This window comes from Sminthopsis crassicaudata, chromosome 4, assembly GCF_048593235.1.
Source record: "Sminthopsis crassicaudata isolate SCR6 chromosome 4, ASM4859323v1, whole genome shotgun sequence".
NCBI classification, from domain to species: Eukaryota; Metazoa; Chordata; class Mammalia; order Dasyuromorphia; family Dasyuridae; genus Sminthopsis; species Sminthopsis crassicaudata.
This window is the reverse complement of record NC_133620.1, coordinates 410083183-410227361: the sequence shown is the minus strand read 5'-3', so window position 1 is coordinate 410227361 and position 144179 is coordinate 410083183.

Genomic DNA, 144179 nt, shown 5'->3' with positions numbered 1-144179 from the left:
AAAGGAGCATGTGACACCTAATGAGCACAAAGCAAATTCTGATTAGGTAAGAGTGGTATGCACACAACGATGAAATCAGGGACCTCTCTGAAACATCAGTGCATGAGCACCTTTATACATGAGAGTTATCTTCTCTCATGAAGTTCTACTCTCTGTCTTCAAAAGTGAAACAAAATCAAGATTAAATCTCTACTTATATGAGTATAACAACAATAAAAAACCATTTAAAAAACCCCTAGAATTCAGAGATGTAAGATATCCTGTAGATCTCAATTGAACAACAACCCAAAAAAACCTTTTAAAATTGCAAAGAATTTTAAAATGAGCATAACTTCCCAAATGCATATTGATTTTCAATAAAACCATTTACACATTTTTGCTTTCACTGCAAGCAACCTGTGGCTTTTCAAAGCCCTTGCCATTGGATTACCAAGTATAAACTTTGTTCCTGTTCATTATTTGGAGTTCTGTTTAGATATATTCTTTGGGGAGGGGAAATATCCCTTATCAGAAGGGAAAAAGAAACACTTATACTCAAAGGATAAGGATGGCACTAGGCTTTTTTCTTTGCTGGTTTAATTACATGGAGAGCAAAAAGAAAAAATAGTCTTCTATAATAAAAAAAGTGTTTGTTTGAAATATAGCATAGTTCATATTAGCTTTCCACTAGAGATCTTTCCCACCAATGGAACACAGGAAATTAAGAATGAACTGCCTTGAGAAAGCATTTTACATCCTAGGTGAATGGCAATTTTTTTCATTACAATCTTTCCCAGCAGCACTTCCATGTCCTGCCAGCTTTCATGTATGAGTAAGAAATCTTATAAAGAAATTAAACCAGAGAACTAGCTAGAATTGGTAGCTTAGGATTGAAATTTATGACTAAAGTTAATATGAAGCAACTGATTCAAGCCCAATTTTTGATTTACTAGGTTCTTAATACCACCAGTCAACTCCTCAATAACAACAACAAAAAAAAAATAGTAATCACTACGCAGAAGTAACTTGTGACAGTGAAAGAAGAGGGAGAGTGGGGGAAGGAAGGAAGGATGAAAAACATTTGTGACATGCTATACATCTTCAGGAAGGCAGAAAAGGACTCCTCTAATATGGAATCTGCCTCTCTACCTTTCTTTCCTCCAAAACACACACACACACACACACACACACACACACACACACACACACACACACACACAGAGGTTTTTTTCCCCAAGAAAATATCAATATATATTATATATGCCTTTTCCTAGAATAACACCTGAACCTGATAATAGGACTTAAAAATTTACATAGTTCTTTACAAGCATTATCTCATTTAGTCTTCATAATCCAGTAAAATGGATATTACAGTGATTACTATCCTTATTTTATAAATGAAGAAAACAAGATTCAGAAATGTTGTGACTTGTCCATGATCACACAACTATTAAAAATTAAATGTGGGATTTGAGTTCAGGTTTTCCTGACTCCAAGTATAGGCCCCAATACAGCCACTGCCCATATTTTAAGTGATAAAATGTTAAAGTGAAGTCCTTAAAAGACTTTGATTCCAAGGGAACTTGCAGGGAATGAATGGAAGTGAAGGGCAGGAATCATAAAAATGAGATCCTGAAGGTCCTTCTCCTAAAATATGAAGTCCTTCTGCATCTTCTCTAATATAGATTCATCTAGCTTTGTAAAAAAAAAAAAAGAAATAAGAAAAGAAAAGAAAAGAAAAGAAAAGAAAAGAAAAGAAAAGAAAAGAAAAGAAAAGAAAAGAAAAGAAAAGAAAAGAAAAGAAAAGAAAAGGATTAAAGTGTTCTGTTTGCCCCTAAATTGCAAAGAGTCCAATTTAGGCTGAATGTCAGGATAAACTTCTTAATAGCTAGAGTTGATCCAAAGAATGTCCTATCACAAGAGATTCTGTGGAGGGAGTGTTCCTCCTCAAAATTCAAGCTGGATTGTGAAGGATTCTTTCCAGGTAGGGGATTTATACTGGATGTAGTCCAGTGGCCAGGTCTGAAATTCTATTAACCTCAAAACACATTTGGATGTGTTTTTCTCTGGGGAAAGAGAATTCAACATTTATTGAGCCAAATATCCAAAAAAAAATTAAAAATAAAATGGTAGGATAGATATAATTATAAGGAAATTCTTCCATACATGGAAACAGTCAGCCTCCTCGAGCCATGCAAAAGAAATAAAGAAATGTGCTTTTCCCCACGTAATCACATAATCAACCTTCAAATAGTTCATGATAGTGATACACCCCACCCCAAAGCCAACTTACTTCCAAATCCTAAAATCCCTTCCAACTTCTATTTCCAAACTCACCTTCATATCTGGGTAGCCAGAAATTAAGGGGAGGTAGGAAGGTTAAATGAGTGATGGCAATGACTAGGAATGAGCCCCTTGGCCCAAATACATATAGCTATCACAGCAATGGGTAAGAAGACATGGTTCTCAATCTCAAAGTCAGGGCTTGTTTTATCTCTTTGTTCCGTAGAAAGGGTATTATGGGCCACTGATAAACATCAAACAAGGTTATTTTGTAATAAGGTGAGAGCCAAAGGGACAGTAACATACTAGTGAAACATAAAAAGGAGTCGCAAAGAGAAAGAAACATTTATCAGGAAAGTTATTAAAAAGAAATAATTTTGTATGGTTTATTAGAAAATATAACCTCAACAGGGAAGGATTGGAGAAGAGGGAAAACACAAAGAAGGCCACCAGGTGTTATAATTGAGGCTGCAGACCCCAGCAGGGGTGGGGGTGGGGGTGACACTGCTTTGCAATGGATCTCTTCATTCTTGGGGAGGAAGAACCCAGCAAGAGGTAATGGGCAATTACTCATGTTCCCCCAACCCCCGTGGAGCACCAAGGCTTCCATATTATCTCCCCTGCTGTTCAACATTTATGTGAAGCTTCTGGGGTGGGTGGGGGGCATATTATTAGGAAGTGTGGGCAGAAATCTTCCCAGCATGCTGATGGAACCCAGGACTGTCTCCTGGGGGTGACCAGCCCCTTCCAGATTGTTACTGTGCTGTCAAAGGGTGGAATTTTTTTTTCTCCTTTTAAATGTTCACTTGTACATAAAACTTCACATAGGAGACAAAACAAAGGTGTCTGTGGGTTAGGACATTTTTTAAAGGGGGATTTTATAAATGTGGATTGTGATCCAGAAATGTGGAAATATGATCCAGAGGTATTACTTAAACAATTACTTAGCATATATTCAATTCTATTCAGTGAGAATTTATTGACTGCTGACCATATGCCAGGCATTGTGCTATGTTTAGGGATAAAAGCACAAAAATGAGAATAGTTCCTTCCCTCAAGGAGCATACATTCTATTGGAGGAGAAATTTTTTCTGAATTTAGGAATGTATTGGAAGCAATTCAAATCAACTTGAGAAAGTGATTGTCAATTTTCAGTGGGAGCAATTATACCTCAGAAACTGACAAACTACATTTACAAATCAGGGTTTGATGTTTTATTGGTTGCCTAGATTTAATAAAGTGATGGATAAAATGATAATAATGCAGATTGATCTTTCATTCTAATTTTTTTTTCAGTGAGCTAGTTGGTAAGCATTCACCAGCACACCCCTGCCTACACTTGACACTTAGTATATTCATTGTAAACCCAGCATCTTTATAGGAGAAGAGAATCCTTTTGCTCATGGGATTCCCTAGACACAAGTTTTATTTACTCAGGAGATTTCTCTAGAGCCAGAGGGATAAATTCATAACTTGGGAATTAGGATCAAGTCAAAGTTCATGTAGGCCCAAAGTCCTTGAGAGCAGGGAAGCAAGCCACAGGTGACATCTAATATGCAGAAAAATAAATAAAGCATATACACATTACTGGGAATGGAGGGGAGGGAGGAAGCATTAATTTCCAATGGACCATAAAAGATATAAAGGATGTGTCTCTTGATGTTGGCCTTAAATGGGATCCCAAGAGGTATAGATGAAGAAGACAAAACTTCATCCATGAGAAACTTCCTACACAAATATTTGAAGGTGAGAGCAATGTCATACATAAGAAATAACAACTAGAATTGTTGGTTAGTACATAGAGGATAGGAGAGAAAGAAATATAAAGTCAGTCCAGAAATATATGTTAGAATTGGATTGTAAGAGTTTAAAAAACACAATACTTCATATTTTATCTGAAAGCAATGGCTCTTAACTTGAGAGTTCATGGATAGATTTCAGGAGATCTGTGATCTTGGATGGGATAAATAATATTATTTTATCATTTATCTCCCACTGAAAAGTTGCATTGCCTTTAATTATGATTTTTATAACATTTTTATACATTATTCAGATAAAGAGACCTTGGACTCCTCCAGACAGCCAAAGAGATCAATGTCACAAAAAATGTTAAGGATCCCTGACTTATAGACAAAGTTACTAAAATTTTTTATTTTTATGCTGATGTCACAAGTGACAAACTTATAATCTTGGAGAAGGGATTACTCTTTTGTGATTGATATCCAGCCTACAAAATCACAACCTAAAGGACAAAGCAGAAAGACAAGATTAAAATATAAAATGAGTCTCCTAATAAGGGAGATGGAAGTCACTTAACTGAGGAAAATTACAACTATTTTTCACTTCATTAATTCAACAAGTTTCCATTGAGTGCCTACTATTTCCTCTCACATGTATGTTAGTTACATGAATGAATAAACTTTGAATGAATAGTTTATATTCTAAGCCCCACTAGCATAGGTCCTAGAAAGGAACAAAAGTAATATGAGACATATCCTTTGTCCCCAAGGTGTTAAGGAACTAAGAATAAGATACAAAGCACAAGATACATACAACATGATAATTATATATACATATGTATGTGATAAATTTTCAAGTACCCAAATAAGTAATACAGATAATAAGTAGTTTAAGATAAAAGTTATTCCAGTGAGAAAATTCTCCATGCCAATACATTTACTATAACCACAAAATAGTGGCAGATAGAACATATTAGACACTGACTTATTTTGAAATTAAATTTAGGAGAACTAAGTACAAACATATTTTTAATCTCTTTCTAATCTGGTACACCTCAAATTACTTCGTCTACTTTCCTACTTCCAATCCCCCACCTCACCCCAAAAAAATTTTATCATGGTGACAAATATACACAGAGAGATATTACCTGATCCTATAATTCATTATATATTTTGATGTCCTTTTCATTCTGCCCCCAACTCCAAATTACATGCAGTACTAAGTAACTGGAATCTTTAATTGTGGCATACCATTAGTTTTGCAATTTCAACACTTAAGGGATTTTTTTCCTCCTTTCAGATGCTATTCTAGCAATTTGAGCATATTTCCACCAAGTGGTATAGTGATGATCCATGACCACCTGGCCCAAATTACAGAGTTTCTATTTTGCCTGAAGACTCAAGGGATAGTTCTGTTCAAATTCTCCTTATTTAACTTTCCAGTAATTTATCAAAAATATAACTGTACCAAAACAGAAAAATGTTAGACAATGTTTTTAAAGAGGATATTTAAGAACATTTAAAAGACATGTACTATATGATATGGCACCTTTTTCAGGGATCCTTAATATTTAATTTATCAATGTACCTTATATTTCAGCTCAGCAGACATAAGTCCTTCCCTGTGCTATCAAAATAATCCCAGATTATTTATTTTCCAATATCAAAAAGCCTATAACCCATATCTAATTGTTCAAGCTAATTAAAGGTAAGTGCTTAGCCTTAGATGGTAACTTCAATGCCCCTACTTTTGGCCTTATTCAGTAAAGGATCAGAACAAAGAAAGACAAACAGTTACATTGAGAGCCTTGCCACTGAACATATGAAATCCTCAGCAAACAAACTGCTTTCCCAAGTGAAACAGTCTAGGCAGTTAATCATGCTTGGAATAAATTTAATTCCTCCCATCTCCTCTCTGATTTTCCAAATTCTTTACTTCTCCATCAAGCCTTCTCTTAGATAGCTGGATGATACAGTGGATAATGATGGAGTTGGAGCCATGAAGACCTCAGTTTGAATCCTGCTTTAGGGACTTACTAGGCAAATCATATCCCCTCTCTCAGCCCCAGTTTTTTCATCCTTAAAATGAGGATAATAGCATTCCCAACCTCAAAGTGTCCTTTTGAGGATCACATGATACACAAATACATAAAGTAATTTGTAAACTTAAAGTGCTAGGTTATAGGTATAGATCCCAATTGATATAAATAATGAATGCCACAAATAGGTCACATTATTTAAATTCACACTGCATACTTTCATTGGGTTAAAATCATTTTCCACATTTTGTATAATTATACTTCAAGTCATGCTAAATCAAATACATATGACCTTTAATTTTTGGTGCTCTTTAAATTCAGAACATACATACATATAGACTCTTTCATATACATATGTAATGTCCCCTCTGGATTCACTGATACAACTCACACTGAAATTGGCAATCCAGGTTCCCAGGTTGGCCATCCTCCAGAATCTCCACTGTTATATTTTCCCTAAATAATTAACTAGTGAACTCAGTTTTACAGCAAAAGCATTTACTTAAATGTCATAGCAAGAACAGTAGTTACAGAACCTTTCCTTCTTGACCAGGGACATATTCTCCCACAAATACGCCCAGAAGCTAGGAGAGAAGAATGAAACTAGTCTTAAAGAGGTGAGGCATATGCCTGAGAGGCCCACATGGCCAAGACAATTCACCATAAAACAGGATTATAGATAGGCTTAATGGGACCAGGAAAACCATTCTACCACTAGAAAGCCACTGCCAGGCTAAACTGAGTAGGCTGCTCAACTTCCTGCTTTTCTCAAGATGCTTCATTTCTACTGGTCAACATAGTCCATGTGGCAGGCAGTAATGATGATTTGTTGATTGAATGATTGATTAATCAGGATGTTCCCCATCTGTAAGTTCTCCAAAGTTTAGATGACCATTTGTCAGATATAGGAGGGATTTTTTAGAGAGCTGTTTGATCAAATGATTACTGAAGTCACTTCCAACTTTGAAATATTGTGATTCAGTGAACATGTCATATAAATGTTGGCTGCATCTGGTACTGCTTTCTACTAGGCTGTGAATTCCTTGAGAGCATGGACTAATTTTATTTTGTTAATTTGTTTTGCCTTTGTAGCTCAAGCTCTTAGCATAGTGCCTAGCACATGATAAATATGTAATAAAAGCCAGTGGTTGACTATCTACTGATTCTGGTATTACAATGTGCAAACAAGGGAGAAAGAACAAAAGCATTTCAATTGCCAGGCAAAGAATTTATGTGCAACAAGAAGTTCCATTAAGATATTTCATAAAATAACAGATTAGTAGAAGTGAGAATCATTTTAGGGATCATTACCAGATGAAGAAACTCAGAGCTAGAAAAATAAAGCAATTTAAACTAGCACAAAATGGTCAAGATTAGAATGTAGTTTTGTTGTATCTTAATCTAATGGTCCTTCTACAATACCAAACCTCTCCTTCACTGGAATTCATGGAAGATCTATGCTGAGAATGAGAAAGCAGTGTTGGGTAGATGAGGACCTAAACAATTACATTTGAAATAACACATATGAAAACTCCTGACAAAAATTGTTTGACTTGTCCTAAATTTAGCCAATTTATCATTGTTTTTAGGAATCAGAGAGGGACCATATAACCAGCTGTCGTGAGCAAAGTGCTGTGGTAATATTTTGAAGAAGTCAGGCTCTAAAAGAATTTTGGTCGGCTTGAGCATTGGGGTAGATCTAAAAAGATGGAATTTAAGAAGAATAAAGAATTTGTCTTACACAAAAAATTAACTTCCAAATCATAAGATAGGAAAAGCATAATTAGATAGCAATTCAAATATGTGTGTATGATATGTATAAGCATTTGGAGGATATGATACATATATTCAGGCATTTGTAGGGTTATCATGTGAGACAGGTTAGATTTGCTTTCTTAGGTCACAGAGAGCAACCTACTGGAAAGAGCTGAGGTCTTATAGACATGATGTCAAAAAAAAAAACTTTCTAACAAGAGCTTTAAGAAATGGAAGGAACTGCCTCAAGAATGGATAGGCTCCCCTTCACTAGTGGTCTTCAAGTAGAGATTGGATGATCATTTGTCCCCTGTCTTATAGAGGGGCTTCTGTTTGTGCAGTGGGTTGGATATGATGGTTACTAATGTCCCTTCCAACTCAAATTCTATAATTATGAGGGAGAAGGGATATAGAAGAAATCAGAGGATATTAAGGGAAAATTAAGCCAATTCCGTACAGCCCCATACACTCCTGAGATCAAACTTACTCCTATCTGGAGAGAACTTAATGGATTTCTCTGGCCTTAGTTTTGCTAAAGGTCACAATGAAATATCCACAGGGCCATCCCCTCCAGGAATGTGAAGCTATCCACATACACCAAACAACAAAGGCCTGTGGAGACATGAAAGGCATAGCTTTCCCCTGTGAACTGAGAGACTATCTTATGAGGGTCTCATAGGGAGAGTTTTAAAATCATAGTGTGAAATCTTCTTAAAGCTTCATCCCCAGTGAAATCACAGATGGGCTTAAGCCAAGGGAAAAAACGGAGAAAATGTTATCTTTGGACATTTTTTAAGTTTGTTTTCATTTTGCGTTATTTTGTCTTCCTTTGTGTTACTTTGAAGGCTCTGGTTCTCTATCACTTTGATAGAGCTACATTCATGGCCTGGACAATAAGGGGCCTTCCAGATCAGAAAGTGTGTTTTATTTTATTTATCCTATGCACTACTGAGTGATATAGAGAGAAAGGAAGATTGATTTGACTTATAAAGGATCCAGAATGTCTAATGGTTTAAATATAATACTTGGGAAGTATTCTTCAGGGAAAGCCTTGAATGAATTTTCCTGTCTATTCTCAATATTCTCCTTACAGAATGCAGACAACTAGAGGAAAATTCAAAGCTATTATTTTTAATGTCAAATGCCCAATAAAAGGGAAACTATATTAAACTTCTTTAGACAACAAAAACCAGATATCACATATCTTAATCAACTTGAACATAGGGAATTAAAAAGAGGATATGAATGAGTGAAGGTATCCATCCTCATTTATTTTTTTCTAAAAGAACACTAGCAATTCCTAGGAACAAGAAAGCATGTCCTTTTTTTTTTCTTTGTCCCTTTTAAAGAAAAAATATAGCCTAATTTGGGTTCAGTGGGTTCTGAAAGGGACACCTAGAAAAATATTGTACTTATATGTTCCAAATGAAGAGAAAAAAAAAACAAGAGAAAAACAAGCATCTCATTTACAAGTCAGTTTTATTTTAGGAGACCCTTATCAGGGATAGTAAGAGTACCAGAGAAGAGAAGGGGCTAAAATTTTACTCCTAATTCTTCCATTAACTATCTATGTAATTTAAGTAATTTGACTCTGTAATATGAAAAAAAAATTAATGAGGACATCTAGGTAAAGCAGTTTATTGAGTGTCATGTCTGGAATTAGGATGACTCATCTTCCTGGGGTCAAATCTGGCTTCAGATTAGATGTGTCACCCTAGACAAGTCATTTAATTCTGTGTGCCTTCTTTCTTCATTTGTAAACTGAGCTGGAAAAGAAAATAGCAAACCACTCCAGTATCTCAACCAAGAAAATCCCAAATGAAGTCATGAAGAGTCAGACATGACTGAAAAACTGAACAAAATGGAAACACTTATAGTCTCTACCTCACAGGGGTGTTTCAAAGAAGGAATGAGATAAAGTATATAAAGTATTTTGATAATATTAAAGTATAAGTAGATGTTTGTAATTATCAGGTTGAAACAGGGTAGTATCATCATTGCTAAACTTTTCTTTTGTAAAAAGCCAGATCTCACTTTTCTAGTTACTACTAATACCTCCCTGTATGAGATTACTTCTGATCTACACTGTCTATATCTTATAGGTACAAAATTATTTACATGTTTTCTCTCTCCTTAGAATGTCAGCTCCGTGAAGACAGGGCTCATACTTTTGCCTTTTTTTGTATTCTCAACACTTAGCACAGTACATAGCAAAATCATCACAATCCTATGACTCGGAGTTCATGTTTGCTCTGCTCTTCCTCAGGGCACAGATGTGAAAAGAAAATATCTCTGGGGGTTGCTGGAGATTTTTCAAAGGCTAAAGAGATTATGCTTTATATTCTATGAGCCACAGATGATTCTCAACATTAAATTTGGTCTAATTAACTTACCAAAAAGTCATTAATCATCCCACATTTTAGCATTGATGCAGAGGAATTCAAAAAGGAAAGACCATTACCAGTAGAAAAAGCTAAATGGGTATCAAAAATTCTGTTGACACCGTAATAATGTCTGAAAGTTGGTAGTCATTTAATAAATGCTTGTTGATTAAACAACCCATTGACAAGCAGAAAGAAATTCAACAGAATGAGATAATGAATAAGGTTGCTTAGTATTAAGTAGGATATACACACACAGACACAAAGATTCTAATCTACAGAGGTCTCTTTTTGAGCCTTTCTCCATCATCCACTATTAGTTATCTTTTGTGACATCCTCCCATTTGATAAATTCTCTTATTCAAGTCACTGATAAAAATGACCAACAGGGTCAGGCTTAGGTTTTTGTAGGGGCAATTTCCAGTGAAAATCCTTCCAATTTGATATGAAGCTAGTAAGTAACAGAGCTGTGATTCAAACCCAGGCCCACAAATGTTAAATCTCACACTCTTTTCACTGAACTATTCAGCATCCCATTTAAGCAAGCTCAGACGGATGAGTTGTACCACAGGTTGGTTGTGAAGAGTAAATGAGAAGATATAAGTCAAGTATTCTGCAAGAATAGTACTGAGAATAATAACAATAATTAGCATTTATAGAGAGCCAACTATGTACCAGACATTGTGCTAAGTGGATTACAATAATTATTTCATTCAATCCTCCCAAACTTGTTGTGGATCCCATTTTGCAGAAGAAACCAAGATTAAGTGTCTATATAAATATGTTATTATTATTCTGTATTTAGACTCTTATGTTTACATTTTCAGCTATTTGTGTTGATCAGTTCTCAAGATACTAGACTAATTTATTCATGAGAACTAAAATATAAAATGATTATCAACAATATAGTTTTGCTATTTCCTCAACCAATCACAAGTGCATTGTGTTTGTTGTTGTTTTGAAGGTATGAGAAAGAAAATTATTAGTAATGATTAAACAATGATGTTTAATATTGATTTATGGTGGGATTGGAAGAAGGAGGAGGTGAAGAACATATGCTCTACATCAGAGTAGATAGTGAAAAGATGACTAAAGTTGAAGAATAAAGCAGTGGTTATTAAATTTTTGTTCTCAGTATCTTTATACTATTCAAAATTATTGAGGATCTGCCCAAAGACTTTTTCTTATAGATGTTTACCATATTAGAAATAAAAACTAATTTTGACTTTGTAGACTCTTTGAAAGAGTTTCAGAGACCCACAGGATTCTCTGAATCACACATGTGAAAAAGCACTGGAGTAAAAGCATGGTGAGAGCAATCCTAGATAGATAGTGAACCATGAAAAGAACTAACCACGAGGGGTTTGGGAGCAGGGTGAATTGGGAGAGACATTATTGGATAGTTTAAGAGCAGAAAAATTAAGCTGAAAATGAAAGATACTGATAAACTGAGAAGCATTTCAGAGGAAAGCAATCAGAAACAGTAGTCAAATGGGATGGAGAAGAGATTTTATGGGAATATTCCAGGCCAGATTCAGCTCATACCAGTCTCGTGGTCAGAATTGGGATTAGGGTATAATACAATACTCACCATAAAAATAACAATCACTTTGTTTTACTTTAAAGGATATTTGATAAATGATCAAAAGATATGAATAGACAATTTTCAGATGATGAAATTAAAGTCACAAACTTTAACAAACTGTTCATACTCTTTGACCCAGCAGTACCATGACTGAGTCTGTATCCCAAGGAAATCATAAAGAAGGGACTCACATGTACAAAATGTTTGTACCAGCTCTTTTTGTGGTAGCAAAGAAATGGAAAATAAGTAGATGCTCATCAATAGGAGAAAGGCTGAACAAGTTGTGCATATGAAGGTAATGGAATATTATTGTTTTATAAAAAATTATGAACAAGCTGATTATAAAAAGGCCTGAAAAGATTTACATGAACTGATGCTGAGTGAAACAAACAGAACCAGGAATACGTTGTACACAATAACAGCAAAATGTACGATGATCAACTATGAAAGACTTAGTTCTTCTCAATGGTTTAGTGATCCAAAGCAATCACAATAGATTTTGGACAGAAAATGCCATCTGCATCCAGAAAAAGAACTAAGAAAACTGAATGTAAATCAGCATGTGCTATGTTTACTTCTTTTTTTATTTTTTTCTCTCTCCCATGGTTTTTCCCTTTTGCTCTGATTTTTCTTCCCAACATGATTCATAAAGAAATGTGTTAAAATAAATAAAATATAAAATCTTTCAAAGAATAATCAACAGTAATTCAGATAAAACACTTGTCCTCTCTTTTACCACTCCAACCATATTAAGTTAGAAAGGTATCCCTAAAGCAGTGGTTATCCAAATGTAGTCCAAAGAATCCCAGGGAGTCTCTGAAAGCTTTTTCAGAAGGTCTACAAATCCAAAATTAGTTTTTGTTTCTAATATACATATACATATATATGTATGTATACTATATATATATATAATATATATGCCTAAATATGTCTGTAAGTATCTATATGTATCACATAAATATCTATTTGTATATAAATATAACCCACATAAATAAAAAACTCTTCAGACAGATCCTAAATAGTTTTTAATAGTAAAAAAAAAAAAAACACTGGAGAAGAAAAACTTGAGAACCATTGTTCTAAAGGACCTCTAGGGTTCTGGCTCCCTAGAAATTTTTTTTATACTTTTATACTTTATACTTTTTATACTCCAGCTTAGTCTTTCATCAATTAAATCTTATATATAGTCTCCTCACTTTCCAAACAGGAAGCCACTCAAGGTTATATAAAATAAACACTGGGGGAGGGGTCAGAAAGGAACAGGGAGGCATGATAGTCTTCAAATATTTGTTGAGTTGTCCTGTGGAATTAAGAATTAGGCTTTGGTCCCCAGAGGACAGAATTACATTTTTTTAAAGTAGATCTTCCATGTAAGGAGAGATTAAATAATTTGAGTTGTCCAAAAATGGAAATAACAAATAGCATCATCTAATACTTTAAAGTTTGCAAGGTACTTTCAAAATGTCACTTCATTTTATTCTCACAACAATCCTGAGAAATAGAGATTACTATCCCCATTTTATAGATAAGCAAACAGAGCTAGAGGTTAAATGAAGGATACTGTGGATGACCTTGGGATCTTCAGTGTCTGACTAAGCCCTAAATGCTCCAACAGGGCCTGCTTCAGCTACATTCATTTTGCTCTCATCCATCCATTTCACCGAGGAAGGTCTGATGTGCATGCTGTACCTTCTTAGACTTTGTGCTATTCTGCCTCTCTTAAAAACAGTTCATAAAGGAGTTAGTCCTCTTTGAAAATGAAGGATAAACAGCAATAAAGGATAGCAGTCTTTGGAGGGTGTTAACAGCGATCTTAATTAATAACCAAAGAGCTTGATTTCTAAGTGATAGCATTAATACCAGCAATGGCCCATGTGATGTGAAAATTCATGACTTTTTTTCCTAATAATTATATCTAAGTTGTGCCTTGAAATGAAAAGACCATCTCTCCATCCACTGATTCATAACAATTTGTATTCAGCCCAGGACTACACAAGAAGTATTACCTAAAAAGATTTATTTCCTGGAACTTTTACCAAATGATTCTAAGATATTAACTAGACTAATTGCTTTAGAGAAAGTCAAAGGTAATAAAAAATTTAGAAGCTAAAACAAATCCTGCACCAGATGGTTTTAGTATTAACATCTTAGGGGTAAAATGAAGCTAGAATATGCAAGTTCTTGATTTGGTAGATGGGTAAGGTAAAGGAGGGGCCTAGTATAAAATTATTTAGGCTACTTTTAGAAGTTATCTCCATGGAAGCTCCATTTACCCAAATGTGGAATTTATTTTTAAATTCAAATAAGTATTTTTAAATTTTTGTTGAACATTCACCTTGTTCTAAACCTTATACAAATCATATACAAAATTCCTATGAGAAAAATACCTACACATGGAAATTTTATGAATGTGTGTGTGAATTAGGATATGTGTATGTATGTATATGTGTACATATAAATATACACACATGTATATATGTATGCATATGTCTGTGTATGTGTGTATATAGACACATTTTGTATTCATACATAGACATATACATACACATATATGAGAAATATCCCTGATCATATACACATACATACACACATACATAAACAAACAACAACAAAAAAAACCCTCCATGTTCCAGACAAATGAGAAAATAGAGCAGCTTAGGGCTAGTCTTTGTAATCATTATCTCTCTTAACTTGAACAAAGAATTCTCCCTCTCCCCTCTGACCTTTCTTCTCCTCACCTTCCCCTCTTCCCCCCCATCTTATCTCTTCCCCTCTGACCTGTGTCCTCCTCACCTTTTCCCCAGCCCAAATACTCCTAGTATGAGCTACAAATAATAGCATCTGTCCAATAAATATGTCCCATAGTAACCCGAAGTGAATTATGAACAATGTCAACTCAGTGGTATAAGCATTAAAAAGGTCAAGTAGAATATCATGCTTGAAAAATTTCATATGTTCAGGCTTGACCCAACTTCAGAAAATATGTTGCTTTGCTATATAAATGCCCTGGGGACTCTGCAGGCAGATAGTTAAAGTACAGAGAAGATGGAGAATTTAAATCACAATGCAAAATTAAATTCACGCTGATCTCCATTGACTTTTCTGATCTTATGGGATCAAGGAATCACGGCTTTTGGGCTCCTCTATATATGATTTACTTAGCTTCTTCCGTTTCCAGCAAAGTTATTCACCTATAACATACTTGGAACCACAGGTGCACCTAGAATGTGGTCTGGTGGAGTCCTGTTGTACCAGCATGTATCAGCACATTTCCATCACACTCTTAGCACACTTCAGCTTCCAGCCCTTCTAATACAAAATTAGAAGTCCTGCACACTTTTTTTAACTTGTTATCTTTTCAATTTATTTTTTTTCACAACATCCCTGTGAAGCAGATTAACATGAATGTTCTCTATAGAGAGATGCCCTGGGCCAAACATTCAAAAAGTTTCAGATCTGGGACTCAAACCCAGGACTTTTCATTTACAGAAGAAGTATCATGAATAGAGTACAGAGCCAGGAAGACCTAAATTCAGACACTTACTAGTTGTGTGACCCCACAAAAGTAACTTAACCTCTACTTGCCTCAATTTGCTCAACTGTAAAATAGGAATAATAACAGCACTTACCACTTCACTAAGTTGATATAGGAATCAAATGAGATAAAGCACTTAAAACAGTGCCTGAAAAATAATAATAGGAGTTATGTAAATGTTTATTCCCTTTTTCCTCCAAAGACCAATGCTTTTTTCATTATACCCCATTATCTCTCAAAGAAGAAAGATTATATCTTTCTTTATTTACATTTAATTCTCTATATGACAGATCAAATTTGTCCCCCTAAAATTATAATAGGATGAGAGGAGACAGGTAATTCAATTTACAAAAGGGTTTGCCAAATAATTCCTTTAAATAGCAAACCACCTGAGTGAAAATATAAAAATCATTCAATTTTTTAAAAAATTGATTTCTATACAACCTTTTAGATACACACCTATTACATAAAGTGAGGCACACCAGCATCCGTCATTAGTTGCCCAGGATGAGAGCTTGCAGAGAAAATATAGAGATGAGGAAGGAAGGAAAAAATAGGTAGGTGGCAAAGGGGTCAATGGGTATATAAAGAAACTGTCTATCCAGGCGCCATCCAAGTCCACCACTTATGAATAGAGCTGACTGAGAATAAGCAAAGGACAGACAGCTCCCTGACAAGTAAAGGCTCCAGACTGAAAAGAGTCAGTAGACAGGAAGATGGCTGTCAGGCCTGAGTGATAATTCAATACCAAGGAAGCTGGCCAATGACAGATTTGAAATCACAGATTAAAAAAAGCAATAGGAGGTATCTGGCCCTCTAATAGCTGAGAAAATGGACACAAATGGGTAAGAGGATTACCCAAAAAGAACCAGACCACTCCCCATTATAGTAATCTCCAAAGATAACACTAAAAAGACAGGATACCATTAGGGTAAGAGAAATCTTAAGAGAAAACTTGAACAAACTTTAAAGGGACAAAGGTAACTTAGACTGGTCTGAAGAGAGTATTTGTGTACACAAATTTGTGTAGACAAAGCCTCATCCCCATACTGCCATTCATCCCAGTAATGATGCCTTAATGCAGAGAGTGACAGCCACATTATCCTACAGTAGCAGCTAACCAAGATCTCTGTCATTATCCCTATGGAAATAGTTAAGAATTAAAAGAAGTGATCAAAAGTGGACCCTATAATGAAAATGTTTCTATAACATATTAAGAGAAAGGAAAGGGGGAAGGAGAGAGGGAGGAGAGAGACAGAAAGATTTAACATCCTTAGTTTTCAGAACATCTAGTACAGCTCTAATACTGAGCAAAAAATCAAGGATATAATAATAAAAGTTTTTTTTTTTTAAGAACAATCTGATAAAATGAATCTTTCTGTAGTCTGGAGTAAAATCTTACAACAATTCAAAAGAAGAGTAGTGAATAAATTGTTTCTATTAAGTGTTTATTGCTCACCTAGTATGTGGGTGGCCTCTTAAGTGGTTTTTCCCAAAAGGAAAAGGAATAAGTTTGTTCCTGAGTTACTCATTTGCACTACACATGATGCAAACTCAAACAACCATTAATTTTAAAAGAATAATCAAACCTTGATTTCTAAGCCGATAAACCCACTCCCATACAAGACTTCCTTTTTGGGCTGATGTTTGTTCGGCTTATCAAGTTTAACTGTTGCAGAGTGTCTCTGGACTAGGAGGGTAATGTAATTAAATCCTATTAACACATCAGGAATAAAATCCTTTAATGGGCACACAAGGCTTTGAGAGGCAGCTCATTCCTGAGCAGATTTAATATCCTTAAATTAAGCAAGTGTGAATAGGAAGATGAATCTTATTAAAAACTTAAATCTGATTATATTTGAAAATTATTGGTTCCTTAATGTAATAAATTATCCAATACAGACTAGAACAAATAACATGTCCTAGCTTCGCATAACTCCACTCTGTAACGAGTGACAAAAGAAATTAAGCATGACTGTGGGGCAAAAAGAAAGGTCTTTTTATAAAAGTCATTTTGCATAATGAAATACCTAAATCATTTTAATAAACATTTGAGGGGGGGAGTGCAAATGACACAGTTGGAGAGGGAGCCATTTACCCTATTCAGAAAGGGAATGTGGAAACAGTGATGCTAATGTTAGGTTGTTTGGTTTTTTTTTTTTTTTTTAATTACCATTCTGGCCAATTTGTTGTAAATTTTGAAAAGAAAAGCTGCAGCTTATGTTGTTGGTAGTGAATTCCTTTTCCAGAAGGCTAATGCAAATGCAAGCCATCTGCCACACATTCTGCTGAGGAAGCTGGAGTCCCAAACAATGGCTCAACAGGATAGGAATACTAAAAACAAACTTCAAATTTAGAGAAAGTTCGAATCCCCTCCCCTCCTCCCGGAAAAGGATCTATTTGGTTACACATAATGTCTCACACTCATACACACATATACACACAAACAAGTTCATAAATGTATTGCATTCCACTGAATTATAATTAGAGCTATAAATTAGAGCTGTTAATAACCTAATTCAGTGGTACCTCATTTTAGAAAACAAAAAACAAGGAGCAAGAAAAGTACAATGATTTGGCCAAAGTCATAACATCATAGCTTGAGAGCTGGAAAGGGACCTAAAGATTCAACCCTTTCAGGTTCAGCCTCTTTGTTTTAATGATGAAGAAACTGGAGATTCAAAGTTAAGTGGCTTGCCTACAGAGACCTTAAGCCTTTCTGAGTCCAAATGCATTATTCTATTCAATATGTGGCCAGTGGCCAGTGAATAGCAAAATGTGAGTGAATGTGTGAGACTTTAATTCCACTTAAAAACTGGCCTTGCCTCTTTTCTACCTTGGTGTCCTTACATGATTAGGTACTTTCAGAAGGTACTCTGAAGTTGCCCATCTATGATTAATATGGATTAGTCAATCAACAAGCATTTATTAAACATCTACTGTGCACCAGATTCTACTATAGGTATTGAGGAAAAGAAGAGGGGGAGAAGAAAGAGAAGGGGAAGGGGAAGAGGGAAGAGGAGGGAGAGAAAGAAGAAAAATCAGAGGAGAAGGAGGAATGAAGGGTCCTTATGTTCAGGGAGCTTTCTTTTCATCAGGAAAGACAATCAGAAGAATGTGGATAGATAGATTAAACAGAATCCAGTGGAGTAGCAAGTTTTGCTGGAACCTGCATAATCAAAGCCAAGGTCTGCTCTCATGCTGTCAAGTTGGTTTCTTTTTCTTCCTTATGAAGTTAAAAAAAATTAACACTCATCCATTTGGCAATTGTGCCCAAATGGCTCACTCAACAGCATGATGAAAATTGTTAAGCAGTACATGCAATGTACTGCTAATGCAGTGATGAGTTTAGGAAAAACCTTTGGTTGAAAGCTATCAGAGTAATTCTGTTAGAGCCAGACTAAATCGAAAGAAGGCTAAGAAAAGAATAAATTATTTCTCCCATATAAAATTAAATTCAAGTTTTTTATGTAGTTTCATGATTTTTTTCTGAGTTCAATATTTTTGAAAACTTGTATTAAGTGCCAACTATGTAGAAGATACCATTCTCAATACTAAGGCTGTTAAAACTAAAAACAAGAGTTGTTGCCTTCAAAAAGGTAAGATATTTATGTTCAATTAAATGAAGACAAAGTATAGATAAAACAAATCTTCCCTGAGTTGTACTTGGAAAGAAGAGAGGGATTCTAATAGAAGTAAAGAAAAGGAGAGTTTTTCAGGAATAAGGAACCACTTCACAAAAACATACTACCAAGAAAGAACCAAAATATCTATAAAAATTATGTAGGAAAGTATCCTTTACAGTGTAAAAAGTTTTTGTGTTGACAAAGCCTCTAACACACCAATTGTGTTTTAGAAATGAAGTTTTGGGGAAGAGTTCAGCAGAGCACAGGATTTTTTCCAGATCTATTGCCTTTTCTTTCCCAGTGGGTCTAGGTAAGAAAAATAACAGAAGGGCAAGTGAGCTATTTTAAAAAATTCTGTCCACAGAGACAGCTTGAGACAGAAGAATATATAATAATTATACTAATGAGATGAAAATGAGTATTTTATTGCTCTTTAAGATTTGTGAAACACTTTTAAATATGTCATTTTATCCCTTATCAACAACACTGGGAAGTAAATGCTATTATTCCCATTTTATAAGTGATGCCCATGTTAGAGGCCGAGTTGTGAAGTGACTTGTCCAAAGTCACACAACTATTAAGTACTGGAAGCCAAATTTGCATTCAAGTCTTTCTCACTCTAGACCTAACACTATCCACTATGCTACCTAGCTGCCTTCTCTCGAACTATATACTTATCTTATTTAGAGCTTTCCTATGATTGCTCAATAGCATTTAAACCCTTACCTTGACCTTGACTTGAACTCTCCTACTGTTCTTAATTATAAGATAGCCTTTATCTTCCCCAAAACCAAATCCTTTACAGGTATCCTTGATTCCATTCCCTCCACTATTCTCAAGTAGATTGGCACTATTATCAACTGGTACTATCTTGAATCTTTAACCTCTCAGTATATATTGGTTCTTTCCCTGTTACTTACACATATTCCCAAGTCTGTCCAGTCTTTAAAGCAACCTTCACTAAACTCTACCACCCCCTCAAACTATTCCCACGAATCTTTTCTCCTTTTCTTAGCCAAACTCCTAATGGAAAAAAAATCATATGTATTCATTGTCTTCACTTCCTCTTTTTTCACCACCACAGTCCTTAACGCTGTCAAAAAGTTCAACATCAGAAATGAATGTGATTTTATCAGTAAGAATGGCATTACAGAAGGTACTTTGCTTTGCTGTTTATTCCAAAGACTATAGAACCTTTTCATCTGACTTTCTGTTGAAAGTTCTGATGTGTTTCATCTCCCCCATTAAAATGAGATCCTTAATAATAGAGACTGCCTTATTTTTCTATTTATATCCCCAGGGCTTTAAACATTATAAACCTATAATAAATGCTTTTTCATTCATTCACCCACTTCACCCCTTGCAATCTGGCTTCCAATTTCATCACTCATATGAAACTGTTCTCCCCAAAGTTATCAATGATTTCTTAAAGGTCAAATGTTCTTTTCTTATATTCTTGACCTCTTTGCCGCATTTAACACTACTGACCACCTCCTCTTCTTCTATACTTTTTCTTTGATGGATTATTGTGATGCTACTTTCTCCTTTCAATTCTGGGCAGCTAGGTGATGCAATGAATATAATAACTGGGAAGGTGACCAGGAAGGTCCTGAGTTCAAATCCAATTTCAGATATTTATTGGCTGTGTGACCCTGGGTAAGTCACTTAACTCTACCTCAGTTTCTCATCTGTAAAATGAACTGGAGAAGGAAATAGCAAACATCTCTTGTATCTCTGCAAAGAAAAATCTCAAATGTAGTCACAAAGAGTCATACATGTCTAAACAACAACCACAAATTTCTAATTACTCCTTAAGCACCTTTGCTGGTTCACTATTAATATCAAGCTCCCACTCATTATGAGTGCATATTAAGTTTCTTTTTTTGGATAGTCTTCTTCTTCTTCTTCTTCTTCTTCTTCTTCTTCTTCTTCTTCTTCTTCTTCTTCTTCTTCTTCTCTTTCTCTATCTCTCTCTGCATATATATATATATATATATATATATATATATATATATATATATTTAATTTGTTGACCACAACAGCTTCCATGAGTCCAATTGTCATCTTTATGTAGAAAATACTCAGATCTATTGATCCAGACTTAGTCTCTCTCTTGAGGTCCAATCCTACATCCCTAACTGCCTACTAGGAACTTCAAATTTCATATATCATAGGCAGCTAAAACTCAACTTGTCCCAAATAACCTCTTTTCTCTAAAATCAACTCCTCATCTAAATGTTGAAAGTAATACCATCCTTCTAGTCTCTCAGGTTTACATCCTTGGTATCATCCTCAAATTCTTTTCCTTACTCTCTGTAATCAATCAGTTGTCAGATTTTATCTATATAACATCTGACTGCTTCTCTTCTCACATAGCCACCATCTTGGTGCAGGTCCACAGCATCTCTCATCTAGATTACTGAAATAGCCTCCAAAATTGATCTCCCTTCTTCAAGTCCTTTCCCACTCAAATCCATTCTGCCCACAGCTGTCAAAGTGATTTTCCTTAAGTGCAGATCAGACCACGTCACTCCTCTACTCACTACATTTCAGTGGCAGCCTATTACCTCTGGAATAAAACATAAATTCCTTTGTTTAGCTTTTAAAACCCTTCTCAACTTGGCTCCAACCTCTCCCCAGCCTCATTATACATATGCCCTTTGTCAGGCTGGAGTGCATTTGTATAGGCTCATGAGAGTCAAGTGTTAAATCTTCAATGTGTGCATTTACAATTAGAAAATCAAGAAATGTTAGAAATAAAGGCCTGAATTATTATTTTGTTGATTTCTACCTCTCAAAACACATTCACTTTTATTGGGGGAGGGTGATATGGTATAGGCTAAGGACATTATATAATGAGGACTTCCAAATTAACCATTTTAATGGAATAATAAGCAAATCATTGTGTGAAACCCAGGTTAAAAATAAAAGACTTTCCCTGATTCTCTGAGTCATTAGCAACCAATCATATAAAAACCATAGAATATGGGGCCTATCCTTTTAGGCTCAATTCTACCCCCATAACCTGAGGCCAGTAAATCTTGATGCATTGTTTGGATTCCATGTGTGTGTGTGTCTCATCAGAAGAAACATCAAATGGCACATGTATTACTTTAATAGAATTTCACTCTAATACTTTTCTCAACAGAGAAAAATTTGACCTGAAAATGAAGGGGTTGGATTTTTAAGATTTATCTTGGCTCTAAATAACATGGTATCTATGGAATTATAGAACTAAAACTATCTGAAATAGCAAGCTAATAATAAGGGTCTTAAAAAAAAAAACAACTAATATTTATTAAACTCTTACTCTGTGTCAGACCTGGTGCTAAATGTTGGGAATCCAAATACAAGTAGAAAGACAAACCCTGCCCCTCAGAGAGTTTTCGTTCTAATGAGAGAAAACACACAATTAATCAGAAAGAAGGACTTACTTGGTATTGTAAAGGTAAATATATAAAAAAATATATTATAAAGCAGTAGTCATCAAAACCATTTGGTAGTGGCTAAGAAATAGAGTAGTCTATTAGTGGAATAGGTTAGATTCACAAAGCAAAATAATCAATGAGTATAGTTATCTAGTGTTTGACAAAACCAAAGACTCTAGTTATTGGGATAAGAACTCACTATTTGACAAAAACTGCTGGGAAAATTGGAAACTAGTATAACAGAAATTAGGCATTGACCCACACCTAACACCATATACCAATATGAGGTTGAAATGTATTCATGATTTAGACATAAAGAGTAATATTATAAGGAAATTAGAAGAACATAAGATAGTTTACCTCTCAGACCTGTGAAGAAGGAAGGAATTTGTGAAGGTAAGAAGAAAGGCATTAGTAGAGGAAGTCAACAACAAAGCCATGAAGATGTGGCTGGCCTGGGTACCCTTCTTAAAAGGACATTGTGGGAAAAGCATTTCTATCAGGGAACATACAGGGCTGGAAGATACTTCTTAATTGCAGAACTAGAGGAAGGCTTCAGGGTGAAGAATAAGGCATGATAGAGAAAGACAAGGATGCAGATTGGAAAAGAACCAGGAAAATGGTTCACATTTAGTAATTGTTAAAAATGTGTAGAGGACTCTACATTTGCCATGAGTTTTATATATGTCTTAATATTTATTGCTCACAGTAACCCAGTCTCCCAAATTCATTTTTTAAAATTTTATTTATTTTGATTTTGAACTTAAAAAATAAAAAAAGTATTTCTATGACATAGTGGAACTTGAAGAAGAAAAGATGATTGCCTATGAAATTGCAAATCTATTGTGTACAACTTGCTATTCCTTTGAAATATAATAAAGTTATCACATAACTTCCTTTTTTTTCCTTTTTTCTCTTCCCTGCCCATGTCCCCTATTCTAGAGATGGCTGTCATTAGACACAAATATGTGTGTGTGTATCTTTTGTAATTTATTTTGTAATTTTGTAATTGGATTTTAGTTCAACAGAAACAAAATTTTCCTAACAGTTTGAGCTATTGGAAAAAAAATTAGGCTACTCCATTAAGGCAGTAAGCTGCCCGTCACTGGAGGAGTTTGAATAAAGTATGAAGGGCCATCTGTTAGAAGGATATCTTAGAGACAAGTCAATCATTGATAACCTCAAAAGGCCCTCGTTTCAAGAGAAATGTAAGCACCCAACAGACATAAACTGGTGCCTAGCACAGTGCCTTTCATATAGTAGGAATGTATAAGAAATGTTCATTGGCTTGAATTTAGATCTTAGATAGACTCAAGAGTATTTTTTTGTGAAATATAAAAGAGGTTTATTGTAAGTTTTCCCTAAGGGAACTCAATGACCCAAATCTAAAGACAGTGACATAATAGGTTCCATTCTGGGATCACTAGTGAGCTCCAAGTGTCCACATCGACCTGTATATAAATTCAATAGCCTGGAAGTTTAGTTTGGAAAAAGTATATAGTAACACAGAAATTCCTATAGAAAATAACATTTTTGAAGATGGAAACTTTCACTTTTGCCTTCCTGTACTCAGCATCTGACACATAGTAAGTGATTGCTAAATATATATGGGATTTAAAAAAAACTAAGTTGGTAGCTACAATGTCTCTTTTTAAAATCTTTAACTATGGCAACTTTCATTTGATTGAATTCCAGAGAATCCCATGTAGGGGTGTCTGTCTCTCTCTGTGTGTGTGTGTGTGTGTATCTGTGTCTCTCTTTCTGTCTCTCTCTCTCTCTCTCTCTCTCTCTCTCTCTCTCTCTGTGTGTGTGTGTGTGTGTATCTGTGTCTCTCTTTCTGTCTCTCTCTCTCTCTGTCTCTGTGTGTGTGTATCTCTCTCTCTCTCTCTCTCTCTCTCTCTCTCTCTCTCTCTCTCTCTCTCTCTCTCTCTCTCTCTCCCTCTCTCTCTTTCTCTCTGTTTCTCTCTCTCTCTCTCTCTCTCTCTCTCTCTCTCTCTCTCTCTCTCTCTCTCTCTCTCTCTCTCTCTCTCTGTGTGTGTGTGTGTGTGTGTGTATCTGTGTCTCTCTTTCTGTCTGTCTGTCTGTCTGTCTGTCTCTCTCTCTCTCTATCTATCTATTTATCTATCTCTCTCTCTCACACACACACACACACTTGAATTTTTCCATTCAGGATTGACTCATTCCATTTAGTCCATTAGTACTGACTCAGATTATATAAGAAATTTTTGATTACTCTATAGCCTTATTCTCTCCACCCCTCACAAACAGACATACACACGCAGTTTCTTATTTATTATTGCAACAATCACCAAATCCCTTGTGTCCTAGTTATTCACATCATCTGATAATTCATCATAGAAGGAAGCAAAGTTTTTTGTTATTGTTGTTTGCCAAAATCAGAGAGAGAGAGAGAGAGAGATACAGACAGACAGACAGACAGAGACAGAGAGAGAAAGAGACAGAGACAGAGAGACAGAGATGGAGGAGTTTTCTGGTAGATTCTTAGATGGGTGACAGATTTTGGTCTAATTAATCTAGAGCCCTGTGTATAGAAATGACTGGAAAAGCAAACATGTCTATTAACAAAAAAGCAGTGATTATTGTTTGGCATGCAGCCAGGAACTCGACACAAGCAATGAATTGATGCCTACAACCGTTTCTGTGCCATATGGGTTCTGCTGTAGCAATGAATTGGATCCAATGCAAGGTTAAGATGTGTCAAATTTAACTGGGGTTTAATTGATACTGGTAAAGAGGCTCTAAATAAAGAAACAGTGTGTGCATGATCAGAGGCAGGCTGTGTGTCGGGCACCGTCCCCCCGTTTGTTGGCAACACAGCTACTGCCAAACATCCAAAGGAGTTTTCAAACTCAACTTCCTCAAATATGAATTTTTGTGGGGGGATTTTAAAAATCAGGTTAACAAGGTCACCAGTGACTAATTGGAGCTGGAAGCACCAATGTTAATCAGTACATGGCAACAACAACCCATTCATCCCCTGGAAAGACTCTGGCTGACTATCAGAATGGCAAGTCATACCTAATATCCAAATAAAAATGGAACAGATATAAAAGGATAAGTGCTTTTGGAACTGGTCAAGGACTTTTACATTTGGAGCTAGAAGGAAACTCCAAGGTCATTGAGTCCAAATCTCTAATTTTACAGATGGGGAAATTGAGTTTCAGAGAGTAAACTACCTCTTAAGCTAAATTTATTCCACAAGTAGTAAACATCAGGGGCTGGACCTGAATTCAGCTCCTTTGATTATAGAAGTCATTCACTTTCTGCTATTCCACTCTGTCATTCTTTAGCTCAAAGCTCAGTCCCAACTATTACAAAAAGAAAACCAATCATCTGACCATTTTAAGGATGAACCAAGCTTTAGATTGTGGTTTCAAGTGACTCCTTTGGAAAGTTGGAATTTTAAAGGTCCAGGAAAGAACTGAGAAATAGAGATACAACTGCCCTCCACTTCTCTACCTCCCAAGCTAAATGCTTAGGTTATTAATGAAAGGTAATATTACAGTTACCACACACCACTGCCCAGGCAGTCATGAGTGAAAGGAAGGAATCTCTTTGGTCCTGGCAGGTACAAATATTCCCTTAGACTATTGAACCCTATTGAAGACGGAGGGGACCCAAAAACCAGGTAAACCTAAATTATGCCAAAAAAAAAGAATTGTAAAATGCAAATGTCCAAGTTTAGAGTTGAAAGAAATCTTAGAGATCATTTAGATCACCTTCATGGTCTGATTAACCTTAAGATGCTTAAAACCTCAGAATGGCCAGATAATTGGTTTGGTTTGGTTTTGGTTTTGGTTTTTTGTAATGGTTGAAACTAAAATTTAAACAAGAGAACCACAGAATGGTGAAGCAGATAATGAATGATCTCTGTAAGCAAAGGTGCTGAATTCAGGTCCAACCCCAGATGTTTATTACCAGTGGGACTGGGCCACTAATCCATACATTAGCATCTCAGCAGGCTGTTCATTGATTTAATTTCAAAATATATTATCTATGTTTTATTGCATTTTATTTATTTTGCTAAACATTTTCCAATTATATTTCAATCTGATTCAAGTGCCTTGAGGAGTGTGGTATAGACATCTCTAATGTAACCCAACTTTCTCATGTTAAAGATGAGCAATCTGAGGACTACAACTTAAAGTGAATTGCCTAAGTCCATGGGATTCAGTAATAGAGTGAGGATTCAAACTCAAGTTCTCACGCTCTAAATTTAACATTATTTTCATTTGAATCTGTGGCTTCTCAAAGAACATCTGGACTGGGGTAAAGCCAGGTATTAGAACACTGGAGTAAGGCCAGTGTTGATTTTTCAAGAGACAACCACACAAAGACACAAGTCCAAAGGCAGATCCAAATCTCAATCTGTGGGATGACAGTAGATATTGATTGCAAGTACTGTTCCCCAAAGATCCAAAATGAATCTCAAATTCAGGGTATCCATCCAAGTAAGCAGATGATTAACAAAAATCCAAGCATTAGGCAATTGGCAGAATGGACAGTAGAGAGGCAGGGCCACAGGTATTAGGAAGATAATTAGAGGAAGAGAAAAATCCACTTGTTTGGGTGAATTGGGATATTTAGACTCAGTGTAAAAAGATGGGAACCCAGTTATCAAATACAGGGGTATAAAGAAAGGAATTGATCATGGGAGAACAGAATTAGTCATAAGGGAAAAGTATGGGAACTGAGTACTAAGAACCCAAGATCAGAGAAAGATCAATGAAGAAACTGGCTCAACATTGAGATGAAAAACAGCTGCAGAAAGTTATTTTTTCCTCTTGTATACAGCTAGGCTTGGTCTGAGAGTGCAGAGTAGAACTGATACACATGATAAGAAATAAGTCTTACTATTAAACTTAATGGAACCTGTCTGAGACAAGATTTCCCAAGCAGGTCATTATAGTAGAGTTGGTTAAGAAAGAAAAGAAGCGAAGGCACACACAAATATTGATGGAACTCCAGTGCCAACAATTCAGGATAAATAACAAAAATCATTACCATCACTCTTTCCAATGTAGTTGTCAAGGATGAAAGTTCAAGATTGGACAACCTATTGTCTGCATAGTAACTGAGACATAATAGGTGCTTAATAAATGCCTGTGATCTCTCAGATTGGCTAAGGTGACAGGAAAAGATAATAACAAATGTTGGAGGGGATGTGGGAAAACTTGGATACTGATGATACATTGTTGGTGGACTTGTGAACTGATCCAACCATTCTGGAAAGCAATTTGGAATTATGCCTAAAAAGCTATCAAACTATGCATACCCTTTGACCCAGCAATGTTACTACTATGCATATATCCCAAAAAAATCTTAAAGGAGGGAAAGGGACCTATATGTGCAAGAATGTTTGTCTTTTGTAGTGGCAAGGAACTGGAAACTGAGTGGATGCCCAACAGCTGAATAAGTTATGGTATATGATTGTTATGGAATATTATTGTTCTGCAAGAAACTATCAGCAGGATGATTTCAGAGAGGCCTGGAGAGACTTACATGAACTGATGCTAAGTAAAGTGAGCAGAACCAGGAGATCATTATACACACAACAACAAGACTATACAACAATCAATTCTGATTGACATAGCTCTTATCAATAATGAGATAATTCAGGTCAGTTACAATGGCCTTGTGATGATGAGAACCATCTATATCCAGAGAGAGGACTATGGGAACTGAATGTGGATCACAACATAACATTTTCACTTCTTTTGTTGTTGTTTACTTTAATTTTATTTTCTTTCTCATTTTTCTTCCTTTTTGATCAGATTTTTTTCTTGTGCAGCAAGATAATTGTATAACTATGTATGCCTATATCCAATTTATATCTACTTTTACCATGTTTAACATATAGTGGTACCATCTAGAGGAGGTAGTGGGAGGAAAAAGGAGAAAATTGGAACACAAGGTTTGTCAAGGGTCAGTGTTGAAAAATTATCCTTATATATGTTTTGAAAATAAAAAGCTCCAATATAAATCAATAAATGTATGAATAAATAAATGCTTGTCATTGGTTGAGTACTACCCCATGAGATGAAGTAGCCAGTGAGGTAATACAAAATAAAATCACTTTCAAAATCCCTAAATTTTCAATCTTCTTGATAGTCCCTTCACTACAGTTAATAAAATATTCTTACTTCTTTTTCAATGCTAGCTATTGCTTTGCTGTACTCAAAAACCCAAGGCCCCCAGCCAGGTCAAAAGGTTACCAAAAAATCCTCATTTTATTTTGAAACAGCAAACCTCCCACAGTATGTCTCCCCAGAAGGTACAGACAAGGCAATCCATCCTCTCTTTCAATCAAATGTTAGAACTCACTGGAGGAGAAGAGAAACCACCAAAGAAATGCTTGCCTCTCATTCTGTGCCTACAACTTGCAATCTCTATCCCTTGTGTACTCCCTGGAGTGCAGCCTCTCCCTGAAGCAGATTCCAAAAGCATTCACAGCCACAGGACATGCTTCTTATAAAGCTTATCTCCCAATTCCCCAAGAATGTGAACTCTGATTTTTCAAAATGTAGCTTCAATTCCATCTGCATTTACTGAAAGTCACTTTTTACCCTTGTGGCCAAAAAAAGGGGGGGGGGGAAGGGAGGGGGGAATCTGCCTTAGCCTTCATTTTCCATATTCTCCCTTTCAATATATTTTTTATAGATTTTTGTATTAAGTTATATATTCAGTACTCTATCTGTTGTTTTCCCCATTTCCCACCCCTAGTTAAAATCAACCTCTTTAAGGATAGAGACTTTTCTTTTCTTTTTCCTTTCTATGTGTTTTTCTATTTTCTTCCATGGCTCCTGAAACACAGAAGGCTTTCAAATTTAATTCATAGGATCCTAGATCAAGAGTTTGAAGAGTTACAGGAACTAAAGATTAAAGAAAGAAGGAAATAAGCATTGTGCTAAGGGCTTACAAATATGATCTCATTTGATCCTGACAACAACGGCAGGAAGTAGGATCACACAGCTACCCAGTCTGAGGCCAGATTTAAAATTCAGTTCTTCCTGATTCTAGGCCTAGTTCTCTCTAGGAAGATTATGATCTTAGACTCATAGATTTAGAGCTGAAAGGTCTCTTAGAGTCTAGACTTGAACCAGATGTTCCTTATCCAATTAAATTGAGTTGAGTTAAGTTGAATTGACCTATTAAAGATGAGGATGCTTTTCACTCTGCATCCATTGCTCTACCTGATTTCTTCTCCATAGATTAAGGTGGGTATCCCCTGGCCTCTCCACGCCACCCCACTCTTGCTTTCCTGACTACTTTTGCATGTTGTCTTCCTCCTGCCAATATATTATAATCTATTCGAGGGCAATTTCCTTTCATTTTAGGAATTGTATCCTCAATACTTAACACAATGTCTAATATATAGTAGGTGCTTTAAAAATATTTATTGCATTCTTCAGTCACAAAGGAAAAAACATGGCTACCCATAGATGACTTTCTGGCTCTAACTCATTACCCTAATTCACTTATCTTTATATTCACAATCACTATTGCTTGTTCCATATTCTGCCAAAATGTTAACTGTTCCTAACTTAACATCCACTTGCTATGTCAGTAGAAGTTCTCCTTTAGTTAGACTCACAATCAGGAAGAATTGAGTTCAAGTCCCACTTCCAGACACTTACTACCTGTAGAATCTTGTGCAAATCATTTTATCTCTCTTTGTCTTTTTTTCTTCAACTATAAAATGGGGATAATAATAGCTGCAATACCTACCTCACAGGATTATTTTAACTTAAATGATGCCAAATGTTTTGAAATCTTTAAAGTGTTGTGGAAATATCTTTTATTGCTATTAACCATGAGAATTGTCTCAAAGTAACACCAGTTGCCTTGAAAGATAGGTTCCCTCTCATAGCAAGGCTGATAATAATATAAAATTATAACCAGCATTTATATAATATCTATAGTTCCCAGATACTGTGCTAAGTTCTTTATAAAATTCATTTTTTCCCATAGCAAGCCTAGGAAATAAGTGCTATTTTTATCCTCATTTTACGGCTGAGGAAATCAAGGTGAACTTGTCCAGAGTCAAATTTAGTATCTGATCCAGGATCTGAACCCAACTCTTCCTGATACCAAACCTAGTACTCTCTCCATTGCACCACCCAGTTGTCATTTGAGTAGTAGTCAGATATGCTGTAGGAGGGATGTTTGTTCAGGTAAGGAGAGATCTAGTTGACTCAGAGTTTTTTCCAGTTCTAGGATTGCTTCTATTATTCTAATGTGAAAGTTATTAAACTCAATGTGACAAGCCATTTATAGCTAACTAACCGGACAAAAATGAAAACTTAGAAACAAGAGATAATAATGTTCCGTTGATCTTAGCTCTAATCAGAAGGAAGAAAGGACTATAAGAGATCCAAATATATGAAACACAAATAATTCAGTACAACAAATGGTTACTATCCTTGTAACCATCCATGAAGCAGTAAGTTTTGGTGAAATATCTTGCAATTTGCAATCAACATTCTCAAAGAAAATTTCTGTAGTCATGAAGGAACAGTTCAGGAGATTTGCATCCATGATTCAAGATAGCTCACCAGCTACAAGTATGAAACTCATTAAATATTTTCAAACTAATCTATATTGTAAGATTTCTTAGAGATTATTTTGTCATTTGAATGCTCGGGTACTATTTAAGAAAGATTTCTTTAATTGTCTTAAAAACCTCTATGACTCAGAATGCTTCTCATATCTCCCTCATATTTCTCATATAAGAACTAGGAAAAACAAGACTGTTGAGAAGTCATAGTTCATATCAAGTAACTGTATCCCCGCATAGAATATTTAGTAAATATTTTAATTGAATTTAATTTGGACTCTGACATGAAAAACAAGAGAAAAATGGTATACTTAGATCATCAAAGTATAATAATTTTAGAGTTGCAAAAGACCTTGGAGGGCTTAAAGTCTAAACCGCTCATTTTACAGATGAGGAAACTGAGGATAAAGAAGTTGAATAAATTGTCCAGTCACACAGCTAAGAATGTCTATAATTTGAACTCAGGTCTTCCAATCCCCAAGGCTAGTGGCTCCCCTACTATACCCCCTGGCTTCTTCTATACCACTTTCAAAGTATTGGAAGATGAAAACCAATGCTAAATCCAAGAATCATTTTCAGAAATTCCCAGAAGGAGCATCCTCTACAAAATTAAGAAACTTAAGAGATGCCTTTTCAGGAGCAAGAGCCTTCAAGTGTTGTCCTCCTCAAGTTTCTGCTTCTTAAGCTTTTTTTTTTTTTTTTTTTTTTTTTTTTTAAATTTTTTATTTTATTTTATAATTATAACATTTTTTGACAGTACATATGCATGGGTAATTTTTTACAACATTATCCCTTGCACTTACTTCTATTCAGATTTTTTCCCTTCCTCCCCCAACCCCCTCCCCCATATGGCAAGCAGTCTTATATATGTTAAATATATTACAGTATAATTTAGATACAATATATGTGTGTAGAACCGAATTTTTTGTTGCACAGGAAGAATTGGATTCAGAAGGTAAAAATAACAGTTTACATTCATTTCCCAGTGTTCCTTTTCTGGATGTAGCTGGTTCTGTCCATCATTAATCAATTGGAATTGGATTAGTTCTTCTCTATGTTGAAGAAATCCACTTCCATCAGCATACATCCTCGTACAGTATCATTGTTGAAGTGTATAGTGATCTTCTGGTTCTGCTCGTTTCACTCAGCATCAGTTGATGTAAGTCTCTCCAAGCCTCTCTGTATTTCTCCTGTTGGTCATTTCTTATAGAACAATAATATTCCATAACATTCATATACCATAGTTTACCCAACCATTCTCCAATTGATGGACATCCATTCATCTTCCAGCTTCTAGCCACTATGAAAAGGGCTGCCACAAACATTTTGGCACATACAGGACCCTTTCCCTTCTCTAGTAGTTCCTTGGGGTATAAGCCCAGTAGTAGTATGGCTGGGTCAAAGGGTATGCACATTTTGATAACTTTTTGGGCATAATTCCAGATTGCTCTCCAGAATGGTTGGATTCTTTCACAACTCCACCAACAATGCATCAGTGTCCCAGTTTTCCCACAGCCCCTCCAACATTCATCGTTATTTGTTCCTGTCATCTTAGCCAATCTGACAGGTGTGTAATGATACCTCAGAGTTGTCTTAATTTGCATTTCTCTGATCAATAGTGATTTGGAACACTCTTTCATATGAGTGGAAATAGTTTTAATTTCATCATCTGAAAATTGTCTGTTCATATCCTTTGACCATTTATCAATTGGAGAATGGCTTGATTTCTTATAAATTAAAGTCAATTCTCTGTATATTTTGGAGATGAGGCCTTTATCAGAACCTTTAACTTTAAAAATTTTTTCCCAATTTGTTCCTTCCCTTCTAATCTTGTTTGCATTAGTTTTGTTTGTGCAGAAACTTTTTAATTTGGTGTAATCAAAATGTTCTATTTTGTGATCAATAATGGTCTCTAGTTCTCCCTTGGACACAAACTCCTTCCTCCTCCACAAGTCTGAGAGGTAAACCATCCCATGTTCCTCCAATTTATTTATGATTTCGTTCTTTATGCCTAAATCTTGGACCCATTTTGATCTAATCTTAGTATGTGGTGTTAAATGTGGGTCCATGCCTAGTTTCTGCCATACTAATTTCCAGTTTTCCCAGCAGTTTTTGTCAAATAATGAATTCTTATCCCCAAATTTGGGATCTTTGGGTTTGTCAAAGATTAGATTGCTATTTTTATTCATTATCTTGTCCTGTGAACCTAACCTATGCCACTGATCAACTAGTCTATTTCTTAGCCAATACCAAATGGTTTTGGTGACTGTTGCTTTATAATATAGCTTTAAATCAGGTACACTTAGACCACCTTCCTCTGACTTTTTTTTCATTAGTTCCCTTGCAATTCTCGACCTTTTATTCTTCCATATGAATTTTGTTGTTATTTTTTCTAGGTCATTAAAATAGTTTCTTGGGAGTCTGATTGGTATAGCACTAAATAAATAGATTAGTTTGGGGAGTATTGTCATCTTTATTATATTCGCTCGGCCTATCCAAGAACATTGAATGTCTTTCCAATTATTTAAATCTGACTTTATTTTTGTGGCAAGTGTTTTGTAATTTTGCTCATATAATTCCTGACTCTCCTTTGGTAGATATATTCCCAAATATTTGATACTATCGACTGTTATTTTGAATGGAATTTCTCTTTGTATCTCTTGCTGTTGGATTGTGTTGGTAATGTATAAAAATCCTGAGGATTTATGTGGATTTATTTTGTATCCTGCGACTTTGCTAAAATTCTGAATTATTTCTAATAGCTTTTTAGCAGAGTCTTTGGGGTTCTCTAAGTATACCATCATGTCATCTGCGAAAAGTGACAATTTGATTTCTTCATTTCCTACTCTAATTCCTTGGATCTCTTTCTCGGCTCTTATTGCCAAGGCTAGAGTTTCTAGTACTATATTGAATAGTAATGGTGATAGTGGGCAACCTTGTTTCACTCCTGATCTTACAGGGAAAGGTTCTAGTTTATCACCATTACATATGATGTTTACTGAAGGTTTTAAATATATGCTCCTTATTATTTTAAGGAATAGTCCATTTATTCCTATACTCTCAAGCGTTTTTAGTAGGAATGGATGTTGGATTTTATCAAATGCCTTTTCTGCATCTATTGAGATGATCATATGGTTTTTATTAATTTGATTATTAATATGGTCAATTATACTAATAGTTTTCCTAATATTAAACCAGCCCTGCATTCCTGGTATAAATCCCACTTGGTCATAGTGTATTATCCTGGGGATGATTTTCTGAAGTCTATTTGCTAATATCTTATTTAAGATTTTAGCATCAATATTCATTAAGGAAATTGGTCTATAGTTTTCTTTCTCAGTTTTTGATCTACCTGGTTTAGGTATCAGTACCATGTCTGTGTCATAGAAGGAATTTGGTAGGACTCCTTCAATCCCTATTTTTTCAAATAGTTTACATAGCATTGGAGTTAGTTGTTCTTTAAATGTTTGGTAGAATTCACCTGTAAATCCATCTGGTCCTGGGGACTTTTTCTTAGGAAGTTGGTTAATAGCTTGGTCTATTTCTTTTTCTGAGATGGGACTATTTAGACTACTTACTTCTTCCTCTGTTAATCTGGGCAAGCTATATTTTTGAAGGTATTCTTCCATTTCATTTAAGTTATCGAATTTATCGGCATAAAGTTGAGCAAAGTAGCTCCTAACTATTGTTCTAATTTCCTCTTCATTAGTGGTGAGTTCACCCTTTTCATTTTCAAGACTATCAATTTGCTTTTTCTCTTTCCTTTTTTTAATCAGGTTTACTAAGGGTTTGTCTATTTTGTTGGTTTTTTCATAAAACCAACTCTTAGTTTTATTAATTAATTCAATAGTTTTTTTTACTTTCAATTTTATTAATCTCACCTTTTATTTTTTGAATTTCAAGTTTTGTGTTTGTCTGGGGGTTTTTAATTTGTTCCTTTTCTAGCAATTTTAGTTGTAAACCCAATTCGTTGGCCCTCTCTTTCTCTATTTTATGCAGGTAGGCCTGTAGAGATATAAAACTTCCCCTTATTACTGCTTTGGCTATATCCCACACATTTTGGTATGATGTCTCATTATTGTCATTTTCTTGGGTGAAGTTATTAATTATGTCTATGATTTGCTGTTTTACCCAATCATTCTTTAGTATAAGATTATTTAGTTTCCAATTATTTTTTGGTCTATTTTCCCCTGTCTTTTTATTAAATGTTATTTTGATTGCATTATGGTCTGAAAAGGATGCATTTACTATTTCTGCCTTACTGCATTTGATTTTGAGGTTTTTATGCCCTAGTATATGATCAATCTTTGTATAGGTTCCATGAACTGCTGAGAAGAAAGTATATTCCTTTCTGTCTCCATTTAGCTTTCGCCAAAGATCTATCATATCAAACTTTTCTAGTATTCTATTTACCTCTTTGACTTCTTTCTTATTTATTTTGTGGTTTGATTTATCTAATTCTGATAGTGCAAGGTTGAGATCTCCTGCTATTATAGTTTTGCTATCTATTTCCTCTTGCAGCTCTCTTAATTTCTCTTTTAAGAATTTAGATGCTGCACCACTTGGTGCATACATGTTTAATATTGATACTGCTTCACTATTGATGCTTCCCTTTAGCAGGATATAATGCCCTTCCTTATCTCTTTTAATTAGATCAATTTTTGTTTTTGCTTGATCTGAGATGAGGATGGCTACTCCTGCTTTTTTGGTTTTGCCTGAAGCATAATAGATTCTGCTCCACCCTTTTACTTTTAGTTTGAATGTCTCATCCTGTTTCAGGTGTGTTTCCTGTAAACAACATATAGTAGGATTCTGACTTTTAATCCAGTCTGCTAACTGCTTCCTCTTTATGAGACAGTTTGCCCCATTCACATTTATGGTTAGAAGGACTAATTCTATATTGCTTGCCATCCTATTAACCCCTGCTTATGCTTTTCCCCTTTCCTTCCCTTTTACCCTCCTATCCAGTATTCAACTGGTAAACACCACTTGCTTTTCACAGCCCTCCCTTTTTAGGATCCCTCCCCCACCTTAAAGATCCTCCCCTTATTTTACCCCTTTTCCTCGAAATTACTGTATTCCCTTCCCCTTAGCTTACTCCTTCCCTTTCACTTTTCAATGAAGTGGAAGAAGTTTCACCATAAATCGAATATGTCTATTGATACACGCTATGTTCATCTCCCTCCTTTCTTTCTCTCAGATATAATAGGTTACCTTTGCCTCTTCATGAGATGTAGTACCACCACTTTATACTTTTTTATGATATAATCTCCTTTCCACCTCTAGTTTCTAAGACAAATTGTACATATGTTCTTTACATATTTTTTTGACAGAAGTATAGTTCTCAAGATTTCTTTTTACCTTTTTTAGAAGTCTCTTGAGTTCTGTATTTGAAGATCAAACCTCTTATGTAGGTCTGGTTTTTTCATCAAAAATAGATGGAATTCATTTATTTCATTAAATGTCCATCTTCTTCCCTGGAAAACGATGCTCATTCTTGCTGGGTAAGTTACTCTTGGCTGCATACCAAGTTCCTTAGCCTTTCGGAATATCATGTTCCAGGCCCTGCGTTCTTTTAATGTGGATGCTGCTAGATCCTGTGTTATCCTTATTGTGGATCCTCCATATCTGAATTGTTTTTTTCTAGCAGCTTCCAATATCTTTTCCTTTGTCTGATGGTTCTTGAACTTGGCCACTATATTTCTTGGCGTTTTGATTTTAGGGTCCCTTTCAGTAGGTGATCGATGAATTTTCTCAATGTCTATTTTACCCTCTGTTTCCAAAACGTCTGGGCAGTTCTCTTTGATAATTTCCTCGAAAATGGTGTCCAAGCTCTTTTTTTCCTCCCATTTTTCAGGGAGTCCGATTATTCTCAAATTGTCTCTCCTGGATCTGTTTTCCAGGTCTGTTGTCTTTCTGGTAAGGTACTTGACAGTCTTTTCAATTGTTTCATTTCTCTGGTTTTGCTTGACTCCCTCTTGGTTTCTCCTTGAGTCATTCATTTCTACTTGTTCCAGTCTAATTTTCAATGATGTATTTTCTTCACTCACTTTTTTTATATCTCTTTGTAATTGTCCAATTGAGTTTTTATCTTCTATGGAATTTTTTTCCATTTTACCCATTTTATTTTTTAGAGAGCTGATTTCTTTTTCCATCTCACTAATCCTGTTTTCCTTGGAGTTGTTTACCTTTTCCAGCTCACTAATCCTGTTTTCCTTGGAGTTGTTTACCTTTTCCAGCTCACTAATCTTGTTTCTCAATGATTTGATTTCTTTATCCATTCTGTCTTTGAATGCATGGGATGACTTCTCCAGGCTCTCTTGCCAAGCTTCCCTTTCCTTTTCCCATTTCTCTTCCAGCTCTCTTGTGAGAGCCTTTTTGATTTCCTCTATGAGGTTCTTTTGTATTGAGGAGCAGCTTATATCCCTCCCAGGGGATACATCTGGGGACATTCTGTTCCTAGTCTCCTCAGCATTTGAAGTCTGCTCCCTCTCCACACAGAAGCTGTCAATGGTTAGAGCCCTTTTGAATTTTTTGTTCATTTTGTCAGAGTAGGAATCAAAGAAAACAAACTGACAAGAGAAACAATAGGTCTGTTTTTGGGGGATGGGGCTGGATGTTATTAATGGGCTTCCTCTACAGACTGGGGGTAGGGCAGCAGAGAGCCACTAACAGAACAGCAATGACTGTACTGAGTCTGCGCTCTGAGGCTCTGAGAATGCACCGAGTCAGTCCAGGTGGGGGTTGGGGGTGGCCGGGCTCTGAGAGACGCTGGCTTTCTGGGGTTTTAATCTTCACCTCCGGTGTTTACACCCTCTCCCTGCTCCTGGCTTGCTGCCAAGACGGAGTATCCACACTGGGGCAAAAGCCCTTTTGCAGAAACGGCAGAGATTACACCCCTCCCCCTCTGGTCTGAGCTGTGTGAGCTGCCTGTCTTGCTCTGGCTGTCTGCCCTCAGTCTGCGCCCAGTCTGATTGACCCTCCCCCGAACAAACACAGACCTTTTCTGGCGACTTTCAAGGATGTCTTCTCTTGGTGATAATTTGTGGATTTCTTTCTGGGTCAAGCATTAAGTCAGAGGCTTGTCATGAAGTAAGTTCTGAGAGAAAACGAGGAGCTCAAGCAGCTGTCTGCCTCCACGCCGCCATCTTGGCCGGAAGTCTGCTTCTTAAGCTTTTAAACGTCTTCCTTTCCTCTTCCCCCAATCCAAAAGAGAGGAGAGGAACAAATCAGAATTAGCTTCTCCACCAATCCTGCTGGAGCCACCTTCCTGGGGTGAGGGGAGAAGAAAGCCAGAAGCTTTCTGCCCAAAAGCATCAGTTTCAAACATCAGGTTTGAAACTCATACACTACTTAAAATTGGCATGGCTAACACAAGGGTGGGGGATTGGGCTAGATCAAAGTTTTTTAAACTTTCTCCACTCATGACCCACTTTTGACTCCAGACATTTTTACATGACCCACTCATCTGGAATCTGAACCAAGATATTTCTGGTAGCATTCTTTCAACCAAGTGCACATTAAGTGTTCAGAACCAAGGCTACAGTGAAATCTTGCATGCAAGGCAGACAAGCATTGTCAGAAACACTCAGATTCATTACATTTAATTTTGAATTGATTTTTTGTCATTGCATTCAGAAACCTCCTTAACTGAATTGCCAAATTTTGGGAGATCTCCACATTCAGTTATTTGATCCCATATGGTGGCTTAATCCTCAACTTAAATAGTTTTGGGCTACTCTAAAATGACCTGAAATAACCCCTACAACTCTAAATTTATGATCTTATGATCCAAACAAAAAAATAAAATCCCTTAGCCACGAAATTCATAAATTATCCACACATTTTTCACTTTAATTGTAACATTTCCCAAATTGTGATGTCAGAGGACCAATGATGAAATATGCTACCTACCTCCTATCAGAGAGGTGATGGTCCCAATATGTAGAATGGAAAAATATATTTTGTTAATCTAGTCAATGTGTAATTTCATTTTGCTTGACTATCCATATTTGTTATAAGTGTTTTGTTTTATGGTTTTTATTCCTCCATTGGGATACAAGAAATAGTAGAGAAAGGGAGGGAGATAATAAGCATTTAGTAAGCATTTACTATGTGCTAGGCACTGTGTTAACATTTACAAATATCTTTTCTGTTAATTAAAAAATTAAAACTTAATAATTATGCATTACAAAAACTGCCAATGAAATTATTCAGTTTTAGAAATTAGTTATATAAATGGTTTTTTCTTAATTACTTTTTATTTTGTCATTATAAAATCAAACATGAAACATTCATAACTCATAGGCTACTAAAAGGAAATGTGGAGATAGTTGGGGCACATCTGGTATCTTCTGAGGTTAACATCTCATGGAGAATAATTACTACCTTATTTTACAAAATATCTCTTGTTTTCTTTTTCTTATTTTTCAGAAAAATACTGAACTGGATGGACATTTAGTCTGACTCAAAGTGGTCATTCTTACGAACTTATACTTCCCCAAACAAAGCAGGAAAACTCAAGAAAAAAACCCCATGCTGTGCTATTTCACAGCCTCCACTTAAATTACAACAATCACTCACTCAAGCTCCTCTATTTTTATGTTTGTTCCATCCTCCTGGACTTTAGATTGGAATTGGAATGTTATGAATGTCACTTTCAAGAGTTTCAGAATATCAGAGGTGGAGGACATGTTGTTCATGCTCCACAAGCCATACATATGCATGCCTTCAGTCTTTCTTGCCAGAAATAAATTTGTTCCTGTAAACTCTGTCTTTACTATGTGCTAAACATACATCACCAAAGGGAGCCTGTGTAGCTATAGAATAATTCAGCCCAGGAAATTGTGTTCTCTCTCTTTACAATGAAATGCAGATTTCCCATTCAAAGACAAATCCTTAATTTCAAAGGCACCAGTAGGATAGCATGTACAATTATAGCGAGTTAAATATAGGTCGCTAAAAACAACCAATACAAAAATATTCTCTAGGCATCGTAGCATTTTCATTGGATTATGAATTCGCACAAGCTTTCATTCACTCAAAGCTGTTCCCTGAGTATTTTTTTCCTTCTGAGACATGAGTGTTGATTGTCTTGCCAAGCAGCTATTTAAGTCTCCCTTACATCTGTGATTACTTCCACCATGAATTTGCCAGTTAAAGATGGCCTCCTACTCACTAGCACATTTTTAAGGATTGGTCACCTGGGAAGGATGGAGAAAAAAAGAGTATGAATCACAGAACCTCAGAGTTGTAAACTAGACGATGCTGTCTAAATCAGTCTATACCTGAATAAGAATCCTCTCCACAACAAACTGGATAAATGATCATTTAACCTTTGCCTGAATGAGAGATAATTCACCTTCTCCAAAGACTTCCCATTCTATTGATAACTCTATTTAGTAGAAATTTTTATTTATATCAAGTCTGAAGGAAGTTAGATTGCATAGTACAATGATGGACTTATTGTGAAGAAAATCTGCATTCAAATCCTCCTTCAAACATTTTTGAGCTATATGACTCTCAGCCTCAGTTTCTTCATTGGCAAAATGGATGATAATAATAGCATCTATCTCACTGGGTTATTTGTGGAAATCCAATGAAAGAATACACACAATGGTTTGTAAATCTTAAAGTACTATATTATTAGGTATTATTTTTATCAATAAATTTATCTCATTGAAAGTTCCTCATGTTTCTCCTAGTTCTTTTCTCTGGATACAAGCAGACCAAATTTAATCCCTCTTTCAAATAGCATATTTCTATTCTAAGCTTTCTGCAAAATAATAATCCTTAATTCCTTCCACCAAATTTCATATGGTACGAAGTTGAGAGCCTTCATTATACTGGCTGCCCTCCTCTAAATTCTCTCCAGTTTATCAATGTTCTTTATAAAAAGAGCAGCCAGGATCAAGCAAAGTACTATAAAGGTGACCTGACTAGGACAGAATAATGCAAGACTATCACTTCCATAATCCTGGATACTCTGTCCTCTTAATACAGTCTAAAGTTGCATTTTCTGTTTTGACAGTCATTACACCATTGACTCATTTTGGGTTGGAAGTCAACTAACTCCAAGATTTAAATTCTTAGGAGGATTAGTTTAGAACTGAAAGTTACTTTAAACTTCCTTTAACCTAACCACCTCCTTTTATAGGTGAGAAGACTGAGGTCTTTTCACTTGCCCAAGGTCACATTGCTCTCTACCCATATCTCCCCACATTTATTTGTGAAATTGATTTTACTAGTTGCAAATTCACCAGACTGAACTAGTGTCCACTCCTTATTTCTCCATTTTTTTTCATATGATTAACAAGAGAATTTGTCAACTGCTCTGATGAAATTTAGGTAAGTTACATCTATAAAAGAAAAAAGAAGAAAGAGGAGGAAGAAGAGAAGGAACTACAATTTTTATAGTGCTTTAAAGTTTGCATTGTTGTTATTGCTGTTGTTGTTGGTCCTTCATTCTTGAAGAAGACCAATGACATCGTGAGCATGATGCTTTGACTTGCAAGTGGATTTGGATGAGGCAGAACTGTACAAAGTCATCAGTCCTACTCTCTCCTCAGTCATTGAAGTCCAGAATTCCAGTGGCAAGACAAAGGGCAAGATGCAATTGACCTTGACTTTTTTGAATTAAGGTCAAGTTTGCAAAGTAATCCTGTCCAAAGGAAAATGAAGTTATCTTTAATGACTTGTTCCTGATGAAGTAATGTTGACTCTTGGTAATCACTGTTGTTTTTCTAGATGTTCACGAACCATTCCTTGAATTATCCATTCTAAAATGTTATTTGGAATTAAAGTTTAAATTTACTGGTTTTTAGTGTTTAGGCTCCATTCTTCTCCATTTGCAAAATTTGTCCCTCTTCAATCCTGAAACACCTCTCCTATTTTCCATAATTCCTTAAATATCATTGAAAGAGCAAGCCATCACATCTAACAAATTTTTTCAGTACCTAAGTATATAAGTCATTGGTCTTCTTAACTTGAACACATCAAGGGCAGCTCAGTGTTATCATACTTATCCTAATTTATTCAGCATGAATGTCGGTTTGCTATTCTTTTTAGTCCAAAGAGTTGAGAATAGTCCAGATCATAAGCCATTGCCCAGGAAAAGCAGATGTGATACAGGAGAGATACCATTGCTTGCTCTTGGGTCTCAAAAAGTTATTTTTTTTCCTTCAGTCCAAAATGATGCAAAATACAGATCACTATATTCACATGGAGGCAGCATATGGATAACTCTGACAAAGCAAGAGTTAAAAAGAAATAGAAAGCTGTCCTGCTAGATTTTTTTTAGTTATTTCCTTGAATTTTGACCTTGGACCAAACAACCTATGATTGTCAAGTTACAGCCCTAGAATCATAATCTGGGAAGGGAGAAGATTTTTATACAATCTTTTATCTTTGCCTAATTCAATACAATGTAGAAAATATTTATTAAGTGACAACTGTGTACAAAAACCCTGTCCTTTTTAGGTAAGGTACAATCCCAGTACTCGTAGGGACTACAAGGAGATAAACGTCTCAGACATAAAAATCTATGATATACAATATTACATAAGTATAAGAGAAGGGCAAGGCAAAAATACTACATGATCCAAAAAGAAAAATTGCCATTATCATTATCTTGTCTTTTTTCAGTGCCATTCAGACAGAAGTGTCCCTGGCCCTCTAACCTGTTATTGAAAGAATAAAGCATTTATTAATTTCAAACTGTGTACAATGTACTATGCAAAAATGCTAAGGATACAAATAGAAAATTAAGGAAAACCCTTCTCTCAACAAGCTCATATCCCAGTGGGGGAGACAGAATACCTATGGAAGGTTTCAGCTGCAAGTCAGAGGAAAAAGTCCCATGGTCTTTAGGGTATAGTGGCAAAGTACATATTACTGCTTCTTTAATGTCATTCCACCGATAAAAATCATCCATTTCTGATGGTGAATTATTGATGGTGTCAAGGATTTCAGTGATAAGATGTTTCCATTATGGATCTTCAGTATCTGTGTGTATAGCACTAGCAGGAGCAGTTGATAGATATATCTCCATAAGTATTGCTCCTCAAGCAAAGCTCAAAATAATGGGTTAGGTCTCTGGTCTGGAAGCAATACTGTTCTCCAAGGTGCTGGACCATCATCATCAGGATCCAAGAGAAGATAGTAAGTAGTTGAAGTGGTGGTAGTTTTACTTGACACATGTTGCCTTCTGTCTCTCCCTCAGGGTTCCTTGCTACTTCAACTAGGGTAATGTTCCTGCCTGTGAAGATCTGGAGAGGATAGTTAGCATCTTCTCCCTTGGAACCGCTTCCTCAAATAATGACTTTGAAGTTGAACTGGGGGTCCCTGAAATGCTGCTATTCCCAGGGCTTCTGTGCATTTCTACCTTTGGGAGGGGTGTCCCAGGTGTTCAAGGAGATCTAGCACCTCTGGGCTGAGGACTAGCCAAGCTCTTTTCAAGGATACTTGCTCATCTTTGCTGTCTACCTGGCATTCAAGTCTCACTTGTGGCTCCAAGAAGCTATGGCAATTGCAGCAGCCACACCCAAGCTATCTTGGCTAGTTTGAGGGAAACCAATAGGAATCAAGTAAATCAGTGCTTTGTGTAACTCTATTTCACTTAAATCCAATTCATGCACATGTCAAGACATCACCCCATAATGTCATTTGTCCTCTTCAAAACTGAAGAACAAACAGCGAACCTGTGGAGGCCATTTGGTCAGCAATGGTTGCTGGTGGTGATGAAGATGGGCCCCCTCTTCCAGCTGTGGGGGTCAGTGTGGAGGTTGAAAATAATTCTGTTGGTTTAAGGGACATAGCTGTTCCCAAAGGTGTTGGGTTCAAAGCTGGAATGTCTATCATGGTCTCAGGGGACATGGTGGTCAAAGTGATAGTTTGAATTGACTGTCACATGCTACCTCCTGTCTCTTCCTCAGGCTGACTTGCTGCTTCAGCTAAGCTTGCCTGCTCTGGGAGTGCCATTTGGTTATATTTAATGACTTGTTTTTGTAACTGAATAAAAGTATTCCATAAAAACTCATCCTCTGTGGATTTTCTAAAAGCATCTTCCCTACAACTCTAGCAGCAGATAGAACGGCAAAGTTGACACAGCCCTCATGCTGTTCTCAGATGACTTTGATATCTTCTACAGAGTCTTGGTATTTTGAAAGCTCTTCTTTCTTTGTGGTGCTTTTTATCATCCATTTCATTTTTAGGCAGAATTTCTGGATATAGGATTAATTGAAGATTTTCACTGACTTCAAGTACACAGGCTCAGTGCTAGGTATAAAAATCCATGAAATGAAACTTTCCCAACTCTCAAAGAACTCAGATTTTAACTTGGGCTTAGGGATGAAGCTGTTTTTCCTGATTACCTTGCACTGCTTAACAATGTGCTACTGGATGACTTAGAACAGAGAGCACCACTGATAAAAATCAAAACTCTTGCCTATAATTGGTGAGTTCTGTTTCCAGTTTCATTATAACATATAACCAGATTATAAAGCATGTATTCGTAGCTTTAGTCCACTTCATGTTCATTCTATAGTTTTATACTCTTTAGTGCTCAGCACCATATGACCTGAAGCACCTCCACAGACAGGGTAATGGATTTCTGATTTGTCCCAATATATCTTGACTGTGATACCAGGAGATGATGGAAAACCATTCACTCTGCTATCCTCTGCATCAAGATGATCATTATCTCAGTTTCATGTAAGGCCAGTCTAAATCCCTGAACTGCCAAAATACAATTCACTAGCATCTCAAAGTTCTTACTAGACCTTCATAGCAGTCTCAGGATATACAAAATCCATTTGATCGACATTCCCCTACACTCATATTCATTCATTCTTTCTCCCTCCCCCTCCCTCCCTCCCTCCCTTCCTCCCTCTCTCTCTCCCTCCCTCCCTCTCTCCCTCCCTCTCCCCCCCCTCTCTCTCTCTATATATATATATATCTATATGTGCGTGTGTGTGTGTGTGTGTGTGTGTAGTATGTATATAAACATACATTATAGTTACAATTTATATAGCATCTATCATGTGCCAGGTACTGTTCTAAGAGCTTTACAACTTATCTCATTTGATCATCACAACAACCTTGTAAAATGAGATTATTATTATAATACCTATTTTACCATTAAGGAAACTTTAAGGAGGCAAAATTAAATGACAGCTAGTAATTTTCTGATGCTGGAATTGAATTTTATGGTTTTCCTTTTCCTTCACAGCATGAAAGATGGATTGGACTTGAAAGGACATCATCATCATCACCATCATCTTCATCGTTGTTAGTATTGTTGTTTTTGTCATCATCACATACAATTTCATTTGATCCAGGAAGATCAAAAAAGGCCCCTTGGAGGTAGAATTTAAAGTTAAGCTTTAAAGGATAAAAGGGAGATATGGGGAAGTTGAACATAGAAGACTCAATTATTCAACACATTTTATTAAGTATCTGCACTAGGCATGGTGTGGTAAGTAAAGAAGATTAAAAGTCTGTTCTTCTTTACCTTAACAAACTTAACAATCCAGTTAAGGAGATATGACATTAGATAACTGCTGTCTATACAAAGCAAAGCAGCACAAACAAGCGAGTGATGCGTTCGTAAGTGTCTGGAAATCCCAAGAGAGGGATCTGGTCTAGCCAGAAGATCAGAGAAGGCAGAGAATTAAAGGAGAATTGGATCATTCAAGCTGGACATTGAAAAATGGCTAAGATTTTATCAGACAGAGAGGGAAGAAAGGAATTTAGGCAAAGGAAATGGAAGGAAAAAAAAATACAGGGGCAGAAAAGTCTAAAATCATTTCAGAGACTCAAATAGACTAGCTGAGATAGTGTAACAAGTTTGTATAAAGATTATCTTTAAAAAAGTGTGAGTTAGATTTATAGCAAGCCCTGAACACTAGACTAAAACTTTGGGATGGAAGTTTGTCACAATTAAAAGAACACTAGTTTTTGAGTAGAGGACTTGGGTTTGAATCCCAGTGCTGCTACTTATACTACCAGTGTGTTCTCTGGTCCTTAGTTTGGTTTAGTATTTTTCTATTGAATCAGGAGAGCAAGTCACTAAATGAAAGATAGTTCACAAAGTTCATTCATGTTATACTAAGGACAATGACAAACAGGTAGATTCCTATTAGGAAAAAAATATGTGCGGCAGGAAATAAGTTTAACTACACTTGCACATCACAATGGCATACATTATCTCATTTGATCCTCACATAAGCAAGACAGATGTTATCATCCCCATTATATAGGTGTGAAACCTAAGGGTCAGAAGTTAGCTAACAAAATCAAACTCCTAGGAAGTAATAGACATCAGAGTAGAATCCAGGAATCCTGACTTCCAACACTTTGCCTTTTTCACTATTCCATATGTTTTTTGGGGGAAAAAATTCCTAACATTAAATTTATCAATTTTCATGAATTCCTTCTGTAAACGAATATCCTCTAACAAAATGTATACAATGCTTCCATTCATCTTACCTGTCATCTTAGTTCCTGCTTTTGTCTGTCATTAGCTTGAGTAAATGATCCCTCTTTCTTCAGAGTGGGGATCTTTTGTCCTACTTTGATTGCTAATTCCATGGCACTTTATTGGGTGTCATACACACACAAAACAGGATTACTTGCTGATTTAATTTAATAACTAAAATGGAGGGAATCCATGTTCTGCACAGCAGAACATTGTTCTGACTTTTATTGACTACTTATTCCCTTTATGAGCCCCAGTTTCCTTGTTATCAATATAATCATTATCATTAGTAAGCTAATATTCCTTTAACAGAAAAAAGAAAATGCCATGTTTTACTACAGCATGCATATTTTATGGTTAATCAGATATCTTATTAGATATTATAGATTAAATTCAGGACACATTTAGTAAGGATCAATGTAAAATCTTCTAATTGGGTTCAAAAAAAGTAATTTCATAAGAATAAAATAAGAGAAAATATATAAAGATAAAAGTTCATCTGAAAAAAAAAATTAGTAGACTACAAGTTTAATATAAGTCAATGCAATGATATGGCATCCAAAAGAAACCTAATTAAATATGCATCAAGTGAGGTACAGTATCTAGGATTAGAGAGGTGATAACCCTGCTGTAGTACACTGTGGTTATAACGCATTTATACTATTCTATTCACTTCTGGGTGCACATTTTAGAAAGGACATTGATAAACTGTAGAGTCCAGAGGAGGATTACTAAGATGATAAAAATCATATTACATAAGAATCAATTGAAGGAACAAAGGGGAAACCTGGGAAAAAATAGCAGTAATGCAAAAAAAGGACAGGATTTGTGCTACTTTCTTTGATCCAGAGCAATCTAGAGGGGCAGATTTCAAACAGATATAAGAAAAAATTTCTTAACAAATAATGCTAATAAAAAATGGGATCAGCTGACATGAGAGATAATTAATTCCTCTTTCATTAGAATATTCGAGAAAAAGATTGCAAGGTAATAGATATATAAATCATTACATACTTCTGTTTATCAGATCTTTCTTTGGATTCAGGTTGTGTCTTCTTTCATATATTCTTTGTAGTTAATGTTCTCTTGGCTCTATTCATTTCACTCTTTATTATTTCATGTGGTTTATGCATGTTTTTCTAAGATGACCAAGCTCATTTCTTATATCATAGCAGTATTTCACCACAATTGAATACCACAACTTGTTCAGCTATTCTTCTGACTATTAACATAACTAATATAATTGTAATGGATAAGATGTTCAGATTTCCACCTTTATTAAATTATTGTGTGAGGCAAAGGAAAGAAAGTTGATTATTTACTCAAATAAATTTTTTGAAAGATGAAACATGTCAATGAAAAAACACTTAAATAGAATTGAAAAAAACACAAGTTAAATTTTTTACAATAATAAATAGGCTTATGGAATAAATGAAAGAATGATTTAATATCTAGCATTTTTCCCCTACTCTGCCAAAACCAAATCTTCCTCCCTTCTCTTATAGTCACCCAAAGTTTGCATGATGCTAACAAGTAATCCTTGACTCTACAATGCAGTCTTGTGTGTTGAAGAGCTTCTTCTAGAACTTTTCCTGACATTTAAACTGCCTGCCTTTTAACTACATTTCTTCTAATAATATTGCTGTTTGAGTGGCATCCATCACAACAGATTGCCCTGTGATGTCAGCATTCTCTGAGGCAGCCTACTTGAATGAATTCTGATTACCTTGCTACTCAGACAAGAAAATGTGTTTTTTAAATCATGCTCATGAGTTGAGTGAACATTTAATAAAAATATTCCACATTCCCCCTTTTGTAGGTACCTAGGGCTAAAATTAGTGATGCTAGAAATCGCTCAGGGGAAATGTCTTCTTCTGTGAGGGAGTTTATATTTCAGATTTATCAATTGCTAAGCATTTAGGAAGCACTTACTTATAGACCAGGCATTATGCTAAGTTTTGGAAATATGAAGAAAATGTGAAAAAAAAAAAAAACCTTTGCTCTTAGATGGATCAAAATCATAGACAGAATTTGAAGGGATTGTAGAGGACCTTTAGTTCAACCCCCTCAATCTAGAGAAAGGAAACTAGGTCACTAAAGAGACTAAATGATTATCCAAGACAAGGAGTGTCTGGATTTAAGCTTAGAAAAACTGAGTTTAAATTCATCATTCAGGAACTCTGACTTCAAGTTCACTCTTCTAAAGATGTAAGACTGCATTCTCCTATGTCTAAACAACCATCTTCCAGTCAAGCCTGGAACTGTTAGCAAAAACGCAAGTCTAAGTCTCAGACTTCAAGCTGGAGTACTGTTGGACAGACCAACTAGGTCATACATCTTCAGCTGGCTTCAGTTTGGGAGACATTTTCTTTAGTAAACATACTTTGCTTCCTAGTAAGAATGTTCCTTCCATAGCCAGAGTCTCCCCCTTTGCTTTCAATTCTGTATTTTTTGAGGCATTCATTACTACAAGATAGAATCCTTATTCAGGAATAGTAACTGGAGTCCAAAAAGTCCATTACTTATCTTAGAGAGCAGTTAAGCTGGATTATATAGTACTTAAAAGGATTTCAGGCTGGATGTCTTGGGATCTCCAATAATGTTGTGATACAAAACAGAAGCAAGGACTGAGGCCCTGAATCCCTCTGATGCCCACAAAGCTTTCTGCCCTTTTTATCTCCCTTTGCTTCCTACTGAGTCTTCTTTGCTGTAGCTCTTACTTACCAATTGAAACCATTTTTATTACACACACACACACACACACACACACACACACACACACACACACACCATTGCTACCCTCAAGGTGCTTATATTCTTCTGGGCCACTATAGTGTCTCAGTATAGTATCTACTGAGGAAAGGCATTTATTAAATGCTATGTGCTAAGAATTGTACTATGCATTGGGGAGACAAATACAAGCAGAAAGTCCCTGCCCTCAAGAAGGTTACATTCTAATCTGGGGAAATGGAGGCCATAAAAGGAACTCAGCAACTGGAGAAGGGGATCATTTGGGCAGAGAGATATTCCAAGATGAAAAGGCTACATACTTTTGTATGTGAAGGTCCCAGGCTTCCAGAATAAAAATAATTCAAGTGTAGATATGGTAGCCAATGGTAACTAAGTGCCTCGTTAGTTAAAGTGTTAAACCTGGAATCAAGAAGACTCATCTTCCTGAATTCAAATCTGGCTGTGACCTGAGCAAGTCATTTAAAACTCCTCAGTTTTCTGATCTATAATATGGACTGGAGAAGGAAATGGTAAACCATTCTAGTATCTTTGCCAAGAAAACCCTGAACAAAGACACAAAAAAGTCAGACAAGACTAAAAATAACTGAACAACAACAAAAATGGTAGCCAAGTCTAGAAAGTCAAAACTTCATGGACACACCTGTGAATACACACATCACAAAATCTTAGCATTGGAAAAGTGACTATCTAGTCCAATCTGTTTATAAATGAGATTACTCTCTACAAGATATCCATGAAACTTCCTCTGAGTAGTAACCCACTCTCTACTGGAATGGGAACCTATTTCATTTTTTTTTTGATAGCTCTAATTTTTAAGAAGTTTTTCCTCACATGGACCTTAAATCTCTGGAGTCAAGCAAAACTAATCTGATCTGTCTTTTATGTGATCAATCTACAAGTACTTAAAGGAAGCTATCCTCCCCCTTTCCCCAGCCTACTCCTCTTTTTTTCTTCAAATACTCCCATTTCTTTCAACCCAATCCTCACATGATATTAGCAAGGTCCCTAAAAATCCTGGGGTTTTTTTGAGATAGTTTCCTTATTAAATAAGTGATAGTAGGGCCAGATATTTCTAAACTCTCTTCTCTACACCTATGATCCAATATTTATCTACCCATATTTTTCCCATCTCATTCTTACACACAATGCCTTAAACAATATAGATACTTAATATGTGTATTAAGCACATCCCTATTGATCAAAACAATTCTGAAGAATCACTACCAAAAAAATTTAAATTGGCAAAGATGACAAATGTAAGAAATAGTTCATTTTGGAAGTATTATGAAAAGAAGGTCATTGTATTAGTGGAACTATGAATTGGTTCAACTATTCTAGAAAGCAATTTGGAATTATTCTTTTTTAAAGTGGAAAAATATAATTTCAAATTAATGGATTTTTTTTTGCTTGATTGCTGATTTGTTGAAAGGATTGGGTTTTCCTTTCCTTTCATAGTTATCCCCACCTCCCAAAAAAATGCTAAAGCATTGTTAAAGAGGCCATAAATTCAGATTAATATTTAATTAGCTAAGATATCTATAAGTTTGACTTAAATTTTGCTACTCTTATACCCTAAGAATGTCAAAGACAAAGAAAGCTAGTCCCACATAAACCAAAGATTAGTCTTTGCTCAAAATCAATTGAGAGGAATATCTGTAGTAGAGTGTCACAAGGACAAGACCCTATTATCTTTAATAATTTGACATGGATAAAAACATATGTAGCATGCTTATTGGATTCAGAGATGACACAAAGCTAGGACCATATTGAGGTGTGATCATTTGACTTGTAGCATCATTTACCCATAATTTCCATCTTAACCACAATGATAACATGAAAGACAGACAAATGCTTTGCTAAAAGTCTTGTTTAAAAAAAATGCTTACCATTATATAGTGCTTCAAAGTCTGAAAAGTACTTTAAACAAATTATTTTATGTAAGTCTCCCAACTACTCTCTGAGGAAGGTGCTTTTAATACTTCCACCTGCATTCAGATCCAGAAAAAATAAGACGCTATGATAACATACCACAGGAAGATGAACAAACTGAGGCACAGATAAGGTGAGTGACTTATGGTCAGCTACGTAGCCAGGAAGTTCTGAAGCAGGAAGTAAATTCAGAACAGTCAGTCTCAAAGTCATTATCTCTATCCAATGCACCACCAGCTGGTAGAGAATTTTGTCAATAATAAAGTTAAGCACACTGACCCACATTTTGAAAAGCCAATTCTTTTTCCTCTTTTGAAAACCAGGACAACATTCACTCTTCTCTAATCCTGGCCATTTCTCCCACATCTGTTAGTTTTGAGCAATTCAAGCCATCCCCTTTTTAAAAATAATGTCCCATTTTTTTCCCTTTCTAACTTTTTGTATGTCTTCAAATTTTTCATCTTCTATTCCTTGGGTTGCAAATATGATTAGAATACTCTACTTGGAGTCAAGACCAAGATTTGAATTCCATTTCCAGTATTTCCTATTTTTGTGACCATGAGCAAATAAAAAAGTCATAAAATGAGAACTGGAGAAATTTCGTAGGATATCTAATCCAACCTCCTCATCCTCTAGCAATGAAAACTGAAATTCTTAAAGGATTAATTGCCCAGGTTTACACATCTAGCATAAGAGGGATGATTTCAACCTAAGGTTTCTTTGACTTCAAATTAAAAAACATTAGCCTCTCTGAGCATCTGTTTCTTCATCTATAAAATAAAAGTGTTGGGCTAAATAGTCTCTAAGGTTCCTTACAATTCAAATTAACTGATAAATCTCCTCCACCTTCACTATGATTTAGAGGCAGCAGGTGGGAAGAACTTGATACCAGCTTGTTTTGGTATCAGATTTAATTTGATGATTTGGTATAGCTCCAATCCTTTAGATTGCATTTTCTCTAATAGAGAGCTTTCCTCATCATATCCAACTGGATAAACTAATGCTTTGGACTATTCCTTTTTCCAGTTTTAACAGATGTAAGATTATGCTGAAAAGCTCACCAATGTCAAACTCTAGCTTCACCTTCAATCAATATGCACTGCTCAATAGGAAGACACCCTTCAATAGTGCTGTCCTCAGCAGAGCTAGAATAACTGTTCCTATTAGAATTTACCCTATTTTGCATATATACTTCTCATTCCTAATGAGAAACAGTTGAATGAAATTTATTTAAGTTCTAAAAGGAATACATTGGGTGCTTCTAGATGGTCTTCTTTCCTTAGTTCAACTCTTCCTTGCTGAAGGAAAGATTCATTGATGATCTCTAAGTACAACCCCAGCCATGATTTTTCCATAAAGTAGAATAAATATAGAGTGTACTCTTTGTTGTGTCAAGTAAGTTCTGAGCTCTTTTTTTGCTAAGCAAGCATATAGAACCTCAATCCTGGCTTTGCTACTATTGAAAACCACTCACAGAGATGAATCTCATCTTGCTGTCAACTCTTCCCCATTAAGGATGTTGCACTCTTATTATCCAACTTTCAGTGGCTGCCCATAGGCTACATCTAATGATTTTTGTGCTTTAGCTTCCAATCTAAAAATATCTCCCTCCAATCTTGTCCTGAGCTTAGCTTCTGAAACCCAGCTCCTCTGTGAAGTCTTTTCTTCTCAAGTTCATCCTGATCTCTATCTTCCCTATTGGCTCCTTTTGCCTTTATTGGGAGACCCAAACATATTTTAGGAAAATAATGAGAAAGACAGGGCATAATAGAGGGCTAAATGTTGTGGAACAGAGATAGAGGTTGAAGTGGTACATGATTAGGGCAGGGAAGGGAAAAAAGGTGGGAGCAAACTTCTTGAAAGCAGAGAATACATCTTAGATTTCCTTTATGTTTCATAGATCCAGAATGCTCAAAATCCAGATAAGCACCTATACTCTATTTTAGAGATTTTAATAAACATCACTCTAGATAGTATGCATACTATATATATAGGAGAATAGAGAAGCCTAGGGGAGAAAAGGAGAAAATCATCCCTATTTTGTATTCATTTTTTTTAAATTCATAGATTCCAAAGTTGGAATCTTAGAGATCAGCCAGTCCAAACCTCTATCCCACAGATGAATCCCATACCTAACATCCCTAACAAATGGTCATTTAGAATTTGTTCCTCTATGATAGGAACTCATAATTCACATTCTTGCTTGTATTTATTTAACTAGGTATCCCCTACATCCCCATATTCTCTAACTACCTCTCATTAGTCCTAGTTCTCCTTTTAAGAAATGTCACTTTTTTATCATTTGACAAAATCCAACACCCATTGCTATTAAAAACACTAGAGAGAATAGCAATAAATGGAGTTTTCCTTAAGATGATCAGTAGCATCTATTTAAAATCATCAGCAAGCATCATATGTAATGGGGATAAATTAGAAGCATTTCCAATAAGATCAGAGGTGAAACAAGGTTGCCCATTATCAGCAATACTTTTCAATATTGTATTTCAAATGTTAGCTTTAATCATAAAAGAAGAAAAAAAGAAATGAAAGGAATTAGAGTAATTAATGAGAGACAAAATTATCACTCTTTGCAGACAATATGATGGTATACTTAGAGGAAGTAACTAGAAGAGATTAGACATTGATCAACACCTAACACCTCATACCAAGATAAGGTTGAAATGGGTTCATGATTTAGATGTAAAAAGTGATACTATAAGAAAATTAAAAGAACAAAGGATAGTCCATCTCTCAGATCTGTGGAGAAAGAAGGAATTTATGACCAAAGGAAAACTAGAGAATAGAATAAAATACAAAATGGATAATTTTGATTATATTAAGTTAAAAAGTTTTTGTACAAACAAAACCAATGCAGACAAGATTAGAAGAGAAGCAGAAAACTGTAAAGAATTACCCATGCATATGTACTGTCAAAAAAAAGTTATAATTATAAAATTAATTTTAAAAATTAAAAAAATAATAGTACTACCTTCTAGAGTTATTGTAAGTACAAATTGGATAATATATATAAAGCACTTTACAAAACAGAATCTCAAAATGATAGGTTATTATTATTGCTAACCATAAATTCTTTTGTTGCTGTTGAGCTGTTTTTCAAATCATCTCTGACTCTTCCTGACCCATTTGGGGTTTTCTTGGCAATTTCCTTGCCCATCTCATTTTACATATGAGGAAACTGAGCTAAACAGACTTAATCCCTTTGCCTAGGATCACACAGATAGAAAGTGTCCAAGGTCAGATTTGAACTCATGAAGATGAGTCTTCCTGCCTCCAGCTCCAGCTCTCTATCTAAGGACCATCTAGCTGCCCTTCAGAAAATCTAGTGACTCCTTATTACTGCCAGAATCAAATTTAAACTCCTTTAATTTTTAAAGCTCTTCACAACTTATACCCAACCTTCTATGTTTCAGCCTCATTGTACATTGCCCCCATTTTTTCGCTCTGTAGTCTAGCCAAATTGGCCATCTCACTATTCCTCATGTGTTCATCCATTCGTGCTTTTGTATACCCTGTCATACATGCCTAACTCCAAGAATTTCTCTCTTCTTTTAAGTCACAGATTAAGCAGGACTTCTACACAAAGCTATCTTGAACTGCACCACTCCTACTGCCTGACCTCCCAAACTAACTTGAATCTGACATGATCATAATATAATATGATCATTTTATCTTTATTCCATATGGATATAAGCTTCTCAATTTAAACACATTTATTCCAAATATTTATATATGTCATTTCTTTTCCTTCCCAACTCCTGATTAAATATAAATTCCTTTTGTTTGGTTTTTTAGATCCATATCTTTACATCTAGCATCCTGCCTAGCTGATTAATAAATTCTGAATTGGTAGATTGTTGGTATTCAATCATTTTTCATTTGTGCTCAAATCTCTATAATCCCACAGACAATTATTCATGGGGTTTTCTTGGCAAAGATCCAAAAGTGACCTGCCATTTCCTTCTTCAGTGGCAGACTTTAAGTGATTTGCCAAATGAGTAAGATGTTTCCAAGGCTGAATTGGAACTCATGATTCCAAATCTAACACTGTCTACTATACACTTAGATGCCCCAATTGGTTGACTAATTAATTGATAAATTATTATCTGTAGTCCCTGCCTAAATATCTTCAATCACAAGGAACTTACTGTTTATTAGAACAGCACTGTTTTGTCAGAGTTTAATTTGTTATTAAGTTCCTTCTTATGTTATACCAAAATCTGCCTCATTATGATATGTACTTCTGAGTGTAAATCTGGACACAGCAATGTTCTTTTGGGTGTGCAGGTCAAAGGGACAATTGGGGTGTTAATCTGTTGTATTTAGACTGTTTTAACACTAAAAGTGAAAAAAATCAATTTAGAAATATAGAAACATTAAGAAATAAACATTCTGAAATGTTTATATTATTCTATATTAGAGGACAAGACTAACAATAATAATAATGACAATAGCAAAAGCTAACATTTATATAGTAATTTAAAATTTGCATAGCACTTTATATACCATCTTATTTTTGGCAGCCCTGAAAGATAGTTGCTAAAATTATCTTCATTTTACACATGGGGGAATTGAGGCTGAATTAGATGCAAATTTAAGTAGCTTGATCAAGATCATACATTCACTAAATGTCTGGAGAAGAACTCAAATGCATTTTCCAAAATCCAAATTCAATATGCTATCTATTGTACCACCTGCCTTCTATATTAAGAAATTGAGAAATATCATTAAACTACTATCTACATTGGAAAACATTTTTTATTTCCTCTCTTTAGAAAGTTGAAACTTGAGATGACCTTTCATTTTACATATGAAGAAACTGATAGTCCTCCCAAAAAAGGGAAGAGAATCCTATAGATTTCCAGTCCAGGACTTATTTCATGATTCTATATTCCAGCCTGAATTCAAAATCTATCCCAGGATCCTAAAATGAAGACTCTCTTAGTAGCATAACTAGAACCATAAAACTTGGAATTGGAAGAGATCCTAGAAAGTCAACTAGTCTAATGCAAATAAGTATAACGTATGCAAGGTGTTTTTTTTTTTAAATAAATACTTTGCTGGTAATGAGAGTCAAGTCTTGCAAAGCATTGTCATCTGTACCTTAACTCCTTTAGTATGAAACACTCAACAACCCCCACCAGAGAAATAGGCAAAAAGACTTGCCATAAGCCTGTCATCTGTGATACCAAAGGGAAATCCTCCATGTAGGAAGAAAATAATCAAACAGCTCCCAGAGGGCAGGTTCCTTATATATTGTGCTAGCAACCCACCAGCCACATGGCATCAATTTCACAATTTCAATACCAATTGGAAAAAAAGCAGTTCATTAACACTGTGTATTGTCTATATCTGAAGTGTAGCTACCCTACATCTCAAGGACCCCGAGGATTCCATGAAAAAGGTATTTGTTCTTATTAAGGAGGATGAGTAGCATGTTTCTAGGAGATGTGAGTTCTCTGTTCTAGCAGATTATATGACTTCATAGAACAAAGGCTCTGAGTTGAACAAGACCTCAGAGGCATCTAGTCCAATCGAACCCTGAAAAATGATTTCTTCTGCAATATGGCTGACAAATGGTTATAAAATTTTTGCTTTATGACTTCCAAAAAGAAGGCATTCTATCTACTTTCAGATAATTCTCATGCATATTATTATATCAAGCTGAAATCCAATGTTCTTGGTTCTTACCTCAAAGGACAAGCAACTCCAGAATATTCCTTCTTCTACATGAAAATCCATTTATATATTTGAAAATAGCTATCAGTTTCCCCTATGACTTTTCTTTGTGAATTATGCCCATCCTTTCTATGGATACTTTCTGACTTATCAATGTCATTTCTCAAGAACATTGCTATGTCCTTGCCATTGATATGGCACCAACTCAATGTGGTACTAAAAATTGCTCATAATACTCTGAAAAATGGTCAGACTAAGATGGGACTATCCAACTCCTTCTAAGATCAAATAAACTCCCTCTGATTAACTTTTAAGGGCTTTTATGACCTGTCTCTCAAGTTCCATTATATGTTAATGCTGTTCCAATCAAATAGGTCACTTTTCTGGCCCTAATATTCCAACTTTCATCTTCCTACTTTTTCGCTGGCCATCCCACGTATCTGGAAGGTACCCCTTCCTTCCCTGTATTTCATAAAATGCCTGTCTTCCTTTACAATTCAACTGAAGCACCACCACATGATGTTTTCCTGATTCCACCAAAGCTAGTATCCCATTACTATAACTACTACTACTACTACTACTACTACTACTACTACTATTGCTGCTATTACTATACTACTACTACTACTACTATTACTACCACTACTACTACTACTACTGTTCATTTAATTATTTTATGTCTATTAGCATTTCTTCATTTTGTATGTATATTGTACATTTATGCATATATACTTATTTATTAAATAGAATGTAATATCTTTATGAATAGGGATTATTTCATTCTTTGTAAAAAGAACCTACCAAGTGCTTAACATTGTATGTACTCAATAAATGCTTGTTCACTGATTTAGTTTACTACTATAGTTTCTGTTCCAGTCTCCATTTGTCTTCTTCTAAAAGCTAGATCTACTCTAGTTTCTTCTTTTGGGTCTTGAATGTCTTCATATAAGCATATATTATAAATATATAATGATATTTCCCCCATTCATTTATTTATTCCTCTTGTGCTTAAAATTGACTCAACCAAAAACAAATTCTAGTCACACCAAGTTTCAGTGATGTCTATGAAATCTTTTTTTTTTCTTTTCCCTGATTTCTAAGTATCTACTATGGCATTTACTTTGGTGGATAGATACAAGCAATTTTCTCTGCCTCTCCCCCTCCCCTATATTTTTAGTTTAAAGCCCTCTTGGTTAGATTGGCAAGACTTCAGGAAAATAATTTCTTTCCAGCCCTTGTTAGTTGCCCTTCAATCCTAGGCCTGAAGTCTGTCAATTTTATGTAAGTTATTGGCCAAAAATACACATCTCAATTTCAAGTTCCATCATTATTTTAAATAGCTGTTCACTTTGTAAATCTGCCTGTCTCTCCTGAAATTCCCTTTGAAAGGCAAAAGTAATGAATTCAACTATCGTTTCCCTAATGTCATCCCTTTCTAGTTTGAGACTTCATCATCTTTAGCATTGCTTTCCAGCTTCCATACCCATGTGAATCACCAGAAGTATAGGTAGTAGTTATCCCACTTGAAAGTCCTGGTATGAGGGTAGCTCTCTCTGCACTTAGCTCCTGTTGACAAATTGGTGGTTCAGTACTTTTAAGAAGGGAGTCAGCAGCTACTACTGTTCCCTTCTCTTCTGACGCTTACCAATAATATCACAACTTACAGCACCTGGGGATCCATAACACCTCTCCTTGGTGAGGGAACAACTGTTTCATCTTTCCTCCTCTGGAAGACCTTTATAGCTGTTTCCTAGTTCTTTTAAGCAGTTGTCTTTTTTTTTCCTTTTCCTCTGCATGACATTTCCTTCAACTCTCCAAATACCTGACAAAGGTCAGGATTTCCTTCTACTTCTTCAAATCCATTTTTATCTTTGTTTTCACAATTGAAGCCTATCTTCCACTTTTTAAGAACACTTACTTTCTTCTGATTACCTGGAGACTGAAGGACCGTTCACTGAATTAATTTACCTTCTCTTTTAGGAGAGAGAACAGCCTGTACTTTGAGCTTGGGTAATAGTCACTTAAGCAGAGCAGAAACATTAATACCATACATTTAATACAGGTCATGGCACTGCTCTCCACACTTACTGAAAATAGGATCCTCAGTCCTAGTTTTTCTTGGTAATGGCTCCCCGATGGACTCTTGTGGCAAACTCCTCATGGAACTATTTAGTTCTGCTGGAGTTATTAGTCTCTTTCCTACCTTATTGCCCCCCCCTCCAACACTTTGATCATCACCCAACTTCCTTTTATATCTCTAACTTCTTACCTTATCTCACTAACTCATATTGCCTAAAACACTTCTCCTATATTTCTCTCTTCTACATTCCTCTCCTTCCTCTCCATCTTCTGCTTTTCCTCAGATTTTTCTTCTTCTCCTTCACCTGCAATCCTTCCCTTACATCTTGATTCATTCTCCACTTTTGGCTCAACTCCCTCTCCTTAAGCTTCTCCTCAAATCCTTCCAAATTTCCCTCTCTCTTATTGAAGCTCCAGCTTTTATACATTCTAAAATCTTCAAAATTTCCTTCACAAATTATTTGCAGTTCATTTCATATCTCCCTTCAGCTTACCTCCTTCTGCTTCACCAACACAACTTTTTTTCCCACGATTTGAAACCTGGACTTCTTACTTTTAAAATCCAACATTCTTTCCAGTAAAGCATACTTTGTCACTGAACTTTTGGAATAATTTTTTTAAGTTCCAAAAGTAGAATTAAATGATTCCTATGATTAGTCACTTTATTATCATAATTTTCCACAACTATTAAACAAAAAAAAAGAGGAAAAATAATGCAGAGTCTGGAAAAAAAGACTCAGAGGAAATATAACTGTCTCCAAGTATTTTAATCACTTAATCAACATTTATTAAACACCTGCTATGTGCCAGGTACTGTGTTGAATACTGTGAGATAAAAAACAGTAAAAAGATAGTTCCTATCCAAAAAAACAAAAAACAAACAAACAAAAAAAAACCTTACAATATAATGGGAGAGGCAACATGCAAATATATCCAAAGCAAGCTATGTTTAGGATACATAGGAAATAATAAAGGAAAAGCTCTAGAATTAAAAGGTTTGGGAAAAAACTTCCTGTAAGAGATGGGATTTCATTAAGACAATTCTGAGGTACCATCTCTTCTGCAAAATGAAGACTTCAAAGCCATCAAAATGATGTCAAATCAAAGTCATCAAAATGATGTCAACATAAAAACATAGTATTTTCACCTTCATTTGTTGTTTGCTTTTCTCATTTTTCCCTTTTGATCTCATTTTTCTTATGCAACATGATAAATGTGGAAATATGTTTAGCTGAATTATACATGTTTAACTATATTGGATTACTTGCTGTCTAGGGGAGGGGGAAGGTCAGGAAGGCGGGAGAAAAATTTGGAACACAAGGTTTTGCAAGAGTGAATGCTGAAAATTATCTTTGCATGAATTTGAAAAACAAAAAGCTATAAGTATATTTTTAAAAGGATGAGAGCTTAATTGGGATTTAAAGGAAATCAGGAAGTATAATAAGCAGACTTGAAGAAGGAAAGCATTCCAGGTATGGAGGACAGTCAGAGAAAATGATCAGAGGTCAAAGATGGAATGTCTTGTTGGACAGCCAGAGGACCAGTGCCATCAGATCGAAGAGTATGTGCCAGAAGATGTAAGAAGCCTAGAAAGCTAGGAGTGGCTGAGATTATGAAGAGCTTTGAAAGGCTTTCATATGGAAGAGAGATTAGATATGTTCTACTTTGAATTATATACAGGTAAATTGGCCCAGTGTAAGAAAAATCTTCATAACAATTCATTTTAGACTTGTCCAAAAATTAAATTGGATACCTTCTGTGGTAATGAATTCTCTATTACTGGAGGCCTTCAAAAGGAACCCAGATAACATCATATCAGGAATGTGGTAGAGGAGATTTCTGTTCAGATATGTCCTGGACTAAATTATTTCTGAGGTTACTTCCAAATTTTAAGCTCAATGATTCTGTGATATAGCTCCAGAAATATTTGATACTTACTATCTGCATGATTTAGACAAGTTATTTCATATCTCAAGTTTTTCCATTTCCTCGGAAATGAAATAGTGGGGTTAAACTAGGTGAATATTATGGTATTCCTAACTTTAAAGTCCTATGATCTTAAGAATATCTTATACTAATTGCTAAAAGTTACAGGGATGCAGATTTCAGTCAAACTTGAGGGAAAACTTTCTGACAATTTCACTGTCCAACAATAGAATGATATTTGGAGGCAGTAAACTCTGTCACTGGATCTGGATGAAGAAAAACTGCCAGCACTGGCTGTTGAACTTGATATGCAAGGTTACTACTAATGTTCTGATTATGCTTCCTATAACTGAGAAAAGATCAGACATATCTTTAGCTATTGATTGTTATATAAATTGAAGTCTGCTTCTAGAAATAGCTCCAGTTCTCAGTTCCTTCCAACAATGAAATGAAGAACCTCCATGGGAAAATGGAAGTAAAGAATTATAAATCAAAACTTTTTTTGGTTGAATTTGGAAAAGTCTTAGTCTCATTTTCCTCTTCTGCAAAATGAAGACTCCAAAGTCATCAAGATGTTAAATCAAAATCATCAAAATGATGTCAACTATATAAAATCATTAATTAATACATCAAAGATCTTGATTTTGTTTGTATGAGAACTTCTGCTCCATCTATGATTTATGGTCTTAGAGAATTGCCTAAGCTGAGAGAAGTTAAATAATTTGGTTAGGATTTGAAACTATGTCTCCCTGAATCAAAGTCCAGCACTCTATCCGTTATACTATATTGTCCTTTGGGATCCTCCATCATCTTTAGTTGTTTCAAATCTCTACTTATCCCACTGTGATAAGGTTAAGCAGCTTCATAAATAAAGTAGGATTATTTTTGGATCATGCTTGCTATGAAACTGGTTGGAGGTTCTTCTGGAATGCCTTTATACTCACAGATTTTTTTATTATGTTGGCTAAATGGTCTGGTCAATTCAGTCAATAGCCAATCAGTTCATGAAAAGAAGTTGGCTGTGACAGTAGTTGCAGACTCAATTGGTTTCTTCCTTTACAAAAGTTCTACCATCCTTTAATGTGACTATCTATTAATCAAAGATCCACAGGGACTGTTTGCTCCTGGAAGCTCACATTGACATGAGTCATATAAGCTAGTGTTTCAAAATAGAAAAGCATTTTTCAGGAATTTTGACTTGGGTACCTGGGAATAAGATATGAGAAAGGGCAGCAAGGAAAACAGCAAGAGGTTTACTAATGTGGTCTGAAAGGACCTTATGTTGGGGCAGTGAGGTGGTACAGTGGATAAAACACTGGCCCTGAAATCAGGAAGACCTGAGTTCAAATCTGGCCTCAAATACTCACTAGCTATATGACCCTAAGCTAGAAACTTAACCCTAATTACTTCTAAAACAAACTAAAAAAAAGTGCTTTATGTTGAAACAGTAATGAGCAAATGGAAGAGAAAAAAACTCTATAAAAGGCTTCTGAATTTTTTTGTACTTGTAAGTATGGAACTTGAGCCCCCAAGAAAAACCAGAGCCAAAGAAGATAGAATATCCTATGATTAGTTGTTTGTTGTTGTCCTTCGTTCTCAAAGAAGACCAAAATTATATCACTAGGTTAGAGTCAAATTACAATGTGTCCAACTGCGGCTGATCAGACAAATATGAGCTCAGAATGCTTTGCCACAGTTGGACAAAAATAGTCCCTGTACTTGATGAGCAAGGGAATGAAGCAATTAATACATAGAGTAGAAAATTCACCTTTCTTTCATTAAGAAAATAAGCACAGTTCATATTTGTAGAATGCACTATATATGTGTGTGTGTGTGTGTGTATATGTATTCCATTTGCTTTTCATAGTAGTCCCATAGTCATATAAATATCAGTACTCCATTTCATTTTATTTTATTTAAGTTGTAAGTTCTATTGATACCTATTGTTTTTATATGAAAGCAATTTCTGAACATACCCTTAGACTGAACTCTATAACAATAAAAAATAGTGAAGCAAAAACAACCAATATAATAAATAGTTCTAATAATATATGGCACATTTGCTGTTATAGCCCTCTACCTTGCAACTGTGAATAAGAGAATAAGTTCCATTTTCTGTTCTCCAAGGCTAAGATTGGTTATTTTAATATGCAAGATAGTATCCACTTGATAGACAAAGAAAAAGAGGCTCAGAACAATGCAATGGCATGCCCAGAATCAGTCATGAAATGGTAGAGCCAAAATTCAAATGGAGGTCTTCTATGCAACATGCAATATTCTTTCTCCTCTACTCTATTGTCTCTTATACAGATATTTGCATGTGGTGTTCATTCCTTCAGTGAACTAAATAGATCAAACAGCTCTTTCCATAGTAGTAAAGACATTTAAGCCTTTTTGAAAGATCACTGCAGTTCTAGAGCAACTTTTAAAGCAATAGTCTATATATGAGGGGGAAAAGGCAGCTGAGACTCTTAGGGGACAATAATCTTGATTTCATTTTGAAGGCTGTCTTAAGTCTCTAAGCTCTCTTTATCTGCTACAGTGATAGAAGCCATGGAAATCCTGACATAGATAGATTTGATTTCCTTCATTATATGCTGAGAGGATTGAAAGAGCCCCTAGGAATGAATGAGATACATAATTGATTAATGATTAGTTTAATTCAATCTTGGTTTATGGTTACCTAGGGATAAAGCCTTTTTTACCTGATTTGTTTGGAAAGCTTATTTTAGCCAACCTCTGGACTTGGTGACTATATAAATTTGCAATTATATGCACTTTCAACTGGAGCATTAGTATATTGGATTAGACTAGACAGAGAACTGAATGGAAAATTTCTGCTTACTGTGAGGCTGCAAGGCTTTTCTTGGATAGCAACATCACAAAGTCAGTGTCTGCTTTAGTTAGAACTTTATGCTAAATTTTAAAAAAGCAAATTAGTACTCTATATGTAAGATTTTATATAGGACTATGTCCCCACTAAAGTTTATATATATTATAATATTGTATTTTAGTAATAGAAAGCATTAATATGATATTTTAATATTCGCAAAGTACTTTGCAAATATCACATTTCTCCTCACAACCCTGGGAGGTAGATATTGCCATTATTATTATTACCATTTTATAAGTATGGAAGTTGAGGTAGGTAAGGGTTAAGTGCTGGACAAAGTGATAGACATGGAGTCAGAAAGAAAGAATTTGATCTCAGATACTCACTAGCTATGACCCTGAGGAAGTCACCTGAATTCTATTTACCAAAGTTTCCTCAATTGCAAAATAAGGATAATGATAGTACCTAATGATGCTAATGATATGTAAAAGATATGTAAAACATAATGATGTATAAACCATTTAGCACAATGCCTAGAATATAGTACTCATTAAGTAAATGTTTATTCCTCCCAGGTATGATGAACTTTCTATTTCTTCCTCTTTCTTTTAAAATTTGGATTTGGTTGTCATTTGGATATAGATAATTGGGTTTGTTTTACTTTCTTCCTATTTTTCCTTTCCTAGATTCTGTCTCTTTTTAAAAAATTAAATGTTTTTTATCAAGCATTATGTAGATTTACAAAACAATCCCTTCCAGATACCATTACCCAAAATCACTTCCTTTGAATAGTGAAGAAGACTGTTTTTGTATCTGTCATCTGGAAGTGACATTGGCCAAAATGATTGCTCTGATATCTAGTGTCTTTTAGGATTGCCTTCATTTTCATAATTGTAGCCATTGGCTATATTATTCTTCTGGATCTGCTTTCTTTGCTCTGAATCAATTCATATAAATCTTCCCATGTTTCCATCAATACATTACAAAGCAATAATATTCTCATTATGTTTATATGCTACAGTTTAGTCAAATGTTCATCATTCAATGGGTATATATTCATTGTTTTCCAGCTTTTTATTACTGAAAAAATTATTGCTATGTATATTTTACTATTTATGGAAACTTATTTTCTGTTATTGACTTCCTTACTATTTTACAAGTAGAAAAGCTGAGGCAGGCAAGGTTTAAGTGTTGGAAAAAGTCCTATATATGGAATCAGAAAGACCTGAAATCAAATGATTTTTTTTAATTTCATAACTTTTTTCACATAAGTAAATAAATATCATTTTTTCAGAATGATTGGACCTATTCATATCTCTATCAATAGTATGTTAATAGTTCACTATATACACACATGCACACACATACACACACACATACATGTATGTGTGTATATAGATAGATAGATAGATAGATATATGTCAATGTCAATCAACAAGCATTTATTAAATACTATATTGCAGACATAATGTGTGCTAAGAGCTAGAATAGAAAGAAAGGCAAAAACTAACCCTGTTCTTAAAGAGCTCATGATCTAATAGTGGAGGAAATCTATGAATAACTATATACATTCAAGATATTATATATATGAATAGATGGTTTACAAAATGCTTACTATATATTATATTATTATTGTGCCTCTTCCCATATCTTCTTTAAGATTTTTTTTGCATTTTTCAAAATTTTCACTAAATTAATATGTATGAGGTAGCAGTTTCAAATTGTTTTAATTTGCATTTCTATTATTATTTATTTGCAGCATTTTTCATATCATTATTTTGCCTTTTTATTTTATAAATCATTTATTCATATCTTTTGAATATATGGCAGTTGAGAAATGGCTCTTAGATCTGATTCTGTGTATAAATTCCATATATTCATTGAATATCATACTTTTAAAGAGATTTTTACTATAAATATTTTCCCACTTATGATTGTCTCCTCTTTTTCTGACTTTACTGATTTTTGTTTGTTCTAAAGCCTGTTAATTTATGCAATTAAAAATTGTACAAATTTTCGTTTATGTGACCAGTTGGGTGTTTCCTATTTGGGGCTTATTGTAGAATATAGTGTAAGATGATGGCCTAGACCTATTTGTCAACAAAATACTTACTAGTTTTCCAGAAGTTCCTATCAAATATAGAGTCTTAGCCCAAATTTAGTTTATGTTCTTTATTTCATCAAACACAAGACTAATGTGACTGATGAGAATTAGATAAGGAGTATCTAAATGAAATTAGGTTTAATTGAGGTCTAGTGGCAGGTTCGGGGTACAGGGAGTCAAACAGAGCTCCCCTGCAACCCCTTTGGATTCGGTGCAAGGCTACAGAGTTAAATGAGGTCTAGTAGCTGCGCAGAGTCCCCTGTAAAGGAATTTACAGACCCGAAAACCTAGATTGATAAAAGAGGTTTATTATGGGGTTTGGAAGTAAGGTTGAAAGGTAGAAAGACACCAGGGCCAGGGCTGGCACCGGTGGGCAGAAACCCTTGACATGGCTGGCGTAAGGATGCCACGTTTGGGACTTCTGCAAAGAGTGGACTCCAGTTTCCCCCTTTTAATCTGAAAGAGCTTGTGGGTGGAGTCCCAGGTTGGCTCCTGGCTGGGTTTCAGCCAAAGTCATAATTTGAATAAAATTCAATGGGTTTTTAGAGAAGGAACTGTTTGTGCTTGGGGTGGGGGTTGGGAAACCTGAGCAGATCATTAGAATGGAAGCTGGGACAGCCCAAATTGGCTCAGATCCGATGGGGGCTGGGAGAGCCTGGATATTTCCCATTGGAATTCATGGAGGTTGGGAATCAGAAAGGAATCTTAATCCACTTCATGACTATTTACTTACTCATCCTGTTTCAGATTTTCTATGTTTTTAACTACATAGTTTTAAAAATTCCTGTTTTGTAACATAATTAATCATGCCATGCTAAGTTCATTTTATGACTGTAATTTCTTTTTATCCATAATGAATTGCTCAAATATAATTCTGGGACTAAACGGATATTTGTCTCTACCATTTTACTCCTAGGAAATAAAAGATGAAAGCAGAGACTTAAGGTCCAATCTCAGACTTACTTTGAAAACCCAAGTTTTCATTGCCAGTATTCATAACTGCCCTAGTTACAGGCAGGGAAAGAGAGAAAAGCCACTACTGTCACCCCAGAGAAAAACTAGCAGAGTCTTAAATAACACACTCAAAATAGAGTCAAACAGAATCACTTGCTCAGACCAATAAGCCAACAAAGAAGTCAATGGTTGTACATGTCCTTTAGTGAGGGGCCACACCACATGGCCCACTGGAAAAAAAGTGTAGATCCAGGTCCATGGGAAGTATCTCAATCTAGCATATCAGCAGATATTCCCTGATTATCCACATTACAAAGAATTAATATAGCATTTTGAGTTTTGCAAAGTGCTTTACAACAATCTAATGAAGGATTAGCCTCATTTTTTTGTCTCTCTGGACATATCTGCATTATTTTCTATGCCTATCAATCCTCCTTTGAATCTCTTAAAATCCTTGGTTTCCTGCAAGGATTTTACCTTCTGAATTGGCTTTTCATGACCCTTCTCCAAATTCTAGTACTCATCAAATTATTTCTATTTACCTATTTTATGCATTTACCTAGTTGTGTACATCTTGTTTCTCCTTTAGGGGAAGTCACTATTTCATATTTTCCTTTGTTTTCCAAGAACTAAGTATAATGTCTAGTGCTTAATAAATGCTTAATAAACAAATGAATGGATGAACAAATGAAACAATGAATAAAGGAGATCCAGGCTCAGGAAGTTTAAAGGATTTGCAACTAAGGTCACAGTTTCTAAATATTAGAGATAGGATTAATATCACACTGTAAGTTAATTGTGAAAGTAGGAACATATTCTACTATTTTTTAAACTAGGAGGCTCATTCCCTTGAATTTTATTCATAAGCACAAGGATGAAGGACTCAGCTTACAGTTGCTGTGGCATCTTTTACTGTGAATTTCCAGTTTTTTAAACACTGAAAAGTAATGATGCATTAACTTTACATTGTGCATTTTCTGGAAGTGAGAAAGGAAAGATCTGTGTGCACTTTAATATGCTTGACTTGGAGACTGCATACTGAGAGCACTCATTTGAATGACTGCATAATTGGGCATTCCATTAACTTCTCTGAGATTTTTTTGTTTTGTTTTGTTTTAATGGTCTAACATTTATGAGCAACTTCCAACCAACAATAGAAAATTAGTTGCTCTGTCAAGTACCTAGAAGTGCTTTGTAGATACTAACATATTCTTCACAATACATCTTTTAGGCCATTGGATGACAAAAAAACCCATGATCATTAAACAATATTATTTACTTTTATAAGTAAATAACCAAGGCACAAAGTTAACTAGTTTGTCCAAGACACTCAGGTTAAAAAGTCTCATAAAGTGCTCATATAAATCTTCTATTGTGTTGATGGAGACCACCATATCTAGCACCATTACATATGATAAATCTGGACTCATGTGTAGGCAGCTTGTATGGCTGCTTCTAGTATAACATAAAGCATGTTATAAATGTCTTCTTGCTTTAAAAAAAATCTCACAATTCCATCATTAAAATTCTATCATTAAAAGTAGACAATAGGTGTTCCAAAAGGTTTGTAGGATGATTCAAACATTTGAGTTAATTCCTGTCCTCCCTAGGTATCTTCTTTTAAAATGGAAATATGCCTAAGAGAGATACTACATTGAATAGAATCACAGACTTAGTTTAGAGCTGGAAAGAACCTCTGAGGGTATCTAATCCAATTCTCTCGTTTTACAAATGAGAAAAATATTTCAGAGAAGTTAAATGACAAGGTCACAAAGTTAGTAAATGGTAGAACTGGGATTTGAGCTCAAGTTCTGTAATTCTGAGTTTAGTCATTATTCTCAGTCATGTATGCCCAATTCTACAGATTTCTTTATGTGTCTGTTAGCAATATCTCTTCCCCAGTGGAGACCAAAAATTTATAATCTTGACATTCAGATATACTATACAATACAAATCTGCCCAGGCTTTTCATGATTGCTCTTTAGTAGAGTTAATTCTGTCTGGGGCAAGGACAGAGGGAGAAGACATATCTTACTGTCTTTTCTTGGGGATCTTCATCAGATGTTCTATGACTTAGAATTCTACTTTTCTTTTTGTGATCTATTCATTTTTGCTGTCATTATTGTCTATATTGTCCTCTTGGTTCTCTGGAAAACTTTTAAGAATGAAATTCTATAAATAAGAAAGGAAAAAACTCCATGGAGGAGAGAAACTGGGAGTTCATCAAAGAGACCAGTGTTTATCTACAAAGGACCTGTCAACCCATTTATATTTTTGAAGCTTTGTACACAAAATGGAACCAGGAACAAGTAAAACAGAATGATTATGAGTGCAGTGCTGTCCTGTAAAATGTCCTTAAAAGGACATCCAAAATGATTCAATTTAATATGATGAAATTAAAAAATCAAAAATGCAAAGTACTACTCTTGAGTTTGAAAAAACCAGCATCACAGGAATTAGATGGAAGAAACATGCTTAGACAGAAATTTGAAAGATATTTGGGAATTTTTAGTAAGCTAAATAGTAAGCTATGAGTTAGCAATGTGATGGAGAAGAAGGAGAATAATGAGAGGGAAAAGGAGCTAGAATGAGGAAGAAGAGGAAGAGGAGGAGGAGGAGGAGGAGGAGGAAGAGGAGAAGGAGGAGGAAGAGGATGAGGATGAGCAAGAGGAGGAGAAGGAGGAGGAGGAGGAAGAAGTAGAAGAGGAGGAGGAGGAGAAGGAGGAGGAGGAGGAGGAAGAGCAGGAGGAGGAGAAGGAGGAGAAGGAGGAGGAGGAGGAGGAGGAGGAGGAGGAGGAGGAGGAGGAGGAGAAGGAGCTTTTTTGGGCAATTTTAAGGAAAAATAACTTACAAGAATAAGGACAAGATAATGTAGATATGCAGATTCTGCACTGCTCAGACCACATCTGGAGTATTATATTCAGTTCTTGATACCATATATTAGAAAAGCAACTGATAAACTGAAGGCTGTTCAGAGGAGGACAAAAGGCTTTAAGTCCAAGCCATGATGAGAATTGATTGAAAGAGCCAGAGATGTTTACTCTGGAAAAGACAAAACTGGAGATGAGGAAGAAAGTAAACATTATGAATGAAAGTTGCTATGATTTTATAAAAAAGGAATTAGAATTGTTTGGTCTGGACAAGGGAGTGGAAAATGTGAAGAAACAAATTTAGATAATGTTAGGAGAAAACATAGAACAATCAGAGCTGTTCCAAAGTGGACTGGGCTACCTTGAAAGAATCTGAATTTTCAACTCTCAATTCCCTTAGATACATAAATGTGTATAAAATATATACACAATAAATCCTAGCTAATTGAGAGGAAATCAGGAAAGGTTTCATGTTCAAGGTGGTGAATTAAATAATTTAAAAATTCTAAGATGAGTGCTCTCTTCCACTTATTCAATTTTAATCAATTAACAGTGCCTGCCCTATTCCATATACTGTTAGGAACATCAAAGTCCATATTGTATGTATTTATTAGGCTATCACCATCCTGTTCAAGGGTTCATAACCCTTTATGTATCATTATCTAAATGTACTTTCCAAGCCTTCCACTCCCCAATTAAGCATCAAGAACATTTTCACTGACTTCCAAGGAGACTCCTTGCTTATGTAGAGTAGATGTTGCTCCAAAAACAGTCTTAGCTTTAAGCTCTTTTAAGAGGCCTATTCCCTCCTTTTGAATAACTATTGATTATGGTGTTTTTTCTTTATGTTGAGACTAAATATGCCTCTTATACACACTATTTCTAGATCTGCCTTCTAATACAAACCAGAACTAGTTTAATATATTTTAATGACAAATTGTGACAGTTGTTTGAATACTTGAAGATAATTATCATGTCACTTATTACCCCAGGTTTTCTTATCTCCAAGTTAAACATTTTCAATTCTTTCAACTAATCTAACATGGCATGCTTTGGAATCCCTTCATCATCCTAGTTGCCTTCTTCTGGATGCTCTCCATTGTTATTACTAAGATTAAACAAGCAGAATTTAATACAATATTCCAGATTCAGTCCGATTGAGGACATATCTGGCAGGGCAAAGAGTAAAATGGGATAAATTTCTCCCTTGTTCCACATATTATGTTTCTTTGAATTCAACCCAAAATCTCAGCAGTTGCTTTTCCTGATACACCAACCACACTGTTGACTCATGCTGAGTTTGCATCCCACTAAAACTTAAAGATATTTTTCAAACAATCTGCTGTCTAGATACATGTGCCATTGTATTTCCAGTTTTTAGCACAGGATCTGGTACAGAGTAAGTGTTTAATAAATGCTTCTTGACTGAATGACTTGCCTCCCCTAACTGTTAGTTATTAAGTTGATTAGTTGAACCCTACTAAAAGACTTACTTTACCCAAATTAACTTTCATATGTTAGATTTGACCCAATGTTTTAGTTTTGTCATGATATTTCGGGAACCCTTTTGTTTATTCCAATGTGTTTTATGTCATTTCAAATTGGTAAAGAATGGCATCTATGACTGTATCCAAGTTATTAATATAAATCTTAAATAGCATAAGAGCAAACATGGATCTCTGAGGAACTTCATTAGATAACCCTTTTCAAGTTGTAACTGAATAAATATCCTTTAAGTCTAGTCATTCAACCAGTTCCAACTTTGTTTAATTGTTTAAGAAGGAAGGAAGGAAGGAAGGAAGGAAGGAAGGAAGGAAGGAAGGAAGGAAGGAAGGAAGGAAGGAAGGAAGGAAGGAAGGAAGGAAGGAAGGAAGGAAGGAAGGAAGGAAGGAAGGAAGGAAGGAAGGAAGGAAGGAAGGAAGGAAGGAAGGAAGGAAGGAAGGAAGGAAGGAAGGAAGGAAGGAAGGAAGGAAGGAAGGAAGGAAGGAAGGAAGGAAGGAAGGAAGGAAGGAAGGAAGGAAGGAAGGAAAGAAGGAAGGAAGACAACTAGGCAAAGAGAAAGACCATTTGCCTGCTGACTGGCATCTTCTGAATGGACTCCAGTTTCATGGCCAATCTAAATAGCTCCTCTTTACCCTGTGGTTAGTGAACCAAAACCAGTTTTTGACTGTTCATTTTCCCAAATCCATGTAGCAATTGCATTCCCCAGCATTCTGCACATGTTCATAAGGACTATTCTCACTGGCCTTATAAGAAATCAGAGTCAAGCTAACTGTAGATTCTGCTCTCATTGTTTTTAAAAACAGGATATTTGCTCTTCTCCAATTTTGTTCCACCTTTCCCATTCTACAAAGTCTCTTAAAAATCACTGGAAGTAGTTCAATAATGACTTCTGTCAGTTCTTTTAGAAACAGGGGAACCAAAACCATTTGGTATTGGCTAAGAAATAGACCGGTAGATCAGTGGAACAGATTAGATACAAAGGACAAAAAAGGGTACATCTATAGCAATCTAATCTTTGACAAACCCAAAGATACCAACATTAGGGATAAAAATTCATTATTTGGAAGAAACTGTTGGGAAAACTGGAAATTAGTATGGCAGAAATTAGATATGGATCCACACTTAACACCATATACCAAGATAAGATCAAAATGGGTCCATGACTTAGGCATAAAGAGGGAGATAATAAATAGATTAGAGGAACAGAGAATAGTCTACCTCTCAGACTTGTGGAGGAGGAAGGAATTTATGACCAGAGGAGAACTAGAGATCATTATTGATCACAAAATAGGAGATTTTGATTACAACTAACTAAAAAGTTTCTGTACAAACAATACTAATGCAAACAAGATTAGAAGGGAAGTAACAAATTGGGAAAATTTTTTTACAGTAAAAGGTTCTGATAAAGGTCTCATTTCCAAAATATATTGATCCTAATTTATAAGAAATCAAACCATTCTCCAATTGATAAATGGTCAAAGGATATGAACAGACAATTCTCAGATAATGAAATGGAAACTATATCCACTCATATGAAAGAGTGTTCCAAATCACTATTGATCAGAGAAATGCAAATTAAGACAACTCTGAGATACCACTACACACCTGTCAGATTGGCTAAGATGACAGGAACAAATAATGATGAATGTTGGAGGGGATGTGGGAAAACTGGGACACTAATACATTGCTGGTGGAGTTGTGAAAGAATCCAGCCATTCTGAAGAGCAATTTGGAACTATGCCCAAAAAGTTATCAAACTGTGCATACCCTTTGACCCAGCATTGCTGTTATTGGGATTATATCCCAAGGAAATACTAAAGAGTGGAAAGGGACCTGTATGTGCCAAAATGTTTGTGGCAGCTCTTTTTGTTGTAGCTAGAAACTGGAAGTTGAATGGATGCCCATCAATTGGAGAATCATTGGGTAAATTATGGTATATGAAGGTTATGGACTATTATTGCTCTGTAAGAAATGACCAGCAGGAGGAATACAGAGAGGCTTGGAGAGACTTACATCAACTGATGCTGAGTGAAACGAGTAGAACTAGGGGATCATTATACACTTCAATGTTGTATGAAGATGTATTCTGATGGAAGTGGAAATCTTCAACATAAAGAAGATCCAACTCACTTCCAGTTGATCAATGATGGACAGAAATAACTACACCCAGAGAAGGAACACTGGGAAGTGAATGTAAATTGTTAGCACTACTGTCTATCCAGGTTACATGTACCTTCGGAATCTAATACTTAATGTGCAACAAGAAAATGGTATTTACACACATATATTGTATCTAGGTTTTACTGTAACACATGTAAAATGTATGGGATTACCTGTCATTGGGGGGAGGGAGTGGAGGGAGGGGGGGATAATTTGGAAAAATGAATACAAGGGATAATATTATTAAAAAAATTACTCATGCATATATACTGTGAAAAAAAATTCCAAATAAAAAAATTAAAAAAAAAAAGAAACAGGGAATATTTTTCATCTGTGTCTGAATTTATTAAGGATGAATAGGCATTTTCTTACTACCTCCTTACTGGTGTCAAATATCAACTCCTTTTAAGTAATTTTTTTGTTCTGTCATTGCCAGTCCAGATATCTTTGTCTTTTGCAGAGAAAAATAAAAGGAATAAATCAAGCACAATGAGAGTTGAGCATCTCTGTTTGCTAGCATCCATCTTCATCATTCCTTCGACCTTTAACAACAGTTCTATCTCTAAACCTTAAAATGTGAGTTAGTGTTATTAGAGCAAAAAGAGATCTTAGGGACCACCAAATTCAATCCCTCCCTTTTACAGAGGAGTAAAACTGAAGTATAGAGACTAAATGATTTGCCTAAGATTAAACAGCTTTCTTTCATGTTTCATCAACAACACACATCACCATCACACAGCCAAAAAAGAAGGAAGAAAGAAAACCAAAAAAAAGCAGGTCATTGACAAAATAAAAGAGTAGATGTAGTTATGAATGAGAACAATTTGGAACTTAAATAGTTTGGGTCCTTTCCCTTATGCTATCTTGCTCTCAAGCAGACTTGGATCAAAGAGTTCTCTCTCATCCTTTCTTCTAAGAACCAGGGAAATGATTCCATGTAAAGTAGGGGTTCTTAACTTGGGATCCATAAAGTTGATTTATTTTTTAAAATGATGATAAATAGATTCCAATACAATTGGTTTCTTTTGTGATCCTATGCCCATTTGGGGGCATTTTGTCCTTGTGCATTTGCAATCATTATTCTAAGAAGGCGTTCTCAAAATGCCAAAAAGATCCATGAAACAAAAAAATTAAGAAGTTCTAATTTAGAAGATCTTTTCTGTGTCAGAGTGACCAGAACACATTAGTAAACTTACAGGGCTGCCACAGAGTCAGAGGAAGGCTTTTGGGAGGAAAGCTGCATATCCTTTCAGGGTTTCAATTCTCTTCATTACTTGTAACTCTATCTAATTATATATTTTGATATTTTCCATTCCACTCACAGCCAGCACATATACTCATGATGTTTGATTCACCATGGTACCAAAATGTCTGTATTTTCTACATTATAGTTATGTCTCCATTTTCTTCCCAGGCTTTAGTCGCCTCTCTATGTAACCCATCTTTCAATCTGGATGAAGTTTGCTTCACTCTCCCTGGCTGCTAAGAGCCTAGTGTCAATCAAATAACTGTAGTGAAATTTTTCTATGGTTCTTTACACTGGTTAACCAACAAAGAAATCAAACTCCTGACAAGTTGATTAAAAAGAGCAAACCAAATTTGGATACATTCTTGGAAATCAGTCAAAGGGAGCCCTGACACTACTCTGAAGATTTGAACAGACCTTGCAAAGTTGATGTGATATTTTTTTGGAGGGGGTGGAAAGAAAAAGGGAAGAGAGAGGAACCTCTTCAATGCTAATCAAAATAAAAGGATTTTTATTTCTTTCCTACTCTATGCCACAGATAATTTTATACCTGGTAGGAAATAAAGCTCAGCTCTTTCCTTCATAGTCCTCAAAACTCTGAAGAATGCAAATTTAAAATCAAAAAGACCTTTAAGTCCATTTTACTCAGGTCCAAAAAAATACCTTTTATTTAGTTGATCCCCAATGTTGTTTGGGTAATTCCCAACTTTACATAGAGGCAGTACTGTTCAGTAAAAATAATACTAAATTAGGGGATCAAATCCTCTCTCTGGCACTCACTATCTATATGACATTAGTCAAATCACCTCGATCTCAATTTCCCATCTATAATGCGAGAAGGTTTTTCCTGGGTTTGTTTTTGTTTTTTAATTCTGAACTTAACACCACATGAAATGAGAATTTTCATATACACAGTAAAAGAGAAATAGAAGTCTATACATGAACTGCAACTCTCAATTATGTACAACTTGCTTTTCATTTTATGTTCATAATAAATTCAACATGTAATTCTCAAATTTGTCCTGCTTGTTTGTAATTCTTTCTGGCTTTCCCTGTGTTCTCTTCTATGCATTTTTAAAAATTTATGTCAATGGTCTTCTTTTCTATCCTTTCTGGTTTTTTCTTCAACTTTCCTTGGCAACCTTATCCTTTCTATCGCCTCATCCCAAGGAGACGCAAAAACAAACTTTTTTTTTAAACAAATATGCACAGTTAGGCGAAACAAATTTTCTTATTAGTCATGTCCAAAAATGTCTGTTTTATTCTACAAGCTGAATCCATTGCCTCTTTGTCAGTATGTGGGTAACATGTTTAATCACTGGTCCTCTGTGGTCACTGATCAAAGTCGTTATGATATACATTATTCTCCTAGATTAATTCAGTTTATTCCGAATCCATTCTTATATCTTCCCAGATTTCTCTGAAAATATCTCTATTTCTTAGAGCCCAATTATATCCATAATCTATAATTTATTCAACTACTCTCCAATTGGTAGACTTAGTTTCTAGGTTTTTGTTTTATAAATAAAGACTTGCTCTAAATATTTTTGTACGTATGAATGTTTTTCCTCTTTCTTTGATTTCTTTTGGGTCTAGACTTAATAGTATAGTAATAGTAATATCTGTAGGTATGCATAGTTTAGGGACTTTTTGGGCACCATTCCAAATTGCTTTCCAGAATAACTGTACCAACTAACAGTTCACTAAAAGCACATTACTGTGAATGTTTTCCCATATTCCTTTCAAAAATTATAATGATGAAACCTCAACATTGTTTTAATTTTTCATTTCTCTAATTATTAGTGATTGTAGTATTTTTCAAATGATTATTGATATCCTAGATTTCCCTTTGACCATTTATCTTTTGTGGAATGGTTCTTGTTCTGAGAAAACTCGACTCAACTGCTTATATTTATTGGCTATGAGACCTATCATTGAGAAACTTGACCTACTTTCATGCCAACCAAAGGTGAAGTGATCTCAGGGTCTTCAATAGGTGATGGTGAGGGAGGAATGGAACAAGAATATATTAAAGTACCTACTGTGGAACAGTCACTGTGCTCAGCCCTCATAACCACCTTAGGAAGAGGATGCTATTATATTAATTTTACAATTAAGGAAACAGAGAGAGAAGTTGTGACCTTTCCCAGGGTCACACACAATTAATAAGCATCTGAGATCAGATTTGAAGTCAGGTCTTCCTGACTGATCAACATCTACCTGATGGATGAGATGATCAAACCAAATAATTAAAAGACTAGTTAACATTTTGAATCTAGCCAACAGGGATCAGAGAGAATTATATAAATGCTTAGCTTGGGAAAAGAACTTTATTCAATGGAATTGAAATTGCTGCGACTTTTGTTTTTAAAAAGTTAAGGGTTTTGTTTGTCTTTGATTTGCTCATTTTTTTTAATATCATGGTGAGAACTGTCTTTAACTCAGAAGTGCTCAACAATTTCTCCTTTTAGATGTTTTCTTTCTGGCACAGAAACTTTAGCCCTGGAAAAAAATCAGAGTAACTCTCTGAGCCAAACTTCTCATTTTGCAAATAGGAAAACTTGAGGCTGAATAAACTAAAATAATTTCTCCAAAGTCACACAGTGAGTGAGTGGTAGAGGGCAAGATAAAACTAATCTCATGCCCTGTGTTCCTCACAGCTTTTTAAAGACCATTCCAAGAAAGAACAATTGAAATGCAAAGAAATGAGAATAAATGAGTTTACAATGGTACATATTTTAAAATGGGAAAGGTGGAACTAAAGTTAATTAAAATGCCATTAGTTGACATTTATATTGAATTTTCTTATCACTATAAGAAAGTAGTAGGAAAGTATTATATATGGGTTTGAAATTGTAAACAATTACTGAGTCTGTGTGTGTATATCTATTTATTGCAAATATGTTATATAATGTATATATAACATAGTTATATCTATATTCAGGGCCTTTGACTTAGAGTTCAATTAGCCTGTGAATAAATGTTTATATCACTATTATATAACACGTATGTAACATATGTATAGATATAGATCTGTATATAATGTAGTTATAGGAATATTATAAATTATTGTATACATATATATCTATATAATGTGTTATTATAACATATTATACATCATATGTATAATATAAAATATAGATTTAGATATCTATCCAAAGATTAAATTCTAATTCAAAAGTCCTTTACTGACAGCCATGATGACTGATGTCCTAGATATGAAAAGGTCCAACTTTAATATAGCATCCCTCTTGCACTGCCCTATTAAAATGTTTTTAACTCTCCTGGGAAAGGACAAATCTGCCATAACTCTTCAGTCCTCGGCATCCTGCCAAAGATGATGCCAATCAAGACAGTGAGCTAGCTGAATGACATTTGTTTCATATGGGTTCTGAGAGTAAGAGGTTCAAAGGAGACTTTGACCTAAATGGAAATTTGTTATGAAGTTCTATCTAGGCTTAGGTTTGCTCTTCAATTGAGCTCATTCCTTGGCTGTTTATAGCCCAGAGGAAATCATTTCTAGAGTCATTTTTTTTTATAAAATCCCTGAAGTAAAACTTATCTTGCATTGAAGGATGCTTTGTTGTTATTCAACTGTTTCCCATTTTTTTTTATGTCCCTATTTGGAGTTTTCTTCAAACAAACTTAAGTGACTTGCCCAGGGTCACCCAGCTAGTAAGTATTTGAGTTGATGTTTAAATATGGGCCTTTCTGATTCCAGGCCTGGCATCCCATCCAGTGTGTGACTTAGCTGTCAGCCTTCTGAAAACAGAATTCAGATATGTCATAACCAGTGCATCAACACACACACTCACTCACACACACACACACACACACACACACACACACTCTCTCTCTCTCTCTCTCTCTCTCTCTCTCTCTCTCTCTCTCTCTCTCTCTCTCTCTCTCTCTCTCTTTTTCTCTCTCTTTCTCTCTCTCTCTACACACACACACACACACATATATATATGAAATATCTGCAATTTTAACCACATGGGCAATTCTTAATACAGGAACTCCCTCTACCACTACAGATTGCAAAGTCTTATAATTTCACATGTCAGTCTTAAAGAGTTGTATAAAACATATAGAAGTTAGATAACTTGCTTAGGATCACATAGCTAATAAATATCAACGATAGATTTTTGAACCCAGATCTCCAGCCTTCAAGAATCCATTTACTAGAGTATATTGCACACACACACACACATCTATAATATCCTCATTATGGGGGCCTCTCATTATTGAAATTCCTTCTACTAATACAAATAAGCTAATCATCTCTAACTATTGTCTTAGCCTGTTTCCTGAGGGAAACAAACAGATTAAGTGATTTGTCCATAGTGACACAGCCAACATACTCTCAGAGCCAGAAAATAAATCCAGGTCTCTCTTGCTGCTAGACATGTTCCCTGTCTGCCATGCTTATGCTGCTTTCCCTTATACATGCATCCATACATACAAACAGATATACATGTGTGTACATTATAGCATTGAATTCTGATAAGCATTTCTCAGAGGACAAGAGTGCTATTGATAAATAGAGATTTGGGTCAAGGTAAGATAAGAATGTCATCCATTCTTGCTATTTCCTTCCCTGACATTAGCTGTCCCATTCCTTCTGAAAGCTGCTGCTTTCACCTTCAATGTGTCATTTTTATTATGCCAACAAATGAAAAGGTAAAAACCCATCATCACAAACTGGCCAGTGAAAACTCAACTAATAATATGAAGGGTTTTTTTTTTTTAAGTAAAAGAAAATCTTGCGTTTCCTTTCACTTGGAAGGAGGAAAAATGATGAAGCTTGAAGCAAGCGCCCATCATCATTCAACAGTCCATCTTCTTTTAAAATATACTGTATGCGGGCTGAACCAAAAGATTTCTGCTATGCAAGGCAATTGTTCCATTTTCTGTATTTCATAACCTGCAATTTTGAAGCCATGCTTGGTACACACGCTTGTAAAATAGTCATATCAGATAAAAGCAGAGGGATGCTAAACTATTTGAAAATAAATCAAATTCTCAGCAAGCAGTTATATCCATCATGTTACAGCAAGCACACGTATAGTTTAAGCTCCACGCACACGGTCTATCCATTGTAATGATTTGGGGTCAGGCTCCTGCCAGATGCATTTAGCATTCACTAAGAAGTGGGGCTCAGAATGCAGCAGACAAGAGTGTGGAGTTCGGGGATGAGGGTATGGGGGTGATTTGGGTTTGGGGTTTAGGTTTTGGCTTTGTCCCAGAAGTTTCTTCCAAAATGTTTGTTTCTTTTTGAATATATACTTTTTTCCCCTTAAATAGAAGAAGAAAGAAGAAAAAATTCAAATGATACGAGTACAAAGTCAGGGAAAGCGGAAGGGAATATGGTCAAAGAATCAGGAGAAGTTTGAAAACCTACTATGAGACTCCCCAACCCAACACAGCATTTAAAAATTCACATATAATGGAACAATCTTCATCAGTGTATTTTGTCACTGTCTTGTTCTAAGTTAACACATTCAATTGATTTTTTCTTCTGATAAAATTACATTTCTTTCACCATGTTCAAACTATTATATTTGTCAAACAAATCCAAAGTCCTTTGATATAGCATGACCCAAAAAGAGGATAAAAATAAGAGTGATTTCCAAATATATAATTGGGAAGGTGAAGGGCTGTTTCATAAATTGCCTAAATTTCTTCATGCTTCTTGAAGCACCAAATGTGGAAATAATTAAGGAGGTGGCAATTGCAAGCAATTTAGGTAATCACCATTTACCTGAGTCCAAGAATTCTGTGGAGACTAATATGAACATATTGGAGGAATAGGGGATTTGGGGAAGCACTGGGGAATCTAGCTTAGGCATGAAAAGAGACACATATGACTCCAGAGCTCCAGCATGAATATCACAAGATTAAAGACATGGCATTCCTAGACACTGAGAAAACAAAACAAACACTCCCTATCCTCAAGGGGCTTACATTCAACTAGAATAAAATAACATATAGGTAAGTCAATATAACATATATACAAATTCAATCCAGATTTACCAGTAACTAAGAGATTAGGAAGAGCTCATGTAGGACATGGCCCTTGAGCCGAGTTAGGGACTGAAAGAGGATTTTAAGAGTGAGTGAATTACAGATATAAGGTTCAGCATGTATAGAGGCATGGGGGGAGAAAAATGGAATGTCATGGACAGGAAACAAAGTAGTCGACGATTGGAATGAAGCAATAATGAGAGAGTATAATGATGTCTAAACAAGAAAGGAGACTTTTTTTTTTTTTTTTTCCTGAGGCTGGGGTTAAGTGACTTGCCCAGGGTCACATACCAAGGAAGTGTTAAGTGTCTGAAATCACATTTGAACTCTTGAAATCAGGGCTGATGCTCTATCCACTGCACCACCTAGTTGCCCCAAGGAGATTCTTTTTCAAATATTATTTGGACTAAATGATGGTTTCCAACTTTTCAATGCTATTATGATTTTGTAAGAAATAAATAATGCAAATCAGAGCAACTATGAGATTCCAAATCAAACTCATCAGATTAGCAAAGTTGACCTCCCCCCCAAAAAATGGAAAACAATAGGTGTTAGGAAGCCACAAGAAAACAGATACATGAATATAAGGCTGGTGGAAATATGTATTGTGCTAGACTATGTGAAATCTCTTTGGAACTATGCTCAAAAAATCATTGAACAGTGACCCAGAGATATCACTATTGGGCCTGTATTTCAAAGAGATCAAAGAAAAATGAAATGGACCCATGAGTACAAAAATACTCACACAAAAAATTCTTAAATATACTTTTATAGTGGCAAAGAATCTCACAAGACAAAAGAAAATAAGGAATTGATCATCAGTTGGGGAATGATCTAATACATTAGGCTATTTGAATGTAACAAAGTAATGCTATTGTACAGTAAGAAATGATTAAAGGGTAGGAAATCTTGCACCAACTAATGTGGAATAAAGCGAACAGAACCAAGAAAACAAATTATACACTAACAACATTATAAAGATAAACAACTTTGAAAGACTACAGAACTCTGATCCTGACATTAACCAACTACCATGCCAGACTACCAATGATGAAACATTATACCGCCTACCTTCCAACAGAGAAAATGGACTTGAATGCATTATGAGGTATACATTTATGGACATGTCTGATGTGGAAATTTGTTTTGTTTTTACTGTGCTTAATAGTTACAAGAGTTTCTCTTGTTTTTTTCAGTATAAGGTATAGGAAAGTGGGAAGGGAAGAATATAATTGCTTATTGATAGAAAAATGATACCCTCCCCCCAAAAAAAGATTCTTTAAGAACTAGCTGGAAGAGCAGTATGATATAAAGAGAAGATAGTCAACTAGCAAGCTGAAGACTTCTCTACTGGCCTGTAGAGTTGAAGCTGAACTTTACTGACAAACACATCATGCTATTACCATTGTATGCAAAGCACTCAATATTATCTCATTTGATCCTCACAACAATCCATAGAAGGAAGGTACAATAATAGCATCCCTATTTTATAGATGAAGAAAATGAGGCAGACAGCAGTTGTGACCTGCCAGGGTCTCTCTTCAAACTCAAGCCTTCCTAACTCTTGGTCTTGCACTGTACCACTTAGCTATTCTTCTGGTTTATTAGATAGACTACTTTGTACTATGGATATTCCAATGTAAGCACTGGGGTCATTTTCCAAGACCTAGTTGATGTTCCTAACTTTGACAGCAGATATTCCATGGTTTCCTGTTGTGGGAGAACAAAATAATTCTAGGAATCCCCTTAGATCAGGCTTTTTTGTGTGTCATGGGCGCATTTGGCAATATAGAGAAGCTCATGGACTCCTTCCCAGAAGAGCACTTTAAAATTCATAAAATAAAATACAAACTAATGTAAGCAAGATTAGAAAGAAAGCAGAAAACTGGGAAATATTCATTATCACAAGTGTCTCTGATAATGATGTCATTTCTCAAATATATAGAACACTGAGTTAAATTTATGAAATATTCATTCCCCATTTGATAGTCAAGATTATGAACAGGCAGTTTTCAGATGAAGAAATCAAAACTATCTACAGTCATATGAAGAAGTACCCTACATCACTTTTGATTAGAGATATGCAAATTAAAACAATTATGAGATACAACCCCACACTTATCAGATTGGCCAATATGACAAAAAAGGAAAATGTGATAAACACTAGAGAGCATGTGGGGGAAATGGGGCACTAATGCTTTGGTGAAGTTATTAACTGATCTAACTATAATTTGAAATTATATTCAAAGGGTAACCAAACTATACATACCTTTGCTCTGACAATATCAATACTAGGTCTATATTCCAAAGAGATCATAAAAAGGGGGAAAGGACCTACATGAATAGATAGGTAGATACATAGATAGATAGATAACAGCCCTTTTAATAATAGGTTTTCCTTTTCAAAATATTTGCAAAGATATTTTTCAACATTCATCCTTGCACCTTTTGTTCCAAATTTTCCCCCTATAATACATAATAGATACCTCTACCCCTAAACAGCAAGTGAGCAAATATAAGGTAAGCATGCAATTCTCCTATGTTTACCTCTACATTTATCATGTTGCACAAATCAGAGCAAAAAGGAAAAAATGAGAAAGGGAAAAAAAAGCAAGCAAACAACAAAAAAGATAAAAATGCTATGTTGTCATCCATATTCAGTCCCGACAGACCTCCATCTGTATACAGATGACTCTCTCCATCACAAGTCTATTGAATTGGCCTGAATCACTTCAGTGTTGATATGAGCCAAGTCTATCACAGTTCTCATTACATAATATTCTTGTTGCTGTGTACAATGTTCACTTGCTTCTTCTATTCAATTCACTTAACATCAGTTCATGTAAATCTCTCCAGTTCTCTCTGAAATCATCCTGCTGATCATTTCTTATAGAATAATAATATTCGATAACATTCATATACCATAACTTATTCAGCCATTCTCCAATTGATGGGCATCCACTCATTTTCCAGTTTCTTGCCACTACAAAAAGGACTTCTACGAACATTTTGATAGCAATCCTTTTCATGGTAGCATGGTAGCAAAATACTGGAAATTGAGGAGATGCCCATCAGTTGGGGAAAAGCTAAAAAAAAGTTGTGGTGTTGTGGAATACAATTGTAACAAAATACTCTTGTGCTATAAGAAATGATGAGCAGGATGCTTCCAGAAAAACCTAAAAAGACTTGTACTAACTGATTCAAAGTGAAATGAATTGAACTAGAAAAACACTGTACATAATATCAGCAACATGGTGTGAGGATCAATTATGAATGACTTAGTTCTTCTCAGCAACATAATGATGTCAGACCTCAAGAAAAATTCTGTTGATATTCAAATAAAGATCTGATGAACGCCGAATGCAGATCAAAGGATATATTTCCACTTTATTCTTTTTCTGTAGATTTTATCCTCTTGATCTCTTTCTTCTTTTGCAACCATGACTAATATGGAAATATGTTTTGCATAATAACTTATGTATAACATATCAAATTGCCTGCCTTTTAGGAAGAGAGAAGGGAAGGAAGGAAGAGAGAAAAATTTGGAACTCAAAACCTTGTAAATGTATGCTAAAAACTGTCTTGATATGTAATTGGGAAAAATAAAATAATATTTAAATCTTATTATGAATTATAAATAAAAATACATAGGATTGCAAAAGAAGCCAATTGTATTGAAATAGTTATCAAAATGTTAAGAAAAAAATGTTCACAGATTCCAGGTTAAGAAGTCCTGCTGCAACATCTGTTAAGAACCTGAATGATGTGAATGAAGGAATGATGCCAAAGAATATAATTTATGAGGTCCTTGATTTCTTTAAACTTCTTTTATTTTAGTGTCAGAGGTAGTTAAAAATTGATGGTATTCCTAAAATTCTACAGTGTTAGGATTACTAAGTGAGAACTGAGGTTGTCTGGACAGTGAGAAGGTGAGAATTCAGGTTTTCTGGACAATTACAAGGTGAGAACTCAGGTTGACTTGATAGAGGGGGCAAGCTCATTGGCTGGGGTGGTTCTTCCCAGAAGCCCTTGCATTATCCCACGCCCATTCTCTGGGAGAATAAAAGAGAGCTCTCAGAGAAAGAAGAAGACTCTGAATTGCATCAGGCTTGACGGGGCTCTCTGCAGGAAGGGAAGTCACTTCTTTGGACAAGAGTTAACAGCAACTGCCTGGAGACAACGGTTCGTTACAGGAAGAAGAATCTGTCTGAGAGATTTGAGTAGACACAGCAGATCTCTTCCCAGAGAGCGATCCAGCAGCTTCTGGAGACGACAGCTCGTTACAATTGGCGCCCAACGTGGGGCAAGGACTTTTGCTTATCCTGACAAGAGGAGCTAGACCAGACCCTCGCAATTTGGCGCCCGAACAGGGACAGACACGGTCCTGATTCCAGTGGAAAAGCCTCCCATCCAGATCTCAGTCTCTCTAACCCAGAACCGTGAGTAACGAGGAAACTTTGTTAAAGATTAAGTGAGCGTGCTAATAGATAAATAAGGAACTTAACTTGTTAAGGGCTAAACCAGGAATCTCTAATAGCTGAAATGGGGCAGATGTTAGCTATATTCAATCCCTGGACCTCAGCCAACTCAACCCCAGCCCCAGAAGCAACCTCAGCTCCATTCAGGAGTGGTACTATAGAGAGTATAATCAACATAATTGAGGAGCAGAGTTTACTTGTAACCTGGGTACAGATTGCTAAACTCTTGGCTGCATTAAGACGCACATCCCCTTGGTTCTTAGAGGAAGAAAAGATAGATGTAGATAAATGGAAGCTAGTGGGATATGAAATGAAAGAATTTCAAGCAAAAAATGGGCCTCGTTCAATTTCTGCAGAAGTATTTTATATCTACAACATAGTTCAATTAGCCTTAAACTATCAAGCAAGTTGTAGGAGAAGGAAAAGTTCTAAAAATGAACAGAGGAGGAAGTGTGAGGAAAAAAGGAAAGATCAAGATCTTTCCCTAGAGCAAGAGGATTTAAATGAGGAATTATGGTATGATTCTCTTGAAGAAGCTTCAACCCTGCCTAGAGAACAGATTATTGACAGGCCCACATCAACCCCACCTTCAGAGATGGAGGAAGAAAGAGGGGAAGAGGCAGAAACACAAACAGAATTGCCTGTGAAGAAGCCTAAGCCTATGACAAGATTAGAAAAAGCATTGGTTAAAGCTAAGAGAGAAGGACAGGATATAAGTGATTTTATACATGCATATCCTGTGATTGAAAATACTGACTCTGTAGGTAAAAAAAGGAGAAGATATGCACCTTTAGATTTGAATACAATTAAGGATTTGAAAAAAGGTTGTACCCTTTATGGGGCTACATCAGCTTATGTCAAAATGTTACTAGATGGTTTGTCTTATGAAGTCCTAACCCCGAATGATTGGAAATCCATAGCAAGGACATGTCTGGAACCTGGAGAAAATTTATTATGGCTTGCGGAATTTCATGAATTATGTAAAATTCAAGTCAGATGCAATTTGGAAATAGGAGTTAACACACAATTCACTTTTGAGCACTTGGCTGGTGAAGGTCAGTATGGAGAGAATTCAGAACAGACTGATTATACCATGACAATATATGAACAAATTGCTAAGGCTGCAATAAAAGCTTGGGGTGTCCTTCCTGGACAGAAAGATCGTGGAGAGGCTTTCACTAAAATACAGCAAGGTCCCAATGAACCTTTTGCAGATTTTGTGGGACGTTTGCAAACTGCTGTCAAAAGAACTATTGGAGAAAATTCAGCTACAGAAATAATGACCAGACATCTGGCTAAGGAAAATGCCAATGAAATTTGCAAAAGAATTATATGGGGATTAGACAAAGATGCTCCTTTAGAGGAGATCATAAGACGCTGTGCTACAGTTGGCGTCCACACGTGGGGCAAGGACTTTTGCTTATCCTGACAAGAGGAGCTAGACCAGACCTTCGCAATTACAGGCTTCCCTGTAGGCAAAATTTGAGAAGAGAATGGATCTAAAAGGCTTTCAAGATCAACTCCATGTTTAGTGAGTTCTGCAGCTAACTATATGGACTAGCATGGTTCAGGAAGCCTAAAAAGTTCCATCTCTTCTCTTTTGCCAAGAAGGAGAAGATACAGAGAAGAGAGATATGATTTGGGTTGCTTATGACTGTAGTGAACAATGGAATTTCTGGATCAAATGTTCTTAATGAGGGGTCTCTGAACTTGGTTTGCTGTTGGATTTGGGGTTTTTTAAATAACTTTTTTCTTTTTAATTAATATTTCAATACATCTGGTTTCCTTTGTAATCCTATGTGTTATATTTCATATATTTAAAGCCATCATTTAAAGAAGGCTTAAAGATTTATAAAAAGGTGCACTACAATAAAAAGTTAAGAACCTCAGTTTTAGGGAATCTCACACTATAGAAGAAGCCAGACATTGGGCAACAAAAAAATGAATACTGCTGTCCACCACCATTCTTCTTGTTGGCAAGGTTTGCTTGCTCTAAGGTCTCTCAAACATCTAGCCAGTTGGCAATAGAGAGAACAGGCCAGAGGCAGGAGCCTGGCAGTCCACAGCTAAGCCTCTTCAGCATACTAATGATATTTTACCCCCTGGCTCTAAGCAATCTTGCCCAAAGGCCTCGTGTACACATCAAACAAGGTGACGGAACTGAGGATGAAACAAATTGAACCTGAAAGCCTAAGTCACAGAGCAGACAGGAGACAGAATGTCAAACCTTAAAGCCAGTACATGGGGGCACTCCTTATTGTGAGTCTCCTCTTTCCCTCGCCCACTTTAACCAACTGTATTCCCACCCTCTTGGGGCAAAGGAATTGAAATTCGTTATCACAATGAGTGACAAATGCTGCCTTCACCCCCACTCCATGTTATAAACAGAAGGCAACACTGCTGCTGCTGCTGCTGCTACTGCCTCAGATGCTTGATGCAGTTGGTGCTGCTGCTGCTGCTGCTAATACAACTAATGCTGCTATTGATGCTGCTTGGATGATGCTGCTATTGCTTGGAAGCTGCTGTTGCTGCTGCTGCTACCTCAGATGCTTGATGCAGCTGGTGCTGTTGCTCATGCTAATAAAGCTAATCCTGCTATTGATGCTGTTTGGATGCTGCTGCTAATGCTGCTGCTTGATGAAGATATTGATGATATTTAATGCTGTTGATGCTACTGATGTTAGAATTGGTGCTGCTACTGCTATGCTGCTTAATCCTGTTGGGGTTGATTCTGCTGCTGCTGTTGCTGTTGATGATGATGATGATGGTGGTGGGGATGGTGGTAGTCGTGCTGCTGGTGGTAGTGCTACTGAGTCTGCAGCTGATGCTGCCTCGGATGCTGCTTATAGTGGTGGTGCTACTACTGCTATCGCTTCAGCTGCTGCTGGTGGTATTGCTGATGCTGAATGCACTCTGCAGTGATACCTGACCAGTCTTCCAAAGAGTTTCAGGACCACTTCCTGAAGCTCTTCATTGATTGACCTCTGGAATTGGGGGGGGGGGTGAAATCAACTGTGATATTTTTTGGAAATAGAGATAAGAGCATAACCTAGTTTGAGTTTGTTTTTTTTTTCCTCCATTAATAAAGGGAATTCCTATAAGAGGAAGCACTTCCTATCAAAGCACCTTCTCTACAACTTAAGTTTTAGAAATTTAAGAAATTTACCTAGGATGCTGAAAGATTAAATGATTTATCCAGGATCACACAGCTAGTATGTGTCAGAGGCAAAAATTGAATGAGGTATTTTGGGCTTCAAGGAACCAAGCTTGGTTCTTTGCTTTCTATCCATTATACCATGCTTCTTCTCACAATAAATTGATGCTAGACTTTTTAATAGCACATCATCACCAAAAGTAGCATTTATATAGTTCTTGAAGGCTTACAAAGCATTTTATAAATATTATCTCATTTGATCTTCACAATAACCTGAAAGATACATGTTATTATTATCCTCATTTTACAGGTGAGGAAATTGAGGCAAACAGCAGGATCACCCAGGATTATACAATTTATCAGTGTTAGATGCTGGTAGCTCTTGCGAACACCAGGTCCAGTACTGTGCCACCTGGCTACCTCTCAGAATGAGACTTCAGTGGACAGCTAATTTAATTTTGCCTAAAAAAGAAAGTTGACTATATCACACCCAACAAATGGTCAACCAGTCTCTGCCCATATATCTCTAATGAAAGGGAACTCACTAGGCCTTTGAATCTTTGATAGCTAGTTCTAATTGTTAGGTTATTCTTCTGACATCAAGTCAAAATTTGTTTCTTTGAAGTGACCACTCATTAAATAATAATCTTTATGTATGTGTGTGTGTCTATATATATATATACATATATATGTACATATGTATATATACATATATATGTACATATGTATATATATGTATATATGTAGGTATGTAGGTGTCTATATACACACATATATATTATACACACACACATACATAAATGGAGAGAGAGAGAATTAGCAGTTAGGAGACCCAGTGGATAGAAAGCCTGAGTCAGAAAGACTTATGTTCCTGAGTTCAAATCTGGCTTCAAACTAGCTGTTTGCCTCTGGGCAAGTCACTTAACCTAGTTTGCCTCATTTTCCTCATCTATAAAATGATGTAGATAAGTAAATGGTAAACCACTAAAATATCTTTGCCACGAAGTGTTACTGACTGAGCAACATCAAACATCTTTCCATATTTATGTGTGTGTATTTTAATATGTAAATGGACAGAAAGGAGAGAGAGAGAAATGAACAAATGAGATGGTTATAGATGAATGGATGGATGGAGAGAGAGAGGGAGAGAGAGAGAGAAAGAGAGAGAGAGGGGGGGGGAGAGAGAGAGAGGGAGAGAGAGGGAGGGAGAGAGAGAGAGAGGGGGGGGGAGAGAGAGAGAGAGAGAGAGGGAGGGAGAGAGAGGGAGAGGGGGGGGAGAGAGAGAGGGAGAGAGAGGGAGGGAGAGAGAGGGAGAGAGAGGGAGAGAGAGGGAGAGAGAGAGAGAGAGAGAGAGGGGGGGGGAGAGAGAGAGGGAGAGAGAGAGAGGGAGAGAGAGAGAGGGGGGGGAGAGAGAGAGGGAGAGAGAGGGAGGGAGAGAGAGGGAGAGAGAGGGAGAGAGAGGGAGAGAGAGAGAGAGAGAGAGAGAGAGAGAGAGAGAGAGAGAGAGAGAGAGAGAGAGAGAGAGAGATATGGATGGGTGCATAGTCTTTTATAGAATAGGACAGATAGCATGTTGTAATGGGAAAAATTCTAGACTGAAAAACCTCTTTTGGAGGCAAAGTAGGAGTAGAAAAAGAAGTATATTTAGCTCCAGAAAGTCTAAGTTCAAACCCCAGTTCTGCTACAGTATGACCTTAAAGAAGTAATTTCCCTTCTTGGCACAGTTTCCTTCTGTTGAGATGGAAGGGCTGAGACTGGGTGATTGCTACGACTTCCTACTGCTCTACTATTCTGTGATGCATTCACTCCTTACACCTGCTTTTCAGTTTTCTCATGAATAGTTCAATGATCCTATGAAATGATATGCAAAACCATACCAAGCTCCTCTCCTCTGACTCTCACTTATTAGTCACGCAGTGAGTGAACTGCCTCAGTTTGCTAATCCATGCAAGTGCCTAATTTGTTGTGTGTAATTTGTTCTCTTTCAAGTTAATATCCCTGTATTATAAAAATCAATAAACACACATTGGAAATAATTACAAAGATAGAAACCTCTTACGCTGCAAAACTCTGTGGTAATGCATAAATTTTTCAACTCAGCAACATTTCCTGTGTGTTAAAATGATGCTCTGTTTAATCTGAAGCAGGAAAAAATGTTTCCTAGGGAGAAATCTGAACATCTAACAAAAGGAAAAAAGAGAATAAACATAATCAACAGAACAATCTTGAGTCTGGAATCAAATAGAAATAAAAAATCACCTCCCTTTCGTGCTTTGGAGAGACAGGCTGGTTAACCATGAAGGAAAGCAAAAGCTGCCAGAGAATGACTTAGTTAACTGTCCTATTGAAAGGGAGGGCTGGTTAACAAGTTTGTTTTCAGTTTTGATACTAAACCATTGGCAACCTTCAAATTATATAATTTCTTTATGTCTTTAATTCCTCATCTTTTAAGAGAAAAACATATTGTGAAGGGTTAATAAGCCCACAGCTATTTTACAAAGTACAGTTCATAGAATTCTTTGGAAAGAGAAGGAAACTCCTTATATGGAAATATTACTATTTATTTTTGAAATGAGACAATTTCATATACCCTATGATTTGGATGAATTGGAAATCCTCTGTCTTCCCAGAAATTCTCTTGCAGAAACTGAAACTCAGAGGTGAACTCAGCTAAGTCTATGATTCTGAGATGCTCTACAAAAGATAAACCTAATCTTACTATTCTTGGTACTCCTCACCCCCTAGTGATAGACACTTTGATAGTGGAAATTAATTCCCAAGATGGATCTTAACAACTACAAATCTCATACAAAAACAGAAACCCAGTACCCAGAGGCCTTCAGCCTCCACATTTTTTCAGTCTCATTCTACTTTGCCCTCACCCCCCTCTCACTCTCCTCTGCCACAATACTACAAACTATTAACTATAACACTCCTCACAGTTTCTTGTCCCTTACTGAATTCACCCATGAAACACATTCACTATAGTTACTTCTTCTTTTCTAGCTTTTTCCTTTTTCTCACACTAAAAGACATAGCCCCAAACTTCATACTCACTCCAACCACTGATTCTTGTCCCACACTGCCATACTCACAATATCTAGATCCACCCTAGCCCTATTGTAAATAACTCCTTTAAAATGCCATTCTATCATCTCCCTTCACATTCATACACATAACAGAGCTGGGAAGGAGATGATCCTTGGCTAAAACAAGCATTTGTATAATTCCCTCAGTCCCAAAACAGCTATGCCTTGCCACTCAGGAACACTCCTTCCTGAATGGTCAGTGATATTATCAGGAGTCTTAGGGTTAAGAGTAGAAAGGTTAAAGCAGAGCCAAGGGTGGTACAGAGACATCAGCCTGAGAAAAAATGAATGGGTCCAGGAAGTAGATGTGGTCGAAGAAGAAAGGACCAATCAGGAGTGCTAGTAGTTTTTGCAAATTCCTATGAAAAATGGAAACAATTCAACTCCATATTCTTTGGTTGTTTTGCCATTTTATCTCATCACTTTCATTTAAAGGACCAGCTGAGACTTTATTTGTTGTAATACAGAAATTTTCATCTTTGTGACATTTAACTTTAAATGAATTTCATAGGATCACAGAAGACTAGAATGAGACTTTATAATGGCCAATGCTGTCACTTTATAATTAAGGAAACTGAAGTCTAGAGAGGCCCAGCACTTAGGACAGTGTTTGGCATAGAATAAATGCTTAATAAATACTTGTTGACCTAATTTGCCAGAATTATAAAGTAAAAGAGCCTATATTTGAACCCAAGCTCTTTTCAGTATTTCAAAATGCATTTCTCTCTCTCTCTCTCTCTCTCTCTCTCTCTCTCTCTCTCTCTCTCTCTCTCTCTCTCTCTATATATATATATATATATATATATATATATATATATATATATATATATATATATATATATATATATATATATATATATATATATATATGTAGTTGTGTGTGTTTGTGTGCATACAGAGCATCAGCCCTGAAGTCAGGAGGACCCGTGTTCAAATCTGGTCTCAGACACTTAATACTTCCTAGCTGTGTGACCCTGGACAAGTCACTTAACCCCAATTGCCTCAGCAAGAAAAAAAAATTATACCTTATTGTATCCTTTATTTTATCTGCACAACCACTCAGGAAGGTAAGTGTTCTTCTCATTCCCATTTTTACAGATGAAGAAACTGAGACTAAGTGATTTGAGTATCTAAAACTAGTTTTAAACTCAAGGCATTCAGACTTCAAAACCAACACTAGTCACTGTACTACCTAGTTGCCTAACTAACAAATAAATAATATTCTCCAAGATCAAGGAGAGAGAAGAGGATGAGAAAGAGGCAGAGAAAAAATCAAAAGGAGTAGGAAAGGAAGAAAAATGGATGAGAGGCAAGGGAAGCTCCAGTGAGGAATGAAATATATAAATGAGAAATATTTTCAGGAACATATCAAGAAGTACAAAAGTGGAAATTGAAAGTAGTCCTACTCAGTGTGAGATATCTGGTCACCATGTTTATGGTAGGCCTGTACATTTTATTTTTCTCACTTTATTTGGGAAATAATCAACAATTATCTCCATATTATAGATAGATAGATGGAGGCACAAAAAGGGCAGGAGACTTGTCAAAATAACAAGTTAAACATTGAAAAGATTTAATTCTGAAACTCATACACTTTTGTCCCCCAAACCATGGAATTAAGCAATGCAGCACAGTCTCTGGTTGTAAATCCTTATATATATATATATACTCTGAAACTATCAAAATTAAGTAGTTCAAGGCTGACTTGTGTCACTCTATGAATGGTATGAAAATAAATATAAAAAACGTGTATGAAGTTCAATGAGCTGCTTAAAAGAATGAAAATATAAACAATAAAGTTTTATTGAGTAACTTTTTACAAGGCATCACATTAAGGTTGAAGCATAAGACATAGCTCTTGTTTCCAGAATCTTATAATCTATTTGGAGAGATAGCATGTATATATATATTTTTTATTAATAATTTTCATTTACCAGATATATGCATGGGTAATTTTACAACATTAACAATTGCCAAACCCCTTGTTCCAATTTTTTCCCCTCCCTACCCCCCCAGATGGCAGGTTGACCAATACATATCAAATATGCTAGAGTATAAATTAAATACAATATATAGTATGTGTATTTTGAAAAAGAAACAGCATATTCAAGGTAGGATATATTAAGAGCCAAATAAGATCCTTCACCACTGGGCGCTCCTGCTTCTTAATCTTTAGGTATTTAAACTAAGTCATCCCCTTTCAGTTCTAATATTCCATGAGCAAGAAATATGGATTGGATAATAATACAGTTGGAGAGATTCTCAGCTAGTTAAATAAAAATAAAAAGAGTACTGATTGACAGATCCAACTGGAAGGAAAGCTCCAATGGAGAGTCACAGGACTCCATCCTTAGTCTAGTATTACCCAATGTTTTTGTAAACAATTTATATACAAATATAGAGGACACATCACTCAAGCAGCTCAGTCAGGCTAGAATTAAATAATACTTTCCCTGGGGCTAAAGAACAGTAAAACCCTATCTGTGATTTGCAGAACAGGATCCAAATAAAAAGATATGCAACTAGGTGGCACAGTGAACAGAATAAATGTTAGACCTAGAGTCGGGAAGAACTGAGTTCAAATTTGATCTCAGACCTTTATTAGCTGTGTGAATTTTATCAAGTAATTTAATTTCTGTCTATCTCACTTTCTTCATCTATAAAATGGTGATAATAATAGTACCTGCCTCTCAGGGGATTATACAAATAATATTTGTAAAGCACTTTGCAAACCTTAAATTTCTATATAAATGCTACATTATTATTTTTATTATTTAATTTAAACTTAAAAGTCCATATTGGTTAGTGGAACAATGAAATCCAAGTGGGACTAAGATGAATAGGAAAATCAGTTGCAAGAGAAAAGCTTCAGGCCACAAAGTTATTATTAGATGGGAAAGCAAGATACACTCCACGAAATGGTTTACCTAGTTTATTTGATCTCCCAAACGCTTTAGTGAACACCTGTACTTTTTAAACTAACCTTAACTGATGTTTTTAGCACAGCCATGGATAGTGTTACTTATCATTACTTCCTCCTGAATAAGTCATTCTATTCAGAATTATCAAGAAGAAAATTCAATTCAACAAACATTTAGCCAGGAGTAAATAGGTACCAGGGATGGAAAGACGGAAAGACAAAAAAAAAAAAAAAAAAAACTTGCCTGCCCTCCTTGTGAAGCTTATAGTCTATGGAGAAAGCCTTAGATTATGGGTTTATGTAAGGACACAAGATTTACGGAAGGGCATACTCTCCTTCAAACTATACCAATTGTGAGAACAAATGTAAGGGCACAGATCTGTTCTGTCCTAATTATGACAATTGTTGAATAGCATCCCCTCCAAGAGAATTCTGAGATAACCAAGAGGGCTCCATGTCAATTTAGTTATTAAATAGGTTTTCATTAGGATTTTTCAATTGGATTGTTTAAGGGACAACCATTAAATTGACAATTGAAGATTGTGTGCCAATATCTATCGCAGTGGGTGGAGAAATAGAGAAATCCTATGAAGAGCTTGATAGGCTTTTCCAGAAGGGTGAATTCCAGGTAACTTTAATACAAAATTGGGCATAGAAAAGAACAAAGAAAACTATGTTGGTAAAATTGTGGTCAGAGTCAAGAAATTATAGAAGCCAAACACTTATTATCATTATTCAGAGATTTTCATCCTGGAGAAAAAGGACACATTCTTCAAGAAGAAGGCCAAAGGGTACTGGATATAATGAGCACCAAACAACAACAAAAATTGAATTGACTCATAGGTATATAAATAAAAAAAGAAAATTAATTATTTTTAACAAAGCAGTTAACTTTCAGAATTAGTTGTTTTGTGCATTCATATCATCAACTGGATATAATAATGATTAAAATCAATATCAAAATAAAAGATCAAAATGAGAAAAAAAACTGTATAACTTGCTGTGCATAACACAGAACTCTATTTCTCATCTCCATGACTTTGTACTGTTTGTCCCCATGACTAAAATATTCACTCTCATTATCTCTGCCTCCTAGTTTTCTTTTGTTGTTCACTCATTGATTTTCAGAGGACTAATATTCTCTCTCTCTCTTTCTTTCTCTCTTTCTCTCTTTCTCTTCCTCTCTTCTTTCTTTTTCTTTTTTTAATAAAGTTTTTTTTTTTTTTAAATTTTTTATTTTATTTTATAATTATAACATTTTTTGACAGTACATATGCATGGGTAATTTTTTACAACATTATCCCTTGCACTTACTTCTATTCAGATTTTTTCCCTTCCTCCCCCAACCCCCTCCCCCTGATGGCAAGCAGTCTTATATATGTTAAATATATTACAGTATAATTTAGATACAATATATGTGTGTAGAACCGAATTTTTTGTTGCACAGGAAGAATTGGATTCAGAAGGTAAAAATAACAGTTTACATTCATTTCCCAGTCCTTTTCTGGATGTAGCTGGTTCTGTCCATCATTAATCAATTGGAATTGGATTAGCTCTTCTCTATGTTGAAGAAATCCACTTCCATCAGCATACATCCTCGTACAGTATCATTGTTGAAGTGTATAATGATCTTCTGGTTCTGCTCGTTTCACTCAGCATCAGTTGATGTAAGTCTCTCCAAGCCTCTCTGTATTTCTCCTGTTGGTCATTTCTTATAGAACAGTAATATTCCATAACATTCATATACCATAGTTTACCCAACCATTCTCCAATTGATGGACATCCATTCATCTTCCAGCTTCTAGCCACTATGAAAAGGGCTGCCACAAACATTTTGGCACATACAGGACCCTTTCCCTTCTCTAGTAGTTCCTTGGGGTATAAGCCCAGTAGTAGTATGGCTGGGTCAAAGGGTATGCACATTTTGATAACTTTTTGGGCATAATTCCAGATTGCTCTCCAGAATGGTTGGATTCTTTCACAACTCCACCAACAATGCATCAGTGTCCCAGTTTTCCCACAGCCCCTCCAACATTCATCGTTATTTGTTCCTGTCATTTTAGCCAATCTGACAGGTGTGTAATGATACCTCAGAGTTGCCTTAATTTGCATTTCTCTGATCAATAGTGATTTGGAACACTCTTTCATATGAGTGGAAATAGTTTTAATTTCATCATCTGAAAATTGTCTGTTCATATCCTTTGACCATTTATCAATTGGAGAATGGCTTGATTTCTTATAAATTAAAGTCAATTCTCTGTATATTTTGGAGATGAGGCCTTTATCAGAACCTTTAACTGTAAAAATTTTTTCCCAATTTGTTACTTCCCTTCTAATCTTGTTTGCATTAGTTTTGTTTGTGCAGAAACTTTTTAATTTGGTGTAATCAAAATGTTCTATTTTGTGATCAATAATGGTCTCTAGTTCTCCCTTGGACACAAACTCCTTCCTCCTCCACAAGTCTGAGAGGTAAACCATCCCATGTTCCTCCAATTTATTTATGATTTCGTTCTTTATGCCTAAATCTTGGACCCATTTTGATCTAATCTTAGTATGTGGTGTTAAATGTGGGTCCATGCCTAGTTTCTGCCATACTAATTTCCAGTTTTCCCAGCAGTTTTTGTTAAATAATGAATTCTTATCCCAAAATTTGGGATCTTTGGGTTTGTCAAAGATTAGATTGCTATTTTTATTCACTATCTTGTCCTGTGAACCTAACCTATGCCACTGATCAACTAGTCTATTTCTTAGCCAATACCAAATGGTTTTGGTGACTGTTGCTTTATAATATAGCTTTAAATCAGGTACACTTAGACCACCTTCCTCTGACTTTTTTTTCATTAGTTCCCTTGCAATTCTCGACCTTTTATTCTTCCATATGAATTTTGTTGTTATTTTTTCTAGGTCATTAAAATAGTTTCTTGGGAGTCTGATTGGTATAGCACTAAATAAATAGATTAGTTTGGGGAGTATTGTCATCTTTATTATATTCGCTCGGCCTATCCAAGAACATTGAATGTCTTTCCAATTATTTAAATCTGACTTTATTTTTGTGGCAAGTGTTTTGTAATTTTGCTCATATAATTCCTGACTCTCCTTTGGTAGATATATTCCCAAATATTTGATACTATCAACTGTTATTTTGAATGGAATTTCTCTTTGTATCTCTTGCTGTTGGATTGTGTTGGTAATGTATAAAAATCCTGAGGATTTATGTGGATTTATTTTGTATCCTGCGACTTTGCTAAAATTCTGAATTATTTCTAATAGCTTTTTAGCAGAGTCTTTGGGGTTCTCTAAGTATACCATCATGTCATCTGCGAAAAGTGACAATTTGATTTCTTCATTTCCTACTCTAATTCCTTGGATCTCTTTCTCGGCTCTTATTGCCAAGGCTAGAGTTTCTAGTACTATATTGAATAGTAATGGTGATAGTGGGCAACCTTGTTTCACTCCTGATCTTACAGGGAAAGGTTCTAGTTTATCACCATTACATATGATGTTTACTGAAGGTTTTAAATATATGCTCCTTATTATTTTAAGGAATAGTCCATTTATTCCTATACTCTCAAGCGTTTTTAGTAGGAATGGATGTTGGATTTTATCAAATGCCTTTTCTGCATCTATTGAGATGATCATATGGTTTTTATTAATTTGATTATTAATATGGTCAATTATACTAATAGTTTTCCTAATATTAAACCATCCCTGCATTCCTGGTATAAATCCCACTTGGTCATAGTGTATTATCCTGGGGATGATTTTCTGAAGTCTATTTGCTAATATCTTATTTAAGATTTTAGCATCAATATTCATTAAGGAAATTGGTCTATAGTTTTCTTTCTCAGTTTTCGATCTACCTGGTTTAGGTATCAGTACCATGTCTGTGTCATAGAAGGAATTTGGTAGGACTCCTTCAATCCCTATTTTTTCAAATAGTTTACATAGCATTGGAGTTAGTTGTTCTTTAAATGTTTGGTAGAATTCACCTGTAAATCCATCTGGTCCTGGGGACTTTTTCTTAGGAAGTTGGTTAATAGCTTGGTCTATTTCTTTTTCTGAGATGGGACTATTTAAACTACTTACTTCTTCCTCTGTTAATCTGGGCAAGCTATATTTTTGAAGGTATTCTTCCATTTCATTTAAGTTATCGAATTTATCGGCATAAAGTTGAGCAAAGTAGCTCCTAACTATTGTTCTAATTTCCTCTTCATTAGTGGTGAGTTCACCCTTTTCATTTTCAAGACTATCAATTTGCTTTTTCTCTTTCCTTTTTTTAATCAGGTTTACTAAGGGTTTGTCTATTTTGTTGGTTTTTTCATAAAACCAACTCTTAGTTTTATTAATTAATTCAATAGTTTTTTTACTTTCAATTTTATTAATCTCACCTTTTATTTTTTGAATTTCAAGTTTTGTGTTTGTCTGGGGGTTTTTAATTTGTTCCTTTTCTAGCAATTTTAGTTGTAAACCCAATTCGTTGGCCCTCTCTTTCTCTATTTTATGCAGGTAGGCCTGTAGAGATATAAAACTTCCCCTAATTACTGCTTTGGCTGTATCCCACACATTTTGGTATGATGTCTCATTATTGTCATTTTCTTGGGTGAAGTTATTAATTATGTCTATGATTTGCTGTTTTACCCAATCATTCTTTAGTATAAGATTATTTAGTTTCCAATTATTTTTTGGTCTATTTTCCCCTGGCTTTTTATTAAATGTTATTTTGATTGCATTATGGTCTGAAAAGGATGCATTTACTATTTCTGCCTTACTGCATTTGATTTTGAGGTTTTTATGCCCTAGTATATGATCAATTTTTGTATAGGTTCCATGAACTGCTGAGAAGAAAGTATATTCCTTTCTGTCTCCATTTAGCTTTCGCCAAAGATCTATCATATCAAACTTTTCTAGTATTCTATTTACCTCTTTGACTTCTTTCTTATTTATTTTGTGGTTTGATTTATCTAATTCTGATAGTGCAAGGTTGAGATCTCCCGCTATTATAGTTTTGCTATCTATTTCCTCTTGCAGCTCTCTTAATTTCTCTTTTAAGAATTTAGATGCTGCACCACTTGGTGCATACATGTTTAATATTGATACTGCTTCACTATTGATGCTTCCCTTTAGCAGGATATAATGCCCTTCCTTATCTCTTTTAATTAGATCAATTTTTGTTTTTGCTTGATCTGAAATGAGGATGGCTACTCCTGCTTTTTTGGTTTTGCCTGAAGCATAATAGATTCTGCTCCACCCTTTTACTTTTAGTTTGAATGTCTCATCCTGTTTCAGGTGTGTTTCCTGTAAACAACATATAGTAGGATTCTGACTTTTAATCCAGTCTGCTAACTGCTTCCTCTTTATGAGGCAGTTTGCCCCATTCACATTTATGGTTAGAAGGACTAATTCTATATTGCTTGCCATCCTATTAACCCCTGCTTATGCTTTTCCCCTTTCCTTCCCTTTTACCCTCCTATCCAGTATTAAACTGGTAAACACCACTTGCTTTTCACAGCCCTCCCTTTTTAGGATCCCTCCCCCACCTTAAAGATCCTCCCCTTATTTTACCCCTTTTCCTCGAAATTACTGTATTCCCTTCCCCTTAGCTTACTCCTTCCCTTTCACTTTTCAATGAAGTGGAAGAAGTTTCACCATAAATCGAATATGTCTATTGATACACGCTATGTTCATCTCCCTCCTTTCTTTCTCTCAGATATAATAGGTTACCTTTGCCTCTTCATGAGATGTAGTACCACCACTTTGTACTTTTTTATGATATAATCTCCTTTCCACCTCTATTTTCTAAGACAAATTGTACATATGTTCTTTACATATTTTTTTGACAGAAGTATGGTTCTCAAGATTTCTTTTTACCTTTTTTAGAAGTCTCTTGAGTTCTGTATTTGAAGATCAAACCTCTTATGTAGGTCTGGTTTTTTCATCAAAAATAGATGGAATTCATTTATTTCGTTAAATGTCCATCTTCTTCCCTGGAAAACGATGCTCATTCTTGCTGGGTAAGTTATTCTTGGCTGCATACCAAGTTCCTTAGCCTTTCGGAATATCATGTTCCAGGCCCTGCGTTCTTTTAATGTGGACGCTGCTAGATCCTGTGTTATCCTTATTGTGGATCCTCCATATCTGAATTGTTTTTTTCTAGCAGCTTCCAATATCTTTTCCTTTGTCTGATGGTTCTTGAACTTGGCCACTATATTTCTTGGCGTTTTGATTTTAGGGTCCCTTTCAGTAGGTGATCGATGAATTTTCTCAATGTCTATTTTACCCTCTGTTTCCAAAACGTCTGGGCAGTTCTCTTTGATAATTTCCTCGAAAATGGTGTCCAAGCTCTTTTTTTCCTCCCATTTTTCAGGGAGTCCGATTATTCTCAAATTGTCTCTCCTGGATCTGTTTTCCAGGTCTGTTGTCTTTCTGGTAAGGTACTTGACAGTCTTTTCAATTGTTTCATTTCTCTGGTTTTGCTTGACTCCCTCTTGGTTTCTCCTTGAGTCATTCATTTCTACTTGTTCCAGTCTAATTTTCAATGATGTATTTTCTTCACTCACTTTTTTTATATCTCTTTGTAATTGTCCAATTGAGTTTTTATCTTCTATGGAATTTTTTTCCATTTTATCCATTTTATTTTTTAGAGAGCTGATTTCTTTTTCCAGCTCACTAATCCTGTTTTCCTTGGAGTTGTTTACCTTTTCCAGCTCACTAATCTTGTTTCTCAATGATTTGATTTCTTTATCCATTCTGTCTTTGAATGCATGGGATGACTTCTCCAGGCTCTCTTGCCAAGCTTCCCTTTCCTTTTCCCATTTCTCTTCCAGCTCTCTTGTGAGAGCCTTTTTGATTTCCTCTATGAGGTTCTTTTGTATTGAGGAGCAGCTCATATCCCTCCCAGGGGATACATCTGGGGACAGTCTGTTCCTAGTCTCCTCAGCATTTGAAGTCTGCTCCCTCTCCACACAGAAGCTGTCTATGGTTAGAGCCCTTTTGAATTTTTTATTCATTTTGTCAGAATCAAAGAAAACAAACTGACAAGAGAAGCAATTGGTCTGTTTTGCGGGGGATAGGGCTGGATGTTATTAATGGGCTTCCTCTACAGACTGGGGATAGGGCAGCAGAGAGCCACTAACAGAACAGCAATGACTGTACTGAGTCTGCGCTCTGAGGCTCCGAAAACACACCGAGTCAGTCCAGGTGGGGGTTGGGGGTGGCCGGGCTCTGAGAGACGCTGGCTTTCTGGGGTTTTAATCTTCACCTCCGGTGTTTACACCCTCTCTGCTGCTCCTGGCTTGCTGCCAAGACGGAGCATCCACACTGGGGCAAAAGCCCTTTCGCAGAAACGGCAGAGATCACACTCCTCCCCCTCCGGTCTGAGCTGTGTGAGCTGCCTGTCTTGCTCTGGCTGTCTGCCCTCAGTCTGCGCCCAGTCTGATTGACCCTCCCCCGAACAAACACAGACCTTTTCTGGCGACTTTCAAGGATGTCTTCTCTTGGTGATAATTTGTGTATTTCTTTCTGGGTCAAGCATTAAGTCAGAGGCTTGTCATGAAGTAAGTTCTGAGAGAAAGCGAGGAGCTCAAGCAGCTGTCTGCCTCCACGCCGCCATCTTAGCCGGAAGTCTTTTAATAAAGTTTTTATTTTCAAAACACATGCATAGATAGTTTTCAACATTCAATGCTGCAAAACCTTGTGTTCCAACTTTTTTTCTACCTCCCTTTCTGCCACCCCTACCCCTAGAAGGCAGGTAATCCAATATATGTTAAACATCTGCAATTCCTCTATACATATTTCCACAATTATCACACTACACAAGAAAACTCAGATCAAAAAAGAAAAAAAAAATGAGAAAAAAAATAGAAACAACAACAATGTGAAAATACTATATTGTGATCCATACTCAAGCTCCACAGTCCTCTCTCTGGGTATAGATGGCTCTCTCCATCATAAGACCATTAGAAATGGCCTGAATCACCTCTTTCTGTTGAAAAGAGCCACAGAACTAATGATATTATGAGATAATGTTTTGACTTGCCCACAGATTGGATTTAAGTGAGGGAAAGTTGTACAAAGTTATCTGCCTATTTCTTTTCCAGAGTCACCTATGTCCAGTAACAAGACAAAAAGTCAGGCTGACTGGTGATAGTCCAGGGATGATGTGGGCATCTTGGATGTGTGACCAAAATACAGGTGATTCACAGTGCCAACTTCAGACACTTTCTTGGTCCCTGGAAAAAAAAACTGTTCTCATCCTCACATTTCCTTGTGGAAAATCTTCCCATGCTGGCAGTCAGTAACCTGATGGTTACCCTCAACCTGGCTTAGCCCATTTGCCATGTTGGTTTACTGGGGTGTAATCCTGCATATCCTACAGCTTCTTGAAATCATAAGTGAGAGTTACATGAGAAGTAGACATCAAAGATGAATAGCTTCCCATAAGACTCAGTTCAAATCCAAACTTCTGCAATAGGCCTTTCCTGGTCTCCCACTTTACCTCCCTCCAGCTGTTAATCTGTGTCTTCACCTCAGATTTTGCCTTCCAGTTACCCAGTATGTATCTTGGATGCACCTAAAATCTTGAATATTATCTTCCTCATTTAAATATGAGTTCCTTAAAAACAGAGATGTTGAGTCATTCTTTATATCCCCAGTGCTTAATACTGTGTCTTATACAGATTAAGGGTTTAATAAGTTATTATTGATTTGACTTGCCTTGAATGACTCCAACTTTTAAACCAGATCTGTTTAAATAATCAGTCAAATGTTTTAAAAATTGGGGAAGGAAGTGGAGGAGAATGGACAAATATAAAGAATGACCATCACCACTTTTTCAGTGGTAAACAGAGACAAAACAGTTGCCAAGATAAAAGTGCTGAAAAAAGCCTAGAAATCATCTTGTCCCCCAAATACTCGATCTCTTTGTCAAATAGAGAGGCAAAGCAGCCACTATCAGCAACTTTTGGGGGATATTTTTTCTCTAATCTTACTAAAATCTTCATGAAGATGATCCATGTTCATGTCAATAACATCCTTGACAAAAATGTGACAAAGAAGCATACATGTTTTCACAGGTGATTTTCTAAATAAGACCATTGTGTTTTAGTAGTTGCACAATTAACTGAGAGGCATAAGTAGAATGTAGCAAATTATTAACTAGCTTCAGATGCCTCTTCTTTCAGATTGCCTTCAACTACTCAATATAGAACTTGCATGAACCTCAATATTCACATATTATCTCCCTGTTGGAATAGATATTCCTTGAGGCAGGGGCCAAGTATTTGCCATTGGGTTTTGGGGGGTGGGGTTGTTGTTGTACTTGTTTATTTATTTTTTTCTTTTGGTTTGGGCTTTTATATATGTGTGTATATGTTTGTGTGGACATACACATACATATATACACATAGATAAAGTGAAATCAAACAGTAGCTGGTCCATAGTGAGCTTTTAACTAATACATTTTCCCCAAATTTTATTTTATTTAAAGAAATAGAATAAGAAAACAGAAAAGGAATACAAAAAAAAATGAAATGAAACAAGAGAACATTATCATGTGCCCAGCAGAACATCAGGAAGAATTCAAAATATATAATAACAAATATCAGTTCAAAAAAGTGTATATATATATATATATATATATATATATATATATATATATATATATACATATATATATATATATATATATATATATATATGTAGAATAAATTATATTAATGAGTTTCCAGCTTTTCTTTACTTCCTATAAATTGTTCTTTTGTTCCCTGCTGTGCACCTTTTTTACCTCCCCTTTCATCCCTTTCACCCCTAAACAAGCTATAGTTAAGAAAGGATATATTTATATACACATATGTAGATATATACATACATACACATACACACATATATCTTTCCTATATCTACTAATCCTTTGCTTTAGCAAATTTGCCTTCCTATTACTTAACCTCCCCCCACCTGTAGGTCACTCCCTTGTCTTGTTCCTTCACCCTCAGCTTCCCTATCCACCCATCCCTCCCCCTTGTTTATTTATAGATTTTAGAAGGGTGTTATACCCTTCATAGTATAAATGTAGTGTAGCCTATTTAACCCATTACTGATGTGAGTAGGTTTTCAGAATTACCAGCTCTCCTCTGCCCTCGGTGTCTATGCTTCCTCTGTACCTATTTGTATGACAAAATTACTATTTTTACCTTAAGTATTCCCCAATCTTTCTTTTGAGCTATCATTTGTTGAATCAATTTTAAATATATCCTATAAATTTCTCATGTAAAAGAAGCATAAACAAATTGTCTATGACAAGTTCCTTGAAATTTATCTTTGATATCAATCCTTATATGTTGAATTTTCTATTAAGTTTGGGTTTGGTTGGTAGAAAAGCCTAAAAATCTATAAATTCATTGAATATCCATTTTCCTTATTCAATATTATAGATGATTTTGCTGGGTATGATATTTTTGGCCAAAGACCTAGTTCTTTTGATTATTTGTCAATATGATTCCAGAACTTGCAGTCTCTTATTGTGGCTGCTGACAAGTCCTATACAATTCTAATTCTAGCTCCAGCATATTTGATTTTTTTCTTGTTTCTTGCAAAATTTTCTCTTTGACCTCGGGGTTCCAAAATTTGGCAATAATGTTCCTATGTGTTTTCCACAAAGGATTAGCTGAGGTCATGATCAGTGGATTATTTCTATTTCTACTTTCCCCTCATGTTCTATCATTCCAGGACAATTTTCTGAATTATTTCTTGCATTATTTTGTCAGGGAAGTTTTCTGGTCACAACTTTCAGGCAGTGTACTTATTTTTATATTTTCTTTTCTTAATTTGTTCTCCAAATTTGTCATTTTTCTTATATTTCACTTTCTGTTCTTTTTTCCATTCTTTATAATCTATTCTGTTATTTCTTGGTCTCACATAACTTCTTGTCCAATTCTAATTGTCAAAAAATTATTTTCATCCTTTTCTAGTCGGTTAATTTTTTTTCATAATCTTCTTGTTTTTCTTGTTAATCTTCTGGGGGGGTTATTGTTGCTTTTTTGTTGTTGTTTTTTTCCTCAATATCTTTCAATTAATTTTTAAATTCTCTTTTTGAGTTCTATAAACTACGGCCAGGTCTCATTAGTACAGCCAGGCCTGACATTCTTAATCAGCTGAGGTCCCCTCAGTCTTCCTGGACTTGGACCTGGATTCCACAAGCAGCCTTGAAGGTGGAAGTCTCTGTGGTTCCTGCTGAGGCTCCAGTCACACCCAGATTGCCCCGAGGCTCCCCATTTGATGTTTCTATGGAGCTAGCCTAGAAGTGTTTGCAGTTCACAAGGTTTAATTCAGGCCCAGTATCTTTCCTCAGGTCTTCTCTGGTTGTATCAGGAAGACCCCAAGTATTCCAGATTTTTCATGAGTCTATGCTTGTCCAGGGGCACAAATTCTATTTGGGGAGGGGGAATTAGGAGAAATTGAAATTTACCAATCTATTCCACCATCTTTCCAAAATCCTCCCCTCAACTAATCTTTATTGATACCAACCATGACATATCCCAAAAATGTGGCAAAAGTCTTTATCAAGGATTTGAAAAGATTTCTAGCTTCCTTCAAAGCACAGATCTCTCTTATATAGATCTTTCCCATTTTAAGCTCTCTCCCCCTTGAAATTATTATTGCTTTTTTTAAATTTCTCAATGCATATGTTTCAACTCCACCTAATAGAATATAATTTCTGTAATAAAAAATACTATGTACAAGGATTGTTCTGTTTTTGTCTTTGTATGCTTTGTGTCTGTAATAATGCCATGTATTTAGTAAGCATTTAATAAATGTTTGTGGATTTGATTTTAATTGAGTAAGGTATAACAGATGAACAGCCCAAATCCTGCACTAGTATTAAGTGATACTAAGAGGGCAAGGGAGGAGCCTCCAGTATATCAGACAGATGTCCTATGTGGGATCTAACAAAAAAAAAAAAATGGGAATAAAAATCAAAGAAGACAATAGGATTGGAGCAGTTATCCCCTGCACCAAAGAAGTAACCACAACTACAACCTTTTGAATCCATGGAAGTTATTAAGTCATCTTCAATGATCACAATTCTGCTTTGGGTTTGAAAATGTCTAAAATTAGAATTATTGCAAAAACTAAACTCCAAGAGGTCAGGATGGCATGATGGTTATTCCATTCATTTGTAGTGATATTTTAAGCAAGTTACTTTCCCCTTTCTGAGCCCCAGAGTTCTGATTTATAGGAACGAGGAATTTGGAATAGGTTCTGAAGTTCCTTCCTGTTCTTAGATTCCATCACTCTAAGAAATCAATTTCCTTCTATGTCTTATCCCTTTCATTAAAAATGCCAGTAGGACTGACAACATTTTTAGAAAATGCTTTTAGGATGCTTAATGATTTCCACTTGATTGTTGTTTTTCTTGATTTTAGTCAATCTTTTTTAAACTAATTGGAGCTTTGTAAGAGTGGTTAATTTTTTTTAATGCAGCTTTTATTTAAAGATGTTTTTAAGTTTGTGAGATCATGTTACAAGGTCCTGCTACCTATAGCCAGATTATTGAGAAAGCAATCCTTTGGAAATAGATGGGAAAATAATATACAGTACATGACAATGTCACATATGGCAGAACTCTCCCACAATTGTATTCCTGCAAGGGAAAATTCCCTGCTAACTAAATCAGAACACAGCCCATCACTGAATCAATCCCAGTTTTAACTCTGCAAGAAGCCTAGATGAACTTCTGTTCTTTCATATAACGAACCCACTACCTTTCATGGTCAGTAACAGTGCTGAAGCATCTGGATTCATTGACTGCAACAGACCTTAATCGTGTCTAACTCGCTGGGGGAAAATTGTGCGTATCCTATTGTCATTTTGCATCTGTTACTCTGATTAGGCTCATTGTAATACATTCAGATTCATTAATGGTGGCTAGTTTGGCTCCCTAAATAATTAATGGAATCATAGGTGGCTCCCTAAGCAGCAGCCTGCCAGAACTGTATATCAACCTTGGCTTTGTGCTGTGAATCAATGGAAAGAACAAAGTTCTATTTGTACTTCTAAAATCTTGACCTCCTATGGGTGAAAGTAGAATTACTTAGAATGGTGATCAGCTTCTCCTCATTCAGAGAGCTAAATGGGAAATGAAAGGTTTAAATTAATATCTTTTACTATTAAAATGTCACTGATTCTAAATGGACTTAGGAGCAACACAAACTGATCCCAGTCTATCCTTCTAGACTCATTGAACATTATTGTCATTCTTGCACTGTTAGAGCAAAATTGGTCTTTTTCTATTCATCAAATGAGATATTTCATGTACCATCTCAGTGTCTTTGTATTAGCCATACCTTCTGTATAGAAGGCACTCCCTCCTTACTTCAACCTCATAGAAACCATCTCTTCCTTTAAGACAAAACTCAAGAACTAGCTTCTGCAAGTAGTCTCCCAAATGCTAGAACCAAAACTACCATGTTTTTAAGTACTTGTATGTAATTATATGTATTCACTTGGTATATGTGCTATATATATATATATATACACATACATATACATATATATATATATATGTATATGTATGTGTATATATATATATAGTTACATATGTTCTGGTTGTCTTCCCCCTTAGAATGTGAGCTCATTTCAAGTAAGAATCATTTCCTTCTTTGTACTCCAGCACACTACTTGGCCCAAACAAGACCCAAAATACTTACTTAGTGGTTGATTAATTGATTGGTTGGTTGGTTGGCCTGGTCATCAAGGCAAAAAGAAAAGCCATTATCTTTGAACAATTTCTTCTACTTTTAAAATATTAAAAGTTCCACCCTTGGGATACGGGAGAAAGAGTGGTGAATATGTAATCAGAAGTCCTGGATTCAAATTTTACCTCATCTTGACAATGTGTGAAGTAGTCTAAGGAGAAAATTATTTTTGTCAGGTATGGATTGAACATAATTTACATTGAAATCCTTTCCAACTCTGAAATTATATAATTTTATGACCTTAACACTTACTATCTATGTGACCAAGTGCAAGTTAGATTAGTTCCAGGCCTGCAATCAGGTCACTTCATTGTTTGCCTCAGTTACTTCAATTGTAAAATAAAGCTAATAACAGCACCTGTCTCCTAGAGTTGTTGTGAGGATCAAATGAAATATTGATAAAGGACCTTGCAAACTGTAAAGTGCTATATAAGTCTAGATATTATTATTAATAATAATCACTCTTAATGCAACTCAGTTTATTTGTAAGATGTAAATAATGCCCATAGTACCTGACTCACAGGGTTGTTGTCAAGATCAAATGATTTTTACCAAGATAAAGTGCTTTCCTAATCTTATAATCCATTATTACTTTGCTGGGTTTTTGTTGTTGCTGTTGTTTTGGTCTTTTTGCAAGGGTGGGATGAGAACAGAGTGCTCCCTCTATACCCAGCATGTGCTTCAAATATGGATGGATGCACACAGCTTTCATGTGTAAATGTAAATATTCTAAATGACTTTTCTAAAGGCAAACTAAAAGGAGTAGAAAAAAAAAGCCAGTTTATTAGACTACAATTAAACATACACATACAATTAACTGTGAAAGTGCCTGTTTCCCAGTATCCTAAAGACAGTTCTTAGAAGTATTTTTAATTTATCTACATTTCATCAAAGAGGAGGACTAAACAAATCAAAGGCTGAAGCATATCCTGGGAATCTGAAGAGGTCATGAAAATACCCATAATCCAAATATGTTGAAAGGACTACATGCTAATAGAAAAATAATGACATGTTTATATAAATAAAGAGAAGAGAAAGACAGAGACAGAGAGAGCAGGCAGGGGGAAACAGGGCAAAACAGACAAAAAGAGAAATACAGAAAGGAGACTACAAACAAAGTATAAGGACATTGCTGTACTCCTGGGGATTCAATATTGAATTGCAGATTCTGCAATTGTGAGTCTAAAGCTAGCACGACAAAACTAAAATTGACTTTTAGATGATGGCCTGGGTCCCTGACTTCCGACTTTAGGCAATATTAAACACACCTTTCCACCAAACTTTTCCCAGAGAGCACAGTCATAACTAGGTATAGTTGATAGAGCTTTTACCCTACACTGCAGAAAGTTGAAGGGTACTTCGTAATGTAAAGAAACAACTGAGTTTAATTAATTAAAATAGGAAGTTGCTTGATGGTATATATTTTTTCTCCTTGTCAGGTGAATCTCAAAGGAGCTCCTCTCCAGAACCCCTCATGCTAAAAGTGGTCTCATATGTTCCAGGATTTCAGACTCCTCCTCTCCTCACCTAAGTAGTTTGTGTTAAATGTGGATTTGCTCACTATTGGTCAGAAAAATGCAAATTAAAACAACTCTGAGATACCACTACACACCTCTCAGAATGGCCTAAGATGACAGGAAAAGACAAGGACAAATGTTGGAGGAGATGTGGGGAAACTGGGACACTGATACATTTTTGGTGGAATTGTGAATACATCCAGCCATTCTGGAGAACAATTTGGAACTATGCTCAAAAAGTTATCAAACTGTGCATACCCTTTGACCCCAGCAGGGTTTCTACTGGGATTGTATCCCAAAGAGATATTAAAGGAAGGAAAAGGACCCACATGTGCAAAAATGTTTGTGGCAGCTCTTTTTGTAGTGGCTAGAAACTGGAAACAGAGTGGATGCCCATCAGTTGGAGAATGGCTGAATAAATTGTGGTATATGAATGTTATGGAATATTATTTTTCTGTAAGAAATGAACAGAAGGATGAAATGAGCAGAATCAGGAGATCATTGTACATGACAACAGAAATATTATATGACGATCAATTCTGATGGATGTGACTCCAACAATGAGATGACCGAGGACAGTTCCAATAATCTTGTGATGAAGAGACCATCTACACCCAGGCAGAGGACTGTGGGAACTGAAATGTAGCTCACAACATGACATTTTCATTCTTTTTGCTGTTATTCCCTTGCATTTTGTTTTCTTATTCATTTACTTTCTTTCTTATCTGATTTCTCTTGTGCAGCAAGAGAATTGTATAAATATGTTTATACACATTGGATTTAACCTATTTTTAACATATATTGAATTGCTTGTCATTTAGGGGATGGGGATTGGGGGGAAGAGAAGAAAATCTGAAGCACAAGGCTATACAAGGGTCAATGTTGTCAAATTATCCATGCATATGTTTTGAAAATAAAAAAGCTTTATAAAAAATAATAAAAATAAAAGTGGATTTGCTGGGGAGGGGAGGCATTATGCTTCTTGCCCCAGGAATGCTGATGATTCTTACTGCTTACTCTTAGATAAAATTATTAGTTTCTGCTCTGCCACAGAATTTAACACAAAACAATCTCTGCCACAGAAGTGACACAGAAGAAGGTTGTCATCACTGTTTTTATATATACGTGTATATATATATATATATATATATATATATATATATATATATATATATACAGAGAGAGAGAGAGAGAAAGGAGGAGGAGGAAGAGGAGGAGGAAGAGGAGGAGGAGGAGGAAGAGGAGAAGAAGAAGAAGAAGAAGAAGAAGAAGAAGAAGAAGAAGAAGAAGAAGAAGAAGAAGAAGAAGAAGAAGAAGAAGAAGAAGAAGAAGAAGAAGAAGAAGAAGAAGAAGAAGAAGAAGAAGAAGAAGAAGAAGAAGAAGAAGAAGAAGAAGAAGAAGAAGAAGAAGAAGAAGAAGAAGAAGAAGAAGAAGGAAGAAGAAGAAGGAAGAAGAAGGAAGAAGAAGAAGGAAGAAGAAGAAGGAAGAAGAAGAAGAAGAAGGAAGAAGAAGAAGAAGAAGGAAGAAGAAGAAGAAGAAATTCCTAACCAAGAGAGTTTCCCAACTTGAAATCTCCATTATCACCAGTTTGTCTTTTCCCATTTGCCAGAATTTTCCTGTTGCCTTTTACTTTGAAATCAATTGTGATTTGAAGCACATGGATTCAGAACATACTTTGAGGGGCTTAGGGATTTTGCTTTGGATTTTCCATGGATCAAAAATCAATTTTAGCTAATCAGTGCTAATTAGAAGTCAGATAAATTTTTTGATCTCTAAGGCATATGAATGTTGATTTTTTTAAAATGTGGTTTCCAATGAGTCAAAGTTTATTTGAAAACTGTAGAAATGATCAAACACCCACATCCAAGCATTCAGTTTTGAAACTTGAAATTGACCCATTCATTGTATGGTGAAAAAAGAAATAGATTGATAATTCTAGAGGCAAGGATAGTATAGTAGAAAATAATAGTGTTTCTAATGTATGAAAGCCTAAATTCAAATCCATCTACTTGCCATCTGTGTGAATCTAGGTTATTTCCTTTCTCTCAGTGTTAGTTTGCCTCCTATATAGAATGAGAACTTTAGACTACATAATCTTAAAGGCCTTACAGTTTTAAAACCATTATGTTCATCTTAGATCCACTGCCTGGTTAGCTATAGGACTTTCAACTTCTCTGGGACCCAGTTTCTTCACCTCTAAACTGAAGAAGTCTAATTGTATTAGTTGATTTTGAAAAATATTTCCAATTCTATGCCTATTCATCCCTGACTGCTTATCTGCCTTATATGCCTAACTAGATTGTAAACTCTGAGGCCCATGTCATATTTTAAATCCTAGCAGAAATAAGGATTATGATCAGTTGCCTACCAAGAGAACACAAAATTTGTATGAACTAACATGTAGGAAGATGGTTTTTATTTTTGTATTTTTTTATCAAAATCATACATGATCCATCAAATACATAAACATCAATAAATTTTCCATTAATCTAAGAATATAAAAGACAGAAGTAGGAATAATGGACAGAAATTGAAGTGAGGCAGATTTCAGTCTCATATATGGAAATTTCAAAAAACAAGACTGCTTCAAGAGATAGTGGACTTGGGGAAGTGAGAGAGATAATATTATTTTTCCTTATACCCCATCTCTCCCAATATGCTTGTATTATCTTGCAAATACTTGTTTGTATATTTGTCTTCCTGATGGACAGCAAGCTACTTTGGAGTATGGATTATTACTGTTTCATTTTTGTTTTGCTCCTGACACAATAGTCTGACACATATTACTTATTTAATAAATGTTTGTTGATTGAATAATCAATTAATGAGGAAAATAACCTATCAACATATCAAAGATTTAGGATTTTACCGGTTTATCTACCATGCAGATCATGATCGCAACTATAACTTAGTAAATAAAAATTAGAAGGTTCAGAGAAGCAAAGGGACATGTCTATGGTCACACAGCTAATAATTTCCACAGGCAGAAATTTGATTACAAATCTTCTTGACCTTAAGTCCATTGCTCTGACCACTACATCATAATATTGATAACAACTTTTATGGCATGTTAATGTTTATAAAGCACTAGAAGGTAATGAGTCATCACGGAGTTGATGACCATTTGTTGAAAATGTAATAGAGGGAATTCCTCTTTGAGGATAGCATAAACATGCCTGAAGTCTCTTCTGTATTAGAGAATTAGAGAAGCTATGATTCCAGGACACTGCAAATCATTCAGCCTGGAGAGGGGCCAACATCCATGCTATGTAATCAGGTGAAAAAAAGAGGTTGAACCAATTTTTAAGGTTCCCATTTGCTTTTACAGTTAAATTGTCATTAAGACCAGCAATAAGGAAATACTCCGCTTTCCATTTTTTACTGTGGGAATTTAAAACATACAACAATTAACAGATGCTGCCCTGCAGCCCCAAGGGCTTAATTCCTGAGAGACTGTGATATTCACCATACAGCCTTCCCATCTTAGCCGGTTTATGGTTTGTTTTGTTTTCTCATTCCCTCTCAATGTATCTGTATGTGCTATTCATAAAAGGTCTACAGCAAATTATAACAAAGGTATCTTCCTTCTCTATTGACATTTTATGATCTATACTTAACTACAGGGTAACAGCAATACAACAGCCCTAAATCACAGAGCAAACTCCCACCTTCCAGATCTACAGCTTGGCCAGTATCTTGTAGCAGGGTGCTACATGACTAGATTTAATGCGAATGTTGTAGTCTGAAGTGAATATTAATTTTACAGCTGGAATATAACATTTGCATAAGTTACAATTAAAAGGGAAAAATATAATTACAAATTTTCAACTTAATTCGAATAGCTTTTAAAATGCCTGTTTGGCATAGGCAACAGCTTGGAGGAAAACACAAGACCCACCAGGAACTGTATCTATTCCCTTTGTTAGGGGAGCAGCAATGTGGCTGTTTCTAAAGACTCATGGTTAACCCCTGCATCCCAGGGTCCTGGATGAAGGGGGGGGGTGAGACAGAGGGAGCTGAGAATTTAGGAAACCTGTATACTAGAAATCCCCCCAAACAACACAGAATAAAGGATGCGCGGTATAAGGCAATGTTTGTTTTCAAAATAGGATTACAACATAAATTGATTCATAAATATTTGCATCTTATAATTGTTTCTAAAAATGAAGTGGCAAGTAGAATCACACAGAAAAGTGATTTCTCCTATGAAGAGGTTGAGCAGAGGAATTTTAACTAGCTTCTATCATTTTCAGCAGCTAGCCCATGTTCTAAGATCTGTGATCACATCTCCAGTACAATCTTTACCTCATATCCCAGCCTCTTTGAGAATTTCTGCTTCTGAGTTTCTCCTCACCCCATCTACCCAATCTAGTCTCACACCACCCCTACTTAATTAAATATTTTTCCACAACCATCCTTGCAACTTCTCCATGCTAAGAACATACATTTTTTCCCCAAAGATAGGTTCAAAGAATATAAAATGTCTGTCTTTACTTTTGGATACTTTCTTGGTCAGAGGAGATAAGAACTGTTTGCAAACAAACTTCAGATATATTACAGGCTGGGTTCCAGACAAACTGTAATAAAGAGATTATCCCAATATAGTCATACCTAATTTTTTTTTTTGTTTCCCACTGCACATAAAAGTAATGTTTATACTATACTGTAAATCCACTAAGTATGCAATAGTATTACATCTTTAAAAATTGTACATATTTTAATTTTAAAATACTTTATTGCTAAAAAAAAATGCTAACCATCACCTGAACCTTCAGTAAGTTGTAATCTTTTTCACTAGTGGAGGGCCTTGACTCACTCTTGATGGCTGCTGATTGATCATGCTGGTGGCTGCTGAAGGTTGGGTTGGTTATGACAGTTTTTTAAAATAAGACAACAATGAAGTTTGCTACATCATTGACTTTTTCATTCAGGAAAGATATCTCTGAATCATGCAATGCTGTTTGATGTCATTTTACCCGAAGCAGAACTTCTTTCAAAATTGAAGTCAACCCTCGCACAGTGCTTTATCAGCTAATTTTACTTAATATTCTTCAATATTGTTGTGTTTCAGGGAATAGGGAGGGAGAATGACCAGCACTTACAACACACCCAACATTTATTGATTGTGTCTTCTTTTATAGGCATGCTGTGTGTGTGTTGCTCCAAACAATTACAATAGTAACATCAAAGATCACCATAACTGATAATGATGGTGGGAAAGTTTGAAACACTGCAATAATTATTAAAATGTGACAGTAACACAATGTGAACACATGCTTTTTGGAAAATGGCATCCACTAACTTTATGACCACAAGCAATAACTAAAGGGACAGCTAAGTGGCACTGACCCTGGTGCTCAGAAGGACTTGAGTTCAAATGCAGCCTCAGACATGTACTTAGTTTGTGACCCTAGGCAAGTCACTTACTCCTGATGGCTCCCCCTTCCAAAAAATGTGATATCAGCAAAACATAATAAATTTATATACAATAAAACAAGATCTGCCTATTCCATTTAAAATATAACTATGCTATTAGAAAGTTACTAGTGTTAATCACACTGTGATGTGTCAGTGGGTTTGGAAAGTGGAAACACTAAAGTTTTATCTTTTCTCAATGATGCCATTCAAATCACAGCCAGCAAAATATATGTCCCAGAAGTGTATAGAGTTTGAGAAAATGAAATAATAGCCCTAGATTTTTTTCTAAATTTTGTAATATAGAATAAAGGAAACTAATGTTAAAATAATCTTTAAATTAATTAAAACACATTCTTTCTCCCTAAAACAATTCTTTTTTTTTAATCACCATTACCACCATTGTTGTAATACCTTGCCTACCACCACCACCAAAAACAACAAAAATTTAAAAGTTCATCCTAGAAGATGATGCATGTAATTGTAACCAGCTTTCCCTGTCTTATTTCCCTAGAATATAATGTATTTATTACATGCAAAATGGAAGAAACAGGCTTCATCTCAAAAATGACATCTAATTTGTTTCCAATCCAGTTCAACCATGTTGAAAAGTCATATCTTTTATATACAAACACAAACTCTTTCTCTTTAAAATTCATTTAAAATAAGCAAACTAGATTCCAGATTAGAGAAGTCATTTGCAACCCTTATTATCCTGTTAATTGTTTGAAAACATATCATAGAAAGACTCAGATTCCACATATCTCCACAAAAGTGCTCTTTTAGGTAGGTATTAAATGCATTTAGAACTCAAATTCTCATTCAAATCTCATAGCAAGAAAAAACAACCATGGACATTCTCAATAGGCTTGGGTCTGAGGCTTCCTATAATTCTCAGTTTACTTCCCTCAGAAAAAACTATGAAATGTGAAAAACATATCTTTAGTACCCCAGTGAAAGCATGGAGATGATAATAACCAGGATGACAAATAGTGTTGGAGACCAGACAAGGAACCACATGGAAGGTGAGAGCAGGAGAGATGAATAGCAAATACGTATCCAAGCATTTACTCTAAGCCTTTCTATACTGAAAGCTTCAGACCCCAGACCTCATTCTAGGAATGAATCTTAAAAGTTCTTATTTAGTTAAATGTCTTGCAGTTCTAGAATAATCCATTGAATATCTATGATTTGTAGCGGAGTTATTGTTTTGGGGTTGCTGGGTTTAGGTTTGATTTTTTTATTGTTATTGTTATGTCCAGTGTGTAAGTGTGCATACGTTTCTATATGTCTCTCTGTGTGTTTAACCAGGTAGAGACAAGCAAGCCAAAGAATTATAACGCTAAAAAAAACACCACATTGAAATTAAGTACTTTAGGGGGTCAAAAAATAGTTGTGACAACATCATTCACAGCCCCTAGATTGCAAGTGGTTGATTTTTTTCCCCCTGCAGAGGTCAGAACTCCTCACCAGAGAATCATAGATTACAGATAAAAGACATTTTAAAATAATCTAGTCCAAGGTTAAACAAGTTATTCAAGGTCACATGGATAGTAAGCAGAGTAAGAATCTGAAGGTCTTCTAACTACAAATCTGATACTAAATGCCAGTATTAAAAAGTTAGGGGAATCTCCCTTTTTTTTTTTTTTTATGGTGGAGTAAAGCATAGAAGATTAATGAGAGTAGAGGGACATAGAGAAAAGCTTATGCATGATAGGGAAACTTCCGAAGGGATTCCAAATTTAATTCAACCAGGGATTTTAGAAAAGAGAAGGGTATTCCCCTTGGAATATATTCAGGAATAAAGGATGAAAAAGAGTAATGCACATACCCTGGGATGACTCCAAAATGTGAACATTTTGCAAAGAAAATGAACATTTCCTTCAGGCTTTAGGATTCTCCTTATACATTTCCAAGGTTGCATTAAGAGATAGTATTTATATAGAGCTTTAAGGTTTACAAAGATTTTTACATATATAGTATTTATATAGAGCTTTAAGGTTTACAAAGATTTTTACATATATTATTTCATTTGCTCATCAACTATATTAGGTGAATGCTGTTATTATCCCCATTTTACAGATGAGGAAACTGAGACTAAAAGCGCTTGCTCAAGGTGACATGGCCAGGAAATGTCCAATGCAGAATCTGAACTTTGCTCTTGATTCCAAGCCCAGAACTTTATCTACTGTGCCATCTAACTCATAGTAGTCATATGAAACTCTCCTGGGAAATCCTCCATTCTCCATCCTTAAATATTTCTCCCATAATTACTCCCATATTTTCTGAGACAATCCTGAGGGATAGTCAGAGAGAGTAGGACCACTTGATTTTTTTTTTTTTGCTATTTCTTTCTTTGTTCAGTTTTTCATAACTTTGACAAAGGAACAAGATCTAGGATCTTTTAGGAGTCTAGTAATTCCAGGAATTCCTTTATAGGCACAGCTGACAAAATCCAGAAATATCCTGTTTGAAAGAAACTCATTAATTTTAAAAAGGGTTTTGATTCCCAAAGGGAAGACATGCTTCAATTGGAGGGTTGTGATGTCACAGCAGAACTTCATTAGTGTGCCAATTAGAAAGGAGTAATGAAAGCAACTAATGTGAAATGTAAATAACTGGCTAATTAGTTGTATACTAAAAACTGGAGTCTCTCCAAAGTCATCAGAAATGTCCATCCATGGCAGCTAGGTTTACAGGGAGACTATGGAAAGTTTAGCGCATTCACTGCCTTCCCAATAGAGAAATCACAGAGTTTCCACAGTGGGCAGTCCAGCAAAAAGGTCTTGGGATACAAGAGTATCTTTTATACCTACAATGTGTCATCATCATCACCCACTATAGTAACAGTTGTCAAGCTTTTTGGACCACTCCAATGAGGCAACTTATCCCATTTACCACTTATCCCAACCACTCCCATTCATTTTCTTAATTCATTACTTCAAAAGATATCTGACTATTGTGCAAGTGCCAAAGCTTGGAATCTTTCCTTCTCACATTTTGGTCACTAAATTCTTTAACCCATCCATTTACATTTAAATATTATTTTCTCCATGAAGCTTTCTAAGATGTAACACATACATACACACACACATACACAAATACACAATTTTTTCCATTTTGGCCCTATTAATTTCTCTAATCTATATTTTGAACATTTGTTTGCCTTATAATTATTGGTATATAAATTCTATCCAAATTTTTGGCAGTAAGCTCTGAAAAGACAGAAAATATATCTTATCAAAGGTTGCTTTTTTTCCTCAACATTTAGTATGGTACTAAATATATAGTACTATACATATAATATAATATAGTAGGTACTTAATAAATGTTTATTGAAATGAACTATAAATTATTTTCATGTTTTGTTATGACCAAAAAAAAAAAAAAATCATCAGCTGGTGATGCTTTGTAAGCCTCGCTAAATTGGTCTTCAAAAGGCAATGTGTCCTTTATCCAAAGCCTTCTTAACTTGTTGATACGCTACTTATCACTGATCAAAAAAGGGAAAGGAAAAAAAAGGAAAACAATCCATTCCAATTAATGGGGAGAACTAGTTCTCCTTTTGATGATAAATATCCTAAAAATAATTAGCTCATTCAAGTAACAGAAATATAAAAGATCATATCACAATTTGGAATATTATAAGTAGCTTACAGGCCTCCTACAGGCCTCTTAAGGAACTCATTTTGTGAACCACAGATCTACTGGGACACTAGACATTATTCAGTCTAGAGCTGTTAACTATTCTACAAAATAAACAGAATAGGTATTGTGTATTTTTCCATTTCTCAAATGTTTTTCTTTCAAAACTGAGCATTTATGCAGAATATGTGATGTGAACCATTCTAAAGAGTAGAGAAACTCTCCACTCTAGAACTATCTGTGAAGAGGAAACTACCCACCAGACAGGGTAAATTTGAAAATTCAGATCATGCTCCCAAAAGCAACCTCTTAAACAGACAAATGTGCCATGAGATATTTAATATTCATCATTTTTTCAGGAAAATCAATGGAGCCCAGTGACCTACATCATAAATCTATACAACTAAGTTGACCTCTGAAGTTCCTAGGGTTTTCCAAGCCATTTGAACAGTCATTCAATCAAATATTGATTAAATACCTACTAAGTGCCAAATACTTTGTTAGGGATGCAAACACAAAAAGAGTCCCTGCCCTCTGGGACAGCTAGATGGTGCAGTAGATAGAGCACCAGCTCTGAAGTCAAAAGGACCTGAGTTTAAATCCAGCCTCAGACACTTAATACTTAACCCTTACTAGCTGTGTGACTCTGGACAAGTCACTTAACTCCAATTGCCTTGAAAAAAAAAAAGAAAAAAAAAAAAGTCCCTGCTCTAAAGGAGCTTACATTCCCTTGGGGGAAACAACACACACACACACACACACACACACACACACACACATACACAAAGTATATAAAAAATTTAGAACTGTAGCTCACAGGATCAGGAAGAATCATGTAGAAGAGAGTTTTTGAACTAAACCCTGAAAAAAGCTCAAAATTCTAGGAAGTCAGGACAGGGAGAGACGGAGTATATTCCAAGCATGGGGAGCAGCACAAGCAACTTTAATAGGTTCTCCATATTTTGCATAATTAATTCAAGCTTCTTTATTCCCCTATCAAAACTCTAACTACCAAATGGAAAAACATTTCACAAAATTATTTTTTCAAAACTGTTCAACTTTGTTGGTATTAAGGTTCAGTCTACCATCAAAAAGTGACTCAAAAATTACTCCAATTTTATTGCAGGTGTAGCTTTGCTTGCCAAGAAAAACTAGAATTCTTCCTTTTTAAAATCAATTAAATTGATTTTAAATTTTCATCATCATAAAAGGCAAAAAGATGTCTAAACACAAAAATGTTGTCCAGAGAAAACACAGCATGCAGGTTTCCTTTGGAGGTGTCTGGTCTTAACTAAAGGGCATTGTATAAGACAAGTGATTAAGCAAAGCACACATTACACTGATAGGGACACAGATTTGAAAGGGACTTACTATTCTAATAGATTCAAGCAAATCTTCCACCAATTTTGTTTCATTTATCGAGTTCAGATTTACTGTATTTTCTTTGTTTTTTTTCCAAAACACATGTTGCTGCATCTGGAAATAGACTAAAAATAGACTAAAAAAATTCTTTAAAGACTAATAAATTAAGAGAGGTTAAGAGTATAAGTGAGACAGAGTCAACAGCTCAGGACAGTTGCAAGACGAAGTTATCAATAGAGGAAACAAAATGTTGAAAGAAGTATTCCAAGTGAAAGGAAACAAGAAGGCAAGGAAGGGAAATTAAGCACAGGGTACTAGTTATAACATAGACCAGTGAAAAGATAAAAGGAAGATAGCAGTTCTTGAAACATCAGCGAGCAGCCATGAAAGAAGGGATTTTTTTTTTTAACACGAAGCTTAGAATCTCACAAGTAACGTATGTTCCATATTATGTGGCAGTTGCTATGGCAACAACCTTTATTTTCTGAAGCACAGTACACAGATGTGTACAACATACTAACTTGCTGGTAGTAAATCACTGCTTTCCTGAGGGTTCAATAACTTAAAAATCCTCTTTTTTTGGAATTCGGAGAAGTTTTGTTACTACTAAATATTCTTTTACAGGGTAATTTTCCTTATATTTTACAAATGAGCCTGTTCTCAAATAGGCCAAGAGAATACGATGATGAGAAAATGTAGTGCATCACAGAATAGAAGCAGGTTCTGTGTTGTTTCTATAAGTATTTCAAAGGAAAAATTCACTGAAATGAGCAGCAAATTGTTTTTAATGAATTAGGCCTCGTGGACAACAAAAGTATTAGGAAAAAAAAAGATGCCAAGAAATAATGTTGCCCCAAATGCTATTTATTCATTCTTAATATAAAATGTGCCACCCTCTTAGTTTTGAAATAAGTAAAAATTATTTTCTTAGAAAAATGTTAACATAAATATGATTTCATCAACAGAAGCAATGAGTGATAATAAGGCTTAGATTAAAGTTTACTGAGCCTCAGAAGGGCCTGTCTCTATAGAAAGAAAAATAATTTGTATCTATTTCAGTTTAAAAAGGCAGATGCCTTTTAAATAACCTGGGTACAAAACAGAAACTACATTGTCATATATTTAAATATTTTACTCTTTAGTTTTTTGTCAATCATCAGCAAAAAATTTTTTAAACATTTCTATATACAAAATATTATGCTCGGCAAGCTGAAAATGTATCTTTTTTTGCATTATTTGTACAAAATTATGTATCGTATCGTTAAGATTTCAAGCAATGAGGAGATAATGTTCACATACCTTAACTTCATTTTCAGTAAGATTACTGCCACCCATTGTGTATCCTGAAACCAAATGATCTTTTAAAATCCATAATTCATTCCCTATGACAATACCAGATGATTTTTATAGGTTAAGGTTTGCTTCCTGGAAAACAATTTTTAATAATAAAATATAAAAAATATAACATTTAAGAGGTAAGTACTAATTTCTAATGCAAGAAAAATGTTTTCAGTTATTAAAAAAAAAAAAAAAAAAGGCATGAATGTATTGGCAAAAAGTTAAAAAAACAAAAAAACAAAAAACAAAAAACACATTCCCTGACATAAAAAGCCCAGGAATGACTCTGGGAATGGATTTTCTGAACAAACATAAAGCACTTACAAATGTTAATTCTGGTCACAATGCATTTATATTCCAGTTCAAAAATACTGCCTCCCCAAGGATGGTAAAGAATGACAGAACAAAGCACAAATGAATACAGTAAAGATAAGAACTGATCAATGGGGGGGTGGGAGGGTAGATTTTGTTTCTAAGCATAATTAAGTCGCTGTTAAAACTTTTGCTATGAATTCCCGCATTCACTCATCTCTGCATCTGCCAAAGACATATTCAAATAGGCCTGGGTTTTTACCCATTCAAATCTTTTAAGTTATCAGAGAGAGAGTTAAGTTATAACCTAATAGAGGCTCAGAGGCTAGAACCAAGAACACAGTGGAAAAGAGAAGTACTTCAGTGGTGGATGCATTTTAAAAGTATTACTTAAATTACATTTAAGTCATCAGATAATTATGAACTTTCTTCTCCTTTATATTTATATGGCATATTTATTGAATTGCACAGTATGCTTTTACAATAAAGTGCTTTCTATGTTGGTTCCTTTGTTCATCCAAAGTAAAACTGACACTTATCCTTTTATAAGCTATTCTGAGAACATTTTCTCTTCTTTGAAACTGATTGATGCACTACTTTAAATGTTCCTGCAAATATCTTTTCAATTCAAGTTTTTGCATAATGTAATAAGAAGATAAAAGAATTCTATACTTCAACAAGAGACATTACAAAGCAAGTAGAGACATTATCGAGGACATTAACACACTCCTAATAGCAATAAAACCTTTTAACTGTCTGCTGTAGAGCATGCTCCTACCAAACCACCACATATTATGGTAATTGGCTCCAATTTCTGAATCTTACATTGTAAAGTTACAAAGAGTTAGGTAGAACTGAAAAGCATAGAATACCCAGAATACCTAGAATACCCAGCCTGTCGGCTTCCTCATTGTCAGAGGGTAGCTTTCCACTTGGGCTGCTGCACTGTTCTGCTCCGTGCTATCATATCTTTATATCACGCCTCACTTTTATTCCCACAGCCAGATATAAGTACAAATTTTTAAAAATATATATGACTCTGGTTTCTCACTCCAAAACATCACTGGAAGTCAAATAATATTTTCCTCTGAATTTCCATGTAACAAATGGGTTCTCTGTGCATGCCGATGTCACATCTCATTCACTTTATGTGTTCTCTCATCATGAGAGGGTAGAATGTGGAGGGGGTGGGGGGATGAGAAATATTTCAAGAGGATGCTTCAATTTTTCCTTACAACACAGGATTAAATTATATAAGTAGTCTTTCCCCCCACCCACTCTGGCCAAAAGAAAATAACATCGTAAACTAAAGTAGATCCTGGGTTTTATTAAAGTAAACAGCAGAAAAAGATATTACTTGGCTTTATATCTCTTGCATAGGAAGCAGGGTGGTGGAAAAATGACATAGGTCTTTCCTCAGTGATTAACCTGCCGTTTATGGTTGTGTTTCCAGATGACGGACGTGCCATCGTACAATAAGGTTCTTCAGAGGCTGGCAATAGCAACCTGTCTGCTTTTGAGAGGTGCGAATCTATCAGTATCCAGAATCATGCTCTGAAAAAGCTGTCATTTCATGTCTCCAAAACAGCCTCTGATTTAATGTATGAGACGTCAAGAAGGAAAGGACAATGAAAGAAATACCAAAGAGGAGAACTATTTCAATTAAGAAGCATTTCTACAATAGTTCTTGGAAATCACATAAAACAAAGCCTGTCAGAGGTAATCTGTGTTTAAAAGGTTGGTTCTGTTATACTTACTAATACCATGCAAGATTAAAAAAAAAAAAATACACATTAGCACCAAAAAAAAAAAAAAAATGAACTTTTAAAAACTCCTCAGTAGTCTTTTTTTTTCCCCCCTAAAATTCCCTAATGGAGATAGGAAAGATGTTGTTCTAGTGAAAGGGGAAATGAGACTGTCAAAAAAGGAGAAAAATCACATTGATCTGAATGTAGTCTCTAGACATATAAAAAGAAATCATTGCATGTATTTTTCTAGAATTAAAAAAAAAATCTCTTTGTTGCTAATAATTGTAAATTAACATTTTTATGCCATATCACTATGTTGTAATGTTGATCTTTTTCGCAGAAAGATCACTATTACTTCTAGACCTCTATCATCCTAGTAATCAAAGAGTTAAAAGAGGAATTTAAAAATATCTATTAATTTTCAGACAACCTTCTAGCTCCAACAATAGCATTAATATGGAGATAAACATCATAAAGCAATGAGGTAAACATATGCCTTTGGTAACAACATTATCCAAGATTTTGTTTCTATTGTTTTTTTAAATCACCACAGCACATTTGCTTCTGGATAATATTGTTTATTAATTCAAATGAAACATGCAAGTACTTCTGCCCATTCCTCTACTTGAAATTTTTCTTATCATCTTGTAGGTTTTTCATTTCTCATTAACTATTGAGAGGGCTATTGGGCTAGTGAAAGAAGAAATGAACTCACTCGATGCCCCATTGCTTTATCAATTTCAGCTTTTCAACAGGCTATTTCTGCCTTCTTTATGAAGAATCAAGTCCTTCTGAAGGGGAATTTTTAAGGAGAAAATACACTCCCTCATCATGGAATCAAGAACTTTCCCAAGTGAGTCTCCTCAAGGCAATAAGGACAAAGTATTCCAGTGCTTCCTCCAATCAAAGGAAAGAGAATCAGTTTACTCAGAATCTCCTTAATACTCTGCAAGAACCTAAAATCACATTGATGCCTCTAAAAATAAACATAAAGAAAAAGCACCCTTATTGATTCACAGCAAACCAAGGAACATTGTTGCTTATTGATAACACTAAACACCCTCCAATTCTTTAGTGATTTCTAACAAAAAGTCTGTCACTGAACAAAAGTTTGAATCATCATATTAATATATTAGGGTAAAAAAAAAATTATCACGGGAAGCACTTGGAAATTAATTAAAACCCAGGATTCGTTTGTTTGTGAGGCAAGATAAATATCACACTTGGGAAAAGAAGTCTGACAACCTCCATAGTTTTCAGAGCCAAAATTAGTCTCTGACAGCTATGTCTTTCTTGTATGATTCTCCTTGGGGTATGCTATACAGATATATAGAATATGAAGATTTTTGATAGAAGTATTTATTACTGACACTTCCGAAACATCGCATGGATGGCATCAGCAAAGGATGCTCAAAGTCAGACAGAAATGTCAGATTTTCTTCCAGGTTTTTTTTCCCCCCTTCTATTTCTTTCCCCTCTTTCCCCACCCCCATCCTTCTTTCTTTCCTCCAAAATACCAATTTCTTTAGAAGTTCAACAGCGGCCCCTAGTGGACAACATCGATTTTCTTTGGGATTTAACTCAATTGTTTGAGCTACCTCATTCCATACTGTGTATTAAAAAAGGAAATTATTGTTTGTGCGCTCGCAACCACACCAGTGCACCATCCCTGGGTGTCGGTGTTCATAATGTGACCTCCCAAATGTACAAATGCGGTCCTTTGTGATGATAATTGGAGCTCATTTCAGTAGCTAAAGCTTGGGGGCAAGGGTGGGGGTGGGGGGAGGAATATATATGTAGTCAACAATAAACATCTGTCTCAAATGTCACATTCATTTTATGCATGAAGACCAATAATTAACTGCTAAATAATACGCAGGGATACACTTGTGAATAATACTTACCCAGAGCATGACTTCACAAAACACAAGGTGATGATCGTTATTCTGTTGGAGGCCTATTGTGACTGATGAAGCATTAGAACTTAGCAAAGTGGAAAATTCCAAACATTATGCTGGCTAAGGAAAGGAGGTCACTGGGTCTCCGCTCAGACCCTACACCACTACTGTCTTCCAGCCAGAATCCCACCTTACTGGAGGAGAAAACGCTTCTTTCTTAAAAAAATAAAATAAAATAAGAATATTAATATTGGCTTTGAAGCTAAAGTTCTTTTCAGATCTAATTCTGCTTTTGTTACTCTGTAGTTTCTAGCCACAGACATGAATTTTGGTTAGGAAGAGGGATTTTTTTCTGCTGATAGTAGAATTCAGTTTTCCTGACTGGAATACCACATTATACTAGGATAATGAGGAAAAGGGTGCATTACTGCCTGGGACATGAGATCAGGTCACTTGAAAAAAAAAAAAAAAAAAACATAAATTAGACACAAGAGGAACTACTGGATACCCAACTAAAGGTTACTTAGCTTTCTTTACACTTCAGTTGGGCTTGGTAATTTTTTAGATGTCATTTAAAAAAAAAGAAAGAAAGAAAGAAAGCTATATATAAAAACAGTTTCTTTTTTTATTTCTCTAATTGTTTTTTTTTTCAAATTAATATACTCAACACTTGACTTTAGCATATAAAAAACTCCAAATTAGGTCTGTAAATATGAAATAAAGAGAAGGGAGATTGAAATGGAATAGCATATGTAAAGTATTTTGAAAACCTTAGAGCACTATATAAATATCAGCTATTAGGTAGGAATTCTTAAAAAGTAGTCTTCAATCATCTGCCAGATGGCCCATGGCCTGGTTTCTAATCACACTATTGTTTATGTATCAGCCTCCAAGAATCCCTGGCTTCCTTTAAGGAAAGGCCTTCCTAGTCTCCTCAGCTACTGATACCTTTCTTTCAGAAATTACCTCATTTTTATTTGAATGGATCTTTGAATATGACTAGACTAAGTCACTTATTTTCTTTTCACTTCAAGAGAGAGAGAGACAGAAACAGATAGAGAGGGACAGAGACAGAAAGTAAAAGAAAGATAGGAGACGTTGTCAAGAGAGTCAAGGGCTGGTATGAGTTTGCAATAAGCAAAAGAATAAAATCTAATTTAAAGTGGGCATATATTCATTATTAAAGTTGTCTCCTCCATTATAACATAAACTCCTCCAATATAGGAACAGTTTCATGTTTCTCTTTACAGTCCCAGCACCCGACCAAAAGTGTCTGGAATATAGGAAATGTTTTAATGAATGCTTGCTAACTGATTGATAAGTTAGTAATGTCTATATTTCAGTTTCTAGAATGAATTAGTAATCTGTATATGATATTTCTTCTCATTTATTTTAATCATAAAGTTATCTTTCCAGAATTCCTAAGAAGGGCATTCTCGGGGGAGGGAGAAAGGGGAATAGCAAGATGATTCTAGTAGTTCCCACAAAGTCTTGTGCCTTACCCAAGTGGTACAATAACAGGAAAAAAAATAAATAGTGCTTCCAAAAATTGCTCATATTTGTTGATCATTTTATATTCAAGTCCCCACCCCAGATGTCTTCTAGTCTTGTGACAGTCAACAAGTCATTCAACTTTTCCAAGACTCAGTTTCCATATCTGTAAAATATGGGTACTAAAAATGTCTCCTTTACAAGGTGATCATCAAGATCAAATAATGTTTGCAAAGATAATGAGGTATGTAAAATGCTCTGAAAAATTTAAAGCATTCCGAAATGTGAATTGTTATTTTGGCACCACAACATGTAGGAAACAAAGGATCTCTTCATACACAAAAAAGTTCATTGTTTCTCCAGATGAACAACCACACTTAGACTATATTTTTCTGTTTGAATTAGCTTTTAATTTATTAAAATTGGCTCACTTAGAGTTTTTGATGGTATAATAGTGAGTTGAGAGTAAAGAAAAGGGAGATTAAATCCGATAAATTCAGATTAAGATTCAGTCCATCACAAAATGAATCACAGAATTTAGGAGTAAGAGGAGACCTCAATGGCCATTTAGTCCAAGCAGAATCATACTGCAACCAATCTGCCAAATGGCCATTCCCTCAGACATGGAAAGAAGACCTCCAGTGAGGAGGAAAAAAGAGGCAACTTAATCAGTTTTTGAAAGCTTTAATGGTGGCTTTCCTTAAATCATACCTACATTGTTTCTTTGCAGTTTATGCCCATTTCTCCTTTTTCAGCCTTTGCGTCAGTTTCATTCCTGGGCCAACAGATGAGCATTTTGAATATTTAAAGGCCATAACCTTCTAAATTTCTATTCTCCAGCCTAAACATTCCCAAGGTGACCCAAGGTCACCTGCCTCACTTTTCCATCCAGGCCCAGAGACATGATATAGAGCAGAATGATTGGAGATGGCTCTGGATGCAGTGGGAGACCTTGGCCTTTTTAAATTAAAATCTCTGAGAGGTCTCAGTATGATTGAGACAACACCCATTCAGTCACTTCTCTGGCTTTCACTGACTGGTCAAAAACAGGTCCTGAGCCAAACTCCGATAGGTCATTGTTTGGACACCGATTGACTCAGAGTGAATATAAATGGAATTGTTTTGGTTTTAGCCAAAAATCCTGAGGATCTTCTCCTCATTTTGGATATATATGTATAATTTGGGGGGCTAAGTAAAAGAGGCCATTCTTTGCTTCAATTCTTACCTTACTTTAATCATTGTGCTAAGTGCTAAGAATGAAAGTAAGGCAAAAATAATTCTTGTCTTCAAGCCTAGCAACAGGCAGGACCTGCATCTTATAGAAGCTATCATTTAAAATGAGTCTCATAGGAAATCAGGGAAACAGAAGAAATAAGGGAAAAGATTCCAAGAATAGAATACAGATAATACTTTTATTATTCTCCAATTAAATGCTACAGCATTTCCCAATATTTACTTCTTTACCTCTTTTTACTTTTTCCTGTGCCTCATCCTCTCAGCAGAAGACTGCCTCCCACATTATTGAGAAAACCAAAGCCATCTGCCATGTTCTCCATCTTCTCTACTGTTCCATACTTCAAAACTCTCCTTTCAAAATCCTATGGCGTTACATCAGCCTCAGAGAAGGGGAGAGTTTATTTCCTTGCAGAGGTGACACGTTCTATTTATGCTCTTCCTATTAGACCTTTGATGACTATCTGGAAGTTTAACCCTTTCATTTTCCACCACTCCCTCATCTTCAATCTCTCTTTAAATACTGAATCTTTCTCCTCTGCCTACAGATATGACCATCTCTTTCCTTCCTTAAAAAACCTTTACTTGACACTATCATTCCATCACTCCATTACCTTGTATCTCCTTACACAGCCAAACTGAAAGAAAAACCACCTACAATTGTTGTCCCAATTTTCTATCTTCTATTCACTTCTCAATCTTTGTCCCAGCCTTGTCCTAGGAAAAATGCACTGAATTTAGAGAGTTGGGTTCAAAGCCTGACTGCATTGTTCAACTGAAACTACTCTTTCCCAAAGTTACTAATGATCTTATTGGCAAATCTAATGACCTTTTCTCAATCTTCATCCTATGTGACCTCTATAAATTTCTGCATTGGTGATCATACTCTCTCCTCCTGAAGATTCTTCTTTTAGCTTCTATGAAATTGCTTTCTTCTAGTTCTTTTCTTAAATATCTAACCCCTCCTTTTGCTCTTTTCTCTGGATCTGGAAATTCCTTAAGACATCATTCTGAGCTAAGCTATTTTCTCTTCTCTACATAAAGTCTCTCTTTTGGTTATATAATTACATTCCATATGTTAAATTGTGTTTTCATAGGTGATATACATACACACACAATAGTAATCTGTATCCTGTATTCTATTTTTTTCATTACTAACTAGATAGCTCCATCTAGGAGTCACAGCTTATTCTAAAATTTGCCTTGATATTCAATATAATATTTTTCCCTGGACCTTAAAACCACCACTTCTCCAAGATTCCATATTTCTGTTGAGGACACTACCAGATTGAATTCATTACCCAGATTTTTAACCTCAATTGAGTACTTGTCTTTCCCCTCACTTCCCATACTAATGTGCTGCCAGATTTTATCAATTTTACCTTCACAATGTCTTATCTGTCTCCTCTCTACTCACAAACCCACTACTCTAGTTCCTGACTCTTGACTGCACTGTTGCAATAGCCACCTAATTTGTCTTCCTGCATCCAGTCTTCCCTTTCTAATCAAACCTCCATACAATTCTCAAATTGATATTCCTAAGCCACTTCTGACCATGTTATTCTTCTATTGAAAAATCAGTGGCTGGAATAAAATACCATTTCCTCAGTCTAGTATTATAATAAGCTTTCACAACCAGACTCCCACCCACCTTTCCACATTTGTTTTATGGAACATTTCTTTCATAACCTCTATGTGAAACTTCTAAAGCCAATCTAATGTAGAATTCCTCAAACTTAGTATTCCATTTTTCATCTATGCTAATAGTTATATATAATATACATAATAGCTAATAGCTATATAATATGCATATAGCTAACATTTGTATAAAACTTATTATGTGCCAGACACTGTGCTTTATAAATACTATCTCATTTGAACCCCACAACAAAACAAGGTGTCATTATTATTCCAGATTTTACAAATGAGGAAACTGAGGCAAAGAGGCATCAAGTAATTACCCTTGAATCACACAGCTAATAAGTATCTGAGGTCATGTTTGTATTCAGTTCAGAACTCTACCCACTGCACTACCTAGCTGCAGGAGTCCTTCAGGGATAGAATGCCTTCTCTTCTCACTTCGGTCTCACAGAATAATTAGCTTCCTTCAAAGCTTGATTCAAGTGTCACTTTCCAAATAGGTCTCTCCTAACACTCCCCCTCCAATCAGTTATTACTGTTCCCTCCCTCCTCATAGAACTTTTCAGTGATTTTTATTAGACATGTTACATCCCTTTAGAGCTCCCTGAGGGCAAAGGACTATTTCATTTTTGCCTTTGTATGTCCCTTATAGGCCCTTAATAAAGGTTCATTGAAGTGATTTGAAGAAAAAGACGTTGGGGGAGGCAGCTCCTTGTGAATACATATGGAATTCTGATGAGTTCAGATGCTGTTTTTGTTTGTTGGTGTTACTGTTGTTGGGGTTTTTTTTATTCATATACAAAAAAAAAAAAAAGGGAAGCAAAGATACATTCCAAAAAAAAATACAAAAGAATGGCATAAAATATAAATGGTAATTGAGGAATAAACTGAAACCTCCAAAAATACTAAGCATATAAAGGGATATTTTAATTTATGTTCAAGACAAAATAAAGAGCCAAGAAGTGATTGACCAGTGTTTAAGGAGAGGAAATAGGGAAGGGAAAATAGGATACAATATCAATAAATGTTAGAGAAAGCATAGCAACTCAACGTAATTCCCCCTCATGGAAAGGCCTAGTAAATTTATCAAATAGAATTGACATAGCATGATCCAAGAAGTATAAACAGAACAAGGATAATGTCTAGTTCCAAGTTATCTGAGTTATTCCTCTACTATTTCTCCAATAGTCCTCTTTTAACAAATACCTCAGTATAGTGAGGATATTATATATCACCTACCTGTTTCACTGGGGTAACTAGAATGGTTAAAACATCTAATATTAGAATCAATTGAAAGCAATAGGAACATTCAGTCTGGAGCAAAAAAGACTTGTGGGTAGGGAAGGAGTGTTAAGTATTTGAATTTTTATCATGTGTAAAAAAGGAATTAGTAATGTTCCTGTCTGACATAGAAACATGAGGAAGCTATAGAAGGCCACATTTAGGTTGCATAAAAAGAAAAACTTCCTAACATTTAGAACAATCCAAAAGTAGAATGAGCTAACTTGGAAAGTAATAGTTTTATCTTCATCAGAAATCATTAAACAAAGCTAGATACCACCTGTTCTATAAGTCTATGGAGGAAAATAGGTTGAATAAAATGCAAGGTTAAAGTGACCTGTTATCCTCTTTCTCAGGGATTAACTTGCTTTTCTTAGTATTTCACACAAGCATTCTGCTAAGTCTGTAGTGGAAAGAAACAAGAAGCACCCAAATGCCTAGCCTCTTCTGGATAGGAGTTACCTTAAATTAAAATATCATATCTGATCCTTGACAAGGGGGAAAAGATCAAGCCAACTGAAAAGTTTTGAAATATTTGAAAGAACTTTTATCTCCACTTGCCTCCATTTATATTTTAATATCCTTTATTTGTGAGGACAGAGTGAGTCAATCAATTAACTATCATTTATTAAGCAATTATTATGTGCCAGGTACTGGGTTAAACACAGGCTGAATCTTTTAAGTGGTTTTTATCATACAATTTCCTCATCAGTAAAATGAGCTGAAGAAGGAAATAGCAAACCATTTTAGGATCTTTGCCAAGAAAACCCAAATGGGGTCAATAAAAGTTGGACACAACTGAAAAACTGACCGGCAATAACTATTCTATGCTAATGTTGTGGGGTTATTCCATTTGGGGTACTTTTAATAGCTATACTAAAAAACATTCTTCCCTAATAGCAATTATCTACTTGCAAATTTAGAAACAAGCTCCATAGACTATATGCCACTAAATTCCTCCATAACAGCTGCTGTATTTTATTCCCCAAAGCATTCACATCTGGAAGAGACCATTCCCTTCAACCTCTGACTGAAAAAGAAATCTTCCTTACTACAGTCCTAAGAGGTTTATATAGCTTCTATTAGAAGAATGTTAATGAAAAGAAATCCACTAATAATAAAAATAACCCATTTCACTTTAGATAGTTGTGATTCTCAAGTAAATTTTTTTTCTTTACATTGACCCAAATATATACCCCTTCACAACTTTCTCCCATTATTCTTAGTTTTGTCTTCTGGAATGAAGCAAAAAAAAAAAAATCTAATTTGTCTTCCATATATGTTCAAATACTTGATAACTTTCATGTCTTCATTCCCACAAGCTAAAAAAAAAAAAAGTTTTTAAAAAATTATATCAAATTCTTCAGGTTTGTCCTCTCTGCATCAGACAACAATCTTAGTCTATTTTCTTTATTCTTTATGGATTCTAATGCCACACTCTCAAATAACTACTCTAATTATCATTTGGGCCATCCTTGGTTGTGTGAGAATGTCCAGGAAATTCAATATAACGAAAGAACAGAGGGTATCACATCATACAATTCCTACTGAAATCAATAAAGAAAAATGAAACACTTTGTTGAATTGAATGAATGCATACGTGAATAAATGAATAAGACATTATTAAACTCTTATTCTGTGCACAAACCTGAAACAGGAATACAAATAGAAAAGACAAGCTCTCAAGAAGCTCACATTCTGATCAGGAAGGCAATACATAAAAGGCAAGTTAAATGGAAAAAGTTCATGGTCCTTAGGGTAACATGACAAAGAAAACACTAATTTCTCTTCCTTAATATTCTTTCCATTGATAAGATATCAGTTCCTGATGTTGACTCATTTGATAATATGAAAGACTTTGAAGTGAAGAACTTTCTTTTCTGGGTCTTCAGTAACTGTGGTTATAGCCCCTCTAAAAGTTAATGCATGTCCACAGTTGATGCTTTCTATAGTGATAGTTGAGGGCACTGATCTGGCAGTATAACTAGTCTCAAGAATCATTGGTTCACTGTTTTGAGCTATTTGGGACCTGAGTGGAAATGGTGGTCAAGGTAATAACGTGATGGTTTTATTTGTCCAATATTCTACCTTCTATATTTCCTTCAGCTAGGCTGACTTGCCTACCCTGTATGAATTCTGTTGAGCCAAAAATTCACTAAACTAAGAAGATGACTCAGAATGAAGTAGATTTGGGGCACATGATAAAGGAAAGAATCCAATTTTCTGACTTCAATAAGAAAGTATAAGATATATAGAGAGAAATATCTTAAAAAGATATATAAAGATAGCTATTCGAATTAGTCTGGCTCCAACAGGTCTAGGATGTGGAAGAAAAAATTAAATCCATGATAAAAGTACATGAAATACATGTAAATGACTTTTAAAAAGCAGAAAATGAAATGTGGTTCATTAGTATAATACAACAATCATAAAAAGATAGATAAAAAAATTTTCAGTCCCCTATAGAAAAATAACCTAACTCTGTTTCTCTTAAGGATACTGCAATCCTGTTAGTCTTCCAATTTTTAAACCTCTAAATCAGGAGTTCTCAAATTAGGGTCCCACGGCCACATGCGGGCCACTGAGGATGTTTATGCCCCCACTGGGTTATGTCAAATGGGCTGAGAGGCGGAGACAGTGTGAGCTTTTGATTTTACTATAGTCCGCCCCTCCAACAGTTTGAGAGACAGTGAACTGGCCCCCTATTTAAAAAGTGTGAGGACCACTGCTCCATCACTACCTCCCCTTTTCCACCAGTTGACTAGTCTTAGCAGTTTATACTCAACAATAACTGTTGCTCCAATCCTCTTCTCTCCCATGACCACTGCCCTCATTCAGGACTTTATTATCTCTTTTCTGTAATACTGTAATGGTCTTGGGAGTGGGACTCCCTGCTTGCAGTCCTATTTAACCTATTCTCCCTACAAATTAAAGGCACTTTATCCTGTCACTCCCTATGCTAAAATATTTTGATCCTGGGGGATAAAAAATAAATCTCCTCATTGACAACAGAATATGGATAGGCCCTGAGCTCATGTTCCAACTCATCCACTTATTATTTGTGTGATCTAGGATAAGTGAGTTAATCAACTGCTATTGATTAAGCACCTACTACATGCAAGGCCCTATGTTAAAGCTAAGCATACAAAAAAACTTAAGACAATCCCTACCCTCAAAGAGGCAGCAGATAGTCCAGTGAAGAGAGCAGCAGGCCTGGAATCAGGAAGATCTGACTTAAAATTCCCCCTCAGACACTTACTAGCTGTGTGACCCTGGACAAGTCATTTAACCCTGGTTGCCTCAGTTTCCTCTTCTGCAAAATGAGTTGGAGGAGGAAATAAACTACTCCAGTATCTTTGCCAAGAAGACCCCAAATGAAGTCGAGAGGCAGTCATGATTCAAAGAACTCAATAATCAAAAAAGTCTTCATGTTGTAAGCTGCTTACAACATAATGAATTATAATCTAATTAAACTTAATTTAATATCACTAGGCTTCAATTTTCCAATCTACAAAATGAGGGATTTGGGGTCTTATTTTGTTGTTAGTTGTTTTTATTTGGGTCCGACCCTTCCTGACCCAACTTGGGGTTTCCTTGGCAAAGGTACTAGAGTGGTTTGTCATTTCCTTCTCCAGCATCTTGACCATAGTAGACACAGTATTTTTAATAAATGCCAAGTACAATTGAGTTTTAACCCCCCCTATTGTCATCCTTTTTGTAGCCCCTTCTTTCACAATATTTATAAATTCATCTTCTTTAGGCCTCTATCTAGCTTTGTCACTCTTTTGCTCAAAACTCTTCTTGCATACTAGAAAAAATTTAAACTTTTTTATCCTGACATTCATGGTTCTCCACAATCTTATGCTAGCCCACCTTTCTACTCATATCCATCTATTTCATTTCACATACTCTACATTCCTTCAAAATACAACACTCTATATTATAGCAACAGTGTTTTCTTCTAACAAAATATTTTATATCTCCCTTCTTCCCACTCCCAGCACAAGGCACAAAAAGAATTTAACAAATATTTGTCAAATTGAATAAATAAAGTGAGCTGTATTCCATGGGTAGGACACAGATTGCCTCCTCCCTACCTTCCTGACACACACTGTCCCCCAACCCCAAAAAGGAAAAGAAGGTATTGTCAAGGAGGCATCAATAAATAGTGGTATTCTCCTGGCATCAAGACCTAGACTGTATAACAACTATACTATGAACAAGTTGACATAAGAATTACTTGTAATGTATTATGCTTAGGGAAGAACATTTTCTGTTAATAATGTAATTTTCTGGTTTCCTTAAGTTTTTCTTTGAATAGAAGAATTTTTCAATGGTTTCAAGGGAAACTAGTAAAAATCCTTCAGAATTTCTATCAGGAATAGTAATTGCTTTCTGAATACAACCTGTAGCGAGCTGTCGTCTCCAGAAGCTGCTGGATCGCTCTCTGGGAAGAGATCTGCTGTGTCTACTCAAATCTTTCAGACAGATTCTTCTTCCTGTAACGAACCGTTGTCTCCAGGCAGTTGCTGTTAACTCTTGTCCTTAGAAGTGACTTCCCTTCCTGCAGAGAGCCCCGTCAGGCCTGATGTAATGCAGAGAGTCTTCCTTCTTGAATCCTGGCTCTGAATCTCCTCCAGCTCTTATCCTTCTCCAGGCCGATCTGCCCTCTGCGCCCAGTGCTGTCTCTTTTTATCCTCCCAGAGAATGGGCGTGGAATAATGCAAGGGCTTCTGGGAAGAACCACTTCAGCCAATGGGCTTGCTCCTTCTATCAAGTCAACCTGAGTTCTCACCTTGTAATTGTCCAGAAAACCTGAATTCTCACCTTGTCACTGTCCAGACAACCTCAGTTCTCACTTAGTAATCCTAACATCTCCCCCTTTCTTTTGATTTAGAACATAGGACAGTCATGACCTTGAAACATAAATCCATCAATATGGGAAGTATTACAGATAATTACATAAATTACATAAGCACATAGTAACATAGTAACATAACACATGCTAGAAGTATATAACATAATCATAATCAAATAATCATAAATTGAAAATTTATAAATGTCCATAAGTCCATTGTCCATTAGTCTCATCTTGTGTGAGGAAGTCCAATGATTCCTGCTGGTTTTTAAAGTTCTTTAACAGTCTTCTTATTATCCATGCTTTTTCAGTGTCAGATGTTTCTTAGATCTTCTCCTTTATTTTGAGATCTTTCTCTTTTTCTGTCTCTCTCTGATGGACAAGGCGAATATGACTCGTTGGCACTCATCTGATTCCTTCTCCTGCTGAAGAAATACAAGCAAACCCTCTCTCCCAGGCAGTTAACCTATCTAATTACCTTCTATTTACCACTTTCTAAATATCTTCTCATCATTTGGCAATTACATTGGAATTGTTTGCACTGGACACAGCCCTGTTGGTTTAAAAGGCCTGTATTCTCCCCAAGTGTAATCCATTTTTGCAATCTGATTGCCTTTTGACTGACTTATCAGGTAATCCCTTTCTGCCATGTGATTGCTTTTCTGCTGGTTGATTAAATCAGAGTCCTGGCCTTCTAAAGGTTCTTTGGGTGTAGCATTTGCTGCCATCATACCCCACGTCTTTTTTGCCTGGGGCCCTGGACCTGGGCCCCTCATCCCATTTCTCTGAATTATTCTACACTCTGATGCCCAATGGAGTCCTCTGTTGCATTTTGGACATGGGGTTTTAGGTCTTCTTTCACCCTGTCTTCTCACTGTATCTCCATACCTACACTGAGCTCTTAGATGTCCAATTTTTCCACATTGAAAACATCGCCGAGTTTCTCTAGAAGGCCCTTGCCAGGAGGGACCCTGTCTTTCCACATTCATCATTGTCCGGGTGTAAAAAGCATTTGTTCCCACTGTAGCACAGCGTCTTATGATCTCCTCTAAAGGAGCATCTTTGTCTAATCCCCATATAATTCTTTTGCAAATCTCATTGGCATTTTCCTTAGCCAGATGTCTGGTCATTATTTCTGTAGCTGAATTTTCTCCAATAGTTCTTTTGACAGCAGTTTGCAAACGTCCCACAAAATCTGCAAAAGGTTCATTGGGACCTTGCTGTATTTTAGTGAAAGCCTCTCCACGATCTTTCTGTCCAGGAAGGACACCCCAAGCTTTTATTGCAGCCTTAGCAATTTGTTCATATATTGTCATGGTATAATTAATCTGTTCCGAATTCTCTCCATACTGACCTTCACCAGCTAAGTGCTCAAAAGTGAATTGTGTGTTAACTCCTATTTCCAAATTGCATCTGACTTGAATTTTACATAATTCATGAAATTCCGCAAGCCATAATAAATTTTCTCCAGGTTCCAGACATGTCCTTGCTATGGATTTCCAATCATTCGGGGTTAGGACTTCATAAGACAAACCATCTAGTAACATTTTGACATAAGCTGATGTAGCCCCATAAAGGGTACAACCTTTTTTCAAATCCTTAATTTTATTCAAATCTAAAGGTGCATATCTTCTCCTTTTTTTACCTACAGAGTCAGTATTTTCAATCACAGGATATGCATGTATAAAATCACTTATATCCTGTCCTTCTCTCTTAGCTTTAACCAATGCTTTTTCTAATCTTGTCATAGGCTTAGGCTTCTTCACAGGCAATTCTGTTTGTGTTTCTGCCTCTTCCTCTCCTCCTTCTTGCTCCACCCATGAAGGGTTAATTGAGGGAGGAGATGGAAGGTGCTCCTGTTGCTGTTGCTCAGAATTGTACTTAACTTCATTGTTATCTGATTCATCCTTTTCACCTAGTTTAGTTGACACCTCCCCATTTTGCTCCTTCATCTCTTCCTTTAGAATAACATTTTTTAAAGCCATTTGGATTAAATTGTAGGTATGAATTGTATCTTTGGAAATTGAGTTTGGCCTGGAATTGTAGTGTTCACCTAATTGCTTTCCTACTAATTCCCATTCATCTGGATCCAATTCTTCTTCCAGAGAAAAAGAAGGACATATAACCTTCACAGTTCTTAAAAGTTCAGTAATCTCCTCTAAAATTATAATCAATCCTTGGCTTTTCATAACCTTGATGATGCTCTCTAAACATTTTCCTTGAACAGAAGGTGTTTGCCCCATTTCACTATAAGATTCCTGGTTTGGCCTTAACAAGTTAAGTTCCTTATTTATCTATTAGCACACTCACTTAATCTTTAACAAAGTTTCCTCTTTACTCACGGTTCTGGGTCAGAGAGACTGAGATCTGGATGGGAGGCTTTTCTACTGGAATCAGGACTGTGTCTGTCCCTGTTCGGGTGCCAAATTGCGAAGGTCTGGTCTAGCTCCTCTTGTCAGGATAAGCAAAAGTCCTTGCCCCACGTTGGGCGCCAATTGTAGCGAGCTGTCGTCTCCAGAAGCTGCTGGATCGCTCTCTGGGAAGAGATCTGCTGTGTCTACTCAAATCTTTCAGACAGATTCTTCTTCCTGTAACGAACCGTTGTCTCCAGGCAGTTGCTGTTAACTCTTGTCCTTAGAAGTGACTTCCCTTCCTGCAGAGAGCTCCGTCAGGCCTGATGTAATGCAGAGAGTCTTCCTTCTTGAATCCTGGCTCTGAATCTCCTCCAGCTCTTATCCTTCTCCAGGCCGATCTGCCCTCTGCGCCCAGTGCTGTCTCTTTTTATCCTCCCAGAGAATGGGCGTGGAATAATGCAAGGGCTTCTGGGAAGAACCACTTCAGCCAATGGGCTTGCTCCTTCTATCAAGTCAACCTGAGTTCTCACCTTGTAATTGTCCAGAAAACCTGAATTCTCACCTTGTCACTGTCCAGACAACCTCAGTTCTCACTTAGTAATCCTAACACAACCCAACCTTTGACCTCAACTCTTCTAGTTTGTACGGTTCTTTTTAGCAACTTTATAGAGCTTCTTAATTTAAGCATGAGAACTATTTGCTTTGGTTCTACACAATCTATTGGTAGAACTAAAAGAAGAAAATTTCTATTTCCAGAACTGAACCCCACACAGTGTAAAATCCATTTACCCTGTGGATAAACCAGTGTATACCCTGGAGAGTAAGAGAACAGAGTGAAAGTCACTTTTTTAAATGGTGACAACTTGGAAAAGCTAAGCTGGTTTATTATTGATTTCTCCCTGGAGTTTAGGCCCTTAGGTCGCATAGGTACCTCCCCATGGGATTACTGGGAAGATAATCCATTTTGGCAAGGTAACCAAGTATAGTTAACAGTAAATCACTCCAGTTTTTTTTTAAAAGTAAACTTCTTTGGATTATAATTGCTTTTTCCAATATCTTGCCACCAGTGTTAAAACTATAGTTCATTTAGCCTAACAATACCAGAACTAAATAAATCCTAAAGTAGTTCAATTTTCCTTTAAGATAAAAATGCCTATGCCTTGGAAATTATTCATTATGACAAGCCAGCGAAATAGATATCATGCAAACTTGTAGGGAAACTGATACATAAATGTACTACTTGGATGCTTTCTGGAGGATAAGGACAATGTAAATAACAACTACCATTTGTAAAATGTATTAAGCTTGGCAAAGGGCTTTGCATAAAGCTTTGACTCAAGATGACCCCTATGGTGGATGTGCTGGTGTTATCACTATTTTACAGATAAGAAAATTAAGGCAAAAAAGAGAAGGCAAAAATGCTCAGTTTTTATTTGGTTTTTATTTTATTTACAAAAGAAAATAACCTTGGTACTAATAGCTCAGATAAAAAAAAATGTATAATAATAGAGTTCCTTGTTGCCCTTGATAATTCAAGTCACCTGACCCAAAAGAGTTATATACTCATGCACTAAAAGAGCAAGGAGATATGATTGTCAAGCCTCTGTTTTTAATAAAAATAATAATACTACGAATGCTAATATTTATGTAGTACTTAACAATAATATAAGCATTTATGTATCACTTTAAGATTTAGAGAACTTTACAAATATCACATTTCAAATTAACAATTCCAGGAGGCATTTGTTTTTATTATCTTCATTTTAAAGTTAAGGAAACTGGAGCAGAGAATTATTAAGTAACTTGCCCACAGTCAACATAATTACTAAGTGTCTGGGACAGAATTTCAACTCTGGTTTTCCTGACTACAAGTCCAGTGCCCTATTATTAAGCATCTACCTCATGTCAGGGTTTTTGAATCCTGATAAAATGTGTCATATTATTTTTGTAGGAAAAAAAAAAGAGATGTAGACATGATGGTAATACAATCAGATGCTTTTAAAAACTGTTGCATGTCCAGACTCAAAAAAGATTCATTAATGGTTCAGTCAACTTGACAGGACTCCTGTGGAGTAACTCCATAATTTGTACTTGGACCTGTGCTGTTTAACATCTTCATAAATGACGAATAAAAGTATGGATGATGGGCTTATCAAATTCACAGATGACACCAAGATAAGTAGTGGAGGGAAGGGTATTTAACATAATGGAAGGCAGAATCAGGGTTCAAAAATATTGGGCTGAAATGAAAATCAATAGAAATCAATGTTAAACCTTAAACTCAAATTAAAATTAAAAAAAAAAAACTTTACAAGTATAATATGGGGGAAGCAGACACTATCTTTAAAAAAATCTAGAGATTTTAATGGACTTCAAATTCAAAATGAGTGCCCTAATGTCCAGAAAGTCATATGATATTGAGTTATCTTAAAATATCACTCCTAGAAATAAGAGGATGAAAATCCTGCTCCTGACAGTTCACATTCGGAGTATTATGTTCAGTTATGATTGACACTGGATAATCTTATAAGTTTCCAGAAGTTCGTAGAAGGCATCGAGTTTGAATATCATAAGATATTTACCATAAAGAAGAGAAGGCTTGGGAGAGACATGATGGTTAAAGTATTTTAAGGTCTTTCACACAGAAGAGGATCTTAGCACTAAAGTATAGAAACAACAATTGCAATGAATCTAATTTAGGTATAAGAAAAACTTCTCAACAGTTAGAGGTGTCCAAAATATAATGCACTACCATGGAAAGTAGTGACTTTTATCCTCACTAGAAATCTTCAAAAACAGCTAGATTATTCTACTCTAGTTGGCTATTGGAGTGTCTTCCAATTTCTCTTTGAAATCTGGTGATTTGATGTTTCTGAAATGTGTTTAAATAATTTACCCAGGGTCTTAGAGTTAAGTGGCTAAATCAGAATTTGTACCCAAGACATCCTAACTCCAGGATCAAAAAGCTATCCACTAAGACACACTGTCTAAACTGGGAAGGAATTAGGAGGCCGGGATTCTAATCAAATATTCTGATGCCTTTAGAAAAACCTTTTCCTTTCTGTGCCTCAATGTCATGATTTCTAAAATGAATAAGTAAGACTAGATTGTCCCTAAGGTCTCTCCCTTGATTCTGTGTCTAAAACTTTTCCTTGACCAGAAAAGCAAAAGGAAAAACTTTTCAATCTCTTGCCATTCTTCTGCAAATTTACATCACTTCTCTAAATTTGATGGCTAAATAGACTTCTGACAGTGTTGTTGAGACCTGTGTGTCAGATTTGGAAATGTTATTGTCTAGGCTTACCTTTGATAGTGAGATTTTAGAGGCCTGTTTCCCTGCTAAACAAACGTATTATGGAATGATGGATAAGGGAGATTCAAAGGATTACAATGAAGGATCAAAAAGTTCACATGCAATATCTATTACATTGACAGCTGACTTTATTGAAGTTTCACAATATTAACTGCCTATCTGCAGACCAACTTAGCTGTAAAGCGATTATCAGTTTATCACGTCAAAACACAGATTGCTTCAAGTACAGTATCTGTAGCATAATCATGTACCTAGAATCCTATCAAACTGGAAATATCCCACTGGAATTATTCTTCTAAGACCAAGAAAGAAAAATAGTGGTTTAGAGCTATTTTAACATGGCTATCTCATCCTTGAATTTTGTTGGGGCAGAAGGGGAAGTAAAATACTTTTTTTTAGAACCTGGGTAAATGGGACTAGCTCAGCAGTTAAGAAGCTTTTACAATGAATGATAACTTGTGAAAGCTAAACTGAAGGTTAACCCACACTTTCCTAGAGTCAGAAGGACCTTTAAAGGCTATCTGAGAATCCCAACCACAACATCCCCAATGCGTGTTCAGCCAGCCTTGTTTTGAGGACTTTTAGTAAAATAAAAAGTATCTGCAAAGTTTGATCTGCTTCTCTTTGGGCCAGCCAGAGGAGATAAGAAATGCTGATAAATTTTGAAATATACCAATGGATTCATACATTGTTAGAACTGGAAGGAAACTTAGAGATCATTTAGTTCAATGCCCTCATTTTATAAACAAACCAGAAAAATTAAGAACCTTGCCAAAAATTACACATCTAATTATGTTTAGACCTGTGATTCACAGCTTTTTTCATAGTCCTGGTTCCCAATGGCATCACAAAGGGAATATACCAATTCGAAGAAATCTCTTCCCATAGGAAGTCTTGCCCCTATAAACTGCACCTAATTTAACATTGGAGGGTGGGGAGAGAGCTAACTAAAATCTATGGGAAAGGAGCTACATGAATCACATATATTATTGGTAGATTCTAGACACACTAGACCCTGAAGTATCAGCATTCCCTTTTTGGTTTCCTAATATTATATATACATTGAGTTTAAAATATACTGCCATATCCACATTGATATTCTCTGATCCCATCAGCTTTCAGCAATCTGACCTCTTTCATATCCTAATTGCTATCAGCAATAACCATTAATTCATAAAATACAGAGGTGAAAGGGCTGGAGGTTTATGTCCTTGTCCCTTGAGAACTGGGCCTATGTCCTATATGTTTGAATTCACCACTATACATAGCACAACACCTATACCCAAAATGAGTTTAAAAAATATTTGTTTATTTGACTTGATTCCTATATGATTTACTCTTCTTCCTATTTTTCATCTAGGGAAACCAAAGTATTGATAGATACTATAATACTGTGGTCAGAGTTGCACAAGATATCGGATGTTTGAAGAATTAAATCCTTACAAGTTCTACCAAATTATATATGGGATAGATATAAATGAAGATATAGATATAATACATACATATAAAAACATGCAAATATACACACATATGTGTATACAAATTTAAATCATTCACACATATGTATACAAACATTCACACGTATGTAATGTCTACATATATATATATGAAATAAATTCTTAATTCTCCAATAATAATATATGTATATGCATAGTATATTATTATATGATAGTGGCAATGTGTATATGTGTGCATATATATAATATATATGTGTAAATATATATATGATGTTCAGTCATGTCTGATTTTATATGATCTCATTTGGGATTTTCTTGGCAAAGATACTAGAGTATTGTGTGTGAGTGTACACAATGTAAGTATACATAATATACAAATATACACATAAACATAAAATTTCCTTTTGGGGATTCTGTATACTCTAAATCTGCTTTCAGAAATCGGATAGTAACTCTAAATCTGAAGTAAAGTTTATCCAATATATCTTTCCTCAGGTTGTTTTCCCTCCACCTATGCTAATTTAACATCTTGAACTCTTTTTTACCTCTCTACAATTGCATTTGCCCTAAGAGAATTACAGTTCCCTTTGTTCTATTAAGGTTGTACTTGAAAAAAAAAAAAAAAAAAAATCAGCTCTAATAGTATACACCCTACTGAGCTGAGCTACTGGATAGAATAAAAGTTGAATGTCAGTAACTATAAACAGTCATAACACTTTGTAAAAATCCTCCATAAAAACAATTAACTTTATAAAATGTAGGAACTGGATTGTATATCACTATAACACTGATTTTTTTTTCTTTTTGATTTTTTTTATCTCTAATCCATCCAATTGGTAGAACAAGGTTGAGGGTTTTTGGAGAGTGGGGGTGAGTGGGTCTATTTGCTTTTGCCTCCTAAAACTATAAATATTCTTGAACAAAGTTTTTTTGTTGTTTTTTCAGCATCATTCAGGCCTTGGTATGATTTGGCCACACTGGTACCAGATGATGTCAGGTCCATGTTGGGGTCAGTGTCTGAAAATAGAACACTGAAGAGTAGACTGAATATTGACTTGCCAGAGGGGCACTGTAGTGGGGAATGCAATTTTTCTAGGAGAACATTATTGCACAATGAAGCTCTAGCCATTTTTTCTCATTCAATACTATCTTGTACTTAGTGGTTCTGTAACCTATTCTGCAATAAAGAGAGAGAGAGAGAGAGAGAGAGAGAGAGAGAGAGAGAGAGAGAGAGAGAGAGAGAGAGAGAGAGAGAACCCTAGTGCCAGCATTGTGTAACCCTCTCTCCTGCACCAGCCCCCTAACAAAAAAGACAGATTTTTTTTTTTCACATTATTTTTTCACACTATCCTCCCATGGCTTTTCTTAGAGAGTTTTATTAGCATTAATAACTGCAAGCACTGATGCAGCCTTTTAGGGTATTAGACCAAACCTGAAAATTAATG